The sequence below is a fragment of the Phocoena phocoena genome, chromosome 13 (assembly GCF_963924675.1).
Source record: "Phocoena phocoena chromosome 13, mPhoPho1.1, whole genome shotgun sequence".
Taxonomy (NCBI): domain Eukaryota; kingdom Metazoa; phylum Chordata; class Mammalia; order Artiodactyla; family Phocoenidae; genus Phocoena; species Phocoena phocoena.
In genome coordinates, this window is record NC_089231.1 from 44,208,090 (window position 1) to 44,337,806 (window position 129,717).

Consider the following 129,717-nt stretch of genomic DNA (forward strand, 5'->3'; position numbering starts at 1 on the left):
AGCTTCTGGGTTTAGAAAATATGCTTAAAACATGCCTGAGTGCCAAGGAAAGAAGTATTTGGAGACAACTTATTTTGTTTTAAAAACTACCCTCTAATTATGGGGGTGAAGTTCAGAGGATTCAGTAAACTTGTTTAGGCTACTGAATAACCAGACCAGGGCAAAGATTTAAATCTAGGTGGTCCCTACTCATTAAAAAAAAAAAATCACCAATATTCTTTAACATGTCAAATAAAATGACAAAGTGTCCATGAGAAATATTAGCAATCTCATGCCCAATCCCTACCCATTCCTGACCTGCCTACCAAAAGCAACCCATTTGCAGTTCTGCTGCTTCTGGGATTTCTTTCCAATTTTAAATGTACTCTTCAGTTAAAAAATTGAGACCTAATCCATTAAATTCCTTTTATGGAAGATGACATGATCATTTAGCTCTCTTTAAAACCAACAAATGGAAAAAAAAAAAAACCCAACAACAACCCTGTTTCAATACATTCTTCTCTCAACGCAACCTCCCAATGCAGCTATCCCATAATTTGGGGTAAGAAGAAATTTCAGTGCTTCCATTATTCTGACTATGTTTGTATTGTTCACAGCTAAACCACATAGCATACTATGGTCACGTTTCCTTTTTCGTGTGCAATTTTCCATTTCCCTTGGAGTTCGTTAGCAATTGTCACACTGCTTCGATTTCTATGTACTTTTCGTTAATTCCCAGTATTTTCACAGAACTCTGAAAACTTCGATAATCATTCACTCAGGTTTTTTTCTTTGTTTATTTGTTCATTTGTTTGATTTTGTCTTTTTAGTTTCCCTCCTGGGGTATTCTCTCTCAGCTCCAATTTGATCTGGCTGTTCTTATCAGATTAGTTTTAGGACTCCCCTTCCTTCTTACTCTTAGCGTTTTCTGCTTCTTCTCCTTTGTTGGATCTCTTGTTCCCCAGGTCTCATGATTTCTACTTCTTGATTTATTCCTTGAAGAGAGCAGCTTCTGAGAAAAGGTGCATTGGAAATAATCATTTTGAGACTTGACATTATGAAAATGTCTTTATTTTACTCTCACACTTAATTGTATGACTAGATATAGAATTCTAAGTTAGAACTTAATTTTCCTTAGAATTTCAAATATATTGCTCCATTATCTTCTGGTTTCCAGGATTGCTGTTCAAAATTTTATTTAGTGGGATTTTGGCAAAGAGAATACATATTTGTGTTCAGTCAGCAATATTTAATCCTCTTTATTACACCACATTGTTCTCTCAAATATTTTCTGTTTAAGCATGCCTGATTTTTTTTTTTTAAGGGCAAGAGGTAAAACATTGATTTGTACTTTCAGTAAGGTGTAACATGAATAATAATTTTTAAAAAATGAAAACAAGTTTTGATAGAGAAGAGTTATAATACAGTTGAAAAAGAAAGTAAGTAGATCAAGAGAGTTTTAGAAAATATCAGAAGAACTTTGGTGTTACTGAATACTTTATAACCTTTCTAATTGAGTAGCTATTTATTTCTTTATGGCTCTTAAATTTAAGATGGAGGCCTAAAAATTGTTTGGGCAGTTCTATAATTTTGTTCCTATGTTACTGGAACTTTCTACAACTCAAATTCTTTAAAGACTAATAATAGGCATATATTACAGAAAGAGTTCCATTGTAAAATCCTTAATTACACTTTGTCTGTGAAACACCATTTTTAGCATTTTCAGCACTTAAACCATATCCTTTAAGTTTATTCTTGTACCTTATAACTGTTCGTATATTCAACTGGCTTAAATCCAATAAGCATCAGATTGAAAGTAAAGAGATATAGCTTCTGGTAGACCTAGCAATCTCCATCTCTGTCTCAAACATATGAAGTTTATAAAATGTAGGCTTCTTATCTCTCACATTAGCCTTTTCTTTTTATAACTTCCACTTAATTTTGCACAATGATGAAATGAGATGAATAAAATTCTATTTATAAGAAATTCTTTGTGGAAAGGAATTGAATTGTGGGGAAAACATTTCGAGGGAGTTTCTAGTTAGATACTGCAGGTTAAATACACCCCAAATCAAACTCAAATGATTTAAACAACCTAATGGGATTAAAACAACTGTCAGTGTACAAGGATAAAATAGAGAGTAAGCAAACAATTTCAGCTATGTTTTAGAATGAAAACATCAGATGAACAAGGGGTATTTGAATCAGCAGACCTTTGAGAGCTGAAACCAGAAGTAGATGAATTCATTTCTCAAAACCCCAAGGCCTCAAGGATTAGAGAAAGATGCAAATGGAGAGAAAACAAGGGTAAGGGTCAATATTTCGAGTAGTTAATACTGCATCTTCGAAATCCTTCAGAGGTGATGGATAACCCTCCTTTACCCCAGAAGAAGATTAGCCTTTACTCTCTGGAGAGGTTCAACTAGAGAGACTTTGGACTTGCAGTCACCTCCATGCTGAAAATGGGGGTTAAGTAAACATCTACATTCTGAATGGTTACATCCTAACCCTTTTCCTTCATTAGCTCAGAGATGTTGACTGCCAGCAATATTTCTCCAAGGTAGGAAAATGGGAGAAGATTCTTCCCTGGAAAAAATTTACAGGCTCTGTCTCCCCACCAAAGATTTAGAGTCATTGAGATTCGGGAGTACTTGAATTTAATTTCCTAGATGGATACTCTCTAACAATGTCTGTAATTTGATAAATTCTATCCACACACACTGAACTTCTATTCAGCTTTTCATTGCCTTGTTCATAAATATGAATGAATGGCATCAAACTTCTCAGCAACCTTGAGAGCTAGAAAACAGTGGAAATGTGCCCTTGAAATTCTTAGGGGAAATGACTACTAACTTGGAATCCTATTCCTGGCTAGACTGTTAGTTTAGTATAAGGGTAGAATAGAGAATTCTTCAGGTATCCAACATCTCATTTTTTTGCTCTCATGTGTCCTTTCATAGTAAGCTAGTAGAGGATATTATTCATTACAATGAGAACTAATCTAACAAAGAGGATGACGTGGGACCAGAAATCAGGAGATCCAACACAGGAGAGAAGAAAATGCTCGGGATACTGGTGAAAGGAAGACCCAGTACGATAAGTGAGTGTGCAGCCTGGAGGGCAAACCATTCAGGTCAGAGGAGGACAGAGTACTCTAGTGGACTTGTCTCCAAGAAAAAATTATAGACTAGTGATACATTTGACTGATTTGCATTTGTCCTAGAGATTTCAGGCATGATAGGTGCATACAAATCTCAGCAAACAAACAAACGAACAAGCAGAGAAAACCATGAGGTATCAAGCTGCACAAACTTTAAGCTCAGTGTACAAAACATGTGTTAGTGTTGACTGTGTGTGGTGGACCTAATGGCGACTTGGTTTAAATTCGAACATAGTGAAGTTGGAAATTGTTCATATGACCTTCAAAACGTAGTCAAGCTTCAGAAGACATGGTCCATTGTCCCTTTACTTAGATCTTATGTTTTGTATTCTCTCTGCCCAGGATGCTCTTCCACAGGAAAATTGGTTGACTCACTGTTTTAATCATGGAGGTCTTTTCTCAACATCACTTCTGTGATCAATCTCAAAATAGCACCTGCCATCACCTCCTCTACTTCATTTTCTTCATAGGACATATCAATTCCTAAAATTACAACATTTTAAAAAATTGTTTATTTTCTGTCTGTTCTCTGTTGTGTCCCAGCACTCAGAACATTGTCTGGCGTGTGATAGGTGCTCAATAAAGGCCGTGGTATGAGTGAACCAGTGGATAGTCAGCTCCATGGTAGCAGAGAACGTCTTGTTCATCATCGTATCTTCCACTCCTCACCAAGTGTTTATAGATCTAGGCATTCCAGGAACCTGTGTTGAATGAATGAATGCGTGAATGAATGAAAGCAAAGGTGAGTGTTCTCTTAAAATTTTTAATTAAAATATTGTTTTGTAACCTGATCCCTCCCATGGGGGATCTCAGAATCTGAGCAGCAAGCTCTGACAGTGTGTGTGTGGTATGTTCACTCACTCCTGAGATAGTGAGCAAATCCAAATTGGCATGATTACTAACATGGTTAAAAAGTGATAAGTACACGCCAGGGTCAATGTCAGTTTGCAGTCCCTTTGGAGTTCTGTCCATGGCCAGTACTCTGCCTCTTCTCTCTCTTCTCTGTATTTGTAGATATTCATGGTTTATACAAAGTTGGCAAAGGGAGGAAATAATATTGTACGTTATCTATAAATACTATAACTAGAATTCTACTGATTTTTCTTAAGGCAATATGAACAAGAGTAAATACTTTAAGAAGTGGCCCATCCCCTGAAAGTGTAACAAGCAAGTACAGACAAGCTGTGGGACTACAAACAGTTGTGAAATAGTGAACGTGAGGCCAGGGGTGGTGGCATTCTTACTTCTCTGTCTAGAAATGTCTCATATTAAGTTAGTTTTCTATTTCTATTGGCTAAACATTTTTTCATTGACCTTCTTGATAAAAATGTTTATATAATATTTTTTTCAGAAATCATAAAGAGAATCCAAATTCATTGAGATCTAAGAAAACACTGACTGAAAGAGTGCTGCATTGCTCATTTTGATGTTTTAAGAGCCGAGGGTGTGTTCTGCCTTTAATCCAGGGGCCCTGCTTTCAATCAGCAGTGCTGGCAAAACAAGGAATGTAGTTGCCCCGTAGGCTGAAGGCAAGATCCTACCTGTTGTCTCTGGGAACCTTAATGATATAATCCAACTCTCTGATTCAAATAAGCTGTGGATGAGAGAGAATGAGCTCAGAAATTTAAAAAATTTCCAATCTGGGTTTATTTAAGAGTTTTACACACACACACACACACACACACACACACACACACACACACATATGTATATATAAAGAGAGAGAGAGAAAGATAATTTGAATATTCTAAACTATTCTAATTTAGATACATAGATCCTATTTACATCAAAATATTTACCATTCTGGATTACTAATAGTATTGACAAAGTTTTGGTACACATTAATAACAAGAGTGATTTAGACTTCTTGAGTGACATCTTTGTTTCGCTACTCGAGGCCACGCCTGGGCTGACTTTAGCCCAGGACACAGGGAGGGCAGGGAAGGCTGACTCCTCAGTGGGAGAGTCAGGCTGGCTGAGCTGGAATAGCTCAGGTTATGTCATGCCAGCAGGTACCCATGTGTTTCCTGTAGACAATGTGTGGCCCATGTGGAGAGGGAGCTTGGCTGGAGCTCCTGGGAGAGGGAAGGACGCCAGCAATGTGTGCCTGGGTTGGAGGGGCCACCAGTGAAGTTGGGCCTTTGCCTGTGTCCTGAGCCAACACCCAGGCACCTGCAGGGAACCCCCGTATGGTTCTTGAAAGCACTTATAAGAGAAGCACTGCCAGGCCAAGAGAGTGAGTCCACCGAGCCAAGTCCGAATTCTCATCTCTCCTCCCTCCCTCTGCTTCATCCCTGATGGGGGTTCAAACACCCCCTAGAGAATGAGGGATGGACGAAGGATATCAGAGCAGAAGCCAAAGCACCCCCTGTGCACAGAGGTGGCCAACTATAGAGGCCTCAGCTGGGAAAGGGGAGAGGACTTACCTTTGAGTGAATATTGAAGAATTGATTCTCCTATTTGTTTTATATATACTTTTTTCTGTGACGTTTTGATTTCTAAATTGGGAGTGGTTTTTTTTGTTGTTGTTTTTTTTTTTTTTTTTTTTTTTGCGGTACGCGGGCCTCTCACTGTTGTGGCCTCTCCCGTTGTGGAACACGTGCTCCGGATGTGCAGGCTCAGCGGCCATGGCTCAAGGGCCCAGCCGCTCCGTGGCATGTGGGATCCTCCTGGACCGGGGCAAGAACCCGTGTCCCCTGCTTCGGCAGGTGGACCCTCAACCACTGCGCCACCAGAGAAGCCTGGGACTGTATTTTGTGATGATGTTGTGACTTAAGGATCTGTTCATCCAAGAATAGACAAAAGGCTCATGGGAACTGCCCCAATTTCATCTAGAGTTAGGGTAAGATTATAGCCAATGATTACATTTTAAAAGGATGCTGGGAGACCAAAAATTAAAGTTGTATTTTTATTAAACCATAACCCAAACAAAAAAACTCTGTTACTTCATTTTCTGTATGTGGTTCTTGACTCATCTTAAGGCAATGACCCAAAATAATTAGTTTAACAAGAAATCATCCTTAAGAAAATTTATTCACTCTCCCACACTGGATAGTGTCATTTGAAATTTGTATTTCACACATTTTCTAACTTTATAAGCAAAGCATATCAGAAAGTTTCACCAGATGTGACTGAGGGTAACATCTGTACTTATCTGAGAGTTGCCTAAAGCAGTCAGACTGGATGTGGACCAGTGAGATCTGAGGTTGCTCCTTGATAAAACAACTTCCCAATAAATGGATGAAAGAACTATATGCAACAACAATTAACACAAGGAGGTGATTATCTGGACATAAACCGAAATTTATTCTTGAAGTAAAGCCGGATTGCACAAGATTATCTTTATCAAGGTAGTAAGAATAAAGAACAAGGAGTTTTCCTTGGACTTCTCTGTTGCTCATATCCCACATCTGGTATATCAGCAGGTCCATTTCTCAGACCCATCTCCACCACTATCACCCCGGTCCAACCTCTCATTGCTTAACCCCCAGACTACATGATGGCTTTCTGCTGCTCTTCTTACTTCTACTCTTAAATCCCTAGGATCTATTTTCATTACAGCAATTGAAGTGACCTTTCAAAAAATATATATAACTAGATCACACCTTCACACTACTTCAAACCTTCTAATAATAGCATAGAGAAGAAACATGTCCATTTGTAAATCCATACATGGCCTAACCACTGCTTACCTGTCTGACTTCATTTCATACCACTTTCCTTGTCATCCACTGCTCTCCAGCCGGTCTCACTGTTAACACAGCCAGACTAGCTGGCTTCCTCTAGGCATTCAGATCTCAGTTCAGATGCCACTTCCTCAAGGAGGCCTTATCTGCCCTTTCAATCACGAGACACCAAGTTGCAATCGTAACACCGTATTTTATTCTCTGCAGAGTACTCATTTCCATCTGATGTTATCCTCGTATATTTATTTACAGGTGTGGCAGACAGACTTCAAGGAAGCCCCCGTCATCCCCGTCTCCCGGTATTTATGCCTTTGTATAATCTCCTCCCCTTGGGTATGGGCAGAACCTCTGACTTGCCTCCAACCAATAGAATATGGCAAAAGTGATGGGAGGTCACCTTTTATTGCAAAGGGGATGGAATGTCGTCCTTGGGTTTAGGGTACATTATAAAAGATTCCATTTCTTTAGCAGACTTGCTTGAGAGACTTTATTTTTTCTGGCTTTGAAGAAGCAAGCTGTCGTGTTTTGAGAGACCCCCATGGAGAGAGCCATGTAGCAAGGAACTTCAGGCAGCTTCTAGCAGATCAATAACCCCTGAAGTTCCATAGCTGCAGGAAGTAAATGCTGCCAACAACCACGTGAGCGTGGAAAAGCCCTGAGCCAGGCCCGGTCTATACCTTGATTGCAGCTGTGGGAGACCTTAATCAGAGAACTCAGTTAAGCCACGTTGGGACTTCTGATCCACAGAAATTATGAGATAATAAATGTGTGTTGTCCTGAGTCACTAAGTTAGTGGTAATTTGTTACACAGCGAGGGAAAATGAAGACACCAGTTTCTTGTCTCTCCCCAGCTAGACTGCAAACTCCAGCATTCAGAAGAGTGCCTGTCACATAGTGTTCAAGAAATATTTGTTGAAGGAATGAATGAAAAGAATTGGATTATGAAACATTTTAAGTGGCAACGGCATTCCCATGATAATTTGGTATATGAAAATTGAAAAAATGGGCCAATGTAGTAGGAAGGCACTAGGTATCATAGTGGTCAAAGTATGGGCCTTGAAGTTGAGCAAACCTGGATTTCAACAGCAGCTCTGGTTATATTATGATTCCAAGCAAATAATTTTACCTCTGATCTTTTGCTTTCTCATCTCTTAAATGGCGATAATAATACCTACATCATATATGAAGTAGATATGATAAGGATTAAATAAGATACAGTATTTAAAGTCTCAAATATGACATACCAGAGACACTCAAGAAAATTATTCTCAAATAATTTTTAAATTATTTCTCAAATCCAAATAGAAATTCTAAATATCACTTGACCCATGAAACCATCAACACTACTTTGATAAGAATTTTGGAGTTGAAGAGAAGGAGGTCATATCTGCTCTAAAGAGGAAGGATGGAGGACTACTTCTGGAGTATGAGGCTATAATTTAGAAGAGCATAAACAGAAACCAAAGCACAATAAAGATTAGATTAAGATTTTAAACAACACAGGGACTTAAGTCTATCACAGGGACTCTAGTCTATCATTAAAATACTTCACATTTATTGAGAGCTTGCAATATGGCAGGCACTTTGCTCAGTGCTTTAAATGCATACGTTTACAACAACACTGGATTACAATGCTCATTTCACAAGTGAAAAAGATGAAAATATTCAAGATGTGAAGTATACTGTTTTTCTTCAAATCTATATTTCCTGCCCTTTCCTTGCTCTGCACGACAGAGAACTACATTTCCCAGGCTTCCTGTCCTCTGACTTCTGCAAGAGGTGGCCAATGGGAGGTACTTGTGGAATGTGGGAGGGTGGGAGAAGGGGAGAAGTTAGTATATTTCTCCTCTTCTCTTTCTGCTTCCTGGGGCATCTCCAGAAACAGCTGCTTCTCCTCCTTGGTTCTATCTACCACCACATGGGCTTCTCTCCAAGGTCTCAGTTCTGCCTGGCATCGCTTCCATGGTTCTAGTTCCCACTAGGCTTCTAAATCCTTGGAAGCAGCATGCCCTCCCCACAGTCTCTCCAGCCATCAGGGAGGGGGCTGCTTGCTATTGCTGCTGGTCTCTAAATAGCCTTGTAGATTGACTTCTCAGCTCTGTCCAACTTCCTTATTTAATTTCCTTTATTTGAGAGACTTAAAGTGGCTTCTGTTTCCTGGCTTTATCCTGATGGATTCACATTTCAAATATACAATTTAAACCTAAAATTCAAATAGTCTCCAAAGCTTGTGCTCTTAACAATTAATGTACAAGATTGTTATGAAAAGAAATCAACTCCTTCAAGGGCAGGAAAAATTAATATGATTTATGCAACTATCCACAATAAGACCATGGTATAATTATATAACATTTATTATATAAAATAATATCTGAGATATTATTTTATATAATCAGGAGTCAACAGGAATCAGTCAGGAATCAACACTATATTATTTAGCAAGTATTATATTCATTTACAAATATTAATGCTTAATTTTTCAACAATAATTAAACTTTTTATTTAGAACTACCATTTATATTCACAATGTAATGCATGTTATTCCATGTACAACATGAATTGGATTTTGTTGAATAAAAATTTAAATACTTGAAAAGGAATAATTCAGTGCTATAATTCTACAAATTCTAAGTATTACTCCTCCGTATATGATGTAAATATATTTTACAATTAGAACATCATATAATCAATTGACATAGTTGACTCTAATTTTTCTTTTTTTAGGGATGAGTTAAGGTTTGGTAAAAGAAGACAAGGAAAATAAACTTACTTTCTATGATTCAATGGGACTACTACAGTCAAATTGATAAGGATTTTTCAAGACAAGCTCTATTTATTTTATTGTCATACCTATTTATATTTGGACTCTCAAATCTACACTTGCATATACTTCTGTTCTTATCTCATTTCTGCCATATTTGGCTTCATGATTTCTTACTCAATCAGGAGTTTCTTCTTTCACCTTTTTGAATATCCTAATCATATTTATTTTAAGGTTATTTACAGATTGCTCTTACATTTTTATTTTATCCAGAATAGTTACATTTCTGACTGTTGATTTTGTTCATTGTCTTTCTTACGGCCACGTTTGCTTAAACGTGTTTGTTTTGGAATTTTGATCTGTGAACTCACTAAAATGCTTATTTATTCTCTCCCTTTCCCTCTATTGACCCTTTATGGGGTTTTTTTTTTTTTTTTTTTGCAGTTTTGAGATGACCTGGAGAGCTTCAGGCCAAATCAGGGCATATATTCATGGTTTATGACTTTTGTGCTGTTCCTAGCAACATGCTGATCTAGTTACTAAGCTAGGAGATGTCTCAGCCCATTACTGACTGCAAAAGTGGGTCTGTTCTCCCAACTTCCCTAGTGACTTTATATAAGCCTTCATTCTAGGCAGTAATTTGAAAATTTTAAGCCTCATTTTAAAGGTGGTGGGTGTTTCTACTACAGCATCCAAACTTAGGCAGTTAACCAGACTCCAATATTCTACCTCATATGGGGCTTCTAGAAGCAAGAGTTACATATCTATAGTTTTAGCATTTATTTTCAAATTTTAACACACACACACACACACAAATCTTTTTTCTAAGAAAGTCTAGAATTATTTTGTACTTCTATTCTTTTCCAAAATAAGGGAAGACCTCTACTGCACCTCAGCTATCCATTAGACAATGTCCTTATTTCTATGTCCACAATTACATTTATCTAATTTTTTAGCACATTCATGTATTTTTACTTTCCTTTTTAAAAAGTATACTTTATATGTGTTAGGAACATGGCAGTGATGGATGGCAGTGTTCAAAACATATACTTATATTGCCATCTTAATTATTGTCTAACTCTGTATGACTGTAATACTGCTGCAAAGTTAAAGAGTGTGAAAAGATTATCACATTTCTACTGGTGTAGCTTACAGATTGTCAAAGGATTTTAGCATTTAAATGAATAAGTGGAATGGTCTTCAAAAAAAGATTTATTTAAAAATTAATGTTAATAGTGTAACATAATTAAGGGAAATATTCAAAAGAAGAAATATTCACTACTCAATATTCTTCCTCTCCTTGATATGGCTAATTTGATTAATACACAAATATACATAGAAAATTAGTGATGTTCCTTCAGTGTATTCATATTGGAAAACTACCCAATTGTTATACATTGTTGGCCGCATCTCTCAGTATTTTAAGACTCCTTTGCAATTAATTTCAAAGCTTGCACTAAAGTTTCTGGTGACAAATTTCTGTCCTTTAAGGTGGATTTTAATTTTAACCATGACCAAAAATCATTCAGAAACAAGTTTCTGGATTAGTTCTATAATTTAAGCTGAGTGATGCATTTTTAGGTCTAAGCAAATGTTTTAGAATAAAAATTATACAGTAAGTCTCTTTTGTGATATGTAAATTGAGTCTACAAATAGTTTTAAAAGAAGTACTTTAAAAAATGTTCTATGCCAGTACTTTCCTGGCTGTCCAGTGGTTAGGACTCCATGCTTCCTCTGCAGGGGGGTGTGGATTCCATCCCTGGTCGGTGAACTAGGATCCCATGCTGTGCAGTGCGGCCAAAAAAAAAAAAAAATTTTGATGCCATTATTCCAGCTTTTTGAAGCAATTACTTTGATGCAAACATTCATTAAATAGTAGATCCTGGTATATTTGTTGAAAAATCCATAAAATTACCTCATTTTCATACCTTAAGAAGGGGACAGGGGGCTTCCCTGGTGGCGCAGTGGTTGAGGGTCCGCCTGCCGATGCAGGGGACGCGGGTTCGTGCCCCGGTCTGGGAGAATCCCACATGCCGTGGAGCGGCTGGGCCCGTGAGCCATGGCCGCTGAGCCTGCGCGTCTGGAGCCTGTGCTCCGCGGCGGGGGAGGCCACAGCAGTGGGAGGCCCGCGTACAGCAAAAAAAAAAAGTATAAGAAGGGGACAGGATGCTTGAGTTTTTAATCTCTGGATCTCTTATGAAATATCTCAGCTCACTGGACTCAGCACCTCTCACTGTCAAAGTGGGAGTGATGGCTAGCCAGGATATGGATTTGGAAAAAGTCTAACATTTCCTCTAATGATATATTTATGACATTTACACTCCTTCATATACTCCAAGCAGGTCCTGTCATTTGTTAACCTTTTCTAGGTTAAATAATGAAGACACATTTTATAATTCTACATTAGATATCATTTTCCTAAACTTTAACTGTTTGATAATTTCTTCAATTCATTTTAAAGTCCAGTGAATCAAACTGGATGTTAAAGAAACTAACGTATTATAGCAGAGATTTACCTTAAGGCTTTTTTTCTTTTAATTGACATTTTTGAATATGTTCAGGAGTCATGTTGGCTTATTCACAGCACTGTTTTGCTGCATCATTCTTTTTTTTTTTTTTTTAAGAAGATGTTGGGGGTAGGAGTTTATTAATTAATTTATTTATTTTTGCTGTGTTGGGTCTTCGTTTCTGTGCGAGGGCTTTCTCTAGTTGTGGCAAGCGGGGGCCACGCTTCATCGCGGTGCGCGGGCCTCTCACTATCGCGGCCTCTCTTGTTGCGGAGCACAGGCTCCAGACGCGCAGGCTCAGTAGTTGTGGCTCACGGGCCCAGTCGCTCCGCGGCATGTGGGATCCTCCCAGACCAGGGCTCGAACCCGTGTCCCCTGCATCGGCAGGCGGACTCTCAACCACTGCGCCACCAGGGAAGCCCTGCTGCATCATTCTGCCTGTGGAAAACTGGGACAACCTTCCTCCTCTCCTCCTCTCCAACCTCCCAGGCTTTTAAAACCAGGGTTTAGAGCCACATTATTACAAGTTCCCTGAAATGTGGTATAGTTTCTTTGACTTTTATTCCAGAAATGCTTTTTTTTCCAATAAATGGTAAAACACCTCATATCATCACAATAGACAGAAAAACAAAACTATAACAAAGATTTTTTCCTTGTTTCTTGCTATTTTTTTATATTACCAATAATAAGCGTAACAACACCTTTAGAGCCAAATTCCTTGTAGAAATTAATGAGATGCAGCTAGTGTCTGTATTTAGTGAGCCCAGTGGCATATAGGATGGATAGGCATAAGTCAGTTTAGAAAAGATAACAAGTTAGTGAAAAGTTAATAATAAAGATACTAAAGTACAGATTTGGGGAAAGTTGGTAAAAATGCCATCTCAAAATTCTAGTGAAAAAAGTAATTTCTTTGATAATATATGTGAGATTTTAATTAATGTCTAAGGAATGGAATTGATAACTTGATTGATAAAAAAAAGACGCAAGAGGGAAGAGATATGGGAACTTATGTATATGTATAACTGATTCACTTTGTTATAAAGCAGAAACTAACACACCATTGTAAAGCAATTATACTCCAATAAAGATGTAAAAAAAAAAAAAGATTTTTTTTCCTAAGGTGATTCTTTGATGGTTCACTTTTTAATGGTATTTTAATCTCTTTAAGAAAGATAAGGTAAAATGATATTCGGTGGCTTTAGTGACCTTAGTTTTATTTTACTGATACGGTCCCTTCATTCCTAAAACTACAGTTCCTCACATTTCCTTATGCCACTTAACTGAACTGATCAGGGCAGACAGCAGCTATCCTGGGCTTCAAAAAACTCTGTGACTTGTGGGGAAGATAGCTAGGAATAGAGATAACTATGGTTTTCTCTATTTTTGAAGGAATTCAAAGACAAGCTTCTTAGATTTTCTTCCAGTTGATGATAGCGAGGGAATCATTTTCAGTTGAGATTTGTAGATTGTAGAATATGTATTGATACAGAATTTTAATTTTAATCAGCTGATTCCTAAGATTTTGAAAACATTTTTTAGGCACTGCCTTGGTTCCATCATTTTTGAATTTCCTGAATCTTATCTATAAATATTGCTGTTTCAATCATGAGAACTATATCTGACCTCAGTTGAAGGAGATTGAAGAAATTGCTTTAAAGTAATTTTTGCTGTTTATCTTATGCTAAAGTAGGAAAATGGGGCTTCTGCTCTGTTCTCAAGATAAAGCAACCTGTCTCATATCTTTCTGCTTGCTCTCTTCCTGGAACCACTTCCCTGCCCCAACCCCACACATTTCAACTCCAAAACTCAACACCACGATGGTACGTGTCACTCAAAGAGCACGTGTGACCGAAAATTCCTGGCATCATCTAAATCCTTTCTTATACTAAATAGCAGGTTTATCTTATCAAACACCATCTATAGTATAACCAATGGAAGTTGAAATAACTTTTACTCCAATAGATTTTTCAGTGTGATGAATGATGGTTTCTAAAATGTTATTGATACACATCTTAAAATATTCCTGGGCTCATCACTGATGAAGTGGTATCACCCTAATGATATCGATAGTATAGTGGTTTAGTTTCCGTTATACACTTTGAGTAAACAAGAATAAATTTCTAACACCATAGCATACACACACATGCACACACCCACCCCAAATAGTTGCATTAATTTTATACTTAGAGTGAAAAATGAAAAACCATATTATCCATTAGTGTTGTTTAAGAAAATTATTAGTCATCATTCATAAAGGTAATTTGCATAGCCTATACCACTGTGATAATGTCTCAGAGAAAGCCGAAATGGGATAATGTACAAAAGACACACTGGTATTTATTATTATATTACTATCAGTATTAGCTATAGTGCTTCTATCTTAGATGACATGATTTGAAAGAGAAATAAAGCCTTTTAGACCATCTGTAGGAACTTACATGCCATTGGAGGTTTCAGTCGACATTTTTAAGGAGCTGCTGCTCATTTGTAATGCCTTGGTCATATTGCAAGAGAATGTTTAGAATACATCAAAGTGCTAACCAGATTACCAGTTTGATTTTGCATGTTTTCTTTAGCAAGGATGAGTATCAGATATCTCTATTTAAAAAGTGGAAAAATAATAACAGTAGTTGACACCTACACACTCCCACTTACCTCATGCCTTTAGAAGAATAAGTGAGTTTTAACTGAGTAAAACAGAAGTAGAAGTAAACCTATAAGTGTGTAATCCCCGCTATTACACAGTAGCTACACATACTCGTAGAATCTAATGTGTTTCTTATCACAGGAGGTCTGAGGGCATCATTTGTGGTACCTGCTCTTTATGGGGCAGAAAACAGGGAGAAAGGCATTTAAAATGTCTGGCTTCTCAGAACTCACCATGAGGAGACTATCTCTAACTAGGACTGAAGTCACTTCTCACCTGAAGGGTTGGTTTGTCTCCACACCCATGAAATCTCCTTTTCTCTGCTGACACTGCCAATTTAATTTAATTTTATGTGTGATGTAGACAGATGTCTGCCAGGAGCTGGATGGAGTCCATTAACGCTTCACAGAGGGAGGGAGGTGGTTTTAATACTTAAGTGGTAGTTGGCAGCTCTGACTCTTGGCCCTAGCTTGGGAAAAAGCCTGGGCCCCTCAAAACTTAACTCGTTTTTGGTACACAGGCTAATTTCTTAGACCTTTTTTCTATCGTGAGCAAGAGAGAAAAACTAAGAAGTGTTCCTCAGATGATTCATCTTAAAGGTGGCTAAATTAATGATTAATTTAGAATAGAGCTCTCTCTCTCCCAAGACAGCAATGATGACATGTATTGTCAGTGCTGTGATGGCACCTCGTTCTATTCCATATTCTATGCATTTTCAGAGGAAGTTAATTTCATGGAATATTTCCAAGTGGCTGAATTCTCATCCTCACCTCTCCTTAAGGCATACAGGGCAAGCAGAAGTCCACAAAGGCATATTAAAATCTGAATGAACTGCCAATTGTATATATAATTATGATTGCAAGATTCATAATTTCTGTAGAATATAGTCTACAAAGCTTATTTCTTTCACATAATCCTTTATTTCTTCCCGGGGCTGTCAGGCAAGACTCATTCCAGTGAGCACCCTTCCAGCTTTCCTGAATGTGTTTGTTGAGTATTAGAGAAAAATCTTAGCCAACCTCCTGGGCTAACAAGCACCTCTCTTGTAATGCTTGCTGCCTTTGCCTCTGACAACTGTGATCAAGATCTCTTTACTCGCTGCTCTCTAGTCAGATTGTAGCACTTGATTGACTCATCTGGTGTTTCCCTGAGGCAGAGCTGTCAGCCAAATATACCCAATCTGAGCCATCTTTTCTCTGGGGTTGCCCTCTTAATTCCTACTTCCTGTTTTCTCTTTCCTAACTAGGCCAGTTTCTAAGGGATCTTCAGGCTTTCAGTGTAAAATAAAATAATGTTTATTTTTTTAAGTGCTTTCTGGCAACTTTTTAGGAGATTTTATCAATAAACATAAAAGACTGAAGGCAGTTTTTGTTTGTTCTGTTTGCTTGTTTGTTACTCTCTTAACATAGATTTCTTTTTGAAAGTTTGCTTTAGATGAGTTCCTATTTTGGCCTTCATTCAATCGCTTACCCATTAGCTTATAGTTCATTTCATTCTAAACATTTCTTTTTTTGTGTTTGCAGTTTCAACATTCTTTTAAAGACGCAGGGCTGTAGAAAATGCTGTGCTTGATCAGGTAGAATAAATTAAAGAAGGGAGTGTCCTAGATGTTGGCAACGAAGACTGTCATTGTTTGACAAAGTGCAATTTGAGATTCAGCAGTTTCCTTTCCAGATTAAGAAACCGCGTCCTAAAAGACAAGTCAAATCATGAGTGCAAAAGAGATGAGAGATTTATATAAGAAATTAAATGTACATTAGAAACCCTGATGGAGAGACTCCATTTTTGTCACTTGCCAAAGACTCTAACTGTGAGATAGACCATTATTCTAAATGCTTCACTTTCCTGTTATCATTTTTCTTCATGTATTATTGCCTCCCAGCCCTTTATAGATTATACTGTTCCTTGGCAAATTGCCTATAGTGCTGGCCTTCAGAAATGTAGTTCCAGGGTCTGTTTTTCTACTCCCTGTTGCTCTCAGCCATGCCATATTGCTTCAGCCATGAGACCAGCCAAAAGCTAGCCAAGACCATGAGGCTTGGGATATCACTGCATTTCTTTACTAGAATGGCACCCTCAGGGAGGTTAGACTACCTTCATTTCCAGTTCTTTTCTAAAGCTCATATCTCAGAAACCTGGATGCTGACTTCAAATAAACTATTATTAGCCCAGCCTTGTGTTCAGCCTCTGATAAGTGTCCCACGTGCCATACGCAAGAAAAGGCCAGTAGCTGTTCAAGCCTTCTAAGCGTGCGGTTCTTTGAACCTTACAGAACATTTTCATAACCAAATTATTTCTTGTTTAACCCTCACAAAACTTCTATGGGTTGGATAACAACCCTACGTTACTGGGACTTAGCCAGATTCAGGGCTGGCAAATGGCCATCTCAAACCTTTATCTCCAGATTCCATTCCAGTGCAAGTGGAGTTCTTTTTTTGTTCTGTTTCTTTATTTTCCAGCGTATCTTTACTTACCACATTCCTCTAAGGCCAAGAAAAATGTAGAAAAGAGAGGAAAAGGGCTTTTCTGATAAGTGGCAAATTTAGAGTGCCGATAGTATGAAGACAAATTTAAGTTGAAAATACATTCACCATACCTTTCAGAAGCATTCTTGGAGGAGTTTTTCATACCCTGAAAACACCCACTTTGCATGGCCAATGTCTTGGGGAGAGAGCTCAAGGAACAAGCCAGGAAGGCTGCTGTAGCTCTCCACTCAGGGAAAGTGTGATCTCAACTATATCTACCCCGTGGTTGGGTAATTGCAGCACTGGCTCTGTTTTGTGGGATTTCCCCTGTCTTGCCGTACTTGGGCAGGTATACAGTGTTAAAGACAACAAATGATCCCATCTGCTGTTCATGTCCATGCTTTGTGTGCCAAGTTTTAATAAGGAAGTCTTACCTAGGTAGCCACAATGACCAGCGTGTAGTATTCATACCCCTCTGAGATCACAGACCAAATCTAGTTTCCAATTTGCTAGATTCTACTGGAAGTGAGTTATCTGAGTCAATGAGTTTTAATACTTTGGGTTTATCAAATGAATTGAAGTCAGTTATTTTAGAAGTCAACTCAGTCCATAGTCGTACTGGCTAAGGACAGTGAGAAAATCACAGTGAGGAAAACTTTGAGTGCTTTTCAAAATGCATTACTTACAGAGCCTCCCACTTAGAGACAGCTGAAATATAAATGATATATATGTACATTATTGTCCACTGCCCCCCCCAGCAGACACCAGCATGTCTACAGAGACTTTATGAAGACCCTAGAGGTTTTAGGGCTGTGGTTCTATATGCTTCGTGTTTGCCAAAAACCTGCATCTGTAAAACACTCCAGAGTTGATTCAGGTAGTCATGGCCTCCTTTCAAGAAAGTCTGTTGATTTCTATTTGGAGAAAAAGGAGAAATTAAAAACAAAACCAACAAACAAGGACATCTTAGGGAATTTAACTCTTTATTCCTTTCCCCTGTGGTCCTGTCTACATAGCAGTTATTACTGCTAGGAGTCATCTATTTTTTTACGTGTTTATTCCCACCTATTCACCCATCATATATATTCCACGAGAGGAGAAACATTCTTTTACTTTGCACTAAATAAACATTGTTGAGTGAATAAAAAACAACTTCAGAGAATATCTTTATCCACCCTACTCTGTATGTATTAAAACACTGAGACCCAGTACATTTAAGTGATTTAAGAATTTTCAAAATTAGCAATGAATGAATCTGGAAAAAAACCTGGGTCTTCTTACATCTCTTCTTTTCTGTGTGTTGGTTACTTTCAAAAGGTCACCTACTCAAGTACATTCAGCCGAAGAGTATTAGTTGTCACTGTATCAGGCACCTTATACAGAAAGTGCAGTAACACTGTTCTTGCCTCAAGGAGTTTATTATCTTGCAAGAACAATAAAATATATCTACTGAAACTACTTCCCTCAACGGATTGCTCCTCCAATGTGAATAAAACCACTGAATCTTTGGCAAATCCATCAGTGACACAGCAACCTGGCTCGACACACTTTGGTAAAAAGTCAATTATATTACACAGTGTATAAATACCTTTTACCAAATTCATCTACCTGCATGTCTATCGTGTAAGATATTGTTTCAGGCCCTATGGACACATGGTTAGTCTATGGCTCTTTGCATGGAATTATTGGATGGAACTTCTTGTACATTCTGACACTGTACCATCTTTTGTCACACAATTCATTGCTCTCCTAATGGCCACCTTGAGGAAGCGGTGAGAGGGGGGACTGGAATGAACTGTGACTTAAGTTTTCTTTTCTAGGCCCTTAACTAAGGCCTGAATTTGTCTGTCTAATTATCTGAAGAATATACTTGTTAACACAGGGCAGGCAAAAATTCCACGTTGTCAGCAAAACTTTGATGGTATCAAAATAAATGTCATGTAATCTGAGCTTTTGAAGGTGGGGTTTGAGAAACCAGAAAGAAGTCTTTTCTGATAGGTAAGGGGTGAGATGTTAAGGCCTGGTGGGACTGAGTGAGGGATTCCCTCCCCACCACACAGAGTAATTGCTCAGACCACCACCAGGCTGCCTAAGTCTGGTGCATGAAAGCAAAGGAAGAATTTCCTTTTCCTGGTCAATATTTAGATGAACCATGAAACAAACACCTCTGTTGTGAATCCTGCAGTCTCACACAGATCAAAGATTACAAGAGGAGGTGTTGAATCCACCCAGAAAATTTGCTAAGCTGGTTTGCTGGTTGTTCGGTGGAGACTTTTTTTTTTTTTTTGCTAATTCATTTCCCTGTTTTTATTTTTTTAACATCTTTATTAGAGTATAATTGCTTTACAATGATGTCAGTTTCTGCTTTATAACAAAGTGAATCGGTTATACATAAACATATGTCCCCATATCTCTTCCCTCTTGCATCTCCCTCCCTCCCACCCTCCGTATCCCACCCCTCTAGGTGGTCACAAAACACCAAGCTGATCTCCCTGTGCTATGCAACTGCTTCCCACTAGCTATCTATTTTACATTTGGTAGTGTATATATGTCCATGCCACTCTCTCACTTCGCCCCACCTTACCCTTCCCCCTCTCCGTGTCCTCAAGTCCATTCTCTACGTCTGCGTCTTCATTCCTGTCCTGCCCCTAGGTTCATCAGGAATGTCCTGATGTACTGCCTGCACCTAGGTTTTTGGTTTTTTTATTTAGATTCCATATATATGTGTTAGGATACGGTATTTGTTTTTCCCTTTCTGACTTACTTCACTCTGTATGACAGACTCTAGGTCCATCCACCTCACTACGAATAACTCAATTTCATTTCTATTTATGGCTGAGCAATATCCCATTGTATACATGTATCACATCTTCTTTATCCATTCATCTGTTGATGGACACTTAGGATGCCTCCATGTCCTGGCTATTGTAAATAGTGCTACAGTGAATATTGTGGTACATGACTCTCTTTGAATTATGGTTTTCTCAGGATATATGCCCAGTAGTGTCATTGCTAGATCATATGGTACTTCTTTTGTTTGTTTGTTTGTTTTGTTTTAGAACCATGGAATTTATTTTTCTCAAACAGGCCTGTAAAGAGAAAGTGAAGACAAAGGGTTTTGTTGCTCTGAAAAGCAAGTGAATTGATGCCACTTATAAAGTGATAGAGTTACAAAATGAAGTTAATGAGGTCAAAGATGGTGAATTTATACACACAGGCACTGTAATGAGTATTATAACCTGGATGATAGACCCAGTTTCTTAAAACAAACATTCTAACAAATGCAGTTTTCTATAACAAACGTAGTAAATTCAGTTTCTCACAGCAAACATGAAAAATAGGCTTTGTAATAATCCTGTTTGAGGTTAAGTATTATATTCTTTTAGGATATTTCCACTTAAAAAGCAAATTATCACAGCAAACAGACCTGTCAGAAACTCAATTTCAGGGAGGTAGTTCTTTTTTAGTTTTTAAGGAACCTCCATACTGTTCTCCATAGTGGCTGTATCAATTTACATTCCCACCCACAAGGCAAGAGGGTTCCCTTTTCTCCACAACCTCTCCAAAATTTACTGCTTGTAGATTTTTTTATGATGGTCATTCTGACCAGAGTGAGGTGATACCTCATTGTAGTTTTGATTTGCATTTCTCCAATGATTAGTGATGTTGAGCATCCTTTGTTGGCAATCTGTATATCTTCTTTGGGAAAATGTCTATTAGATCTTCTGCACATTTTTGGATTGGGTTGTTTGTTTTCTTAATACTGACCTGCATGACCTGCTTGTATATTTTGGAGATTAGTCCTTTGCCAGTTGCTTGATTGCAAATATTTTCTCCCATTCTGAGGGTTGTCTTTCATCTTTTTTATGGTTTCCTTTGCTGTGCAAAAGCTTTTAAGTTTCATTACATCCTATTTGTTTATTTTTATTTCCATTTCTCTAGGATGTGGAACAAAAAGGATCTTGCTGTGATTTATGTCAAAGAGTGTTCTTCCTATGTTTTCCTCTGAGAGTATTATAGTGTCTGGCCTTACATTTAGGTCTTTAATCCATTTTGAGTTTATTTTTGTGTATGGTGTTAGGGAGTGTTCTAATTTCATTCTTTTATATGTAGCTGTCTAGTTTTCCCAGCACCACTTATTGAAGAGGCTGTCTTTTCTCCATTGTATATTCTTGCCTCCTTTACCAAAGATAAGGTAACCATATGCACATGGGTTTATCTCTGAGCTTTCTGTCCTGTTCCATTGATCTATATTTCTGTTTTTGTTCCAGTACCATACTGTCTTGATTGCTGTAGCTTTGTAGTATGGTCTGAAAACAGGGAGCCTGATTCCTCCAACTCTGTTTTTCTTTCTCAAGATTGCTTTAGCTATTCGGAGTTTTTTGTGTTTCCATACAAATTGTGAAATTTTTTGTTCTAGTTCTGTGAAAAATGCCATTGGTAGTTTGATGTGCTGTAGGATTCTGTTTGCTAGTATTTTGCTGAGGATTTTTGCATCTATGTTCATCAGTGATATTGGCCTGTAGTTTTCTTTCTTTGTGACATCTTTGCCTGGTTTTGGTAGCAGGGTGATGGTGGTCTCACAGAATGTGTTTGGGAGCTTTCCTCCCTCTACTATATTTCAGAAGAGTTTGAGAAAGATAGGTGATATGTCTTCTCTAAATGTTGATAGAATTCGCCAGTGAAGCCATCTGGTCCTGGGCTTTTGTTTGTTGGAAGATTTTTCATCACAGTTTCAATTTCAGTGCTTGTGATTGGTCTGTTTATATATTTGATTTCTTCCTGGTTCAGTCTCGGAAAGTTGTGTTTTTCTAAGAATTTGTCCATTTCTTCCAGGTTGTCCACTTTATTGGCCTGTAGTTGCTTGTAGTAATCTCTCCTGATCCTTTGTATTTCTACAGTGTCCTTTGTTACTTCTCCTTTTTCATTTCTAATTCTGTTGATTTGTCTTCTCCCTTTTTTTCTTGATGAGTCTGGCTAATGGTTTATCAATTTTGTTTATCTTCTCAAAGAACCATATTTTAGTTTTATTGATCTTTGTTATTGTTCCTTCATTTCTTTTTCATTTATTTCTGATCTGATCTTTATGATTTCTTTCCTTCTGCTAACTTTGGGGGTTTTTTGTTCTTCTTTCTCTAATTGCTTTAGGTGTAAGGTTAGGTTGTTTATTTGGCATATTTCTTGTTTCTTGAGGTAAGATTTTATTGCTATAAACTTCCCTCTTAGAACTGCTTTTGCTACATCCCATAGGTTTTGGGTTGTTATGATTTCATTGTCATTTGTTTCTAGGTATATTTTATTTCCTCTTTGATTTCTTCAGTGATCTCTTGGTTATTTAGTAGTGTATTGTTTAGCCTCCATGTGTTTGTATTTTTTAGGTTTTTTCCTGTAATTGATAACTAGTTTCATAGCTATCATATCAGTTGATATGATTTCAATTTTCTTAAATTTACCAAGGCTTGATTTGTGATCCAACATATGATCTATCCTGGAGGAGGATGTTCCATCAGCACTTGAGAAGAATGTGTATTCTGTTGTTTTGGAGTGGAATGTCCTATAAATATCAGTTAAGTCCATCTTCTTTAATGTGTCATTTAAAGCTTGTGTTTCCTTATTTATTTTCATTTTGGATGATCTATCCATTGGTGAAAGTGGGGTGTTAAAGTCCCCTACTATGATTGTGTTACTGTCAATTTCCCCTTTTATGGCTGTTAGTATTTGCCGTATATACTGAGGTGCTCCTGTGTTGGGTGCATAAATATTTACAATTGTTATATCGTCTTCTTGGACTGATCCCTTGATCATTATGTAGTGTCCTTCTTTGTCTCTTGTAATAGTCTTTGTTTTAAAGTCTATTTTGTCTGATATGAGAATTGCTACTCCAGCTTTCTTTTGATTTCCATTTGCATGGAATATCTTTTTCAATCCCCTCACTTTCAGTCTGTATATGTCCGTAGGCCTGAAGTGGGTGTCTTGTAGACAGCATATATATGGGATTTGTTTTTGTATCCATTTAGCCAGTCTATGTCTTTTGATTGGAGCATTTTATCCATTTACACTTAAGGTAATTATCAATATGTATGTTCCTCTTACCACTTTCTTAATTCTTTTGAGTTTGTTTTTGTAGGTCTTTTCCTTGTCTTGTGTTTCCTGCCTAGAGAATTTCCTTTAGCATTTATTGTGAAGCTGGTTTGATGGGGCTGAATTCTCTTAGCTTTTGCTTGTGTGTAAAGTTTTTAATTTCTCCATCGAATCTGAATGAGATCCTTGCTGGGAAAAGTAATCTTCATTGTAGGTTTTTCCCTTTCATCATTTTTAATATGTCCTGCCACTCTCTTCCAGCTTGCAGAGTTTCTGCTGAAAGGTCAGCTGTTAACCTTATGGCGATCCCCGTGTATGTTATTTGTTGCTTTTCCCTTGCTGCTTTTAATATTTTTTTGTTGTATTTAATTTTTGATAGTTTGATTAATATGTGTCTTGGTATGTTTCTTCTTGGATTTATCCTGTATGGGACTCTCTGAGCTTTCTGGACTTGATTGACTATTTCCTTTCTCATGTTAGGGTAGTTTTCAACTATAATTTCTTCAAATATTTTCTCAGACCCTTTCTTTTTCTTCTGGGACCCCTAGAATTTGAATGTTGGTGCATTTAATGTTGTCCTAGAGGTCTCTGAGACTGTCCTCAATTCATTTAATTCTCTTTTCTTTATTCTGCTCTGGGGTAGTAATTTCCACTAATTTATCTTCCAGGTCACTTACCTGATCTTCTGCCTCAGTTATTCTGCTATTGATTCTTTTTTTTTTTAAATCTTTATTAGAGTATAATTGCTTTACAATGGTGTGTTAGTTTCTGCTTTATAACAAAGTAAATCAGCTATACATATACATATATCCACAAATCTCCTCCCTCTTTCATCGTCCTCCCACCACCCCTATCCCACCTCTCTAGGTGGTCACAAAGCACTGAGCTGATCGCCCTGTGCTATGCGGCTGCTTCCCAATAGCTATCTATTTTACATTTGGTAGTGTATATATGTCCATGCCACTCTCTTACTTCATCCCAGCTTACCCTTCCCCCTCCCCCTGTCCTCAAGTTCATTCTCTATGTCTGCATCTTTATTCCTGTCCTGCCCCTAGGTTCTTCAGAACCTTTTTTTTTTTTTTGGATTCCATATATATGTGTTAGCATACAGTATTTTTTTCTTTCTGACTTACTTCACTCTGTATTAACAGTCTCTAGGCCCATCCATCCACCTCACTACAAATAAGTAAATTTCGTTTCTTTTTATGGCTGAGTAATATTCATTGTATATATGTGCTCTGCTATTGATTCTTTCCAGAGAATTTTTAATTTCATTTATTGTGTTGTTTATCAGTGTTTGTTTGCTCTTTAGTTCTTCTAGGTCCTTGTTAAATGTTTCTTGTATTTTCTCCATTCATTTCTAAGATTTTGGATCATCTTTACTATCATAACTCTGAATTCTTTTTCAGGTAGACTGCCTATTTCCTCATCATTTGTTTGGTCTGGTGGGTTGTTACCTTGCTCCTTCATCCACTGCATATTTCTCTGTCTTCTCATTTTGCTTAACTTACTGTGTCTTGGGTCTCCTTTTCGCAGGCTGCAGGTTCGTAGTTCCCATTGTTTTCGGTGTCTGCCCCTAGTGGGTATGGTTGGTTCAGTGGTTTGTGTAGGCGTCCTGGTGGAGGGGACTGGTGCCTGTGTTCTGGTGGATGAGGCTGCATCTTGTCTTTCTGGTGGGCATCCAGTGGTGTGTTTTTGGGGTGTCTGTGAACTTATCATGATTTTATGTAGCTTCTCTGCTAATGGGTGGGGGTGTGTTCCTGTCTTGCTAGTTGTTTGGCATGGGGCATCCAGCACTGGAGCTTGCTGGCCGTTGGGTGCAGCTGGGTCTTAGTGTTGAGATGGAGATCTCTGGGAGAGCTTTTGCCAATTGATATTACGTGAGGCCACGATGTGTCTGGTGGTCCAACGTCCTGAACTCGACTCTCCCACCTCAGAGGCTCAGGCCTGACACCAGGCTGGAGCACCAAGACCCTGGCAGCCACACAGGTCAGAAGAAAAGGGAGCGAATAAGAAACATAAAAAATAAATAAATAGTAAAATTTAAAAATTTTTTAAAAGTAATAATAAAAAAAAGAGCAACCAAACCAATAAACACATCCACCAATGATAACAAGTGCTAAAAACGATACTAAGATAAACATAAAAATCAGAAACAAGTCAATCTCAGACAGCAAACCCCGAGTCCACTATTGCTCCCAAAGTCCACAGCCTCAATTTTGGGTTGATTCGTTGTCTATTCAGGTATTCCACAGATGCAGCATACCTCAACTTGATTGTGGGGATTTAACACATTTCTCCCGAGGCTGCACAGAGGAAATTCCCTTTCTCTTCTTTGTTCGCACAGCTCCGGGGGTTCAGCTTTGGTTTTGGCCCCGCCTCTGCGTGTAGGTTGCCCTCAGGCATCTGTTGCTGCCCAGAGAGGAAGGGGTTAAAGCAGCAGCCAATTAGGGCGCTCTGGCTCACTCATGCTGGGGCGGGGGGTGGGGTGGGGGGTGGTGTGCTGTGGCGGGGAGGGAGGGAGACGGTAGTTATAACTGGAATGTGCAGCAAGTCTTCAGTGGCAGAGTCTGGCATGACATTGCAACAGCCTAAGGCACACCGTGTGTTCTCCCAGGGAAGCTGTCCCTGGATCACGGGACCCTGGCAGTGGCAGGCTGCACAGGCTCCGGTGGGGTTGTGGATAGAGACCTGTGCTTGCACACAGGATTCTTGGTGGCTGCAACAGCAGCGTTAGAGTTTCATGCCCATCTCTGGGGTCCAAGCTGTTAGCCATGACTTGCGCCAGTCTCAGGAACTCATTTAGGCGGTGCTCTGCCTTCTGTGGGCAGACAGGGAAAGAATCCCCTCTCCTCACGCACCCCAAAACAATGGTCTCTTGCCTCTTTGGCAGCTCCAGACTTTTTCCCAGACTCCCTCCCGGCTAGCCGTGGCGCACTAGCCCCCCTTCAGGCTGTGTTCACGCCGCCATCCCAGTCCTCTCCCTGGCGCTCCGACCGAAGCCCAAGCCTCAGCTCCCAGCCCCGCCCACCCCGGCAGGTGAGCAGACAAGTCTCTCGGGCTGGTGAGTGCCGGTCGGCACCGATCCTCTGTGCGGGAATCTCTCCGCTTTGCCCTCCCCACCCCTGTTGCTGCGCTCTCCTCCACGGCTCCGAAGCTTTCCCCCCTCCACTACCCGCAGTCTCCACCCGTGAAGGGGCTTCTAGTGTGTGGAAACCTTTCCTCCTTCACGGCTCCCTCCCACTGGTGCAGGTCCCGTCCCTATTCTTTCGTCTCTGTTTATTCTTTTTTCTTTTGCCCTACCCAGGTACGTGGGGAGTTTCTTGCCTTTTGGGAGGTCTGAGGTCTTCAGCCAGCATTCAGTAGGTGTTCTGTAGGAGCAGTTCCACGTGCAGATGTATTTGTGGGGAGGAAGGTGATCTCCACTTCCTACTCCTCTGCTATCTTGAAGGTCCCATGGCAGCATCTTTTACAGTAAATTCCAGCCAATAGAGGACAACCACTGTCCGTCTCAAAGATGCCAGTATCCCTGCACCAGTGCATTCCTTATTTCCTTATTGAAGTAATGTCATCTAGGCCTTCTCAAGAACATAATCAGATGGGTTCTACCATCTCACATAATAAATTTATTAAAATATTAAAATATTCACACCTCCCAAACCATCTAACCCCCGAGCTTCAACGTTGCCACTTCATTTACATGTCCAGATTCCGAGGAATATTTTCAGCAGCACATTAGGAATGACTCCAAGTTTTCTTGCTGACATTAAATCCTTAGTTACAAAGAATGTTCTCATATCAAGTAATTCTTCCTTAACCAGCTTTATATTCTACCCTCTAAAGCCTAACACCAAATCCTACCTGTGTTCTCAGAGTTCCTGGCAGTACAAACAGACAAGCTCTTTCAGTTCCTTTGGTGTATAAACTGTTTCTCTCCAGAGCAGAGATTGTATTTCTCCATGAAGCTTCATGAGACCTGTGATACTTAATCTTATGTGTCAACTTGGCTAGGCTACGGTGTCAGTCTGACAAACAACAGTCTAGATGTTGTTGTGAAGGTATATTTTAGTTGTAAATTGTCAGTAGACTTTAAGCAAAGCACATTACCCTCCACAATATGGGTGAACCTCATCTGGTCAATTGAAGGCCTTAAGAGCAAAGACAAAATTTCCCTGAAATGGAAGGAATTCTCCTCAAGACTGCAACATAAAAAACCCCGCCTGTTTCTAGACTGTTCTTCTGCAGAATTTGGACTCAAGACAACATGAACCCTTACCTAAATTTGCAGTTTGCTGGCCTGCCCTATAGATTTCAAAATTGGCAGACTCCACAATCACCTGGGCCAATTCCTTAAAATAAATCTGTTTTTCTCTTTCAATCTGCAGACACACACACACACATTATTGGGTACATATTTTTTCTGTTGGTTCTGATTCTCTGAAGAACACTAACACCAGACCCAACTTTGATTATAGGTCTTCAGGCAATGAGAAGAGAATGGGTAGATTTTGAAAGAGAATGCTTGTTCCCAGGAAGGAATATTCAACTTAATGGTTTGTCTTCTAAGGCTACTTCCAATTGTCTTGGCTTGGGTTGTCCCAGAAGCAGAGCCTGAGGTAACATAGAGCCTTGAGTGCATGTTGTTTATTTGGGAAGCAACTCCAGGGAGACAGAGTAAAGGGCAGGGGAGAGAAAAATGGGGGAGGGAAGAGCCAATACACGGGTACATTACTTAGTTGGTCACCACCGTAGGTGACTTGCGCTCAGTCCCATGTCAACATCTGAGAAGCCTTATGAAACATCCCCCAGAACTTTCTGGCCAGAGAATGAAAGGGAGAATTACTTATCCACTGGTTTGCATCCCCCATTGTTCAAGATTGTGCTTTGTTTTGTGCATACAGGGGCGCCATGTGTATTTAGTACTCCCATAATGAACCTTGAAGCTTGTCACTCAGAACCACTTGAGGGGTAAAATAATAAACTCAAACATTCTTTTCTCTGACCATAACCAATCTTCTGGAATTCAATCCTCTCACTTTTATTTTACCAGCTTTCCAACTCCTAATCTTTGATTCTTACATTTTGTCCCATTCACAGTGCTCTACTGGTTTCAAGTAGGTTCGAATCCTCTCTCCACCACTTGCTAGCTCTCTGACCTTAAACTCTTCAGGCCTCAGTTTTCTTGTCTATAAAATGGGATAATAACAGTGCCAACTTTATATAGTTGTTATGAGCATGGTTTGAGATAATGCACGTAGAGCATTTGACAGTGTCTGATACATAGAAACCAGTCAATAAATGATAGCTGTTATGACTATGATGGTAATTATAATAACGATGCCAGCTCAGGTACTACAGTTCATCACTTCATTTACTCTCTACCTTTTGACCCTTGGGTTTCTGTTGGTCCTGACCAATAAACTTCAAACTTGAATTTATGGTCTCTTCATCTCAGTTGAACTGTTCAAGCATAATTACCAAGAAAGGAAGATTAGGGCCCATACCTTATTCATGTTCCCAAGCTTTAGCTAGAGTAACTCTACCATTTTTCTACACAGTGGTTATTACAAAGGCTTACCATTTGCTACTGACTTCCGTTGCTATCTCACTGTTTTTGGAGTGATGTCTTTGCTTATTCTGAGCAGAAATATAAGTCAAGACAAGGAATACCTCAAAACCATTCTCTATGGCATCTTTATCCATTCTCTCCTCCTTTCCTTGTATCTCAGAAGACACTGCATCATTATCTAAATCTAAGAATTCAACGTTTGTCCTTGCTTCATTGATCAACAAACCTATTGTTACCTAGACGTGCAGGTCAGCACGTGAGACCCTGCCCCCAAAGAGCTCTGTAACCGACTGACTACCTGGCTTTTGATCTTTGCTCTGCCACTTTCTAGTAGTGTAACGTCTGGGGAGTCATTTGACTCCTGGATGTCTCAGTTTAACCTCAGTTAAAATGGAAAATAATAATACTTATCACATTTGGTGGTTGCGAGGATAAGCTGATGTCTATAAAGTGCTCAGAACAGGACCGAGAACATTATAAGAGTTCTATTGGAAATAGCTGTTGTTCTTCTTGATGTAGTGGATACATCTGTTCAGAGTGTTAATGGGAGGCAAAGCAAAAGGGAGGGATCCCGTCTCCCCGCCTTCTGGCATCCTGAGCTAGGAGATTAGATCCTCTCTCCCAGGGATTTGATATTTGAGCAAGGGAAGCAAAGGCTAAGAAGATATTCCTGGCTGTATCAGGGGCTAACCCTATGAGGGCAGCAATGTCGTAACCCGTCACTGCAGGTGACATCCTAGGTAGAAGCGTCCTGTGACAGGGCCTTCACTGTGTTTTCTTATGGTGAAGTCTCCTTGGCGCCTCCCACTTTTCTGAGCCTGGTTCATCAGCTTTTGTGTTGATTCTGTGATGTATCTCTTATCACTTCATTAAACTCCTTGTCTGTGATGTTAACTCATGTTCATTTCTCTTGTCTGGAGCCAGGAATCCTGACAACTCAGTGACCACGGCTGAATCTTAAAACTCTCTCTTCCCTGGGAAAGACATCTTTCCTTTATTCCTACCTGAATGCTCCTCAGATTCACATTTCCTTAATGTTTTGTCCAAATTTTTGACTCTATATGTTCTCTGTTCCCTTTTGTATTTTCTTTTTCTCTCATTCAGTCAGTACACTTCCTCTGATTGAGCTCATCCATTTCAGGGTCTTCGAACTACTTCAGTTTTAATGTAAATGGTTCCTACATCTATCTTTCCACTTAAACCTTCAGTCCTAAATTCCAAATGCAATTTTTGACTTCCAACTTAGGATATGACCTGGATAGACTGACTATAACATCTTCCACACCTGAATCAGCTCATGTCCCTGTACTCTCTCAGTAAGTAATACATAAGCCAAAACAATGCAACAATCATTTTTGACTCTGCCCTTTCCTCCTGTTCTCTTCTCCTGTTGCTAACTGCTTTATTTGTGATCTCTCTTCATTAGAATGAACAAGTGCAAGCAGTTCTAAACTTGTACCTTTCTAAATGCAAATCTGGTATTTGTCCCCTGCTCAACAGTTTCAGACAGTTCTCTGTTTTCCTCATGTCACACAAAGTAATTCTAGTCAAATTATTTCAGTTCAAAACGAATCTACTCAAGGACCGTTTTGAACACCTCACTATGAGGTATGAAGTACCAGAAATGTAAAGACACATACAAATGGTTCCTTACTCTTAGAGAGCCCAAATTCTACTGGGAGAGATAGATGCAATGCATGGGACACATCTAATGTTCCACTTGAGATCTCTCAGCCTCACCCAGATCTGTTTCTCTCCCAGATCTGCATGGTTCCTGGTTGACTTAACACAGACACACAGAGAGCCTCTTGCCATTTCCCTTCCATATCGTCATCACACAGGTTTGGAGTGACAGTAAGTCCCGAATAAATTATTGTTCAGAAAATGTCATCTTAATTTTATAACATTTAAAACACACTGGTGTTAATTGTAAGCAAAGCCTGAATAAGAACAACTCCATGTTGTGCATGGAGGGTAATTGGGGATTTATAACATATTGTTATATTGTTTTTAACAGACTTCTAGCTTAGGAGGCATCATTTTAAAGGAAATTCTCTCAACAAATCCAGCAGCTACTTTATTAGAATGATTACATTAAATAAATATCCTAAGAATATTATTTGACTCTATTTATTAATGCGATTCCACTTAAGTTAGTAAGCTGAAACTAAAGTTTAATATTTAATATCCTCAGTAAAATAAAGTCAAATGATTTTTATTAAAATGTTCTCTCTCATATAAATGAAGAGGTAAAAAAATGAAAACAAAAGTAGAAACTGCAACCGTGTATCAGGATGCTGCTTGCTGTGAAATGTACTTACTTTTTAGGATCATCTATGAATATTTGATAAAGACATCAAAATGTCTTGACCATTTTATTTGAGTACTAACAATTCAAATAATGCAAGACATTTTTGTCTATATTTATTGGCTTGGTGGTTGATTTTTGAAATCTTTTATTGTTAGACAAATTTATAAAGTGTTATGCACTTTGTATTTACAAGTGTTATGCAGATAATACAGAGAGTTCTCATATATCCTGTACCTAGCTTTCCCTTACAGTAACATCTAACAAAACTATAGAACCATTATCAAAACTAAGAACTTTATCTTGGTACAATAATATTAACTAGATTACAGAATTCATGGGGGTGGTTTCCACCAGTTTCTTTACTAGTGTCCCTTTTCTGTTCCAGGATCCAATTTAAGAAACAATGTTTCATTTAGTTGTCTTACCACCTGATTCCTCCAATCTGTAACAGTTCCTCAGTCTTCCTTCCTCTTTCATTGCCTTAACATTTTGAGGAATACCTGTCAACTATATTTTAGAATGTTCCTCAATTTAAGTTTATCTGCTATTTTCTCATGATTAGACTGAGGTTCTGCATTTTTTGAAGGATGCCACAGAGGTGATATTTCTTTCTCAGTACATTGTATCAAGAAGCTACATGGGGGCTTTCCTGGTGACGCTGTAGTTGAGAGTCTGCCTGCCGATGCAGGGGACACGGGTTCGAGCCCTGGTCTGGGAATATCCCACATTCCGCGGAGCAACTAAGCCCGTGCACTACAACTACTGAGCCTGTGCGTCTGGAGCCTGTGCTCCGCAACAAAAGAGGCCGCGATAGTGAGAGGCCCGTGCACCACGATGAAGAGTGGCCCCCACTTGCCGCAACTAGAGAAAGCCCTCGCACAGAAATGAAGACCCAACACAGCCATAAATAAATAAATAAAATTTTTTTAAAAAAAGAAGCTACATGGAGCAGATATATATTATTGATGATGTTAATCTTGGTTGTTGTGTGATTAAGGTGGTCTCTGCTAGGATTCTTTATTATAAAGTCATAATTTTTCTTTTTTAAAAAAACTTTCATCCACACGTTTTAGCATCCATGGGTGGATCTTGCCTGTGGCAGTTACTATTGTAATAATTGAAAAGTGATTTTCTATTTCCTTCTTTCCCTCCACATTTATTAATAGGAGTTCATCTGTAAAACAAGAATTGTCTGTTTACCCCCATTTATATATTTGTCCAGTTATTTATATCAGTATGGGCTTGTAATATTTATTTTATTCTTTGGGTTGTCGTCCAATAATGTGATTATTTTGTTGCTTGGGCTGTTCTAAGGTTGGCCTTTGGGAGCTCTTTCAGGTTGGCTCCTATGCCGCTTTGACTTGCCACCATCCCATTTTCTTTTCTAAACATTTCCTTACCTTCAGCATCTTGAGATCTGATATCTGACATTGACATCTATGCTCATCTTGAATTTTTCCTGCCCAGACCTGCAATCAATCAGTTTTCTAGGATTTCTGGATCTTTTCATTAGAAATTTAGAAATCAAGATCTAGGCACTGGGTGTGCTCATTGCTATTGGGTCATCAAGTTTACAGAAAAAAAACCAGAGGCATACAAAAGAGATGAAACTGACAAAGGAAATTCCCATGATAATATTGAAGAGAAGTCTCAGGATATCAACTGTGCTGAAGGCCTAAAACTGCAAGGCCAGCTTGGGGCAGGATGGAGGTATTCAGGAAGAATGCCTGCGAGATACAAATAGAACTGAGCTACTACTTGGTATGTCTGAGCTCGTTGGTAGTCATAATAATGTGGAATTGAACATTAATTTAGTCAAAGTTTATGAAAGAAGTTGGCTGGGAGGTAGAGAATTGTGGATGGTGGGGGGGGATGTAAGAGGTAAACATATTTTCTATAGCAGAAAGTCAATAAATAATAGTCTAAATTTGGAAAATAATTTCTGTATAAGCACATTATTTAGCAATGTGGTGGCAAATAGCAGAAGAAATAGTTTTAAAAGTTGAATGTAGTTACTTTTAAGGAGTAAGAATTGGGATTTGGGAGGAGAAAGGCAATAAACTATTATATTTTTAGCCAGTATATTTGAATTTACATACTTTCTTGTTATAAATAAAAAATTAAATTTAAAATAGGGAAAGAAACATACCCACAAAAATTACAATGGATAAAGATTTATGGAACTGCCTCTGTTCTAGGTGAAATAAATTTTAAAAGACCCACACCTAGAAATATATTGGCAGAATTTTTCTACTTCAGGAACAAAATGCACCCTAAAAGAGTACAGGCAGAAATGTAAGAATTAGCAGAAAATGAAACAAAATAAGTTTTAGGGAAAATAAACTAAAATGTGACCAAGAATATTATACCCTAACAAATTGTCTGCCTTGTGTGAAATCAATGGAAATTCAATTTCGAATATTTCCAAATTCACAAAACATGTACCTAGGCTGAAAAAAAATTATTTTTATATTTAATCCAGTTGACAGCAAATTTCACAGATTAAACGACTTATTTGCAGAGAAGTGTTTTAACTCAAAGTACACAAGAGTAAGAGGCACACCTACCGTTTAAATTCTGACTAAATGACTAAATGGCTAAATGACTTTACCTATTATGCTAAATGGGAGCATTATTCCAGGAGCTTGGCCATATTTCCTCTCCTTCTTCTTTCTTTTTCTTCTCTTTATCTCTCTCTTTTTCCTGCTTGAAATAAATTTTTTGAACTCTGTAACAGATTTTGGGGCAAGGAATTCCAAACTCAGAATACAAAAGCCTGTTAATTTTTCCTAAAAGGAGGAGAGAAACAATCTAATCATTATATACTTATTTTTTTCCCCCAGGGAAACCACAGCAGCCTGGAAAGGGACAAAATCTGTGTGCTGGACACTGTTGGATTCTGAGGATATGATGATGAACAAGACTGTTGGGGCCCTGCCCTAATGAAGGGCATATTCTAATGGGGAAGATAGACAAAGAGACAAAAAGAAAAATAAGTAAAATACAATGTTAATTTGTAATAACTGCTAAGAAGGAAACAAAGAAGGGTCTGGCAGAGAAAATAATGGGGACCGTGGGATCTGCTTTAAATTAGATGGCCAGGAGAAGTTCTCTGAAAGGAAGATTTAAACTGACTCTTGATAAAGGAGGATGAGCTAGCTGATGAGAGGGCATTCCACACAGAGAGATGGGGCACGGCCAAGTCAAGACAAGAATGACTACTGAAGTGTGTGGTCTTATGGGGACAAATTAATTTCTCAATACTTAATCCTGTTATTTTTATTCAAAATTTATTTTGTTCCCTCCACGTGGGAGGCATAATTCTAGCCACTGGGAATAAACAGTCCCTGAATAGAAAGAATTTATCATCCAGGGAGGAAAACTTGCCAGTCAACTGGAGATGGCTAATCAGGGTAAAGAGGCTTTATATGAGAAACACACCTAATACCAATTCAGGTGGGGGTAACAGAACCAGGAAAGGTTTGTTACCTTTCCTGGTAACCAACGTCTAAGCAGACACCTGGACATAAGGGGAGTTATATATAACTAACAGGGCATGAAAGCACAGAGGGTGTAATTGTCCTTTTTCATTGGATTGAAAAAGTTGAATAAATGACTTCAACATTGTTATGATTGAATTGTGTTCCCCCCATATTCATATGTTGAGGTCCTGCCCCCCAGTACCTCAGAATGTGACCTTATTTGGAAACAGGGTCATTGCATATGCCATTAGTTAAGATGAGGTTATTATGATGGACCCTAATCTAATATGACTGGTATCCTTATAAAAAGGGGAAATTTGGACACATATAAAGGGAAGATAATGTGAAGAGGCATAGGGAAAAGATAGTCATCTATAAGTCAAGGAGAGAGGACTGGAACAGATCCTTCCATCAGAAAAAAACACCTTGCTGACATCTTGTGAACAATGAAATAGTAGATTTCTGTTGTTTAAGTCATCCAGTTGGTGATATTTTGTTACAGCAGCCCTAGCAAACTAATACAAGCATAAACTAGGAAATACCTACATTATCGTATTAAATGAAAGGAATATACAGAAATGAATATACAGAATGTATATACATTCATTTATAACTTGGCAATGGATCCTAAAAAAACACACACACAAACAAAAATGCTACTCTCTTGGGAGAAAATATTTGCAAAAGATATATCTGATAAAGGACTGTAAGCATTTTTAGGGCATAATTATTCTCCCCTACAAATTTTGTTTTTCTCACATTCTCAAGCAGTGTGATAGACACATAACAGATATTTATTAAAAAATAGGGAACGTATTCTAATTCACACTATCTGAGGACCTGGCAAAATATTGGGCCAATTCCAATCTGAATCCAAACTCTGCGAATTAAGTCAGGGAGTTCCTAAAGTCAGCACTTTCTAGACTCACTTTCCCTAAATTATTCCATGGCAGGAGAATTGTGTTACCAATTGACTGCAGAAGCACCTATGATGCAATAATAATTTGAGCCCAGTGGCTAACTGAGGCTATTTCATAAAGGGTGTATGCTTTAAAGGGTGTAGTTTCTTTTGCTTAATGTTAATCACTCTTAGTCCATTTACATAAAAGAAACCTCGGTTAACACAAATTTAAAGCGTAGATGTGTATTTTTAATGTAGTTTAGTCCAAAAACATTCATGAGTTACTATCTTCCCTTTCTCCATCCCATTACTATTTTATACATTATATGAGTTAAAAGTTCTTATATATTCTATTAATGAAAATAACACCACCAGGGCTTCAGCAAAACAGACCATAATGTGCTTTCCTCTCAGAATAATGGTAAAATGGGACTTCCCTGGCGGTCCAGTGGTTAAACCTCCATGCTTCCACTGCAGGGGGCACGGGTTTGATCCCTGGTTGGGAAACTAATATCCTGCATGTCGCGTGGCCCCCTACCCCCAAAAAAGGTAAAATAGCAAAAGAGTCAGCACAACAGTCTAGGCTAAGTTGAGGTAAACCTGAACTTTTTCACTGTACCTGAGACCTCTGATCTGTCTCAGGAGAAGCACAGCGTGCAGCCATGCACATCTTCAAAGTACAGGCAAACATTCTCAGAAATATTCTAGTTCGAATTTGTATAGGGAAACTTTTATCAAAAGACAAAACAATTTACAAAGTGTTTCTCTATTCAAACAGGAGAACTTGTTTTGTTTGATCATGTAGAGCAGTTTGTTTCCCATTCTCATTTTTCTAATTATCTTCCATATAAAAGAAAGAGCAGCAGTTCATAGCAACCATTGTAGTGACCAGCAATCGAATCCCTCATCTTCACCCTTTGACCGTCGAACAGCAGCAGGACCACTGAGATGACAGTCTGTTTGTTCAATTAAACTTAAGTAAGAACAAATTCTTAGGGGCATTTCATGAAACACTATACAGAAATCTGATCAATAGATATTTATTTTTGTTATATCCAAAACAAGCTGCAGGAACCTTGGGGAATGGGTTTTATTTTTAGTTCAAGAGCAAAGAACTTACAAATGGTTCCTCTGAGTATGTATCACATTTGCTATAGATGACAACACATATTTCAATCTAGCCAACAAATCAATTTATAAACCTCTGGGTGAGTTTATGGTTGTTACTTCAGAAAACATCAGTAGTTTCTCAGGGAAGATTAGCATTTCAATAGACTTACAAGGCAAAAATACTTTTGCACAATCATTAGATTCAATCACGAAGTTTATGAAAGGCTAGAAGCTAAGTGTAACAACCTTCTCAACTCAAGAAGCTGCATTGAAGAAAGAGTTTTAGTTATTAACTTGTTTGGTTTATTCCAAAATGTGCCAAATTTCCTTACAGTTCCAAATATGTGCCAATATATTAAAAGAGCATATACATAATTAAAAAATACAGTTGCTTGGCAGTTGTGAAAACTGCTAGACATCATCACTAGACAAGTAATTCAGATTAAAATTATAATGTTTTACTGATTAAAATAGCAGGATTTTTAATGAAATGATAACGTTTGATCCTGTCTAGTATATTTATTGTGGCATTCATTGTAAGAATGTACACTGGTACTCTGCTTTTGTGATGCAAATTGGCTTTATATACCAAAAGCTATTAAGTCCCATTAAATCATTTGACCTAGAACTTTTACTTGTGGGACTCTGTCTCAAAAAGATACTCCTGAATCTAGAGAAGATGGTCTTTATAACGATGAAAAATTGGCAACAACTTAAATACCCCATATTATGGAGAGAATAAATCAACTGTAAATCATTTATCTAAATAAGTTTAATACAGTTTCTAGCAAATCCATTTAGGGCTTGTCATGACATAAGACAAATATTTGTTTTATATTATTAAGGCGACAATGCATGCTACACAATTATATTTATAGCACAGTATAAAAATGTTAAAAGTTCTATACACAGAAACTAGACTGGAAGATATACCCTGGAAAATTAGCTTTAGATCATAGGTGAAGTTTCCTCTCCTCATTTTCTATCTTAACAAAGTTTAGATAGGGGGTACGTACTCTTACGTTTAAAAATCAACATTTAAAAATACGATTTTAATATGTAATATAAATAATTGACAGTAAAATTTCACCTTCATTTTTTAAAAAACACTTTTTAAACATTTAACTTTGAAGGCCACCAAAGAAGTTAATAATTGGAGGAAATATCAGGAAGTAAATAAAAATCTAAAATATTCATTGTGTTTATTTCACCAGGATTTCAATCCTGATCGTATCATATGAAGTACTTTAACTAATTTTCAAAACCGATAGTAGACTGTAAGCTCCATGAGAGCAGAGATAATGTTTTCTTCAGATTCCAATCAACAGCACCATTAGTAGTGCTTAGAATATAAAAGGTGTTAATGATTGATGCATAATTGACCAGCTTATTGAGGTGACAATAAAGAAAAGGTCAGTTTACTGGGCTTTGTTTAATTTGCTTGTCTAGCCTCCTTTTTCTGTAAGTAGCTGACAGATGTTTTGGAGCAAGACCTCCTCACGGCTTTTTGCCCACGTGGTCTGGCCATCCCTTGACTTTAGCCTTGTTGGACAAGATTCTCCAGTGAGATTGTGTTTTGCTCCAGCTATTAAAAATGAGACATTGCGCTTCCCTGATGGCGCAGTGGTTGAGAGTCCGCCTGCCGATGCAGGGGACACGGGTTCGTGTCCCGGTCCGGGAAGATCCCACATGCCGTGGAGCGGCTGGGCCTGTGAGCCATGGCTGCTGAGCCTGCGCGACTGGAGCCTGTGCTCCGCAACGGGAGAGGCCACAACAGTGAGAGGCCGGCGTACCGCAAAAAAAAAAAAAAAAATGAGACATGCTCTTTCAACTATGCATTACTGAACAGTTGAATGTAATCTTGGAGCTTCTGGTGACCATCTTTGTCTCTGCACTGAGAAAACTGAATGATAATGAAACCAACACAAAGAAAGGCAGAACTAAGAGACAGAGAGAACCAGTATCTTGGTGACATCATTTGATAACTTGGCTTGAGCTATGCCTGAATCTAGGAGATCCCGGGACTTTCCAATTACATGACCTAACAAATCCCTTTATCCTCAACAATTTTGTTTTGTTTTGTTGTTTCTCTTAAGCCAATTTGAGTTTGGTGTGTGTGCTGAATAGAGTTCTAAATTATACGGATATTTATGCTGACATTTCATAAGTCTGCCAACAATTTTGATAATAATGGGAAGTAGTCATTTTATGTAAAATTGGTCAGTATTCTATGTAAACAGCCTTAAGAAATCATTGCTAGTAATCGTCAATATCTATGAGTTGCTTCTAAATTTTAATAACCTTTTACCCAGATGAAAGTCCATGAGTTCATTGGAATTGAAGGGGTTTTCCCCAAGAATTAAACTCCTGAGACCCAGATGTCTTCTATAGTTGACTTCTTTTTAATTTGTTCATACACTTCTAATCTTCTATTTTAAGACCACACACCCTATTTTACCCCTGTAGTTTCTGTTATCTTCAGCCATGTAAACTTAACCCATAAATGCCTTGTTAGGCTTTATTAATATATAAAGCATTGCTACCAGTCCAGTCTGTTAGAATAAATTGGATCACCTAACAGATAATAATTTTATGAGTAAGAGGTTATTTTGAGGCCTTGAATTTATTCATAACCAGTAATTTCTGCAAGTTAGCTATGAATAAATATCTTTTATGAAATTTGTCACTGTATTTCTATAAGACACATTCTTTGAAATTTATAGAAAGGCTTATATTCTTGACACCTCTTAAGCTAAAAGCTAAAGAACTACAATGGTCAGGTGGGTCTTTAGACTTAAGTCTTTCACTCACGTCCCCTGAATTGGAAGGCGGATTCTTAACCACTGGACCATCAGGGAAGTCCCTAATTAAAGTGATTTTATTTTCACTTCATTGAGAAATCAAATTCCAATGCAGATTCAAAGTAAATATTTATTGGTGGTTGTACCTTTGGCAATAATATATTACAAGACATCATCTAGTTCTTTTTCCAGAACATTTTATTTCCCAAGCCTTCTTGGCCTCTAATTCCAAAGAAGCAATTATATTATTATTTCCATTTCTACATTCACAGTCAAATAAGCAAAAGTAAATCTTCCATTTTTCCTTTCTCAGCAGCATGGGGATTGAACTGTACCTTTTCTTTTCAGTTAAACATGAGGTAGAAATGTAAGTAACAAGAGCAGGAAGAGTAATTTCAAGTATAAACAGCCATTTTACTTGACTACAGTGACGCTCACAAAAGAGGCCAGATGCTCACAGTATTCTAGGATGATTGACTGTAATCAAGAGGTATAGGTTATAACTGCTTCTGAATACATTTCACTGGCCTCAAACAGGCTTATTGCTCAATAAGACAGAATTCTCACATACTCAGTCATCATTTTCTGCTCATTTTTAATATATTGATATACATTTATTGTCAAAATAGCATGAGAGAGTGAAAAGAGTAGCATTTTGGTGGCAGTCAGACCTGGGCTCAAACGTTTACTTCTCCATCATCTCTGGATTAATGGGTTACTTACTTTCTCAAGTTTTCATTATCTGAAAGGAGCCCTGGGATGTTTGGGAGGATTCAGTGAAATGTCTGTCATGGTTTCTGATTCTTAACAGTGGCTCATTAAATAGGAATTTTATTATTTATTTGTTTATTCGTTCATTTATTCATTGGCCACATCACGTGGCTTGTGGGGATCTTAGTTACCCGACCAGGGATTGAACTCACATCCTTGGCAGTGAAAGTGTGGAGCCCTAACCACTGGACCGCCAGGGAATTCCCTAAGTATGAATTTTAGTTCCCTTTCTATAACCCAAATTAAACAATTACCATTTGAAAATATCTACCCTCCTTTCCTAAGTTCCATCACTGCTGTTGTGTGAGACTGATATTGAACTCATTGAGTTGTGATAGGAGAGATGATTCTAAAGTCTCCATTGCAAGGGTCATTAGTGTTTACAAAACTTAGCTCGATGGAATAATGTACTTTTACACTAGGATATCCTGCATGTAATGTACAAGTAATTTGGATGAATGGAGTGATTTTAAAAAGAGTTGGTCTTAGATTGTAGGTGTTCTTGAATAAAGATATTCAAGAAAAAAATCTCCTCGTGAGTAATAAAAAGAATGCAGTAAGAAAAGAATTAATATTTATATTTCAATAGTATTTTTCACAGAAATAGAACAAACAATCCTAAAATTTGTATGGAACCACAAAAGGCCCAGAATAGCCAAAGCAGTCTTGAGAAAGAACAAAGCTGGAAGCATCATGGTTTCTGCTTTCAAACTCTATTACAAAGCTAGAGTAATTAAAATAGCATGGTATTGCACTCGGGTGATGGTTGCAGGAGCAGAAGCAGAGTGGAGCAGCAGAAGCAGAGCTGAGGACCCGCATGTCTGGTCAGCTGAGCCTGGATGCAAAGGATGCAAAGGAAGAGTCCAGTGATGCAATGAGTAAGGCCTGGCAGCTGGAGCAGTGCAGGCCTGTGTGCCTGTGGAGCTACAGGCTGAGGGGGTGCATGCTCAGCCCCTCCTGCCAGGTTTGGAGAGGCCAGAGGCCCGGGTGCACAGGGGCAGACAGAAGCTCCCCAGGCCTTGGGGTTTCCTTAGTGGACTGCTGGGAGGGTGTGCCAAGGGTGGAAAATGTCGGCCAAGGGGCACTACCTCCTCAATGAGGACAAGGAGGGCCCTGACCAGGATGCAGTCTATGAGAAGTACCTCCTAATATCATTTTTTTTAAAAAAAATTCTGGCATAAAAACAGACACATAGATCAATGGAACAGAATAAACAGCCCAGAAATAAACCTACACATATATGGTCAGTTAATTTATGACAAAGGAGCCAAAGATATACAATGGGGAAAGGAGAGTTTCTTTAATAAATGGTGCTAGAAAAACTGGAGAGCCAAATACAAAAAAATGAGACAGGACCACAGTCTTCATACACAAAAACTCAAAATGAGTAAGACTTGAAACCATAAAGTCCTAAAAGAAAATGTAGGTGGTAAGCTCCTTGAAATAAATCTTGGCCTTGATTTTTTGAATCTAATCCAAAAGCAAAAACAACAAAAGCAAATACAAGCAAGCGGGACTATATAAATTAAAAAGCTTCTGCATAGCAAAGGAAACTATCAACAAAATGAAAAGGCAGACTACTGAATGGGAGAAAACAGTTGCAAGTCATATACCTGATAAGGGGCTAATATCCAAAACATATAAAGAATTCATACAACTCAATAGCAGAAAAGCAAACAATCCAATTTAAAAATGGACAGAAGATCTGAATAGACATTTCTCCAAAGAAGATGTGCAGATGGTCAGTAGGTACATGAAAAGATGCTCAATATCACTAATCAACAGGGAAATGCAAATCAAAACCACAATGAGATATCACCTCACACCTGTTAGAGTGGCTACCATCAAAAAGACAAGAAATAACGAATGTTGGTGAGGATGTGGAGAAAAGGAACACTTGTGCACTGTTGGTGGGAATGTAAATTGGTACAACCACTATGGAAAACCGTATGGAGCTTTCTCAAAAAAGTAAAAATAGAACTACCATATCCAGCCATTCCACTTATGGGTATTTATCCAAGGAAAATGAAAACACTAATTTGAAAAGATATAAGCACCTCTGTGTTCCTTGCAGCATTATTTACAATAACCAAGATATGGAATCAACCTAAGTGCCCATCAATGAACTAATGAAGAAACTATGGTATATATATGCAATGGAATACTATTCAGCTATAAAAATAGTGAAATCTTGCCATGTGCAACAACGTGAACAGACCTGGAGGCCATTATTCTAAACGAAATAAGTAGGTCAGAGAAAGACAAATACCCATGATCTCACTCACACATGGAATCTGAGAAAAAATAAATAAATAAAAAGCCAAGCTCAAAGATACAGAGAGTAGATTGGTGGTTTAAAAGAAGAAACAGGGGATGGGAAATGGTGGGAGAAATGGGTGAACTGGGTTTTTCCATTTTTAGTTTAAGTAAACTGAATTTAAAAAATTTTAAGGACTGCAATAAGAAAATTATATCCCAGCTATTTCTTTTTTTTTTTTTTTTTTTTTTTTGCGGTACGCGGGCCTCTCACTGTTGTGGCCTCTTTTTTTTCGCAGCTCACGGGCCCAGCCGCTCCGCGGCATGTGGGATGTTCCCGGACCGGGGCACAAACCCGTGTCCCCGGCATCGGCAGGCGGACTCTCAACCACTGCGCCATCAGGGAAGCCCCTAGATATTTCTTTATTCACTTACTTGTATAACTTCAATATGCACTGTAGGAAATTCCTGTGACATCTAGAAAATCAAACCACAGCATGCAGACAATAGTAAGGAGTAGACACAACACATCTGTGAAGTTGCTGCTGTGGACCACAGCGCCAGACCTCGGGCAGAACTGCAGTGCTAGGTGTGACAGACTACACCAAAATGCTTAGATGGGGAGATAACTTCTGATAGATGTGACTGCAGGCTGTGTATTCCTGATTTGCCAATGGCAGCTGAGGAGGCATCACTTCTTTGAGTGGAGTTTGTGCACACACAATCTATGTTTGTACCCAGGGCCAAGACAGGTTAACAAGGCCAAGAAGGAGGGGAGGACATGGGAGTGGGTAATAGCCAGGGAGGACTTCAGAGCATTAACATGGGGGGAAAGGGAGGAAGGCTGAGGATTGAGGGTGCTCCCTGTTGCTTCTGCCTATGTGTCAAGTGGCAGTAGAAATTTTGAAAGCTGTGAGGAAGAGCTAGTGGTACCCCACCCTCCCCACTTCTAGGAAAACCTCTTTCCATTCCGGGGTAATTGAATTGAAGGAGGAGGACTGACCTGAGAATAGGAGGAAAGCAATTGTTCTGGGGCTCCTCCTTCTGTCATTTTTACCACTTGCCTCCTGACTCTTCTCCAAATCAAGCTCATCCACGTCAAGGTGCCAGCTGTCGGGAATCTGCTGAAGCCACCCTGTGCATCCCAAGCTTCCCTGTTATCCAGCCACCACCCATGACCATTGGGACTGCTTCTGATGGCTGGGGCCTCCACTGCCCCAGGGAGCATCTTCTCTAAGCAGCTCCTTTTCTCTTTTCTGGTGAGTAACAAGCAAAGGATTAGGGAGTTCAAGCATGTTATTGTGCATTTCCCTCCTTTAGTCTGGGCTTGAAAGAGAGTAGGGTGGTAGTGGAAGGCAGCGAAGGCAGACTGGGAGAACAAAAACAGATCTGAGAAAAATTCAAGGAAGAGTTGAGAGACTTGTGACCTGGGATAGCAGGTGTTCGGTTTGCTCTTCAAGTTTCCACTGCCAACCTGTTAGTTTTTCAAGGGAATCCCCTGTTCAGTCTTGCTGTGGTGTTTTTCTAAGGAGTGATGGAATGAATTCACTCCTCAGCCATTTGACCCAGGAGGTTCTGAGGTTTGCTTTTGCTACTAGTAAATAAGCTGTACTTATTTAACATACTTAGTTCCACTGAGCTGCTAGAAGAGGAAAAGGATTCTGGGTGGAGAGGGGAAATATCCAGGACTTTCTTAATTTTACCCAGGAAGGGCTAAAAGAAGGGCAGAGCTCTTAGTTCAAGCAAGGTGTTTAACTTGAAAAAAAATAATAAAGAAAAATGTGAGAGTGTTGAAAAAATACAGAAACTTGGCTTCCACTTAGGTTTTTAATAACTTTGTAACTGTGTACTTCATTCCCTGGTATTAAGAATGAAAACATTGGGACTTCCCTGGTGGCGCAGTGGTTAAGAATCCGCCTGCCGATGCAGGGGACATGGGTTCAAGCCCTGGTCCAGGATGATCCCACATGCTGCGGAGCAACCAAGCCCGTACACCACAACTACTGAGCCTGTGCTCTAGAGCCCACAAGCCACAACTACTGAATCCTGTGTGCCTAGAGCCTGTGGTCTGCTACAAGAGAAGCCACCTCAATGAGAAGCCTGCACACCACAACAAAGAGTAGCCCCTGCTAGCCACAACTAGAGAAAGCCCACGTGCAGCAACGAAGACCCAATGCAGCCAAAAATAAGTAAATTTATAATAAAAACAAGTAATCATTTTTTTAAAAAAAGGAATAAAAATATTATAAGTCAAGAAATAAGACTCATTTTTTATTTTATTTATTTATTTTTTTGCGGTACACGGGCCTCTCACTGTTGTGGCCTCTCCCATTGCAGAGCACAGGCTCAGTGGCCATGGCTCACGGGCCTAGCTGCTCCACGGCATGTGGGATCTTCCTGGACCAGGACACGAACCCGCGTCCCCTGCATCGGCAGGCAGACTCTCAACAACTGCGCCACCAGGGAAGCCCAAGACTCATTTTTTAAAAAGTGGTTATTTAAAGTGGAATACAAATGCAACTTTAAATTCCAGTTTTTAGTATTATCTGCCTAAGTTATTGTAAAATTACAGACTGTTTAAATAGGCTGACACCATATAGCCAATAAACGTGGGTTGAGTTAGAAAAGAAATATACACCCATAATATGGCTGATGGTTTTCTTTCCTTCTCCCGAATAGTGGGTCCCATAACTCTAGAAATATGTCCTCAGAGAAAAATTGGTTATAAAATTGACCTATCTGTTCTAGCTCTATTTTTTAAATTGCATCTTAATTAGTATCTGTATTGGTCAAGACTGGTTTTTTTCTTAATCTTTTCTTTTTTAATTTATTTATTTTATTTATTTATTTTTGGTTGCATTGGGTCTTCGTTGCTGCACGCCGGCTTTCCCTAGTTGTGGCAAGTGGGGGCTAGTCTTTGTTGCGGGGCGCAGACTTCTCATTGCAGTGGCTTCTCTTGTTGCGGACACAGGCTCTAGGCACATGGGTTTCAGTAGTTGTGGCACGCGGGCTCAGTAGTTGTGGCTCTCGGGTTCTAGAGCACAGGCTCAGTAGTTGTGGCACACAAGCTTAGTTGCTCCGCAGCATGTGGGATCTTCCCGGACCAGAGCTCGAACCCGTGTCCCCTGCATTGGCAGGCGTATTCTTAACCACTGCGCCACCAAGGAAGCCCTGTCCTAGCTCTGTTTTATATTTAAATAATAACGAAACTGTCATTTGGAAAAACAGTAGAAGAAGCAAATAAACAGAAAATGCCAAGAAAAATAAGTAAAATAGGTTTTGAACTTACATTCACTTTTAAACTGATAGCTTTTCTCTTATTTTTCAGATAGTCTCTGTCTTCTTTCCTTGAGTTAGGTATATAGCTCTTTAAAGCAATATTTGTGTCTTGAATTTAATTAAAAATCTTTACCCTGGGGCTTCCCTGGTGGCACAGTGGTTGAGAGTCCGCCTGCCGATGCATGGGACACGGGTTCGTGCCGCAGTTCGCGGCTGGGCCCGTGAGCCATGGCCGCTGAGCCTGCGCATCTAGAGCCTGTGCTCCACAGCGGGAGAGATCACAACAGTGAGAGGCCCGCGTACAGTGAAAAAAAAAAAAAAAAAATCTTTACCCAGTTGAAGTCTACTCTCTAAATTTTGAAATGTATTTCTTTTTAGACTAGTTTTGTGGATTATATCATTTAGACTTTGAAGTTTATGCAAAGACAGTCCAAGGAGTAATTTGAGATCAGTGAATATTTATGGACGTTGGTCTTCAGGCGGTTAAAAATATCCTCAAATATTTTCTCGATTTAACTACAGGTCAAATTGCTTGGAGCTGTGAAAATGATGATTTGTGTACAAATATGTGATTATTGTATTCCAGAGTTTAGTACTTTCTTCATGCTAAGAAATCAGAATGACATTTACAAATGGTCTTAGAGATGATAAACTCTATATTAGAGTCAATGGTTTGTAACACATTTTCTTGAAAGGATGCAATAGAATTCTGGTTCTAAGATCTCTATTCATTTTAATTTTTTCATTGATACTAAATGACTGTTGTGTCCCTAAAGCCACTTTCTTTGCTGTTTCCTTTTAAAATTTATACAAAAAGTATTGAGGGATTGGAAGATTAATTTGTTTCTGAATTGACAATACTTTTATCAATAAGACAGAACTGTAATGCAAAAGTTTGTGATCAAATGTAATTCCTGATTTTTTTCCTTCTTTTGAGGTTTTAATATTATTTTGCAGTGCTTGTCAGAATATTTCTCTTCAAGTTCCTTCTCATCTTCAGGCTGAAGCACTTGTAGGCAAAGGTGAGAAACCATGTTACGAATTTCGTAGTTTTAACTACTACATTTAGCTTCCAGCTGCTCTTGTAAAGTTTGGGATAAAAGCCATATGGTAGCTACTTGCATTAAAACTCGACATGAAATGAAAGATAAACTACTTGTTTTTTGGTAGTGGTTAGAAACAAAGTACCAAGTTAGCTGTACACTTTTCTTGCCAGAAAAATTAGCAAACATCAGAGGACTAAATTATCTTAGTTTAGTACAAACAAAAAGAGGCACCAAAACCAGAAACATGTTTTAGTTTCCTATGACTGATCTGCTTCCAACATTCTTTAATTGATTACATATAAAACAGATGTGTCAAAGTTGAAATGTCCCAAAATAAAATTTATGCTTGAGTTTGATTACAATGACCAAGTACCCATCAAGAATTTATGTGATCTATTTCACAGAATAGCTTCAGAAAGTCAAAAAAAAATTTAAGTAGTCTTACTATCACAGCCATACCTGAGGCATGGGTTGGTTGTTCTGAGTCCAGGGGTAACATTCCTTTCATCAGTGTTTTTCATTAGCCTTAAGTTTACATCGAGAAAAACACACCTTGTATACAGAAGTGGTATACTTCTATATACTTTGCCCAGTGCTTTGAGGTTTTGAATTAATCCCTTATATCTTTTTTCTTTTTTTTTTTTTTAATTATTATTTTTGGCTGTGTTGGGTCTTTGTTTCTGTGTGAGGGCTTTCTCCAGCTGTGGCGAGCAGGGGCCACTCTTCATCGTGGTGTGCGGGCCTCTCACTGTCGCGGCCTCTCGTTACGGAGCACAGGCTCCAGACGCGCAGGCTCAGTAGTTGTGGCTCACGGGCCCAGTTGACATGTGGGCATGTCAGCTGGGCATGTGGGATCCTCCCAGACCAGGGCTCAAACCCGTGTCCCCTGCATTGGCAGACAGACTCTCAACCACTGCGCCACCAGGGAAGCCCCTCCTTATATCTTTTAAAAGCACTTAAATGGTACACAGTCTATACTCTAAAGACACATAGTAAATATGGTAAATATATTAAATATGAATCAGTAAAGGAAATATTTTGATACAACCACTAAGCATTATTAAGCTTGGGGTTTATTAAGCCTCCAAAAGGTTTTATGGAATTAGTACTTGCAGTATTACTGAGAAATATTACTTAAGTATAGACCAGTTTTCTTATTTTTTGCAAGATAGTTTTAACTATCACAGATAATTGCAAACAAGTTCAAAATCTGACATCATACAGTTTACTACATATAATAGAAAACAACACATTTGTACATATACACGAGTTAAAGTGGAAACAATAAATCCAGTGACATTAAAAATATTTAAATGATGAAAGCAGTGGAAACGGTGACTCCATCAATTTAATTACTTAATTTTTATGGCCTCTAAGTTTTAGAATAGTAATTATTCCACACATTCCAAGCGTAACCTCCCCCTTTTTGCTTCTCATGCACTAACTGGAGGTTGTCATTCCTGTAAAACTTGTTCTATTCTTGTTTCACTTTACAAATTACAGTGAAATTTCTTCCCTGCAGTGAATCTGAAGGAGTGTCTCCAGTCAGCAAGCCTATTTCAGTCAAGTGATCCTGACTTCAGAATTCTAGAAGATGGCTCCACTTACACAACACATAACCTCATTTTGTCTTCTGAAAAGAAGAGTTTTTCCATTTTGCTTTCAGACACTCAGAGACAGGAACAGAAGGAGATAGAAATTATACTGGAAGCAGGAGGAAGGAAGGTATATTAGGCAAGACTTAAGCACAACAATCTTCTCACAAGAGCCCTTCATCTCATCTATTTCCTTCTGTGCTAAAATTATTGCTCTTGGATGCTCACTTGTTTGCCTATTCCACTTATAATTAACATACATAAAGACTAGACGGTTTTAAGGAATAATAGGGCTATTTACAACTGGTGTAAAAATGAACAACGCAGTAGCCAGGGAGCAAAGTCAGAATATCAGATGTTTTCAGGTGTGGCAATAAGAATGACCTACCTGCAGAACAAGGCAAGGTGGGTCAGTGAAGATTGATTCTGGCTGGAGATGTGGTGCTCCACCCTGAGTGGCTTTCTCCCAAGTAACTATGGATTTGAGTCTCTCTTTAAAGAGGAGATGAGACCATCTACAGTTTATTCCCATCTCAATAGAACATTCTATGAGGTCCCTTTCTTCAGAGAATGCAGTAGGGCCAGTCCACCAGATTGGTTTGAATGTTCTGACTCTAAGCTCGTCTTCTTGCAGTGAGTGGTGGTAACCAGAGAGTGGGAAGGGAGAAGGTTACTGGAATTCACGTAAATCTCATTTTAAGCAAACTCTGCACAATGAATCTGGTCTTATGAGATGATTTATTAATAAGGGATTCGATTTATAAGAGACTTTCCCAGCTAAATTTGTTTTGATTACAAGAAGTCTTCATCAAATTTAGAATATGCTTACATATTACATGTACTTTACATTTGTTATACATTTAGAATAAGGCTTACAAAATATTATTTTATGTCCAAATTGTAAAGAGTCTCCATATCACATAAAATAAAATATGCTGGAACACACGCTGACCTATGTGTCTTTATATAGGTATACAAATGCTTTGCACAGTAGCTAGTATTTTAACAAATTTTCATCGTCCCGCTTCTAGTGGAATAAAATCAATTCTTTAATATTTGTTAGTGGATTATCTCTTTTTAGGCGGGTCAATATTTCTCAAGATAGCATCTTTCACCAAAACCCTATAAAGTTCTGGTTGGTTAAGTGACAAGTGATTAAATCAGGAAATAGGTGAAACTGGTTCTTACTCCGTGTGTGTGTGTGTGTGTGTGTGTGTCTTATTAATAAAAAACAGAACTTATGAAAAACAGAAATTGGACATTATCCATGATATTGTTATATACAATCGTTACTCATTTTCTTCACGTTACTATGTATGTGAAAATCATAGTATCTAGAATGATAAGCAATGCTATATTTCTTCACTTTAAACATTTTGACCTTTTTATCAAAAAGCCAAATAAATAGTTGATAAATATGTATATTTACATACACGCGCATGTAAATATATAAGTTCTCTGCTGCTTTTATAGCTTCTTCATAGGAAGAAAAGCTCTAACACTAGCAGTCATTCTTGTGGAGAAATAAAAAGCTGCCCACGCTGTACGTTGTGATGTACACTTCATTTCTTATTCTGCTGATAACATACTGTTTATGGATTTTTGAGGTCTTTAGCTGCTTCTCACTGGTCAATCTGCTGTCTCTTTTGGCTTCTTATTAAGATCATTGCAAGAGGGAAGGGAAAGAGAATAGTTTATAATTTAGATAAGTTACTGGGAATTCCCTGGCAGTCCAGTGGTTAGGACTCTGCACTTTCGCTGCTGAGGGGATATATATGGTCAGAGAACTAAGATCCCAAGAGCCATATGGTGTGGCCTAAAATAAAATAAAATAAAATAAAACAAAATAAAAAAGTTACTTCACTATTTTTTGACATCTTTTAAAGGACAAAAGAATAAAATAGTTTGGAATTTTTGCCCAAAGTTGGCCTTTTGAGTAATTTTCCTTCAGAATTACTTGTGTTTCTCTAGTTTCCATTAACATGCTTAAGATTGAATTGACATTAATAAGAAACACCAACTGCAAATCAACAAAATTCATAAAGTATAACAACCAGATGTAAACATGGTGCAAGTTGTAAAATCTCTTGAGACAATGTGGAATAGAAGCCTTCTCTGTCAATGTAGAGGTTAAAATTAAAATAGTACGTCTTTGCTTTTCTATCAAATCAGTTTCATACACTGTTTTTTACTGGAAAGCTTATTTCTCTGGAAATTAGTGGATCTTCAGTATCTGCCACTTTTGCTTTTAGTCTTGGACAAGTCACAACTTCAAGAATCTGTTTTCTTCTTTGTGTTATGGGCTGCTAATTGTTGTCTTATCTACCTCAGAGCTGTTGTGATCATTAAATGCCATAATGCTGGCAAAATCACCATATAAACAGTAAAGCTCTCTAAAAATATTCTAATGGCAGAGATCAAATAATGCACATATTCCAGAATTTTGTCCTCAAGACTGGGGCTTTTGATGGGATTTTCCAATTCTTTGCTTTTATCTAACCTATTTGAATGTTAAGTGTTAATAAATTATTGTTGTTCGAAATAATTAGATTTCCTTGATTATTGGGAACAGGGTCTAATTCAATACATATCATTACTGTGCTCTCATTTGCTCTATTGCCCCATGTTGTATTGTTTAATTTTGGCGGGTAAAGATTTTTCTGGATGAGTCACACCATTATTGCAGTTGAAGGAATTTGTTATAACCATTCAATGCATCTAGTCTTTTAGGGATTTATATAAGGCCTTTTTGCAAGTTTTTTAAAGAAGAGTTGTATAAGAAGTGACTTTTCTTCAATAATTCAATAATAATAAGTTATTTTATGAAAGAAAGCAGCTACAAACACTCTTCCTCTTTGAATGTTGAGGAGAGTCTGTACCTTTTATAAGTTTATAGGGAAAAAATCAGCTCAATCTGGTCCCTTCTTACCTATCCAGCCAGAGCCTTACTATCTTGTAACATATGATTTCTTTTCCAGATACACAAGTCTATCCATTGTCTTTAAATTCATGTTGCTAGTTACATTCTGTACACACTCAGCTTTGGTATCACTGCTCTCTCCCTTCCTCTGCCCCGTCTACACTCAATACCCCTCTCTACAAGGGTAAATTCAAGCCCCAACTTCTGTTGACAACTGTTTACACATTCCCAAAGATGAGAGCAATTACAGAGATAAAGGCAAATTATAGGGCAAAAGGGCTAAAAGAGATGAGGTTCTTCAAGCTACAGAAGAATTCAAGGGAGAAATATCACAATAGTAGATACAAGAAATTTAAATAATACTCTTCTAACTTAGCTAAAAATATGACTAATTCTACTATAGTATTCTATTTATAGATATTGTAACAATATTTAAATATATTATTATTGCTTTTCATATAGAATAATGGGAGCTAGACTGCAAAACCATTAGTTGTACTGAGCTTTCTGAAACTGCTGCTTTAGTGACTAATTATGAAAATATTTATAATTAGTTCCTTTATCATATGAATATTAGTGGATTCTCCTAGGGATCCAGGCTGTGGTTTAAAGTTCGGCTGCATTTCTAGTTTAAATCATCTTTACAATAATTATTTGAATTTTTATTTATTTTGGAGATGCTCAGCACATTAATAGTAAAATATCAAACTAGTACCCGAAATAGTACCAGAAACAAAATCACTACATCTGGAAATCAGTGGAATGTGGAATAAATAATGATATTTATTTGTAGTTGAGCATCAGGACCTATTTTAAACTACAAGTGATTATACAGCGAGAAGTAGATGATCATTTCCATTGAAGAGAAAAGCTAGCAAAAATTAGTGTAAATTACAGCAGGATGGACTTGGGTTAGATAGGGAGATGTTTTAATACCAACGTGATGAAGTAGAAGAATTCATTACAAGTGGTCCCATAGAATATTTACAACAGTTTTTACAGTTCTCAATAAGATGAGTTCTCAATAAGATGAAAAATGAGTTCTCAATAAGATGAGTCCCTTTTGGTTTATTTTTCCTAAGAAAAAAAAGATGGATGGAATTGAACGCAACAAGCTATTTATTGGTGAATTACCCAATGTAAGGCACTGTGTTAGGTGCTTCAGTCACACAAATATCCTAAGTCTCAGGCTTCACCCCTGAGGACAGTTGGAAACTAATAGGGACATAAAACAATTACATAGTTTTCTCTAGCCAAAACTCTCAAAATGACAGCAGTTAAAGAAAGAAAAAATTACATCAAATATGAGGGGAGAGGGAGAGATTGATAGGAAGGCTGAATAGTGTGGTGGTAGTGGTGATGGTGGTGGTGGTGAAGTGGTGAAAATACACCCCTGTATCCCTGAGTGCAGAATTTATTAAGATACAGGGATCAGACTGACAGAAATCAAAGTGTACGTTTTATTACTGAAAAAGCCCAGCTGGAGGTTGTTTGGGGAAAAGTGAAAAAGGGAACAGAGAGAACATGAATGGTTATTTCAAAACCTTCTGTCCTAGAGATTGGAGTGGAAATTTCTTCCCCTCCAGGTTAGCATGTGAAGATGAAATGTTTCCTTTCCACACAACAGTGAGGATTTTGTGTTACTCTGGTAGATGATAGGAAGATCACTGAAAAGTCTGATTAGCTAATATCATGATTAAAATTGTGCTTTGTGGAAATGAATCTGACTCCTGAGGGCTACATGGTTTGGAGAAGGTCAGTTAGGACAACTGTAGGAAAGTTGGTAGGACATGTGTGTAGGATACAATATGAAAGTTGATAGGATACATTTGGAGTCACATGAGGATAATGGCATTGAGAATAGAAAAGAGAAGTGAATGACAGAGACACAGAAATGCTGTAATCTCTAGAACCTGGCAACTGACTAATATAAGGCTAAAGAGGGGGAGGAATTAGATACCTGAGACTTTAATCCTGGTTCATTTTAGAAAATGGTTAAGGTAGGGAAATCAGGAAGGCTAGTTGTGGTGAAGAACTGAGTTAACACAGACTTCACTTTGGGCAGGTTTAGTTGTTCCTGTCAGTGAAGAAAATCTGTTTAACTCAACCATTTACCAGAAAACTTCAGAAATATTTTGATGGTATTTAAAGAAAAAGGGCATTAAATCCTCACATTTGGGACCAAGATATATCATTTTGAGATAGAGTTTGGAATATATATATATATATATATATATATATATATATATATATATGATTTTATTAGCATTTTTACTACACAAGAAATACATGTTACTGATAGAAAAATGAGAAAATACAGGTAGAGAAAAGAACACAATCGAGTCACCCAGAAATAGTTGATATTTATATGTGTATATAAATCTAACAATAACTGGAATCATATTTTGTATAAACTTTAGAAAAAAATACTTGTTATTAGCATGACTAGGGGAAGTCTACATGCATTCTAACAAGCAGAACTGCATGCTGTTAATTCAGGGAACAGAGTAGCCTCCTTCAGCTAGACTGCATGGTACTTGGTGAGAGAATAATGAGAAAGGATTGAAGCCATAGGGCAGGCATAGTCTGCTGCTGTGTTGTCTCTCTGTTGCATAAGTTCTTAGTTACATAGGCCTTTGCCAATACTTTTTTAAAATAGTACATATTTCCCCAACCGCTAGGTTTAATTTTGCGCCTAATTTGTTATTCAAGAATTAGCTGATGGTGTTTGTCTACCTTTCAGATCTACGCCTATGCAACTACTGTGGACGGTTATGCACCTGAGTACACACTCCCCTTACTATTCAAAGTTGAAAACGATAATGCCTCATATTTTGAAGACAAAGTGACTGTCTTTAGTGTGCCTGAGAATTGCCAAACCGGTAAGTTCACATCTTAGGAAAAACATGAGAATTTTGCTTCAGTTGAATTCTTCATTAATGTTTTAGGCACAGTTACGCAAAACATTTTTAAATGCTTGGCTTTCATGGATATTCTACGTAAAACTTTGTAGCCTTATAAGATCATAGGCTCTTCAAAGGCAAACCTTTTTGTGCTCATTTTCTAGGCACATGTAGAAAGCAGCTAACTGATACACAAAGTTACTAGCTTTGTTAGATTAATCCACAATGACAGACAAAGGCTGTTTATATTTTCTATTTTGATCATGTACATTTGTGTCCCAGATGTATTTATAAAGCAATAGAGCATTTGAATCTTTATAAAGTCGCAATACATTTTCAAGGACCCAGAAATAGATTATGGTATGGAAATGCTATCTGGCTTATAACAACGTATGCATTTCTTTTTTTTTTTTTTTTTTTTTTTGCGGTACGCGGGCCTCTTACTGCTGTGGCCTCTCCCACTGCAGAGCACAGGCTCCGGACGCGCAGGCTCGGCGGCCATGGCTCACGGGCCCAGCCGCTCCGCGGCATGTAGGATCTTCTTGGACCGGGACACGAACCCGCGTCCCCTGCATCAGCAGGTGGACTCTCAACCACTGCGCCACCAGGGAAGCCCTGCATTTCTTTACTTAGCTTATTTCCCAAACAAATTGAAAAAATTTTAAACTGGTTTGATGCTCTCACCAGCCAAGATTGTGGCCTCATCAAACCAAAGGGCATAGCAAGTCTAGTTCATTCTCAAAAATCGCAAGATATGTTCTTAGTTTCTATGTGCATATTTAATATTATTTTGTGTGCATATTTAATATTATTTTCCCACAGTAAATGGTTTGCTAAAGTAACATTGCCAATAATCTGATTTCTGAGCCATAAAGCTTGTCCAACTGATATTCAGACTGTTGCATAATGTTTGTCTTGTATGTATTAACAATTCAGCACATTTATTAAAATATAAAAGCATAAAACCTTTGTTATCATATGCAAAGCTGTGCTTTTCCTTTAACACTATCAAGTGGGGTATTAAAGAAACAAGATATACAGAGGAGGTCCCATCAAAAAATGGCCCATGAACTGGATTGAGAGGAAGAATTTGAGAACCTCTGCTACCATTGGTGGGGTAGATGTTCTCACATACGCAGAACACAAATTATGTTATCCACAGTAGCCAGCTAATTGAAGTTTCCAGGTTAGGGGAACTTGGAGTTGTGGGAGAGCATTTAGATACTTCTCCACTTATCTGTAAAATCAGTCAACTTGTGGGTTTTTTGGGAGAATATGCCACAGCAATGCCTTGATTTTATTTTTGTTTGTAATTCAATTATATCGCTATTTTAAGTTGTTGACAGTATTGGATTTATTTAACAGGAACTTCAGTGGGAAAAGTGACTGCCATAGACCTCGATGAACCTGATACTCTACGTACTTGTCTGAAATATAAAATCTTACAGCAAATTCCAGACAATCCAAAGCATTTCTCCGTACATCCAGACATCATCACCACAACTACACCTTTACTGGATAGAGAAGTAATGAATTGCTTAATTAATTTCTCAGTCACTAAACTATGTGTAAACTGATCATGAACTCCCAAAGAAGTTACAGTAAGTATTTTCTTAGAAGTGATATGCATAAATTTTGCGTTCCTTATAAAATTTTTAGAAACTGTCTTTTAATTATAATATTGCTTATTTTTCCTTTCTCTTTTTAAATTTCTTTAAAAAATATTTTTGGACTTTTTTCTAGATTTCTTTCTTTCTTTTTTTGTTATTTTGATAGATTTTAGTCTCTAATCATTTATTGTTTGGAGATTCTTTCTAGTTACTCAGTTCATGAACTAACAAATCCGTATATAACATACTTTGAAAAGGTGCTGCTAGATAATATAATTATATCTTTTGACTCAGATACTCAGAGTAACTGCTCCATTATAGCCAGATCTCATGTCCTAGTAGTCTTATCACCGAACCAAGCTCAGGTCCGCTCTCCCGCTGGCAGTAAAGCCAATCTACTGACACCAGGTTGTAGTGAAGGAAAGTACAGCTTTATTGTAAAGGTGCCAATACAAGGAGAACAGGTGGCTTGTGCTCAAAAATTCCAAACTCCCCTAAGGATTTTAGCAAACCATTTGTAAAGGCAAGGTGAGGGAGGGGCATCCCAGAGTATGTGATCAGCTCCTGCACAATTCTCTGATTGGTTGATGGTGAGGTAACAGGGTGGTGTCATAGGGGTTAACATTATCAGTCCTTAGGCCTGTGGGCTATGAGCTCATGGTCATCAAGTAGTTAACATTTTCCATTTGGTGGGGGCTTTTCACATCTTTAAAACAACTCAGGAAGTGTGCATCAGATACTATTATCTAGGTACTACAGAAAGGAGCTAAAGCAGAGTGTATGGGGGAGAAGTCTGCCCTGGGAAGGCCCCATAGGGGTCCTGCTTGGTTACAGTGTATCTAATTATTTTATATACTTAGCTTAGAGGGACTTTTGCTAATTTAGTTATCACTGTTATCCCATTTGATAATAATAAAATAATGAGAAATAGTCCATTTGAATTTATTTAAACACTTATTCTGTATTTCTATTAGTATTTAAACTTGTAATAATAAAAAAAATTGAAAGCAGGACCTTTCCAAAGGAAAGTGAGAAGAAAAATTTGTTGAATCTTAAAAATCAACAGTTTTGCATTTGATAGTGTTTGTCACTATAGGAAGCTAATTATTCGTCGTTAATACATTAGCAACAACTTTTGGTAACATTTTATACATAAAAATGATTTCCCTTTTGTGCTAAAACTTGGAATCATAGTTATGTCTTCTATATATATGTATATATATATAGAGAGAGAGACTCATTTTGGTATGTTTATCGAACAGTCATTGAACTATGAAGTACATCACCAAATGGTTTTGCAAATTGGTGTACTTAACGAAGCACAATTCTCTAAAGCAGCAAACTCATAAACTCCTACTATGTGCATTACAACTGTCACTGTTAAAGTTAAAGACCATGATGAGGGCCCCGAATGCCAACCACTAGTAAAAGTTATTAAGAGTAAAGATGGCCTCCTGTGGGCACAACACTCCTTGGATACGAAGCAATGGATCCAGACAGCAGCACTGCTGAGGGCTTAAGGTAATGTATTTTCAAAATTTCCTTCTTTTTAATTGTGATGATAATTGATTTCAAATTTGGGAACATTCTATGTATTATTAGGATGACAGATTTTGAGATTATGTCCACTCTTTGGTTTGAGTATTTACATTTGATTTCTAAAAACTAGGTATAAGAAGGTAAGCCATAAAAAGAAACGAAATTGAGCTATTTGTAATGAGGTGGATAGACCTACAGTCTGTCATACAGAATGAAGTAAGTCAGAAAGAGAAAGACAAATAGCGTATGCTAACACATATATATGGAATTTAAGAAAAAGAAAAATGTCATGAAGAACCTAGGGGTAAGACAGGAATAAAGACACAGACCTACTAGAGAATGGACTTGAGGATACTGGGAGGGGGAATGGTGAGCTGTGACAAAGCGAGAGAGAGGCATGGACATATATACACTACCAAATGTAAGGTAGATAGCTAGTGGGAAGCAGCTGCATAGCACAGGGATATCAGCTGGGTGCTTTGTGACCGCCTGGAGAGGTGGGATAGGGAGGGTGGAAGGGAGGAAGATGCAAGAGGGAAGAGATATGGGAACATATGTATAATGGATTCACTTTGTTATAAAGCAGAAACTAACACACCATTGTAAAGCAATTATACCCCAATAAAGATGTAAAAATAAAACAAACAGAGATGAAGATAACTGGTTTGAAATTAATGAATACACTGGTGACTTGAAAACTGTAAAAGTTCTAGATAGAAAATCAACATTTGTAAAAGACAACCAGCGCAATGTTTCCGTGATTGCAATGGATGCAGGTGAGTGCAATTTTCTAGAAATAAAATATAAATATAGGACATATTTTAGGAAATCTTGGAGCTAAATTTAAATTTGTTTGTTTCCGGATCAAAATTTAATGCAAAAATGTTTGCATTATGATTGAGTAATTGCTTGGAAAACACCCAATTTAGGTCCCAGTGCATCACTAATGCAAAACTAGGAGGTGGTGAATGGCCCAAGTCCCAGTTTCGAGGTCCATATTATTTGACTTCTTCCATGGACATAGTGGCATCATCAAGGATCCCTATTTTTCTCAGGAGTACAGATTTAGATTATTCTGATTTGAACTTGCTGGAGGGATTCAGCCCACCTTCAACAGTTGGGTTCAGATAGATTTGTTCTGAGTCTCTCTTACTGGGGAATAAAACATTTATCCTATTTCCTAAATAAATGGTCAAACAATGATTTTTAATGTCTTTTGCTGAGGTTTGCAATCATTCTCCAAGGTTAATTCTAGAACCTGTTTTGTGAAGAAATGTCCTTCAAACGTCCTAATGTAGAGATCTCAAAACTCTTTTGAATATATCCTCCAAGCAGTAAATCATTTTTGAATATGAACCTTTGCAGTGTAAGCCCTGTCAGTTGGCTTCTCTTTTTGTAATGCAAGTGCCTGACTTAAGCTTTGATTGATATCTCAAATAAACACATTGCTAACCACAGAACTAGATCAAGAGCCAGGCTGACCCCTACCCCATCTCCCCAGGCTCCTTTGTTTTAGAGATCTTGGTTGATTTCAGTAACTCACCATTTGGGCTGCTGGTTTTATCTCTTCCTGTGCTTTAAATTCCTGCTCTTGTGTTTTAAATTAAGAGTGAGCCTGTGAAACCCAAGGCCCCAGCCTCCACCTCAATAAAAGAAGAATCCCAGGTGTCACTCCCCTTGCCCCACCCCATCCATTCCCCACAAATTTACAATTGCTCTGTGGCCCCAAGTGTGCCACGTAATTTCCAGGCCTTGTAAGTAATAAACTTTTTTTTTTTTCAATGTTTCCTGTGGCCCCAAGTGTGCCACGTAATTTCCAGGACTTGTAAGTAATAAACTTTTTTTTTTTTTCAATGTTTCCTGATCATTATTACTTAGGGCATCTTGCAATCATAAGAGGAACCATAAGGGCCAGTTCAGCTACAACCTTCGTTATTGATAGGCTGAGACCAGTCCATAACCACTCCCATATATTTACTAGCGTGTTTATTTATATATACATACTACTATGCTAATGTATATATCATAAAAATAGATATTAAAAGAAGACGATAAAAAATATAAATAGAAGTTACAATATGGCATTCCACCACACCAATTACACACTCACTCATTTGGGGTAAATTTCCATTGATGATAAAGGTGAATGAACTTGGGCTTTTATGACAGAGCCTATGTTTTTGACTATCTGCTTAATCCGAGATGGTTTCCATTATTTTTATGGTTAGCATATTTTTATACACTAGATGTTCAAAACAAACGAGTTGGAACGGCAATGTTGTGGTCTTTTTCTATAGAATCACTGAATTTCTTTAGAAGGAATGGGCGAGTGTATGAACAAACACATATCAAATCTCACGGAAATAAACAAAAGTTGCAAGTAAGTCATGAAATGTTTCATGTTTATTCATTTTGCCCCTTGATATTTTGATAATAAGATAAAGACAGATGTTTTCTCATATATTATACCCATACTTTTTTCTATAGCTTTACACTAAAAGCCACATCTATGAAAAAAATAGATTCTCTGTTGAGAGACAAAGGTTAAACTAATGAAGATACTGCTGCTTATGATTTATAGAGGAAGGGCAAGCCAGTTCATCTACATGTGTCCCATTCAGGTTTTTTCCTTACTTCCTCTCTCAGCCTTGGTCTCTTCCTGTTACCCTGGGATGGAAATGGTCTGTTGCACATCATAATTAGTGAGATGGCCAAGCAGTTTGAAAGAACTATGCCCATAAGCCAAAAATATTTAGGTTTCAAAACCTGAAAGAAAACCTCAATTTGAATATTATTATTTAATCGTGTGCATATGATCTTCCTTTCCTCTTGATACCTCTCACACAATCTTTGAATGTAATTCTTTCAGTATAAGTAGGAAAAAAAATCTACTAAAGAATGGGAAAAACATTAACTGAGAAATATAGTTAACATTGCCACTCCTTTATAATCCTGGTGATTTGCTGCTTCTGTATAAGCAAAAGTGAAATCTGAATGTTTCAGGAACACAATTATGATGTCAAACAAGGATTTATATTTACTCACTTATTCCACAAATGTTGATTGTCTTTTAAGTTCCAAGTACTAGGCCATGAAAATTAGGATTCATAAGACAAGGTCAAATTTTCACACAATATCAGTTGAGGGATTATTATGTTCTCATCACAGATTCCCTGGTATGAAAATTTTCCCCATCAATGAATGTATACATATCATGAGAAGTGGAAATCAGTTAAAGAGTTGCCCACCCAGATTAAAGGGTAAAGGGAGGAAACTTCACAGAAATGCAGAAGCTAGGTGATAAAAAATGAAGTACTTTTTGGAGAGAAGGAAAATATGGAAAACAGAGATACAAGAAATTAACTTGGTCTTTTGGAGACAAAAGAATGTCTTTAGATACAGTGATCATAGCACAAAGAAATGAAATGTCAAATCTAAACTTTGTGAGTCTATGTCTCAGCCCCATGGATAACCTGGATGTGCTCAAGAAGTAAAGATAAGGGTGCTATAAATGTTAATGGAAGACCGTATGGTGTCATAAAGGATTTTGTTTATTTGAACTTTAATCCATTTAATATATGCTTCCAAGGGCCAAATATATAAGTAAGTACTTATATTTCCAAATGAATGTTTAGTTTTGATGCTCATAAATATTTTATAATGATGATCTAGGTATTCCAGCTTTCTTAGAATCCAGTTGATTTCCTTGTATTTTTTGTGTCAATTTTTTTGTCAGTCAGGTTGGTTTCCCTGCTTTCACTCTAGAAAGCACCGTTTTATACACCCTCCACCTAGAATTAGACTGCCCCTCCTGTTTGAAATTCAGGTACCTTTGCTTCTTGAAATGAATGGCAGTGACATCTTCTGTGGTAGCTCTCACTAGTCTTTGTTCAGTTTTCACGCGGGCGTTCTCTAGTTGGCAGTGAGTGGGAGCTACTCTTTACTGTGGTGCACGAGCTTCTCATTGCGGTGGCTTCTTTTGTTGCGGAGCACGGGCTCTAGGTGTGCGGGCTTCAATAGTTGCGGCATGCAGGCTCAGTAGTTGTGGCACACAGGCTTAGCTGCTCCGCCCCATGTGGGATCCTCCCAGACCAGGGCTCGAACCCATGTCCCCTGCACTGGCAGGCAGACTCTTAACCACTGCACCACCAGGGAAGTCCCTGTTCAGTTCTTCTATGAACACATTTTACGCCCTCCTTCCCTGGGAATAATATCGTAATTATCACAGGTGATGTGTCTTCTCTACAAAGGGGTGCTCTCATTGTTTCTCATGTACGTTCTTTTCCTCTAGCTAGACTCTGAACTCATTTTCATACAAGGACGCTTATCATTGCTAAATATCTTTTCTACCAAGCATCTGGCAGAGATCTTGGCATGTTTGCTTCGTGTACGTACTGATATTTGTCATTCCTCTGTTGTTTGAGAGCCCTGTGAATCTCTAGGTCCAGGTTGTGAATTTCACTACCAAGAGCTTTGCAAGTTCAGGTGCATAATAGGCACCTGGAACAATTAGATTTAATGTATTATAGAAACTTGAGTTCAAAAGTTTACAAATGCTTTGTTATATTTGGCTGTAAGAAGAATTTTGTTAAAATAAATATTTCAGGGTTGTCATGTGGAAGAGGTAAACATTTTGTATATAGTCCAAAATAACCATGAAAAAATTGGAAATGATTAGGAGGTGTATTATAGCTTGATAAGAAAGAACCTGAAAACTTTCTAGTGGTTAATTAAAGAGTTCTGTACATGGAGTGGGCTGATTCATAACAGTGAACTTCCGGTTCCTGGAAACTTAAATAATGGGGAACGCTTGCATTTCAGAGTCCCTATTGTTGACATGTAAGTTTAGATTTTAGTTAACCCAAGATGTACTTTCTAGCTCCAAGATTATGACATTCCTTACTCACCGATACTTGGCATTTTCTTATGTGCTTAATTTAAAATAAGATTTAGAAGTAGACAAACATACACACTCAATTACCTTTTCACAATCTTCAACTATTATCAGTAACTACTTATTTTTTGCTCTATTTCCCAGAAGTAAGGAAAAAATTTGCAATCAGTCTTTTATGGTTTTAGAAGGCATCTAGGACTTTGTTTTCAGCTGCGGCTTTGACTACTATCCATTATAACAATTTCAAGTTTTCCTCTTTTTAACAACATGCTTAAAACAGACTGTGATGGAAAATAATCATTTATGTGATGAATGTTGGTTGATTTTTTTTTTTGCACTGCACTGCGGCATGCAGAATCTTAGTTCCCCAACCAGGGATCAAACCCGCGTCCCCTGCATTGGAAGCACGGACTCTTATTAACCACTGGACCTCCAGGGAAGTCCCCCTATTTCTTTATTAGATTTTTTTAAAGTGTGATTTCTATTGTTCCTTAAAGAGAAATAGTTCTCTGCTTAAATTTTGAAAAGTAAAATCAGAGTACACATGTTGACTCACAGGTAGTATCTGTAACTATTTTTTTTTAATTAAAAAAATAAAAGCTTCTTTTTTCCCATTATTCACTTCTCTGTTAGGGTTTGAAGTTGTTACTTGTATTCAAATTTATGTACAAATTTATGGCAGTCCCAAATGTTTATATGCTATTGCAGATTTTTAAAATAAAAGTTGTATCTCTATTTTTTAATAAATTTATTTATTTTTGGCTGCATTAGGTCTTCGTTGCTGTGTGAGGGCTTTCTCTAGTTGCGGCAAGTGGGGGCTACCATTGCGGTGGCTTCTCTTGCTGCAGAGCACGGGCTCCAGGCATGCGAGCTTCAGTAGTTGTGACACGTGGGCTCAGTAGTTGTGGCACCCAGGCTTAGTCTTTCCATGGCATGTAAGATCTTCCCAGACCAGGGCTTGAACCCGTGTCCCTTGAATTGGCAGGTGGATTCTTAATCACTGCACCACCAGGGAAGCCCGCTGTATCTCTCTTTAATTTCTAGATATTGTAAAACTTGTTCAGATAAAATAGGTATATACTGCAGTTACCTTATGTAAGTGATTAATTTAAAAGTCACTGAATAAATTAATTTTTTAGTTATTCAACAGAAAAAGTTTCACTGAAATACACTATCCAATATGGCTTAATTGTTATTTCAACCTAAAAAGAAAAAACAGATTACATTTACACATGATTTATGGTAGTCTTTATGATAAATTCAATATTTACGCACCAAAATTTAGACTAGCATTCAAAGCAAAAAAAGTGAGAAATTTCATCAGTTATTTTTCTGTTTATTTCAATTTTGAAAGCTTACCATCTATAGCAGTTTGTAATTTTATTACAAATTATAAAATTTGAATATGTTCTTTAAACTTCATTATCTCTTAAACACCAGTAATGGGCGTTATGTTAATTAAAAATATTTATTTAGACTTATGTGCGAAACATTAGGCCAATAATAGTGGAGAGCTGGAGATGAGTAACAGTTCTTATTCTCTTTTTTTAAATAAATTTATTTTATTTGTTTATTTTTGGCTGTGTTGGCTCTTCGCTGCTGCGCACGGGCTTTCTCTGGTTGTGGCGAGCTGGGGCTACTCTTCGTTGCCGTGCGTGGGCTTCTCATTGCAGTGGCTTCTCTTGTTGCAGACCATGGGCTCTAGGCGCGTGGGCTTCAGTAGTTGTGGCTCATGGACTCAGTAGTTGTGACTCATGGGCTCTAGAGCTCAGGCTCAGTAGTTGTGGCGCATGGGCTTAGTTGCTCTGAGACTTGTGAGGTCTTCCCAGACCAGGGCTCGAATCCGTGTCCCCTGAATCGGCAGCCGGATTCTTAACCACTGTGCCACCAGGGAAGCCCAACAGTTCTTATTCTTAAAAGCAAATTGATTAAATGGGGGGGGGGGGGGTGCAACTTTTTTACAGTTTATTCAATTAATTTTTTTACAAAGTCTAAAAATAGTAAGTGCATTATATTCAATGTGTTAGCATTAAGTTTTAAGTTAGCCAAGAAATACTGTGCCCAGATCACTAGGCACTCAAGATGAATACAACTTAGCCCTTAGGATGAACATGTTCACAGTTCAGTGCGTGAGCCAAAGATGAACCAAGGGTTCTGAGAAATTGAAGGAGAATGTGGCTACCATTGTCTGTAGAAGTCACAGCAGGTTTCATGCGGAGGTGATATTTGAATGGATTCTTAAAGGATAATACGGTTTTGTCAGGCAGAGAAAAGAAACGTATTCCCAGCAGTGGCAATAGAATGTGCCAAAGCTGCACGCAGGAAGGAGCACACCTACTGAGTTTGATGATCAGTTTTACAAAGTTTGAACAAAGAGTAGATGAAGAAAAAGCTCAGGAGAGGAAGTCAAGAAAGTGACTATGACCAAATGTAAAGTGTTTGTATTTGAAGCATGAATGTATGTTCTTCCTAAAGAAAGATGTAAGAAATCAATTTTCTTCTTAACTGGTTATTCCTTAGTGACATTAGTTATAATCTCATACCTTTTAGTTTTAAAAAGCACCTCAAGATACCATCTGATACAGCTACCAATCTCCAAGGAAGAGTAATGTCACTATTTTGTACTGGTAGCAATGCTATTTGTGGTTCGGAAAGTGTATGAAATTCCAGTTCAGACAACTAGTAGAAAGCAGATGTCAACTGTACATCATAGAGATTGTTGAAAATAGACTTTAAGTGAAGAAATATCCTATTTTTTGTTTTTCTTATATAACAGATCTTGCACTGGAACATTAGTAGTTCTTTTGGAAGATGATAATTGATCACTCACCACAAATTGGAAAAGAAGTGACAATTTGTTGGCATGATAAGGATTTTGCTGTTCTCAAACCTGTAGATCAAGATGGACCTGATAGTGGGTCACCTTTTCAATTCATTCTCAATAATTCTGCCAGCAAACTTTGGACAATAGAGACATTAACGGATGGTATGTAGTTATGTTAAACCTTCTAATCAATAGGAACTTAAGATGGTGGTCTAGATTTTCACCTTAGTTCATTATAATAAATAAATATTACTTGTTTTTTAAAGCAATGAATAATATACTTACGTTTAGACTCTTGTTCTGAATACCTTTAAGAAAACATACATATCCATTTTAATATAATATTTGAATAATATATTAAATATAGAATAATATAGGTAAGCATAGAGCAATGTCAGTTAATTTTCCTGGCTTTTCAAGAAATCAAAATCTGTCTTTTTTTCACATAGGTAAAACTGCCATTCTTCGTGAACTGCAAAATCTTGATTATAACTATTATTCTGTGCCTCTCCAAATAAAAGATAGACATGGCGTTTCTGCAGAACACATGTTATCAGTGAGAGTATGTGACTGTACAATTCCATCTGAATGTAGAATGGCTACTAAAGTTCTGAGAGATGCAGGGCAATCAAATGCAATACTTGGAAGATGGGCTATTCTTGCCATGGTGTTGGGTTCTGCATTGTTGTCATGGAAGTATAATTATCTAGAATGTGTTAGCTGAAATGTTATCTAATATTTTTAAAAACATATGGCAGTTCTTTACATCAATGACATTTATAGCCTTTGATAAATGTGTCCTTTTAAAAATCTTGCGTGGGGCTTCCCTGGTGGTGCAGTGGTTGAGAGTCCGCCTGCCGATGCAGGGGACACGGGCTCGTGCCCCGGTCCGGGAGGATCCCACATGCCACGGAGCGGCTGGGCCTGTGAGCCATGGCCACTGAGCCTGCGCGTCTGCAGCCTGTGCTCCGCAACGGGAGAGGCCACAACAGTGAGAGGCCCACGTATCACAAAAAAATAAAAAATAAAAACCACATTTGATCTCAAATCCTTGCCACTACCAATAAAATAATAACCACTTTCAAATATATAGATAGAATAATTGTGTAAGAAATGTTATGTGCAAAGTATATTTATAATATGCATTTCATGTGGATAGATCAAATTATTTTAAAATCTTTACTTAAAAGTATTTTGATTGATAGGAATAAAATGCCCTTTATAAAATCAATCTATGGAGTTAGATGTTGTTTATTTACTAACTTTAGAGAAAAAAACAATTAAAAATAAGTGTGACCTTCCTCCATATTTGGTCTGAGGATACATAAGATTTCAAATTTTTAAAAATTTAGTTGTCAGAGTGCAACAATGAATACCTGTAATTGTGGAGTGTTTTTATTTGTCCATGTTTAGGGACCATTAAATGCTATAACATGGAATTATTATTAAAAGGAAATTTCAAGGCTTCCTTTGAGATACCTGAATTTTTACCTAGAATTCATACCAAAAATTCACATAGAATTATTTTCTGCCAGGTGTAGTTCAAGAAAATCTAAAAGGAACCCTCTAATCCAAGGTGGAAATGAAAGAATTTTCTTGTTTTGACTCTGCCTCTCTTAAAATATGTAGAAAGCTTAGGAATTAAGAGTGGATGACATTTATATGGTTCATTTACATAAAATTTAAAATCCAACTTCACAAAGACCTTTCGTCCATAGTAGGCGTTCTGTAAGAGAGCTAGGTTACTATTCTACATCTACCATATTTCTCACCTCTTTGAGATCCATAATGAAATTCTAAATCAGTGGTTCTTGAAGTGTGATTCCTGGACCAGAAGCATCAGCATCACCTGGGAATGTGCCAGAAAGGCTAATTCTTGGGTCTCTTCTCAGATCCACTGAGTAAAAAACTCTGTGGGGGAGGCCTTGCAGGTGTTCCTAGTGTACAAGTTCACCTCTGTACTAGGTCTTTGCTACTCAGTGCTGTTCATAACACCTGACAGCAGGTGAAGAAAGTGGATTCAGGCCCCACCCCAGACCTAGCGAATCAGAATCTGCTTTTCAACAAGCTGTCCCAGGAGATCCCTTTGTACATGAAATTTGATAAGCACTGTATAGATGATCCCTTGGTTAGAACCTGCAAAAACTAATAGATGAACAACACAATTAGCCAATTAGAGTGAGTACACTGGTAGTCTCAGGCAGCAGGTCTACGGCTGCCAAATGGTAAGGAAATTTGTCCCGTCTCACCTGATGACCCCAATTCAAGGCCACATCTCTTCTGTCCACCCACACAGCAGAATCTCCCACCCTACTCTGTGTTCTTCTGTACTGAATAACTGTAACTGACTCTCTGTGTACTTTGTACCTTATGGTTGCATACGTTGGAGGGTATACAGTGGCACATAGGGTAACCAAATTTAGGTGCATGGCATACTCACTGCCACTTTACTTAGTGAATATATTTTGCCAACCCATAATTGAGGGGAAAAAAATCACATTTTGACATTATTTTTGGTCCGGGTCTATCCAACAAATTTACTAAATTATGTTTAAAAACCAACCTGAATAACCTGGATGGTTTAAGCAACGCACTCGCAGTATCCTGAGATCATTTTGGCAAATAGATGACTTGACGTATTCTTTTCTTACTGAGCCAGTTCATCACCATGTATGTTTTTAAGCTTTTATTTTTCTGGGTGTAGCTGACTTTGAATATCATAGGTGTGGCTAGGAAGCTGTCAGAACCAGTTGTGTTTTACTGAGTAACCATATTCTGTCACGATTATTTCTTTTCATTTCAGACTGGGAAATCAGGCAGAAGGAAATGAAGGCAAATTTTCAGAGTTATTTTAATCTTAATATTTTAATCTAATATTTATGTGTCATTAACATTAAATAGATAACAAATAATTATTAAAATTAAATATGAATTTGGTATTTATATTTTAATATTAAATACACTTGAAGTTAAATATCAAGGGGACACTTGCCACTGACAAACACATGTCCCTTGATATTTTGTGACAGTTGTGACAGAGACTTCTGGTTGTTTACCAACTATCCCCTAACCTAACTGTTTCTTAGAGATGGACCTTGATTTCATTCAGAATGGCTATGAGCCTCACTAAGAGACCAGTATTTCCCAATCCCTTGAACTAAGTGTGACGTGTCCTAGATTGTGGTCAACGAGAAGCAAGTGAATTGCTGTGTATGAAATTTCTGAGTAGGTGTTTTAAAGGAGCTGATTCAGCTGGAAGATGTTTTTAGGTTCTTTTGTTTGTTTTAGTTTTGTTTTATTTTGTTTTTTGCATCCCTCAATTGAATTTCATGACTTCTAGAACACAGATGTGATGGCTGGTGCTCAAGCAGCCATATTATGATGCTTCAGATTGGAAACCATGAGCCATTAGTTGAGAATGGTGGAGCATCAAGATAGAAGGAGCCTAAATCACTTGTGACTTTGTGGAGCCTCCAAACCTGCCCTGGTCTTCCTGCCTCTGGACCTGTCCACTTGAGTGACTAAACCTTTCTGTGTTTAAGCAATGAAATTTTAGATTTTCTGTTAAATGTAGCTAGTCTAATCTGATATAGGGAGATAACAGAGACTGGATGGAAATAATTGTTTTACTTAAGTCATGATTCAATCAACTTAATCTGCCTTGGGAACTCATTTTTTTTTTGGCTAAGATTTCAAAAATGGTTGTTCTTGAAGATACCTCTGTGTTCTCGAAACAGTCTCAAGGCAAAATGAAGTATTAATTATTTAATGGAAGTCAAAAAGGTGTACCTTTTCTTCACTTGAAAATACTCTTTTCTGTTCTCCCTGAAGTCAGAAGCCTGACTTTGTCAGAAGGCATGCGTCTAGGAGTGAGGCAGTTTGGACTTTGCTATTAACCTGTTGTATGATCTTTAACAAGTCATTGAAGCTCATTTACTTCAATCCCCTCAACTATAAAAAGGATTTTATTTGTTGGTTTTATAAGCCAAACTGACGTTCTTCAATGCAGCGATTATGTTTCAGTCATCACTGTGCTCTCCCTTACACCTGTGCTTGACAAGAGTTTTTGTTTGTTTGTTTGTTTTGTGTGTGTCAATAGTATATATATATATATATATATATATATACACACATGGCATTTAGTATTTAATTGGTGCATTAAATTAAAAACTTCAATGAAAACATCTTCCCTAATTTTAAAATACACCTTTTAAGATTTAGCATACTATTTCCACTGCTTCAGTCTCTGTCCCTATAAATTGTGTGATCAAATGGATGTGTTCCCTTAAGTCTGAGGGATTCAATGTTTGGTTGCATTCTAATAGCTTGAGGCATGGTCTCATTTTTCAGTTAATATATAGGTAAATAAAAGCAAATACAATTTATTTTCCTATTAATTAATCCAACAAATTACATCCCAGTCTAAAATATTTCTTATGCCAATTCAACTAGACTTCAAAATGAGTAAAGGTGATTTTAACAAACACAGGAAGTTGAGGAGGTTTCAGCAGGTGACAAAGAAGACAATTTTATGGTTTTGCTGTATGACAAATGGTGATTCCACACGCCTATTAACTTAGTTGGAATTCTGCTCTTCCACATTAGAGGCTATATAAAAAGGTATTTTAAAAATGATCTCAGTAAAAAATAAATAAATAAATAAATAAAAATGGTCTCAGGATTTGTATTAGACTACTTGGTAACAGAAATAAAGTGGCTTATTTATTTATTTAGACATCATGAACCACCTGATCCTGCCTGCTCAGGGCACATTGTCGCCCAGTAGCCAAAGCCAGAACCCTGGGCATCACCCTTGACTCTTCCCCCTCTGCCCTCCCTCATCTAACATCCCATATAGAACTACAACCAGTTCGCTCTACCTCTTAATTATCTCTTAATGTAATCAATTTCTTGTAAAGAATCAATTTCTTATAAAGTGGTTTAAATAGGCAAAAGTTCATTTTCACTAATGTAAAACAAGCTCAGAGTCTTGGACTTACAGGGGCTTCTTTATTTTTTTTTATTTTTTATTTTTTTCGGTACGTGGGTCTTTCACTGCTGTGGCGTCTCCCGTTGCGGAGCACAGGCTCTGAATGCACAGGCTCAGTGGCCATGGCTCACAGGCCCAGCCACTCCGCGGCATGTGGGATCCTCCCGGACCGGGACACGAACCCATGTCCCCTGCATCGCCAGGCGGACTCTCAACCACTGCACCACCAGGGAAGCCCTACAGGGGCTTCTTAATATCATCAATGTCCCAGAAGCCTTCACTTTTTCTGCTCAACCATCCTTTGTACAAATTGCTTCACAATCACAAGATGGCTCATGCAACTCCAGCTATCACGTCTGAGTCTGAGGCAGAAAAAAAGAGGAAGGAGGAAGACGTTCTTTTTAGGGAGCATTTCCAGAAGCTCCCTCCAACAACTCCTGCCTACATACCCTTGGGAGAACTTAGTCACTTGTCCATCCCTAGCTGCAAGAGAGAGTGAGAAATGTGGTTTATCAGCTGAACAAAATCAGGGCACTGTAACTAAGGAAGACGTTTAATAATGATAGGAGGTAATCTGGGGGCAAATATGCAGGAGAAATATTGTTTCTTATTCTTAACCAGTGTTTCCTGCCCCAGGTCAGTAAGATTCTTAGCAAAATATTTATTCCTTATATAATGATTTGCAGGGCAGGAATAGAGATGCAGACATAGAGACATAGAGAACAGACATGTGGATGGGGTCGGGGAGGTGTAGAAGGGGAGGGTGGGATGAATTGGGAGATTAGGATTGACATATATACACTACCATGTGTAAAATAAATAGCCAGTGGGAACCTGCTGTATCGCACAGGGAGTCAGCTCAGTGCTCTGTGATGACATAGATGGGTGGGATGGGGGTGGGAGGGAAGAGATATATGTGTACATATAGCTGATTCACTTAGCTGTATAGCAGAAACTAACACAACATTCTAAAGCAACTATACTCCAATAAAAAAAGTTGTTAGTGGACTATGTAGTAGTTTGAGTGGCTCACACTCTTTCACATGCCAAGTTTTACAAAATACTGCAGAGTTAAAGCTTATTTTTAAAGTGCCATAAATAAAACCTCAGTTTTTTTCAGAGATTTAAACCTGATTACTTCCTTAAACCATATGTGGCCTGCAAATTTTGGGGGGTTTTGGGGGAGGAGAGGAGAAGCTTTTACAGTTGAAAAAATTGTGAATAAACTGCTATATTAAAAATCAGGATATTTCACCCCAAATGCAAATTTGTGACTTTGCTTGAAAAATTGGCGGGTCTGGCAACACGGAGTCCATATTCCCAAAGACCACCACTTGCTTGGAAGTGACAAGTGACTTTCCCAGGGTCTCTGCCAGTGCCAGAGCCCTAGGAGGCTTTGCCATTTATGTCTCAGATAAGAAGGCTGTCAATTGCCATTTATCATGACACTTGTACTATTGTTTTCTGAAGGTAGATGTAGGAAGGAAAAGAGATGTATTTTTTGTGCTCTTATCTTCACAAAAGCAGAATAATAAAAAGGGCTGCTCTTTTCAACCAACCTAACTTATTTATTTTGATTACTTTCCTGGACCCTGCAGGTGTTAAAGGCTATGACTACTTACACTACATGAATTTTCAATATAAAATGGATTATGTTGCCATTTGGTGTACAATATAATTTGTTTCTTCATTATGTTCATTGTTTTCTCTCCCCTCCCCACATCTGAGTGTAAGCTCCATGAGGGCAGAGATCTTTGTGCTTAAAACAGTGTCTGGAACACGGAGGAAACTCAGTAAATGCTTGTTGAAGACATTTACTGAGCACCTACTATGTGCAAGCATTACAGGATACTATCACAAGTGTTATCTCATTGAAAATATTAGTAACATACTTCCAAGTTTAGGTGTTTATTATTCCTTTTCCCAGTAAGAAAACTGAGGCTGGGAGAGGTCAGCTGACTTAAACAAGATCAGACTGCTAGGTTTTCAAGGATTTAAAGGTAAGGCTGAGCAGTGATTACCCCCTGAACATTTCTCCTGAAATGGCCTTCTCAGGTCCATACTACAATGGAAAGTGTTTTTAGCTTATCAATCCTAAAAGAAAAAATACTTCCTATGAATCTGTGTTAAATATTTTACATACATCCTTCTACAATGTAAATTTCAATCTTCAGCTGGTACATTTCTGTGGGAAGGTGGAAGACACACAGTCTTCCTCACATTAGAGCCATTCTCTCCACAGCAGAATCAATGGGTTAAACAGATAGATGGCTTTCATTTGGAGTTGCCCTAACTATCCATATCCTGATAATGATCAAGTTTGCGTCTTCAGATTGGATGTCTCTTTTGAATTCCACATCCGTATTGCTTACTAATTATTCCAGCCTGACGGCTCACAGAAATCTCAAACTCAGTACCTTCAAAAGCAAATTATTTAACTCCTGCACAAACTAGCACTTTCTTGCTGTTCCTACCTTTGTTACTAACAATACTGTACACTCTTTGTCCAAACATAAATCAAACCCAGAATTCTGCAATTATTTGAGTATATAAAGAATAGAAGGTTAATGCACTCCAGAGGAGACAGATTTATAAATGAAATAATTACAACACTTTGGTCAGATAACCAATTACAGAGGCAGATATGAAAGCTGCTACATACACAGAAGACTCAAAGTGCTTCCCCTCCATGGGGAAGTAGGGAAGGCTCCCTGAGCAAAGCAGAAGACATTCTAGATGGAGTGGAAGTAAGGCTTCCCAAGCCTAACAAAGCCAAAACAACCAACCAAAAGCAAAACGAAACAAGCAAAAAACAAGATCTACTAAAGTTCCAAACAACACAAATTCAAATCCACTCTTAGGGAGGTTGGATTGGAGGGGTTGTAGAGCTGCAAGACCAGTGAAGATGGTCCAGATGAGAGATGAGGGATTAAACACAGCAATGAAGCTGGAGACTGATGTGATGTGAAGGTGAGAGGGTGTCTAGGATGACTCCCTGGTTTCTTTCTTGAGTAAGTGCAAGGATCATGAAACCATTAACCACATGAGGAGAGAAGCAAAGCAGTTTTGTTCTGGAAAGATAATGGCTTCAGTTTGGGATATTCTGAACTTGAGGTGTTGTTTTTTTTTTTAAACACATGTGCTTTCTTATTTTATTCTTTCTGACAGAGTTTTTGTGGGTTTTTTACATCTTTATTGGAGTATAATTGCTTTACAATGGTGTGTTAGTTTCTGCTTTATAACAAAGTGTATCAGTTATACATATACATATGTTCCCATATCTCTTCCCTCTTGTGTCTCCCTCCCTCCCACCCTCCCTATCCCACCCCTCCAGGTGGTCACAAAGCACCCAGCTGATTTCCCTGTGCTATGCGGCTGCTTCCCACTAGCTATCTACCTTACGTTTGGTAGTGTATATATGCCCATGCCACTCTCTCGCTTTGTCCCAGCTTACCCTTCCCCCTCCCCATATCCTCACGTCCATTCTCTAGTAGGTCTGTGTCTTTATTCCTGTCTTACCCCTAGGTGCTTCATAACATTTTTTTCCTTAAATTCCATATATATGTGTTAGCATACAGTATTTGTCTTTCTCTTTCTGACTTACTTCACTCTGTATGACAGACTCTAGGTCTATCCACCTCATTACAAATAGCTCAATTTTGTTCCTTTTTATGGCTGAGTAATATTCCATTGTATACATGTGCCACATCTTCTTCATTCATTCATCTGTTGATGGACACTTAGGTTGTTTCCATGTTCTGGCTATTGTAAATAGAGCTGCAATGAACATTTTGGTACATGACTCTTTTTGAATTACGGTTTTCTCAGGGTATATGCCCAGTAGTGGGATTGCTGGGTCATATGGTAGTTCTATTTGTAGTTTTTAAGGAACCTCCATACTGTTCTCCATAGTGGCTGAACCAATTCACATTCCCACCAGCAGTGCAAGAGTATTCCCTTTTCTCCACACCCTCTCCAGCATTTATTGTTTCTAGATTTTTTGATTATGGCCATTCTGACCGGTGTGAGATGAAATCTCATTGTAGCTTTGATTTGCATTTCTCTAATGATTAATGATGTTGAGCATCCTTTCATGTGCTTGTTGACAGTCTGTATATCTTCTTTGGAGAAATGTCTATTTAGGTCTTCTGCCCATTTTTGGATTTGGTTGTTTGTTTTTCTGTTATTGAGCTGCATGTGCTGCTTATAAATTTTGGAGATTGATCCTTTGTCAGTTGCTTCATTTGCAAATATTTTCTCCCATTCTGAGGGTTGTCTTTTGGTCTTCTTTATGGCAGAACACTGTATGACATAAATCACAGCAAGATCCTTTTTGACCCACCTCCTAGAGAAATGGAAATAAAAACAAAAATAAACAAATGGGACCTAATGAAACTTCAAAGCTTTTGCACAGCAAAGGGAGCCATGAACTTGAGGTATTTATGGGAGTTCCAGGACGGTACTTCTGGTTCCAAATCTGGAAAGAACGAACACACTTGATGCCTGCCACCTCCTCTTCCCACTCTGTTACTTAATAGCTGTGTAATCCATCCCCAAATACTGGAGGTTCATTTAGTGCAGGGAACACTTTTTCTTTGGCTTCCTATCTAAGTAACTAGTGGTATAAATACTTTTATCCGCATGAATATTCAAAGCATCTTTTCTTTTCTCTGCTCTGTGAGAACTGGCTAGACATCCCCCTTACACCTCTTTCCTTCTCTCCCTCTTAATCCCCCACTCTACTGAGTGAAATAAAATGAACATGAGAAAAGATGTGAATTATATCTGGATAAATTTGTTATTAAAAAAAGAAAGAAAAGAAATGAAAGAGAAGGAGAGCTCAGAGAATGAGGAGATGGTTTATTTTATTTATGTGGCGATGGTTGTTGCTGTTGAGGAGTAGAAAGTGAGAAGTAGGAAAAAGGTACCTTTAAATTTTTGGGAAACAGCAGCAAACTGTATAAAGGGCACTCAGAATGTTAGCCATGGGAAGAAAGCATTTTTAAGAAGGTCACTAGGTATTAAGAATACCCCCTGAAAAGGCTAGCATCGGGGAGAAGGCAATTTCCACTTTACCCTCTTGAGTTCTTGTGCCAGACTAATAACAAAATTGACACATGGGGCTTCCCTGGTGGCGCAGTGGTTGAGGGTCCGCCTGCCGATGCAGGGGACGCGGGTTCGTGCCCCGGTCCGGGAGGATCCCACATGCCGCGGAGCGGCTGGGCCCGTGAGCCATGGCCGCTAAGCCTGCGCGTCCGGAGCCTGTGCTCCGCAACGGGAGAGGCCACAACAGTGAGAGGCCCGCGTACCGCAAAAAAAAAATGACAGATTAACAGGAGAAAGAGAAACATATTGTAATTTGTATACACAGAAGTGTCATAGAAATGGACCTAAGCAGTGGCCAAAGCAGGCAGCTTTTATACTTTTTAGGCAAAGAAACAATAAATTTGTGAGGAATTGACAGGACAAAGAAACTTCGGTTTTGGGTGCTTAATGAGTAAAGAATCTAAACAGAATTTGGGCTTGGGGTGGTAAATTAAAGAAGTAACAAGGTTGGTTTATACAGGATCTCAGCCCGAATTCCCTGTCTCTGGAGATAGGGGTGTCCTTCTACCTCCAGATGCAGGAGGGCACCTTTCACAGGAGAGTTATTTCCTGCTTTCAGGGAGACAGAAAGGAGGGTTAGAGTGTCCCTCTCGCATTGGCCATTTCTTCAATAACTTTAACTCAAAATGATCACTACGCCATGGTGGCATATTTGGGGATGGCCTGCCCTGAGCCTCAACACTGGAAAAGGTTTGAAGCACTTGAACAGGTTTTCTTTATTTTGGACTGTGTTTCCTAGAAAGCCCACTCTGCTGGGACTGGGCCCGGGGCTGGCGTAGGCTAAGAACACTAACATGGTAGCTGGCCAGGTAAATGTTTGGGGAATGACTGGATTTGTTTTTGTTTTCAGTTTTATTGACAAAACTGGTGTGCATAAAGTGTACAATGTGATGATTTAATATCTGTATATTTTATGACATGATTATTAGAATTAAGTTAATTAACACATCCGCCAACTCATATACTTAAGAAGGCTTGCACCCTTTGACCAGATTTCCCTATTTCCCTACCTCCCAGACCCCCTGGTAACCACATTTTAATCTTCATCAAGATATCTATATAGATCTATAGCTCTATGTATCTATCATCTATCTATCTATCTATCTATCTCTATGTCTATATTTTTTAGCTGGCTTCCCAAAATCGAATAGATGAAAAAATTACCCACATTTAAATAAATTACTATTACTATTACTTTCCTTGCTATTATTTTCTCTGGAGTGAGTTACATAGAATTGTCTCTATGAACTGCAATTACATTTCCATGCCTGTAATTAAAAATCAATGTTGTAATTAGGAATTTGTTTTGTTTATATACACTTGGGGAAGATAGAGATGGATTAAATGATGACATAGGAGAGAAGGAACAGAACTGCTAGAGCAATGTTCTCAAGGAGGTGGGAGGAGACGGGAATTAATGCCCAAGTGTACAAGCTGACCTTAGCCATGAACAGAGGCAGTTCTTCTACAGTATAGAAGAAAAGCCCATATATAATATATATGGCACAGATGCAGATAGGTGGGTAGGTGTGGGGAAGCTTGTAGTATTCCTTGATATTTTGTATGTGAAATTGAAAGCTATTTTGTATGTGAAATTGAAAGCTAAATCAGTAAAGGAAACTAAGGTTAAAGGAGGGTGTTTGGGAGGTTTGAGCAGAAAAAAGGAGATATGAAAATATTGCCAACGAGAAAAGGGAAGTGAATGGACTAGGCAAATAGAGTGAGACTGCTGGGTCTAGTTAAGATACTGATCACGGGACTTCCCTGGTGGTGCAGTGGTTGAGAGTCCACCTGCCGATGCAGGGGACACGGGTTCGTGCCCCTGTCCGGGAAGATCCCACATGCCGCGGAGTGGCTGGGCCCGTGAGCCATGGCCGCTAAGCCTGAGCGTCCGGAGCCTGTGCTCCGCGGCGGGAGAGGCCACAGCAGTGAGAAGCTCGGTACTGAAAAAACAAAACAAAACAAAACAAACAAAAAAAGATACTGATCATGACCTTAACGTGGAACTCCTGAACTTGGATATGAGTTTCATCTGCAGCCACATTCACCTGTGAGTGTGTAGCAGTTGGGAGGGTGGAGAGTTAGATTTAATCAGGGAGTCACTTTGACAAGGAAGCATCAGCTTCCTAATTTTTGTCAGTCCAACAGGTGTAAAGGATATTTTATGATTTTAAAATGCACTTCTCTGGTTTCTTAAAATATGCGTTGTAGGCTTTGGGATTCCTTTATTGTAAAATGCCTGGTCACACCCTTTGCCCATTTTTTTCTATTGTGGCTCCTGTCATGTGTAAGAATTCTTTGCACATTCTAGATATTATTCCCTTGTCTGTTTTAGTCATAACTAATGTATTCTCCCAATCTATCACCTATTATCTTTATTCATGGTGTCCTTGGTTGAATAGAAAGCCTGAATTTTAATGTAATCAAATGTATCTTTTAAAATTTTCTTTATGGTATATGCTTTTTGGGTGTTATTTTAAAAATCTTTCTCTACCCCTGGGTCATATAGATGTTCTATATTGTCTTCCATTAACTTATATCTTTGTCACCACAGGAAGTTTATCCCATCTGGAGTCCACTCTGTACATGATCTTAAGTAGGGAATCAGTTCTGTTTTTCTCCAATAAAGAATCAGTTTTCCTAACGACACCACTAAATAATTTCTTCTTTTTTCAGTGGTGTGTGCTGTCCACACTTTTATCATACATTAAGTTCCTATTTCTGCACTGGTCTCTTTCTGAATTTTAAAACTCTTTAGCCTATTTGTCTGTTCTTGTGCAAAAACCATACTAGAAATTCTTGGTAGGCCCAGCTCACATTTTAACAAATATACTAATACATGTCCATTATGTTTGAGACCAGATTAGGAACACTCACCCTGCTAAATTTGACTCAAGACATCATTTTAGTAGGCCTATAAACATTAAAATTAGAAAAACAAAGAATTACTTACCAAAAAAACCTCCCAGGAGTCATTCATTCATTTATTCATTTACTCACTCTTTCAACAATTATTTATTAGGCATCTACGATGTGCCAGGATTCATGCTGGTTAGTGCCAGGGATACAGGGAGAACCAAAAAAGGTCAAGTGCAGTCATGAAAATGTATGGTCTTTGGTGAAAAACAAATATTAATCAAATTTAACATTGTAATTGTGACAAGTGCTCTAAAGAACAGGCAGTTGGTTTTTTTGGGTTGTTTTTTTGCAGTACACGGGCCTCTCACTGTTGTGGCCTCTCCCGTTGCGGAGCACAGGCTCCAGACACACAGGCTCAGCGGCCATGGCTCATGGGCCTAGCCGCTTCGCGGCATGTGGGATCTTCCCGGACTGGTGCACGAACCCGTGTCCCCTGCATGGGCAGGTGGACTCTCAACCACTGCGCCACCAGGGAAGCCCTAGGCAGTTTTTTAATGAGGAAGATTTGACCTGATCAGAGAGGGATTTGACCTGGTGGGAGAGAAAATAAAAGTTGCTATTTATTGGATGGGCTAGGCCAGAGACAGAAGATAGTTCCAGGTAAGGGAAGCATATACAAAACACCCATGGTAGAAGGAGCCTCTCGAGTACAGATCTGAAAAAGTGCAAATGTGTCTGTGTGTGGCAATATTTAGAAGTCAGGTCGAGCAGAGGAATCCAGGCGAGGAGAATGCACAGACCCAGCCAGCAAGGGAAGAAGAAAACAGGAAAAACAGGAGACATGACTGTCAAAGAAGCCAAGAGCAAATATGTTCTAAGTGAAGTGATCTCACAAAACAGTGAGTTTCCTGTCCCTAGGTCCGTTTCAGAATTTAACACATGAATTTTAGTCGGTGATGTTTCATCCTTATAGAACACTCTTTATATATCATTTTGCACTTAGCTTGAGATTAGTCTTTTCTTTCACAAAAGAGTCCGCATGAGGTGAATAGCAGGTGGAGAGTACTTGTTCAGCCCAATTGTACTTCCTTAGGCGTTTCCTTCCAGCACATGCCCTTTCTGTGTTGCTCACCACAGCATTCCCAGGGCTGAGAAAATGCCTGAGACATAGTTGATACTGAATAAATACTTGTCAAACTAGTTAGTTAGTAAAGCAAATAATTGAAAATTCTGTGGTTTTATGGATATATTTGCTCACAGCACTCCAGAGTGGCACATGTCAATGGCATTCTATTAAAGGCGAGAGTAGACACGGTCATGTTCAACACAACTGCCTCAGAATTCATTCATTGGCTTGTTTTTTAATTGAGGGTCTTTTAAGTGAAAGTACTTCGATAAGAACGGACTGATTGTTTATTTCACACTCTACCCCTTATTTATTTCAAAAATATATTTTGAAAGGTAATGGAAGTTGAATTTGATTAGTACACTTTTATTGAGGACAATTTTGAAGAGAACTTCAAAGAAATATGGCAGCATTAAAAAATAAATATTTTATTTATTGAACAAGGCAGCACTTAAAAAGCTTTTCTCCCATCATATAAGAATTCTGATGGTCCTTGCCCTAAGAAGCTCACAGTGTAAAATGAGAAATAGAAAAAGTGAACAGAATTTCTATTCAGTATGTTAACTGCAATACTAGGAATGCATGCCAAGAGGGCTATGGGCATACAGGGTAGACATTCAATAAATGTTTGTTAAATGTTGAAAACAAATTGGTCCCAATTTTCAGTAAGTACAAAACCAGCGCGAGCTGCGGCATCTCATTTTGGTATTGCATAGTTAATCCTTCTGAATCAGATGAGGTCTGGGGGTTGTGTTGGGGGGACAGAGCCTGAAGGGTTTGGAAGTCGTGAGTGAATTAACACTGGGGTTCAGCCCTAGACCAGTACCTGAGCAAAGAGGAAGAACAGGAACTAGGGAACTGTCATAAGCATGAAGCCTGGTGGGCGATGAGTGGGTTGTAAAGGTATGGTAGCAGTGGGCAGAAGAGGGATACCCATATTAACCAACATTCATGGAGCTCTTAGAATATGCTAGGTTTTATTCTGCATCATTTAATCTTGTAACAACTCTGAGAGGTAAATAGTCTAATTGTGCTCATTTTATTATGGTTATCTGATGTTTTCCTCTTCACTTTCACCTGTAAAGTAACTAGACAATGTTCTTCAACCTCATTTTTCCCCCCTTAGGTCTGTTTCCTTTGCTTTGAGGTTCCATTCTGTGTCATTGGCCACGCCAAGATAGAGGCACCCTAAAGATCACGTGTCCACATGGACCCTTCTCCCCAGGCTTCAACAGTGGAATCACGCAGCTCAAAGAGAGCTGTCCCTGTGTACATATCAGTAAGTGGTATTTTTTTGTTGCCATTAATATGTTCAGTTTCCGGTTTCTGAAATTAAAAACTGTGAAGCTAGGTTGCAGAGATGTGCCCCAAGTGCCTTGCTGTTTGTTTAGTTTTTTAAGGACAACTCTGGTTCTGACTTTCTACTTGGAAAGGAACACCTATTTCCAGCCAACTTCTCAAAAATAAGCCACAAGGAGTCTAAGTAGTTTAATTTTAGATGTGGAAGGTGCCATAGACAGCATCTAGTATTACTTTAATTATCTTACTTAACAAACAGGCGTGCTGAGCGTTAAGGTTACATGAGTGGCCCAAGACACAAAGGAACTTGGTCCTGACTTTTGGTCTGGTGCACTCTTTACTATAGCAGAATGGAAAACCAGTTCAAGTCAGCAAAATCATCTTCACAGCCAAAAGACATACTTAAAAATTTCATCTTCCCATATTTCATTGTCTCTTCAAATTTATACCTGTTGTTTCAAAATTGTAGTATAGAAGAATCTATTTCAGAAGCCATACAGTCTAATTTAAATCGATTAAATTAATTGGGCCCCTTGTTTAGAGTTTATAATTCATTTCTTTGTTTAAAGAATCACAGTGAAACAAACAAATCACCATCTTAGTAGCCTCAATCAGTTACGTAATGTGAAAGGTGAAAATAAATATCTAAGGTGAATTCTTTTCAAATTGCTCTTCTCCCCTTTTCTGGAATGTGGAAAAACATGAGCTACCCTTAGGCATTAAAGGTTGAGGGGCAGGCAAGAGTTTGGAAATGTCCTATTGTCAAGGGCTATGATGACAGCCTGAGTAGATTTCTTAAACCTGAAACTAGCTTGCTTCTCTTCCTCTGGAAAGCTTCACGCTAGAGATCATGATATCTTCATTAATAGGATGAGGTGTGTTTATGAAAGCATTGCTGGAAAAAACATGACGGTTAAAAAATTATGGAAACAGAACGATGTCAACCATAGTCTCATGCTGATGACCCAGGCTTATTTTACAAGCAAAGTTTCAATGATAAATTTTATGTACATGGAGACAACAGAACAGCTCATTATTTGTCATTCAGTAATAAAATAGAGCATGGGACTAATACATAGAATGTAACGCGGGTACTGTTTGACAATACTTTTGAATTTAAGTATATGGTCAATATTATAATAATTTTGGCTCTGTGTATAATGGTATTAGGACTGTACATGTTTTCAAGAGCTGAAATGTATCACGGCTGGCTTTTCAAACAAGTTTTCTCCACACATCCCTGTGGAGACAAACCAATTGAAATGGAACAGACAGGTTTCTCCTTTGTGGTCAGAATTCCCTGGTTTAAGCCATAATTGAAAAGAGGTGCAAGAGGATGATTCAGAATGCCCTGTCATTGCTTTCTGAAGAGCTGCAAACATACCTCTTTTATACTTTAATCTTCCAGGTTAAGTACTCCTATAATTCATCTAGTTTAAGTATACTTCAAACCAAAACATACATTTTATCCTATTCTTTTTCTTTTCTTACCACGAACTCTGGTTTTTATGGTGGAAAGGGAAGAGAGAAATCTCAGACGTCCAGGAGTCCAATTTAGGAGGTAAGTTACAAGAAGGTCAGTGGTTGGCTTTAACTGTGACAGAGGAGGGTCTTGGATGAAATCAGTAGGCCCACATTTAACCAACGTCTACAAGATGTATTTTCAGTAGTAAGTCACCCTTGATGCCTGGATTCCCTTATTTTAATTGATTAATTATTGTAATTTCCTTGTATCATTGCTATACTGGCCAGGACATTTCTGTTAAAAAAAAAAGAAGACCAACAACAACCAAACAAGACCCCAAGAAAGGTGTGCCACAGATGAAACCTCTGTCTGAATTGCACTTGGATGTCTGCAGTAAATTAACTCCAGCAAAGAGTGTATAAAACAGTCTACCTGGGGTCAACCCTCTAATAGGCGGGTCTCAGTTAGCTGTGACACAAAACGCGACCTCTCCAGCTCCCAGGCGGCCTTTGCGGGTCTGAAACTGGCCGCTGCGCACGGGGCGGAGTCGGGGCCGGGAGCGCGCCCCCTCCTGCGGCAGGACGCGCTCGGAGACCGAGTCTCGTTACAGTCAGGACTTCTGCTGGGCACGGTCAGCTGTTAATCCTCAAGGCGGATACCGGGGCGGTGGGGAGATGGGGCATATGGGTGGTGTCCGTCGGTGAGAAACACCTAGCACAGAAAAAGGGTGGCGCCGAGAGGGAGTTCCCACCTGTTGGCGTTCTTCCAGAAATAAAGACTTGAGAAAATACCAAGGAGGGGCCGATCGGTGTGTTTCGGACGCGCCTGGAACCCCACCCTCGGTCAGAGGAAAAGCTCCTGGGGTGAGACGCAGGAGCTTCAGAAAAACCAAGAAGAAAAGCAGCTCCCTCCGCGCGCCACGTCCTCTGCCTCGCACTCCTGCGCGGCCGGCCCAGCCTGCGCCTGGCCCGCGGCCCTTCGCCTGGCTGCGCCTTCCCACCCCGGCCTTCCGGTGCCTCAGCCGGCGACCTGCCTCCGAGTCCTCCCATGGCGGTAGCGCGACCCACAGGCTCCGCGAGCGGAGCCCTTTGCTGGCAACTCCTGCTGACCCTCGCGGTGAGTGGCTGCCCGGACCCCGGTCCCGAGTGGGCGCACGGACCCATGGGGGAGGGAGGGGAAACTTTGGGAGCGGGGGTTGGTGGTGGCGGCGGCCCCTGCGGGCTGTTCTTGGGCCTGGGGCTGGCTGAAAAAAGTGCCGTAGGCTGGGGGAGGGGGGAGGGCAGACAGAGGAGAGCGAGCTGGGCGCAGCGATCCCGCAGGGGAGGAGAAGAGTGTCTCCGGTAGATGTCATCAGCGCAGGCTGATGAGCGGCCGCAAACGCCCGTCCCAAACCGTGGCCTCTGGATACAAGCCGGCGAGCGCTGCGCGCCCCGCGCTGCTCCTCTGCGCCTCGCGCTCCTCCCCGGGCGGGGCAGTCCGTTCGACCTCAGTGCCGGGCTCCGGCCGCAGACGAGGGGAGCCGCTGGGGATCGAAATCGCAGGTCCTTGGGTGAAAGGACTAGGCGCCTTTTGATCTTAGTGTGTGAGTGAAGGGGGGATGGAAGAGCTGGGGCTGGGGCGGTCTCCACCCTCTGCGCCTAAAGATAGTAGATGGGCGGGCCCTAGGTGGTCCTTGGTACGGTTTCCATTGTTTGTCAGCACGTGAGATTTCATCCCCCTTGAACTTCGGGGAAGTGGCTTTCCCGATTTCTCGCCTCGGAGGCATACAGATTCTCCCCGCTCCTCCATCCCCCGCCAAGCCCTCCAGCTCTAGTTTCCTTCCCGCTTTAAAGAACCCAATAGCAAAGACCCCAAAGCTGGGAGGGAAAAAGGAGGTGGCCTTATTCGGAAGGGATAGCCCCCCTCCCTGGCAGGAAAGACCGAGGTCTCTTTGGGGGACCTCAAGGCATGGGAATCCAGTGCGGGGAGAGCAGCCCCTGGGAGACTGTGGGATCAGAGGTTCCCCAGTCAGGGCTTCCTGGGTCCCCTGGAAGGACAAAATTTACATAGACCAAGTACAGAGGTCAAAGCGCGTAGTGTCCTTTCACGTTGAGCCGCAGGCGTTAGGGCTCCAGTCCCTAACCCTGAAGGACAAGGGGACGAACCTGGAGAACAGACAGAGGGAGGATTCCTTCTGGGAGGGGTGCAACTGGCGGCGGGAAATATCCGTGTAATTTCCCTTACTCTACCGCTCTCGTTTTACAACGAAGTCCTGAAATTTTTAACGAATGAAATTGTAGTTGTTACTGTTATTAGAATGCCTTTCCCATGGAACTCCAGGGACTTCAAACCCTTAACTAAAATTCCCGGGGCACATTAATAACATACACAGGGCCGGGTGCACAGCAAGTAATAGTTCACAGCTGAGGAAATCAAGAGGGGAGTAAATAACGGTCGTGAGATATGTCTTTGATGACAAAAGGAACGGATTTTGCTTAGATTCTTAATAAAGTTGACACTTTTTTTTTTGTGACACTTCTTTTTAAACATTGCCCTTGAAGGAAAAGGCATGATTAGGCACGGGTACTAAAAGGCGCAGGCCATAAATAGCTTTGATCTTATATACTGACACACACAACTTTCCGTGTGTTCTCGCTTCCTTTTTAGAAGAAAGCACATATAAGGGAATAATAATAAAGTTGAATAATAAAGTTGAATAATCCTCATTCTTTGGCCTTCCTTAGCTTCAAAGCTGGATAGGCCAGAAGTGGGGTGGCTGTGGCTACCCCCCTCATCCTACTGCATTCTGGCTGGAAGGCTTGGTGGGTCTTAAGCGTTCTGATGCTCGTGTGCATGTCTGTGCAGAGTCCTGCTAGCCTCAGATGCTTGTTGTGGTTGTGAGCCTCATGTGTGATAGACGTGTTAAAGAAAAGTAGGAACATTACTAAAAAAAAATGGCTTGGGGGACACCCCTTACATTTCCCTTCCATCACCCTTCTGTGAATCAGCTTCTCCCAACTTCCTCATCTTGCCTCACCTCACACATTGAGTAACCACTTGAACGCTGCCTCTACCTAAACACCTAATGAAGTTTCTGTCTCTCTAAGGTCATCAGGGATCTCCACTGCTAAATCGAAATCATTCCTTATACAATTCCATCTTGTGGTTGGAGCTCTTCTAAATCAGGAAGTCCAGCATGAACATGGACCTGAAAAACCATGAAGTAATAAAAATGTCCTATAAAATATTTCAGCCTTACTCATAGTAAGGAAAGATGAGTTTAAAACTACATTGGTTGTAAAGCAATTATACTCTAATAAAGATGTTAAAGGAAAAAAGAAAAAAATGGTCTATATCAGAAAAAAATCTTTAGAAAAACAAATAATTTAAAAATGGTATTACAAAAAAAAGAAAGAAATACATTGAAATGTCATTTCTCATTTGGCAAACATCCAAAAGTTTGACAACAGGCTCTGTAGGCAAGAATGTGGAGAAATAGAAACTCATAAATGGCTAGTGGGTGTTAACAAAAAGTTACAACCCCTATGGTCTATATACAATTGTAACAAATGTAAATAGAAACTTTTACTTCTTCCTTTCCAATTTATATGCATCTACTCTCTTTCTGTCTATTCATATACCAAATACTGCATTGTTTTAATTATTGAGATTTCATAAGACCTTTCAGTATCTGCTAAAGCTAATATCCTTTCATTGCTTTTCTTTTTCATAATGTTTCTATCTTTAATTGTTTATTTTTCCTTATTACATTTTATATCTGCTTGTCTAGTTCCAGAAAAAATATTGATGGGATTTTTTTTTTTTTTTTTTTTTTGCGGTACGCGGGCCTCTCACTGTTGTGGCCTCTCCCGTTGCGGAGCACAGGCTCCAGATGCGCAGGCTCAGTGGCCATGGCTCATGGGCCCAGCCGCTCCGCGGCATGTGGGATCTTCCCGGACCGGGGCACAAACCCGTGTCCCCTGTATTGGCAGGCGGACTCTTAACCACTGTGCCACCTGGGAAGCCCAATGGGATTTTTTTTTTTTTTTTTTTTTTTTGCGGTACGCGGGCCTCTCACTGCTGTGGCCTCTCCCGTTGAGGAGCACAGGCTCCAGACGCACAGGCTCAGCGGCCATGGCTCATGGGCCCAGCCGCTCCGCGGCATATGGGATCTTCCCAGACCGGGACACGAACCCGTGTCCCCTGCATCGGCAGGCAGACTCTCAACCACTGCGCCACCAGGGAAGCCCCCAATGGGATTTTTATTGGGATCATAAACTTTATAATTTAACTTAGTGTAAATTGATATACTTACGTTGTTGATTTTTTACTATCCAAAATAATAATATATATTTCTTTTGTTCAAGTCTGCTTTTGTGTCCTTCAGAAATAGTTTCAGGTTTTTCTCAAACTTTACATGTTTCTTGTTAAGTTTACTTTTTGGTATTCTAACTTTTTATCACTTTTGAAAATGATTTCTTCTTTTCCATTATATTGTTTAACAGATTTTGTTTATGTGTAGGATGACTAATGATTTCTGTATTTTAATAGCTGTTTCTGCTCCCTTATGAAATTTTCTTATTGTTTTGTGGTTAATTTCCTTGGGTTTTCCAGATAAATAGTCATATCAAATGCAAATAGTGGTTTTTTTTAACCTCTTTCTTTTCAATTCATATGCCATCTAATATCATTCTCTTGCCTAATATACTTTAATGTAATGTTAGCTGTAGATGATGACCCTTGGGAAGTCTATCTTGTTTCTGAGTTTAGTGAGGCCACTGCTAATGCTTTTCCATCGATGATGTCATTATAATATAAAATAAAATTCTATTGAAGTAGCACTTATCAATTCTTATTGGGGGCACTTTTTAAAAAAAATTTAAGAATGGTTATTGACTTGGTCAAGTGGTTTTCAGCACCTATGGTGCTGATCACATGCCAAGGCTTCTTTAAACTAATTAGCGGCCTGTGTTTCCTAGAGCAAATGAGTGATGTGAATGTGGATCACAAATCCATGTGAGGACCAGTTTACTTCTAGCTTACTCTTACAATGAAGGTTTCGCATTTGGAGATCCAGATTAATGTGGACAGATCTTCTCCTAGATCTTAGCCAGGTCTGTGCTTTGATTTCACTCCCCTCTCTTGAGGCCAAAAAGCCAGAATCTAATCTTTTCAGATTAGAAGTTGTTTCTGGTTACTACTGTGTTCCAGCTTTATCCTCAGTTTTTGCCTAGCTGGATGGTTTAAAAACATGTATCCATCATTTTTAGTTTTGACCTGGGGGTTGGACTGAATGCCCTAAGTCCCATTATTGGAAATGAAAATTGTTCCCCTAATTCATTTGTCACACTGGTCAGAGTTAACCTTATTCAAATAGAAAGCTGCTTATGTAATTTATCTGCTTAAAACAAATCTTTGGTTTCTTATTATCTTTAGGAAGAAAAATATATATGTGTACTTTGTTAAGGCTGTTCAGGACCTGTCCCACACCTACTTCTGTGAATCCAGTTTAAACTCCTGTCCCTCTTGTGCTATATGCATCAACCATCGCAAATTGCATTTTCAAGTCTGTGTCATCTCTGGGCCTTTGCATATGCAAAGTTCCTAAGTTCCTATGTTTGCAGCATACAAGCTGTGCCTCCCTGTGACATGGCTAACTTGTTGCCTCTCTTCACCTGGCTCTTAGAGGAGGCTGGTTCCTAGTGCTCTCCCAAAGCATCCTGTACTTCCCTGTCATAGATTTTATCCTCCATTATTGAAATTACAAATAAGTCTTATCCTTGAATTGAACGTTTCATGAGAATCCCTTTTACTGCGCTGTGTCTAGTACATATTAGAACATTCAGTAAGTATTTGTTGAATGCATGAATGACTGGATGTCCAGGATACTGTTATCTGAGATATTGTCTTAATTCGGCCACTTCTCACCTTTTCCATCGTTTTTACCTTAGTCCAAGTCACCACCTCTCCTCTCAGATAGGTTCCTCCCAATGGGTCTCCTTGCTTCCACTCTGTCTTCCCCATAGTCTGTTCTCACATGGCCACCGGAATGAGTCTGTGTAAATGCTCACCACGTGACACCACTCCACAGTGTCTAAAACCTACTGTGCTTCTCTTTGCCCTCAGAATAAAATCTGCACTCCTTACTATGGCCTTTTAGACCCTACATGATATGCCTATGATTGTCTCTTCAATATCATGTCCTCTCACTCTTCCCTCACTGTGTTTACTGCTACACCCTTCTTTTTGTTCCTTCAACGCACCAGGTGAAGTCCCCTCCCAGGGCCTTTGGCCTGGCTTTTCGCTCCACCTGGAAGACTCTTCCCCAGTTAGTGAACTGGTTTGCATCCTGCTTTCACTCAAGTTTCTGGTCTTTATCACCTTCTCTTCCTGTTTTATTTTTCTCGTAACACTTACTCTTGGCATTGTGTGACCTTTGTGCATTTGTGTATTTACTTCTTGTCTTTTAGTGTAAAATAATCTCTGAGGTCAAGTTCTCTTTGTTCACCGTAGTAACCTTTGAACACTTCCTGGCACCTAGGCAGAAAGAAGAAATGTTGGTTGAATGAATCAGTGGGTGTATGCCTTCTGTCACCTTGAGCTGGACTCTTCACATGTCTGATTCTACTCCTATTCTCTCTGGGCTATGCAACCAATGAAGATTCTTTTCATCTTTTTATTTCTAATTCAAGTACAGTCTCTTTGTCATGTCCATCTCTGAGTTCCAAATGAAATGTAATCTCTGCCATGCTTGGTCCTTCATACATAATTAAATTAGATACTTAAAGGGTCTTTAGTGTATTTTGGAAATAAAAATTTTCATCCAAATTTTGATGATTTTAATTTATGTTTATAGACTTTTAAATAACAGTGTAGGGACTTCCCTGGCGGTCCAGCGGTTAAGACTCTGAGCTTCCACTGCAGGGAGTATGGGTTCGATCCCTGGTGGGGGAAGTAAGATCCTGCAGGCCGCGCGGTACGGCCCAAAAAAATAAAAGTTTAAATAACAGTGTAAATGCTGGTTGGCTGTTTTGCTTTTCGTCAAAAACCTTTGCAAAAAACTGAAACTTTCAGAAGCATCCATTATAAAGTTTCAGAGAGAACAGAATTTATTTTCACTGTGCTCAAATATATATTGTATTGGAATTGGTTCAGCATAAATCACTAAATCATTTAAATTTTTTAAGTGAAATATTTTTAACACTGACCTTAATTCTCATTATTGAGAACTTCAAAATAAGTTCATATTTCAAAGTCATGTGCTTATATGCGTGGGGTCATATGTAAATACTTTTTAAGTCACTCCATGGCAATGAGTCAGTGCTTCTCTTTAAAAGCATTGGAATTTTCTTTAGGATATTTTTGATTTGGTAACAAAACTCATAGACAGTTGACAGTTAATTGAAACAACTTGCTGGCTCATTAAATTTGTTTTTGTTTCTCTTTCCTTTTACATACCTGTGCTGCCTTCCTAATAGTTTCCAGTGCTTTCCCACAAAAGGGTGTCATTGGTTTCTCAGTATATCCACTAAGTTAGTGAAATTATTATTGACTTCATTTTACAGACTAGGAAACAAAGCCCAAGAGGATAAGCAATTCTCTGAGTTTACATGCTTTGTGAGGGAGGGATCCATGGCTCTTAGTCTGTTGTTTTTATTCTTGTCTTCTATGCAGTTTTTTTCTGAATTCTTAATCCAGTGTATGCTTTTTATTTTATTTTGCTAATTATATAAACAGATTTATAATTATACAAATTTGTGTAAACTATGTACACATGAAAAGGCTCTTTTTAATGTATAATACTGATTTTTTTTTAGATCTTAACATTTGCCTGTGATGCCTGCAAAACAGTGACACTACATGTTCCCTCCAAACTAGATGCTGTAAAATATATTGGTAGAGGTAAGAAAGTGCCAAAATATGTACTAAATCCTAATTCGGTATATGATCTTGTAAAATTAGTGTAATCTTTAGGAGGATAACTCTATTGGAACTAATAGTTAAAACTAATATAGTACATTCCAATACTTTTTAAAAAATATATATGGTGTCAATCCAATGAACGGAATATTGTACTTTATTGAAAAACATGATTATATAAAGTAGTTAAAATTGTTTAGTTTGAGTAATTACTAATATTTACATTAGACGAAGGATATGGTATATGTTATAACACGTCTATGAAATTGAGAAATAGTATTGAAACTATTTCTTGAGTTTAAAGGTGTTGTTTTTGGATTTTTATCCTAAAATATTTTGGCATCTTACAACATTTACTTCCACATATTTTGTTTTCCATTATTTTTTTCATATAACTCAAATGTATACCAAAAGATCAGACCAATGAAGACACAGAATACGATGACTATTTAACAACAGATGCAAAGAGTTCAGTAATAATTTAATGTAAAAACTGCCAGTTTTAATCTCTAGATTCTGTTTAACTTATTTTAAGTGTTCTCATGTATTGCTCTGTGGCTAGTTTCAGTTAATAAAGAAAAACTTTTTTGGTGTGAGTTTAATATTCAGACTGTAGAGTTCACATGCTTTGATTTCAGAACAAATGTCTCTTCTTTAAAAGGCTGTGAAGTAGGTATCAGAAGTGACGGATACGTTTAGTTAAGCACAACTGAATTAACCGTATAGTTTCATATATCCTTTTAAAAATGCAAAACTTACAAGTGTCAGTGTAATTAAAGTTTTTGACTGCCCCACCTCAAATGCATAGCTTACTGTTAAAGCTGTATATTGCTTTGTTTTACCTTACAAATGATTGCTCTGTACATTTTCTACAGTTAACCTGAAGGAGTGCTTTAAATCTGCAAATCTAATTCATTCAAGTGATCCTGATTTCCAAATTTTAGAAGATGGTTCAGTCTATACAACAAATGCCATTCTTTTGTCCTCAGCGAAGAGATCTTTTACCGTATTACTTTCCAACACAGAGACCCAAGAAGAGAAGAAAATACTTGTCCTTTTAGAGCAACAAACAGAGGTATACCAAAGTATAAAAATGAAGTATGACGAACTGTTTTCTTCAGGTGGAACTAACATGACCAGGGAAGATGTGAATCAAAAAAGATATGGGATAATTTAGCTTGAAGAAGAATAAAAGTCATGACTCAAGTTAACATTTTTGAAATGGAAAAGGGTTGTTCAACCTATGTTATCACAGGTTATAATTTCTTTTTATTTGGGACTTAAAAGGAGAAATTGGGATATGGGACAGCATGAGAGCTTGAGATTAGACACAGAGAAGCATTTCTTGATCTTCACTGTGGAATAGGTTTCCAAAACAAGAAACATTATTGTTTAAGATATTTGTATATAACTTGGACTTTGTAGCTTTTAATTATTCAAGAACTCATATGGCATGTTAATGACTTAGGATGGTGTCCTATTCTGGGCAGCAATATAGGGTCATGCCATGGTTAATTACTCTGAGATACATGAGGCATCCAGAGGTAGGTCTCATGTATCTTAGCATAATTTTTAGTCTTAGAAAATGGAGGACTATCTTAGGTTAAGGTTTGGACTTCACACATACTTATGACTTTTTGACATCCAAGATCAAAATGACTTCATTCAACCACTGGCCATTACTCATGACAGCTGTTTGAGAGTTGTCACCATATTTCTCTCCTCGTTCTGACACAGATCTCTCTGTTGGTCCCCTGGCTCTTCCTAGTTGCCGGTGAGTGGAAGACGCTTATGCTAAATTTAGAAGGGCACCTGTCTACTTACATTCTTTGCATATTTCTCCTCCCATGTTTTTGCATGGCAGTGTGGCAACAGTACAGTTCTGTTTTTTTTTTTTCAGTTTTGCTTCTAGGCTTCCAATTTCATCTCTCTCTCTTCCATGTTCCCACCAAGTTATTTTCTCAAGAGGATTGCTGTGATAACAGTTAGGGCAGGGATGTCTTGGTTATTTTTTTTCTAGTATTGACATTTCGTTTGGTTTTCAAGCACTACCATGGTCTTACGCCTCCCCATCTAATCCTCATGAGAGGAGAAAGATGTATCAGAGTTTTAAAGTTTGAAAATAATGTAGTTGTTGGCTTTTAAATAAATAATATTTATTATTAATATTTTTTTGTCTTCTAAATTGAGGTACTGAGGAAAAGGCGTTCTCAAGAAAAAGTTCTAATACGTGCCAAGAGAAGATGGGCTCCTATTCCTTGTTCAGTGTCTGAGAATTCCTTGGGTCCTTTCCCACTTTTTCTTCAACAGGTATAATTTACTTTCCTTCCACTGTGAGAGTCTATGGTTTCCATCTTTGTAAAAAATTTAGACAATGAGTATGCAGTTATTTAAAAAGTATGTGTGTATGAATGTATGGGTGAGTATGTCTATCATATGTTTCAATATATGGTATAAATGCATCTCTGTATACCTACGTATAGTTTTTTTTTGCAGTTTTAGTCATGCAAAAGCCATTTATAAAACTGTAAAACCCATATAGCACTGTCAAACACATGCTTCCTTAATGAATTTTCATATCATCAAGGGTATCTCAGAGCCTGGGCATAGTCTAGAAAATCCCAAAACGCCTTCCGTAACAAAGGATGAAATTGTTGATAACAGGTCAAATGCCATGAAGGGGAAAGACACGTACACCTTTCCATGGTTTCTTCCCAGGTCCACTGCTTAAATCATACTGGATCCACATTTTCTCTCCCCTGTTTCATTTTTAGTGGAAACCCCAGCAAATCTTCTTTCCTTCCTCCCTTATCAGTGGTCACTACCATTCAGTCTAGCTCTTAGGTTTCTTTTCCCCCAGTTCTTGAAATGGTGAGAGAGAATCCTTGTTTATATCCCATCAACAAATTCAATGCAGCTGAGAAAAGAGCATTTTAAAGTTGAGAAAGAAATTGTTAGAAAATAATTGTTAGTCATCCTAATAGATAAGGATCCTACTAAGAGGGTGAAAACAATTTGGAAAAAAATTTTTTTTGAATCAAATACCAAAGTAGCACACTTGCCAGGATATTACGTCATTTCCATTTTCATCCTCCCATTTAGCCCCTATAATAGAGAAGATGCTGAGAAATAACAAAAACTAATTAAGGAAACCACTTTCCAAATGTTTGCCTGCCGACAGTATACTTTAAACTCAGTGTCTCAAATATTATGTTATATATAATAAAACTTGAGGTGTAAAACTTTGACAGAAGGATAACTTTTCATGCTCAGAATACTTTGTTATCTAAGACAGGGAAAGTCCAAAATGCTTGATCCATGTAGTTACATGTAGCCTTTAAAGTACTTCTTAGTTATTCCGGAAAGCTAAGATGCTATTGCATTATTTTCCTCATGCCTTGCTCTTGAATTTCACAATTATTAGGCTTCCTTATTCTATTGCTGCTTTTTATTCAGACATAATAATAAATTAAAGAGGGCAATTACTTATTGTAGAATGTCAGTATGATTGCATAAGTATATAAATGAAAGTTTTGCTGAAATACAAATTTGTCTTTTATGTATATGATGTCTACTTTCTAGATTCAATCTGATACAGCACAAAACTACACTATTTACTATTCCATAAGTGGGCCTGGAGTTGACAAAGAACCTCTAAATTTATTTTATGTAGAGAGAGATACTGGAAACCTGTTTTGTACTCGTCCTGTAGATCGTGAAAAGTATCCATCTTTTGAGGTAAGTCTAAAGTTTACATATTGTATTAGTAAAATTAAACGTGGCTATTTCGTCTGCCTTCCTCAGTTCATTTACTCTTGACTGTTTTCTGACTTTTGGCATCCGTGCTCTGGGTATATCTGATAGTACAGACCTGACTGGCAGCAAAAAGAATTTTATAGAATAAATAGCCTTCGATTCTATTAGATTGTTCTGCGAATTACAGTTTACTATTTTTCTTTTCAAAAGAAAAAAAGAGTACCACTTTGAACAGTAGTTATTTATTTGGCAGAAAAGATCTGTGAACCTCTTATGGTACTGAGAGTGATACCATAGGAGGTAAGTCAAGTTCAGAAGTTAAGCCTTGGTACCTTTGCAATGAGAGAAAGTTAACTTGTGGTGAGCAAGTAAGGAGTGTGGACAGTGCTTAACTAGGATAACTAGGTCTTTTCATCATCTGGGCAACCTCCTGTGGTGGGATGAGCGTTAATATATAAGGATTTAACCTAATGTTGTGTTGATTTTCCAACAGGAGCTGGTCATTTTGCTTAACTTAGTTTTAATTATTTTATATCTATTTTGGATGATGTAATTACTTAGCTTTAGAATTACTACAACATGACCTTCTAAGTACCTGTGATGGTCTGTTCTTTCTATGATAGCTGTTATGAGAAAAATTGGAATTGAAATTCATATTATAAAATCAAAAGAATAAATCGCATTCTAGACCCAATGTATAACCACTCATTTGGTCCATTTCTGACTCCCCTTTTTTAAATTAAAAAATTCTTATGAAGAAAGTTATCTAAATACAATCATCAATATGCCTAAAATTCTAATTAGAAAATAAAATAATATCTCAGTTAACTGCACCTGGGGAATTTGGAATCCTAAGAATTCAAAGTTATAAAAGATCCAGAAAATTGTATTTAAAATTCATGCACCTGAAACTTTCAAACAAAGCAAAATAGTTCTCAAGACACTTTCGGGAAAATAATAATAAAAACCCTTACACTCATAAACAACAATACAGCAATGGTGAGGTAACCAAATTTAGCTATGTTATTATATTAGATAAATTTAAACACAAAATGCTATAGTGCACCATGAAATTAACCATCTCTTCTGGCATTAAGGTTATGTTCACATCCAAAAACAGTAACAAATGGTGAAATCCACACTGTGATGCTGAACAGTCTCCAAATGAAAGCCAAAGCGAAAGCAAGTTTGAACCGTATTTTTTTTGCTTTTTTTTTTTCAATTTTACTCTCTTCACAGCTAGTTGCCTTTGCAACAACTAAGGATGGATATACTCCAGAATCTCCACTGCCCCTACTAATCAGAATCGAGGATGAGAATGATAACTTCCCAATTTTTACAGAAACAACTTACATTTTTAATGTTTCTGAAAACAGCAGAGTTGGTGAGTACCTACCGTGGCAATATACGGCAACTTAATGTTTAAATTTATTAGCTGAGTTTCACTCTGGCCCCTGGGAGGTGGCACATCCTGCTGCCAAGAACAAGGGACTTGCCAGACAGGTGGCTGTAGGTGGCATTTTACTCTGCCTTTTGCTAGCTGTCTGATATGACCCTGGGCAAGTTTCCTAATCTTGACAAGCCTCGGTTTCCTCATCTGTAAAATGGGATATTAATACACAAGGTTGTTTTGAAGGTTAAATGAAGCACAATATACCTTGAGGGCTAAGCACAGTGCCTGAAAAATAGGAGTGACTCAATGTTACTTTGCCTTCCTGTGTGAGGTAAAATAAATACTTTTAGGAGACCATATTTTCTAAATATTCTAAGAATATTTTTAGAATATTCTTTTCTGAAAAAGAATAAGTCTTTGAGCAATGGATGTCTTGGCCTTGAAGAGAGCTGGCTGATGTTCTATAGTGATTAAATGATAGACAGTATTCTGAGCATTATCATAAAGGTCATGGAGAATAATATATTTTCTCAATCTTCTGAAAATTGACCATTTCAGCTAGGAGTCGGAATGCAGATTTTGAGTCTTCCATTAGAAAGATCTAACTAAACCAAGAATTTTCAGAGCAAACTGACCCATCTGATCAATTTAAGTGTAGGCTTACAAATAGAAAAAGGTTGAAGAATAATTGGAATTCTTTAGTCTAGGAATACAAAGGCCATGGAGGGATATTATCAACATTTATAAATTTATACAATAAATACAGTAAATACAAATATGGTCACCAAATTCCAAAATGTTGGAACGCTGGGATATTTAAAAGTAAGTGCTATTTTATATAGAAGTCTGAAAATGTATAAAACCTATTACTATTATCAATTATGTGGTCCAAAACTTTTTTGTGGTAGATGGAGAGGAGTCAAATAAAGGGAAAGTTGAAACTGTAAAAGTTTTTGAAATTAAAGAGGATTTTTCTATATGTAGGTACTACCGTGGGACAGGTTTGTGCAACTGACGAAGATGAGCCTGACACACTGCACACGCGTCTAATGTACTCCATCATCGAGCAGTTACCAGCATCACGCACCCTCTTTTTTATGCAGCCAGCTACAGGTGTGATCACCACAACATCATCTCAGCTAGACAGAGAGGTAACATAAATATTAACAAATAAAGCCTGATTATCACATGGCTACTTAGCAGTACCTGCATATCTCTGTATACCACCTGCAGATGTGCTTTTGAAAAGCATGTTGTGAATCTGATTTAACAAAAATTATTTTGGGTAGGTTGATGGAGGTCATTGACCTTGCAGTGCTCTGATTTTGAACCGCTAATTCATTCTCTCCTGAATTGTATGTTTTATAAAATCAAATTTCCTAATATAAACATATTTATAGTTGTAAAAAACAAGAAATGTCATATATGAAAAGTAAAACTTTCAGAATTTTCTTATCTACAGATAACGATGCTTCTTTTTCTATCTGTGTCATTTCTTCATCAACAATCTCATCTATACTCTTTCCCCTTACATAGATTAAATGAAAAGTTTATCTGTCTCTGATCTCTGGTTTAACATTTTCAGTTGACTGCTAGAAATCCTTATTTGAACATTTCACAGGTACCTAAGATTCAGTACATCTAGAAATGAATTCTTCTTTCCTTCTAAACATGCTCTCCTTCCCATGTTCTCTAGTTAAAATGCCATTAGTACCTTCTTTTCCTTTACACATTTTTTCTAATGTCACCTTGGATTCATGTTCTCAAAATTGTATTTGATGTCTCCTCTTGTAGATCAAATTACTTTCCAAAGCATTTGATATTGACTCCAAAGTGATCGTAACATTCACATTCTGTCCATTTCTACTGCAACTACCCCAGTTTAGTAATTGTTCATTTTGTTATTAAACTATTACCTCCTCCACCAAACCTTTATTCTGGCCTACTTCCTACGTTTATAATCCTTAATATTAAAATATAGTAATATGTGTTTGTCACGTTTTTCTTTGATTCCTAAAACTCATATCGATTCATTTCCTCTCCGTCTCGCATGGATTAGAGAAGTGGTCTGCAACTTTTCTGGTCTCAGGACCCCTTTACAGTCTTAAATATTATTGGAAATTCCAAAGATCTTTTGTTTATGTGGCTTATATTTATCACTATTTAATCTGTAAGTGTTTAAAACTATAAAAGTTTAAACTATGTATTTATTTACCCAATTAAAATAATATATTACATGTTAATGTAAATAATATTTTTATAAGAAATGATTACATTTCTAAAACAATAAGTAATTTAGTGAGAAGAGTGGCATTATTATGCATTTTCTAAATCTCTTCAATACCTGACTTAGTATAAGACCAATGGATTCTCACATCTCCTGCATTCAGTCTGTTATATAGTTTTAGTCGAAGTATGCAAAGAAAATCCAACATGATATGAAGTTAGAAAAGAGTATGTTAACAGTAATTTCAGATCATTGTGGAGAGTCTTCCTTGATACACCAAATCTTGACAAGTGGTAGTGTCATAAATGTGTTTTGCAATGTGCACTCTGAAGAAGCCTTGTCCATGAACTTTTTTACCTTGTTACATCAAAATACATTGGTCTTTCTTCTGCTATGAGTGCATAGTTTACCATGTGTGATTTTGTAACATCGTGCATTAGTCATATAGGAAATATTGACTCACTGAGTTATGTAGATCCTCCAAATATTGACACATCTAATTAAGCAATATTGGAAAAAATCACCTCCTCATCTCCATTAATATCACGATGGTTCATAAAAGTTTTCCAGAATCCTCATTTTGGCTTGAAAACTCCAATTGACCATTGGCAACAAATAGCTATTTTCCTTGAAATGACATAGTCACCTTACCTATGACAAAATGTCTTCCAAATATACCAGTCTGAATAACCATAGGTATCTTTCATGTAAAAATGTTATTCTATGAAAAAAAACCCCGATAGCTAGTTCAGCTTATAAATCAATCACACAAGTACTTTTCCATGAAAAGAACATCATACTATGTTACGCAGAAGTGCTTTATATATACCTCCCATTTCTTTAGATAGACTATGGGTTGAAATCTAATAAAATTTATTAAAATTAATCATTTTTACTGCATTTACAAGGACATTCCTAGGTAAATTTTTAATTTTAATTCAATTTTATAATTTATAATTTATTTTTACCATGAGTACGTGCCAGTGAAGTATGCAATTTCATTTGCAATGCCAATTCATTCAATTGCTGTCACAGCTGTACAAATTATACAGATTCTTCATGGAATTTATGTGCTCAGAAAGAGCAGATTATAGACCAAATTCTCTTTTATCATCAAGCCTTGAATAGATCCTTCGGATAAATCAGTTGAAAACATTTGACTAATGAAGGAGTCTTGGAGTGCTTTTACCCAAGAGAGCTCTGGACTCACTTTCTGATCCCAGGTTTCCAATTTTTTTTATTGTTGGCCTTCAGCCCTCTAAGCTCTTTAAACATCAGAATTTTTCTTCCATCTGAAGATATCACAAGTTAATATTTAGGTCCCAAACTTGATTCCTTTCTTTGTTTTATCAGCCAGTTGATCATTCCCAATAAATCATAGTTTATTACAAACAGAATACATATTCCCTCCCATAAGTAATACTAGTATGAGCTTTTAAAATTTTTTTTAATGAAATAAGGCCATGAAGTTTTAACTCTCATGTGACTGATTATGAGAGAAGAGTAAATTGGGAAAAATTGGGTTTGTAAAAAGCATAGTGATCGAGAGAAATATTAGTTTTATTTTAGGTAATACATGAGGGCTAGAAAGTTTAAGAGGTCTAAAGGGAAGAAGGTGGCTTTTTTAAAATAATTAATTAATTAATTTTATTTTTGGCTGCTTTGGGTCTTCATAGCTGCACGAGGGCTTTCTCTAGTTGCGGTAAGTGGGAGCTACTCCGTTGCGGTGCGCGGGCTTCTCATTGCAGTGGCTTCTTTTGTTGCGGAGCGTGGGCTCTAGGCACGCGGGCTTCAGTAGTTGTGGCACGCAGGCTCAGTAGTTGTGGCTCGCGGGCTCTAGAGCGCAGGCTCAGTAGCTGTGGCGCACGGGCTTAGTTGCTCCGCGGCATGTGAGATCTTCCCGGACAAGGGCTCGAACCCGTGTCCCTTGCATTGGCAGGTGGATTCTTAACCACTGTGCCATCAGGGAAGCCCAAAGAAGGTGGCTTTTTAAGAGAAGGGTGAATATTCTAGGTGGACAGTTAGGATAGTTTTTTACATATAATTTAGTCTTATGAAAAGAGGTGAATTATAAAGGAAGGTGGTGTTAGAATTTTATAGAAGAGGAAAGCTAGGGAAAAATACGTTTCCAACTGCCCAAGAGTACATTTGTTATTTTTGAACTTGGAAGTAGAACCCAAGCCTCCTAATGTTCAGTCCAGAGACATTATTATTAGTGTTGTTGTTAATCCTTCCATATCTCAACACTTGTGACAAATGAAACCATTATGAGGAGATACACTTTTTTTTTTTTTTTGCGGTACGCAGGCCTCTCACTGTTGTGACCTCTCCCGCCGCGGAGCACAGGCTCCGGACGCGCAGGCTTAGCGGCCATGGCTCACGGGCCCAGCCGCTCCGCGGCGTGTGAGATCTTCCCGGACTGGGGCACGAACCCGTGTCCCCTGCATCGGCAGGCGGACTCTCAACCACTGCGCCACCAGGGAAGCCCGGAGATACACAATTTTTAAAACCAGTGATGAGCCTTCTGTAATCTCTGAAGAACGGAAAACCCTTAAGAACCAGAATCTATTTTCCATGAAGAAGAAAAAATTACATAGTTCCAGAACTTTGTTTTCATGCTAATTTAATGATCTTTTAGTAAATGTAAAGTAAATATTTAAAATCCACCTTTTTTTACAGGAGGATACCTTTATTGCGTCATTACGAGACTGGTATAGAGTAACTGTTGTGTATTTTTGAATATAAGAATGTATTTTGCATAGGAGATAAAGATTTTGATTAATTACTAGGCAATTTAAAATGTACTATGACTATATCTTCTCTTTCTGTTAAGTAATGCTAAAACCAGTTACTTCCATGAGTAGCATTTTCAATTTGAGAAACTACTCTATTTTTGTAAATTAATTGAAAATTACTAGTGTGAGGAAATTGTTCTTCTGCCAGTACATGAAAACTATGAAATCTAATAGTGTACCTCTTAAATTTTGAATGCAAGGGAAATTATAGAGTGTATATTAAGATTTCATTTACAATGTTGCTTTCACTCAGTAATTAATACTTACTTTTCAGGTAACTGATAAATACCAATTGAAAATAAAAGTACAAGACATGGATGGTCAATATTTTGGTTTGCAGACAACTGCAACTTGCATCATTAATATTGGAGATGTGAATGACAACTTGCCAACATTCAACCGTTTATCTGTAAGTGTGTGATATTAATAAAAGAAAAATGTACAATGTAGTGTTAGTTGCTACATATGTGCACCTCCACCCACGCCCCATGATTTCAAATGAAGTATTCCCAGCCACGTGTCAGTAGTTTGGACTTGGGGTTTAAAGTCATGTTAACACAGTACTTTAGAAATTAGAAGAACTGGGCTGACTTTACCTGGTGTTTTATTTTTGTGAGACTTACTAATTAAACTTTTTTTTGTTGTTTTTTATTATTTTAGTATGAGATATCAGTGGAGGAAAATACAATTGATGTGGAAATCTTACGTGTTGCCGTTACGGATAAGGATTTAATTAATACTGCTAATTGGAGAGCTAATTATACCATTTTAAAGGGCAATGAAAATGGAAATTTTAAAATTGTAACAGATCCCAAAACCAATGAAGGAGTTCTGTATGTGGTTAAGGTAAGAATAACTTAGGAAATTAGTTATTTGTAGCTTATAATGTCACAGATTAGCATACTAGAGTTTAATGAAAAGAAAGGAATTATGGTAAATGTAGGAATAAAATAGATATTTAGGTAAATGTAAACACTATGTTTTTCATATATATAGTGGGATGAATATACAAATTTTGGAGAACATTTTTTTTATAAAGGCATGCTAGTTTAAAATGATTATATATGCATGTTCAATTAATACGATATAGTACCCACTTTGTAACCAGTATCTCTTAACAATTAAAAAACTAGCACAGCTTTGACACCAGTGGGACACTGCCAAACTTTCCTAGTCCATTCTATCTATAGCTGTGTCCAGGAGGCTCTACTTAATTACTGAATTTCCCGGATGATGAGTTATTCCTCGTCAGACCCATAGGGAAGCTGTTTATAGATCTGTTCATCTGTATCCAGTGTACATTACATTCTTAGCTTCCTGGTTCAAAATGGGAATCCTCACCCATTTGAAGATGTAAATACTTCTAAAACCTCTTTCTAATGATATTCTACAGTTATCTCAGAAGACATCACTGCGAATTCAGGAGGCAGAGTTAACCCATAAAGTGATCTGAGCTCTGGCTTTGGACAAAACCATGGGCCTATTTCTTCTGCCTCTAACTAAAACATGATTCTATCCTGGGTCTCTGTAGCTTCCCTCCTGTACATATTCACAAGGAGAATGGATCAAACATGATGAATTCTTTTTTTCTTACAATGATGAAAATTAGCTGCAGTTTGTGGGTTAATTTCTGTTTCAAAACAGCAAAGGGATTGTCCCTTAAATCTTATCTCTTTCTTCAGATATCAGGCAAAATAAAATGAAAACCTTCCATTAAACTTGGTACTACCCATGTTTTAGAGAGTAACTAGGATAAAAGAGATTAAAAAGGAAAGTGTAAAGCCCATAAGCTTTCTATTTTCTTGTCTCTTATCTTGAATACAGTTCATAAAATTTGACCCACATTTTCTACCCCAAACCAGGTAGGAATAATTGTACTCATCTCAGAAGGGTAGGAAAAGTGGTTCCAAAATTAATGGACTAGTAAATTACTGTTGATTAGGGTATGGAGTCCCTAAAGTAATATTTCAAATAATATTTCATTAAATACTATCTGAAATCGCCATCAGGACCTATAATATTACTTGTGTTAAATTTGCAGTTGAGGAATTTTTTTTTTTTTTTTTTTTTGCTGGTTCCACCCAAATGCTCAATCAGTTGAAGGATTTCCCTCCTTCCACCACCATCATATTTGTGGGTATATGTTTAATATTTTCATGACTGTTCCCGACACAGCACTTACATATTTCCACAGCTAACTAGTTACACACTAGTTCACATTGCCAAGTACTATTTCTTGATCTGATTTCCAACACGCTTGCTTTTGTAGCCACTGAATTATGAAGAAAAACAAGAGATGACCCTACAAATCAGTGTAGTTAATGAAGCTCCAAATTTTGCTAGTTCGAGATCAACCGGGAGCATGGCGACAGTCACTGTTAATGTACAAAATCAGGATGAAGGCCCTGAGTGTCGCCCTGCAGTGCAAATTGTTCATATTAAAGAAAATGCACCAGTGAGCACAAAGGTCATTGGATATAAAGCACATGACCCGGAAACAAATAGTAGCAGTGGCATAAGGTACTTGTAATTCTATTTTAGTTGATTTCAAATTTACCATGTTTTTAAAATGTATAACTTATTTTGATACCAGTATTGTAATTTGGCTTATGATCCATTTTGCTATTTTAATTCATCGTTACTTACAGTTATGAGAAATTAAGTGATCCAGAAGGATGGGTCAGTGTTGATGAAAACTCAGGATCAATCACAATTTTAAGAAGCCTGGATAGAGAGGCAAAGACCATCAGAAATGGTATATATAATATTACAATCCTTGCCTCAGACAAAGGTAAGAACTTTGTGTTTAAGCCAGCTGTATACACCCCCAACTACAGACATCCTCAGTTTTTAAACAACATACATTTTTAAGTCAGCTGCATACATTCTCAAAATTTATTTCACCCCAGATGACAAATAGAGTAATTGAGAGGTTTGCTATAATTTATTAACTCATGTCTGCTTTCTAACAGTACCCTCAGTTTTGTATGTAATTATGGTATAAAATAATTTAGTCATAGAAAATACTTGAGACTATAATTTATTAAAATTAAATAATCATTAAAAATTGAGAAAATTACTTTAGAAAAATTAGCTTCAATTTATTTAGTCATATCTCTTAAAATATTCACTTTGACAGGAAAATTTATTACAGAGAGAACATACTTACTGCCTCATAGGTCAGAACTCAAAAAGTTATATCTTTCTACAGGAAACTTGGGGTTAGTATTCTGATATTATAAAATTAGAAAAATTCTGTGAATCCACAAAATCACATAAAATGGAAAATCATTTTCTATGAGCCCTGTAAAATTGGAATGTGAGCACAATGATTAGGAATGAGATCCTTTTACTGCATAAAATATAATTTTACCGTAATATACATTTGAACTTTTTGCCTCTGTAAAATAAATATGTTAACTACAGTAAACTATTATACTATAGCTTGCAAAATTAGAATTTAGAAGTGATTTTGGAAGATGTTTTAGATATTTCAACTTTTTCTATATTAAAGAGAAATGGCTCATATCCATTGATTGAATTGGTAAAGTTGTAATCATTGTTAATTTAACTTCAACCAATTAAAGACTGCCCTTTAAGGCCTCAACTTCCTTTGTCCCTTTGTCAAAACATGCTTTTTGGTCAAAGCAAGTGAAAAGAAGAGAAATAATATGAAAATCAAATCCATTATTTTTACATTTTTAATTGCACTTGGCAAATCGTTTTTATCAATGAGATAAAAATTACTGTCTGGAATGAGAGATTTTGGATGTAATTTTATTCTACATTTTCCTCTGTTGAACAAATGTTTTTATGGCATTTAGAAGAGAGGCACGGTTAATCATCATTGTGGTCGAGAATAAATGTGTAACAGGGCCTTTTCCATTAATTTCTTTTGAAGCTGGTAGGGGATAAATAACTGCACATCTTTTTATTTTCTGAACTGAGATCATACTAAAGTATGCTTTTTATTTGTTTTTGTCTTTTACCTTTTTAAAAATATATCCTGGCTCATTCCCTCTGAGCCCTCCCAGCTGCTGCTTCCGTACGAGAAATGTTCTCTCCTGTGAGCACTGACCTCAGAGCCTGTGCTCACTCCCTCTCCTACTGTCCTACAGCGCTTGTTTCCTCTTTTTAAAACTCTCCCTCAAGGATTCTATGTCTCAACTTTTCCACACATTTCTCTCTTATCTACATGCATTCTAGCTTTACTTCCTTTTCCTCTTCTAAACAGAGCTCTTTCTTAAGCTTTAAGTTCCATTTCTCTTCTCTTCTCAATCTAACCTCAGTTGGCAGATTCGCCCAGGTGTTTCCTCTGTATAGCTGAGTTTTAGGTTTCTACTTTTGTTGTAAGATTCTAACTTTGGGGAGGAGGAGTGTGCTTTCAAACTTTTAAAAAACATTTATCAGAAGAGTGCCATGCACATAAATCATGGACCCATAGGTGACTCACCTTCCAAGACTTCATTTTAGGAATTGATATTTACCCGTATAGAATTATATTAATATTAGAAGGTGAGCATTGCATGCATACGTTCCAGTGAATAAAAGAATATTATTTATTAACAGATGAAAAGCAGAGCTGTGAAACACTGAGTTAGATGTCTAAAATCTTTGGTTGAAATATTGTCCACTACTCATCACAATGTGCAAAAACAATGGAGTTTATTGAACAACTCTAAGTATTTCATGGAAGGGAAATTCAAGCATTTAGCACCGTGGTAGCACAGCAAACACTGTAGAGGTCAATTTTTTTTAATTAATTAATTTATTTTTGGCTGCGTTGGGCCTCCGTTGCTGCGAGCGGGCTTTCTCTAGTTGCGGCGGGTGGGGGCTACTCTTTGTTGTGGTGCGCGGGCTTCTCATTGCAGTGGCTTGTCTTTGTTGCAGAGAGCGGGCTCTAGGCGCGCGGGCTCTAGGGCACAGGCTCAGTAGTTGTGGCGCACAGGCTTAGTTGCTGCGCAGCATGTGGGATCTTCCCAGACCAGGGATCGAACCCGTGTTCCCTGCGTTGGCAGGTGGATTCTTAACCACTGTGCCACCAGGGAAGTCCCGAGGTCAATTTTTAAAGACTTTATAATTAACCAGATTTAATCAGTAAGACATGTGTTTTCAACTCCATGTGTGGCCTCAAATGGAAAGAAATGGTCAAGACATCTTGCAATCCCAATTTTCAGAGAGAGCAAGAAAATACCACATGGCATAAGAACGCGAGAATTTGAGAGACGAGATTATTGTGTCCTAATAGAAAAGTTTCTCAGATGGATAAAATACATGTATACATGTCTCCCTGCTTCCTTTGTGTCTCTGTCTTTTCTTTAAAAGTTGTCCAGGGCTTCCCTGGTGGTGCAGTGCTTGAGAGTCCGCCTGCCGATGCAGGGGACATGGGCTCGTGCCCCGGTCTGGGAAGATCCCACATGCCGCGGAGCGGTTAGGCCCGTGAGCCATGGCCAGTGAGCCTGCGCGTCCGGAGCCTGTGCTCCTCAACGGGAGAGGCCATAACAGTGAGAGGCCCGCGTACCGCAAAATAAATAAATAAATAAATAAATAAATAAATAAAAGTTATCCAAAGTGAGAGATAGTTGCATTGTTTCTTGTATCTCATTTCTTCTCTCCTAGTTCCCTTTTCTTCCTGCTGAACTATATCCTTTACTAGTTCCTTCAATGGTGCATTGTGGGTGATAAACCCTGTCAGTTTTATTGTTCTGAAAAATATTTTAATATTGTTCTCATGCTTGATTTGATCATTTGACTTGGTTTAGAATTTTGAGTTAACCCCTTCTTTCCCTCAGTACCCTGCAAGTGGTACTCCATCATCTTTTTTTTTTTTTTTTTTCTCCATCATCTTTTGGCATTACTTGTTGCTCATGCATATTCTACTGTCTGTTTAATTATTGTCTCTTTATAGGTAATACATCCAGATAACTTTTATAGTTCCCTAGGTTGTGTTCTATATATAGTTTTAATTCAGTCTTATGCTGAGAATTTATTTTTATTTACCCAGCACTACAGTCAGAATATATTTTAGAAGATCCATTTTTTTTCTTTAATTCTGCGATATTCTCAGCAAGTATTTCTTTGAGTATTACTTCCCTACCGTTCTATTTATCCTTTTTTTCTAGAGTCCCTGTTAGATGAATGTTTATTTCTACTGGAATTTCAGTGTCATTTTCATGCTTATTTAAACAGTTAACCTTCTTTATGCTTTTGAAGATAGTAAATATACGTGTTTCGAAGATATCTTGCATAGAGTGAATTAATCTGATTGTTGATTTTGTTGGTTTTCCTTTAAGCGTTAATCTTGCTCATTCAGGCATTTTAATCTGCAAGCTTACATTAAATGGGAGGTATTGGTTTGCCTCTGCTTTTGACTCTTTTCTTTCTTCCATTTTACCTCATAGTGGTCTTGTAGTTGCCTCCACCATGTTCTTTTCTGTGGCCCACATTTCAGAACCCCTTCTTAACTTGGTGGGCTATGGCTCCTGTCCCATGATGACCCTGGGAATATCACAGGTTCTTTTGCTGGGTGGAGGCTGTGACTGCACGCCAGTGCCTGGTCTTCCCGCTTTCCTACGTGGGCTGCTTCGTATAAGGCATAGCCCCAGATCGCGGGTGGCACAGGTTTTTGTCATCCTCTTCTCCACCCCTGATGTTCAAGGCCTTCTTATTAAACGGAAAGAATAAATGATTTAGAGACACAAGTCCTGGATTTATGTTCAACTCCAGACTTCACAACCGTGTTACTAATTTGTGGCCGGGACCCATGACCACTTCATTTTTGAATCTCCAGATTTTCCACTGCAGTGCCCTGTACAAAGTAGCTGTTCAGTAAGCTTTTATTGAATATGTAGATAGATGAGTTCCTTAGGCTACACCTCAGGGTGATTATTCTGATTTGAAAGTGTTTTTCCACTTCTGGAGTCTTGCATGCTTTGAACATTTCCGTGTACTAGTTTTGTTCTAATCTCCCAAATACATGCCTTCTGTCTTTCACTTTTCCTGCCCCCAAATCTTAAGTGTTTTCTAAATGCATATTAAACTCCAAGCTCCCTACGTTGGCTTTCAAGGACCCTTGGTTCTTCTTTCCAGCGTTAGCTCCCACCAGTGTGCCTTCCCCTTCATTATGTCCAGAACATAGGTGTGTGTATGTGCTTTCCCACCTCCTTAAATCTCTTTGTGCTTTTAAATATACCAGAAATATCCTTGTTGGTCCCCTCTTCCTTCCTCTTTTTAAAAATCTGTCAAAGCTCACCTCCATAAAAGTTCCCATGTCTGTTGCAGCTCTTTAGTGAATGAATGACAAATCTAAACAGCAGTTATTTTCTGTACAACCCATTTGAAATTGATAATGTCTTTCTCTTAACTTACCTTAAGGACATAGCCTGGGACTGTGCTTGTCACTCTCATTTATATGGTACAAGTGTCTAATAAGTAATACATTTTTTGCCATGTGTAATGTCCCAGTGAAAACTCAAAACATTAAAAAATTGTATTTTCATATCCAATTTTCTAGGTAAGAGAACATGTACTGGGACACTAGGGATTATACTTAAAGACGTGAATGATAATGGCCCATCCATACCTCAAAAGACAGTGATAATCTGTAAAACTGTCATGTCATCGGCGGAGATTGTGGCCGTAGATCCCGATGAACCCATACACGGCCCACCCTTTGACTTCAGTTTGGAAGGTGTTTCTGATTCAGGAGTACTTAGAATGTGGAGACTGACAAAAATTAATGGTATGTGTTTTTAAACATTACTTTGTCCTTCTCAGCATCAGGATATCTAAAATATTTTTTTTCTTGTTGGAGTAGAAGAATAATTCACTGAATGGTAACCGCCAACAAAAGAACATGAGTTTCTCAGTGTTGATGTGGTGGGAAGTGCCGGTCTCTGATCAGTCCTGTGCCGGGTTTCCCTTTGGTGTTGGGTGAATTCTCATTCGCACTCCACCCCCCACCCGAGACTAGGTCTGATGTAACCACTTCCTGACTTGTGTACCTCCCACCTACACAGAGTCTTCATATGACAGTGGTCTCCTAAGTCATAAGGGAATCCCCATCCCTTGCAGGTATGCTACCCAGGAAGCAGACTCTGAGACAGTCTTTCCAGGCTGAATGTTTATCAAGGAGTTTCCTTGGCATTAATATGTGTGAAAGGAAGGGAAGCAGGATTTAGCAAAAAGAGAAATCAAGCTGTAGCTCAGGCCAAAGGACAGCCTCGGCTGACTCACGGGGAGTCTGAACTAAATGGCCCTTCAGAACGGCCATTCTGTTCTGTGCTTTTACATTGCTTCATCAGTGGGTTGGGCTGCCCGCAGGGATGTGACCTTTGGCAGGAAGGCACAGTCCCTGATGGTGCTGATAGCCTCCCAAGCAGCTGGGACAATACATCCCTGATTACAGGGGATCTGGGTATGCATCACAGTGTCCACCGTAGGATCCCTTCTTTCTGCACTGCATTGACTTCTGACCATTTCTTGTCTACTGTTTTCTATGTGGGATTCTTCCCCCACTTGGTACCAGTCTGTACTTCTGACTTTACCCATGTTAGAATCTATGGTGACAAGAATGGCAAAGACAAAGGGAACCTCCCTTTGTCCCACCCTTGCCTCATTCTCTACGTCAGCTCTTAACTTTCCAGCACATTCTGCGTCTCCTGACCGCACTACAGTACCTGTGCATCACGATGTCATGTCACTCCAGCTTTCACGACTCAAGATCCACTGTAAGCTGAGTGGGGGGGTGCCCTTGAAAGGTTTTCATTCCCATGCTTTCAATGAGTATTCCTTGACTTCCTATTATGACAAGTTGCCCTGTGAACTGACATTTTCAGTGGTTGTAACAGCATTCTAACGTGTGCGTGCTTGAGAACTAACCTTATATTTAGATGTCCTTTCTACTTATTTGGTGCCATAATATTTCTTTTTACATAATGTTAAAGGAGGTGGTAATTTTAAAAAATATTCCTACTTAGTACAATGAAACGTCGTCAGGATTATGTTGGTCAAAACTTTGTTAGTTTAAAGTTTTACTGGGCTGTGAAAGAGCCCAAAAGCCTGGGAAGTGCCAAGTTAAGAAGAACGTATCCTAAAGAGGCTTTAGGTCTCGACATGCTATTTATTCTTCTTGGGCATCAATTTACTCGTGTGTAAAATGGGATTATTGGGGGAAGTAAACAAGATAGTCAATGCAATAGACCATGGCATGTTTTGAATCATAAATTGTGGTTTTGTTAGTCTTATTATGATTTCTTACACATACATAGACTCACTGGGTTAACCATAATTTCTTTTAAAATTGACTTGATTCAGTGATTTTTTTTTTTTACCCAAATATCCAAGTTTATATTTAGAGCTTCAAATTATGAAATAATGAAAATGTCACACTGAGCCAGTTAAGTGGGGAGGATTATTCTTGGCCATGGGCATGTGTCATCTACATGTAGGGTAGTATATTTTTGGCGTTCCCAAGACTAGGATTTTGACCTGGATATTTTCTACTGTTGACCTAAGAAAACATACATCGAAACCAAAAAAAATACAGTTGGTCCCAGTGTCTTGTAGGACCATGAGAAGAAGTTCCAGCAGCATGACTCATGCCTTGAAAATATGTTCAAGGTTTGGCACAATGTATAGAAAACAAAATAAGGGGAAACATCCAGAATTTTAGTCTATGAAATTCTCTGATGAATCATGCATAAAAGAAAATATACACTGACTGGTATTTTAAAAATTTAAAAATTTTAAAGATGTGATAAAAATCAGACTCTAAACAAGTCTGTTATTTGTGATAGGAAGGATTTGTTTATCCACAGATAAAATATCTTATTACAAAAGCCAAATGAAAGACCTTTCTAAAAAGAGGCAGTGTAGACAAACTTTTATATGATTAGAAAGACTTCGTCCATTCACGCTTACAATCGTGTAGCACTTGTGCCATTCCCATCAGGAATATCCAGTTGTAGGGAAATATGAATATTCTGTCACTAGTTACTTATTTATGCTCATGACATTCTATAATGCTTGGTTTTATTTCCTTTCAGATACAGCAGCACGTCTTTCCTATCTGAATGACCCCCAGTTTGGAGAATATATAGTACCTGTCAGAGTTGCAGATAGGCTTGGCCAATCACTTGTCACTCAGTTAAAGGTGATATTATGTGACTGTGTTACCCAAAGTGACTGCAACATTCGCTCACCTCTGATTGGCGGAAGACCGATACTTGGAAAGTGGGCCATCCTTGCAATGTTGCTGGGCATAGCATTGCTTTTTTGTAAGTCCTTTCATGAATTCAAATGATAGCTTTTAAAATAACTTTCAGGACACATTCTTAGGATCAGCACTGTTATCTATGGCTGCTCATTTGTATATAGCTACATTTCTATTTAACACACACATATTTAATTTATTTATTGAAAGTGCATTTAGGTATCATTTTAGTGCTATCCTAATTAGCATAGACATAAAATTCAACACAAATACAGCACTTAGCATTGTTTGCGGCATATCTGGTTAGGGCAGACTTTTCTACTGGATGCTACTTTGACACAAGCAATACTGTTTATGTTTTCTGGAAAGTTGTTTTCATATTTGTCATCATAAATTCGTAACATTGTTTTACGATAAACTGAACATCTCTCTCATCCTCCAGGTGTCCTATTTACCTTAGTCTGTGGGGCTACTGGGGCAGCCAAAAAGCCAAAAGTATTTCCCGATGATTTAGCCCAGCAGAACCTCATTGTATCAAACACTGAAGCTCCCGGCGATGACAAAGTGGTAAATTGTTTGTCCTTTCAAAATACATACAGACGATAAATTGGCCTAACCAACAATAATGACCTTTTCTGGGCAAAGTTCTTTTCAAATCAGGTAACTTACAATATATAAAATGTCATCAGTCCCAGGGGACAGATAAAATGACATTGATCCTATGGTGATATATGGCATTTCAATTCGGCCATATAGTGTCACTTAATAGTAAAAATCCTTCGGCATGTCATTATTATTCTCTATTTCAAGGGTGTCATGGCTTCAACTTTAGACCCAGTCTTTTTTATATGTTGAAGCTGCTGGTTGTGTGTAAACATGTTTCATTTAGTTATTCACAGATCATCAGCATGTAGTTTTAATTTATTTTCTGGCAACAGCAATAAAATGACTACAGGCTTTGATCATCGTGGGAAGAACTTTAATGGAGGCTTTCGGGCTCTGATAGGTTAGAACGGAGCCTGAAGTCAAATATATGAAGCAGTAATGCTAACAGGTGATTACACTGCTTCCGCTTTGTTTTCCAGCCTAATATGTGGTTGAGGAACAAGTAAATTCCCTACAAAAAGCATAATTGGTGATTAGAGCAGGAAGGATTTAGAAAACAAAAGGATGTTGACATCTAGGAAGGTATTTGAAAAAATAAAACTTAGAGTTTCCTACAGAAACGTAACATGGAAAATTAGTGGCCAGAGCTTTGGTGTTCTTATTTTCTCTGCTGATTTATTTGTATTGAATTAGTTCACACGGATTTAGTATTGCTGCTAAGATTTTTACAGCAACTTTTATTTCTACTGATTTTGTTTCAGTTGAAGGGAACTCAGTTAGACACTAAATAAAAATACTGATTATTATTTCTGTTTCTGTTCTAGTCAGGTGAAGGGAATCAGGGGTCAATCCATGTGAGACAATAGTGTACAATCCTGATCTTGAGATGTGAGATGCTGGAAGGATTTCACAAATGAAGTTGTACAGTAGTCTAAGAAGTTTTTGAAGAAGGAGTATACATCAAGCTTTCTGACTTGTCTCAAGGCTCAGACCGCTTGGCATCTATAGCTTGCTTCTTGTATTGGACGCTACGTGAAGTACTGGGGTTACGGTAGTTAGGTACTTGGGATTGCCAGGACAGATGAGGTTCCTGCCCTCCAGGATGAAAAGTCCTGGAGGGCAGGACTTATAGCATGAAAAGTCACAGCATTATCTGCATGATTTGCTCTTTTTCTCATTTTTTGTTCTCCGTATTTCCCCAATGCCAACTGTTTTGTTTCAGTATTCCACCAACGGCTTCACAACCTATACTATGGGAGGCTCCACTCAGGGAATTTGCAGCACCCTGGGATCCGGAGTGAAAAACGGAGGGCAGGAGACCATTGAAATGGTGAAAGGAGGGCAGACCGTTGAGTCCTGCCAGGAGGCCGGGCATCATCACACCCTGGGATCGTGTAAGGGAGGTGGACAGCACACCCTGGATTCCTGCAGAGGAGGACAAGTAGAGGCAGACAACTGCAGATACGCATACTCCGATTGGTACACCTACACTCAGCCCCGCCTTGGTGAAGTGGGTTTCCCTAAGTGACCTAGAAATCTATTTTGCTTCCTTTTCAACTTTCGAAATGATTACAGTTTAGTGGCCTGATCTTTATTTTCAATTAATGATTAACCTACTAATAAGAAATTTGATTTTTCTTAATTTTGATTTAGTTATGATCAGATGTTAAGTGGATATTGACTTTTCCTCATATTTTGTTTGCTTTTTAATTGCTTCTGAAATCATAGGATATTCAAATTCTTTTTCTCATGACTTTGTGTTGCCATTTCTCTGATGCCATTGTCATCAGACAAGTCATGTCTTAAAGGCCAAAAGTGGGGTCCAAGGCAATTCCAGCCTGCACAGCCACTATGCCTATCTGGAAAGCTCTGAGCCCACATGCATTCAGGTTCAGTGTAAGGGATGCATTTCACATTAGCCATAATCTTGAAAGAGAAAGCAGTGATTACTTAAAACGAACACTTGTATACTTGCTGCCACATGTGTGACTTTTAGAAACATGCTATGTAGTGAATTGATGGTATGATTGATGATATAGACCAATCATGGGTGTTTTTTATATGTAGGAATCCATTAGAGGACACACTGATTAAAAATTAAACAATGAAAGGTAAATCAAAGCAATTACTTTTATGCTAGTAAGTTTCGGTGTTTAAAATAGTAATAAAATATGCTGTGTTTTTCCTCTTGGCAGAAGGTCCAGCTGTGTAATCAGGATAACAGTCATACGCATGCACAAGACTACGTCCGGACGTATAACTATGAAGGAAAAGGATCGGCGGCTGGTTCTGTGGGTTGTTGCAGTGAACGACAAGAAGAAGATGGGCTTGAATTTTTGGATCATTTGGAACCCAAATTTAGGACACTAGCAGAAGCATGCATGAAGAGATGAGTGTGTTCTATTTAGTCTACAAAAGCCAGTGGCTTTAGTTGTCTCTTTTAAATTATTATTACAAGCCAGGATTTTTTTAAAAATAGAAGATGCTGTTTTGGGGGCTTTTCCCCTTTATTTTGTTGAGATCTCTTTAGCCAAATGTGCTTTTACAGAGGGATGCTGTGAACAACTACACAAATTTCCTGATATTTCCATCGTTTTTAAATACTTGTCTTCCACCTAAGGACACCTGCAGATAGACAAGTTGAGACAGTCTGCATTATTGTTTACATTTGGGTATAGTGACAGCAGCCAATTTATAGTGCAATAATATGTAATTAACTCAAGTCTATATCATAGACTACTTGGAGTATAACCGAATGGAAAATTGAAGAGGTCTTGCTCTAACATTATCTTCAGTTACCTAAATTAATTGTTTGTGTGGTGCTTGAAGACTGCTGTTCTCCTAAACATTCTAAAGTGTATACACTGCATTCTTGCTATTGTTTTAGTCTTGTAACATGACCTTGCTTCATAATGCAAAGGGAGATTCCCAACTAAGCGTTGACTGTTATTATAATTCCACTTTGGTGGACTTTAGTTTTTGTGCTGTATTCTCTGTGAAATCCGGCACTGAATCTACATTTCCTCTGTTACCCACCTTCTCCGCAAAATTTAAATTAAAAAAATGCTGAAGAATGTATTTTTTACTCCTGCAAGGTTTTGGTCTTTGGTCCCCCCCACTCCCCACCACCCCTTCTGTCTGCCTCTCACCCTCTCTCTTCCCTCTTTCCCCCTCTCCCTCTCTTTTTCCCTCTATCTCTCTCTTTCTCTTCTTTTTTGTTCTTAAAATTCCGATTTGGGTTGGAGAATCTAAGTATGTTTAAAAGCCGCCTCTTTTTTCCTCGCTTATAAAGTGACTTATTCTGTGTTTCTGTTTTATGTAAGCACCTGTATTCTTGGCTTTTCTTAAAATCAATGTAATGTCGATTTTTTTGTTTCAACTATTTTGGTGATTGCTTCATTATCTCCTCAACAAAGACCCTTTACTTTTGCCATTCAACTGTAGAAGTATGTCATGCTTTTATTTGATGCAACACTCTATGTTAACAAAAGGAATAGTGTAATTAAAATTAGTTTAGTATAAAATAGTATATTTACAGTTCATTATTGCAAGGATACAGTTTATAAATGCATAATAGTGATGTTTTTTGAAATAAGCTTTGCAATACAGGGATTGTGAAATCTCTAGGAATAACTTTTATAGCTTTGTAGATGAGGTGGCTAGTTATAGCTATGTGTTTGTAAAGTTTTTTTTTTTTAATATTTTGAGATTACAGTTTTTTAACAAATGTCGAACTGGTTCAAACTATTTAAATTTTGAAATAATAAGACAAAATTAAACTTAATAGCCAACCAAATTCCAGGCTACATTTCACAGCTGATTTCAGTCAATGAATTTTCTATCCGTACTAACCATATGGACATTTTTAAAGTATTTCTGATATTTAGGATTGTTAATAATATGCCTATTTTGAATTCACAGGATTGGCTTATAACAATTATTTTTAAAAATTAACACTGGGTAATTTATTCAATAATCATTTTATCTTTTCAATAGTTTCATCACTACTCAGTCAAAAATACTATTTCTCAAAGTTATTTTTAATAAATTATATATAAAATTCTTGTATATTACTAGTTATGATAAAGTAAATCAAGTAGTTTTTAAAAATCAGGGTGTTTGTTAATCATGTGTCTGATATGAGCTTATGGGATTGTATTTTTCTTACTTAGAGAAGTGAGTCTCTTTTTTAGAATCCTGTTCTACATTTTTTAGAATTTTAGAGTTTGATTTGGAGAGGAAATTGGTCCGTTGTTACATTTATCTAATTTTACTATTCTAAAGACTGTGATGCTATGGGATGTTGGTTAAGTTGCACAATTTCTCTGTGTCTGGTTTTCTTCATCTAAAATGGGGAATAATAATAGAACTCCTTTCCTAGGGTTCTATTAGGGTGGCTGTAAGACGTTTGAATAAAAAATGGTTTTTAAACATGAAAGTCAGAGTGGTCCACCTAAAAGGCACTCCTAATAAAACCAAATAATTTTAAATAAGTCACATATACAACCCATTTCATATTAACAGAAATCAATTAAGAAAACAGGATAATGAAAAGGTTGGGTTTTGGGGGGGATTGTTTTTGTTTTTCATTTTTGAATGTTTGTCAATTGAGCATATGTTTCTCCATAATGATCATCTGATGACTGGGTCTTATATTTCCAGTGGTTCAGAACGTACATTGCAAAGATTGCTGAAGTATCTGCAAAGGATTGCTTTGTTTGAAATACTGTGAAACTACTCTATTCAAATTGGCTGGAAAGAGGAACATCCGCTTCTTAAAAAGGGCACTAATTCTAAAGCTCTTTGAAAATTACTTGTGCTAAGATTCCTCCTGTCAAGCCCATCCTTAGCTGCTCTGCTAGCTTGTTCTGCTAAAGAATGGTTTGCCTCCGAGGCAAGCAGTTGCTTGCCTGGGAGTTTAAGACTCTTGGCAGTCACCATGGTAATCTAAATACAAAAACTCAAAAACTCCAGAGAGACTACCTTGGTGCAAACTCCCAGCGCTACCCTTATTAGCTGTGGGTTTTGAGAAGTCACTCAGGCTTTGAGTCTAGTTTCCTCACTTGTATGACACCTATTGAGGGGGTTGGAGGAGTCTACTTCATAGTTTTGTTGTCAGTTAAATGAGTTAATTCATTAAAAGACTTGGTACTGGGTTAAGCCCTCAATATATGTGTCAGCTGCTGCTATTATCATAGGGGCAGAGGATGCCATAGCTGGGAATAATCATAGCTCCTGTATCCACTTCTCTACAGCTGACAACTTGCCATCATGTTCCCGTTCATTTTCCCCAGAAGCTCGATCAGTGTTTTTTTACCTGTGATGGTCTTTGGGAACTTCATGGCTAATAATAGTTTCCAGGTCTCTGATTCTTGGTAGTCAGGAAGCTACATCATATCCATAGCCCACAAATCAGTGTGTGATCAGTCTTAAGACTTAAATGAAAAGCAGATAAAATTCCTAATAAGCCATACATTGCCTCAGGAAGCAAAAAGGAGGCAAAAATCTTAGAGATTTCCCCTACAAAATGTTGCTTCAACAGAGGAAGCCAACAGGGATCTGCCGTTAGTTCAGTGCAATCTGCTTTTGCGATCTCTGTATAATCATTTTCTGCTTTATTGGATTCCCTGTTTTAAGACAGGGCTTTATCTTCGTTCCTTTTCTTTCTTTTTCTTTTTTTTAAGTGCAAAATCTGACTTTGACCACAAGCTTTCCCTTTAGTCTCTACCTCCAGCCTTTTCCTGGGCTCAAGATTGAAATCTCGACCCCAGATTTTGCCCTGGTCGACCCCTTAGGAAGTAACGTCCTGAGGACAAAATGCTTTTCCTTCTAAGTACCTAGAACCATCCTTTTTTTTACCTCCTTGAATAATGAAGCTGTAAGAGGTTACATGATATCTGTGTAGAGCTACAGCTCTTATCCAGTTCTTCTTTAAGACCTCTATTATCCTATTATTTACTTTTAGGTCAAGACCTCTGTTAGGCTAGTACTTTTAACTCATTATGCATAAAGACAAACAGCATGTTGCCCCATCCAATCAGGCCTTCCTGAGTTTCCTGTATAAATAGTGTCCTCCTTCTTATTACTTAGGCTTGAAGCTGAGAAGCCTTAGCTTCTCTTTCTTGTCTGCATAGCACATCCTATTCGTTGCCCCAAATTGCCAAATTTTCTGAGAATTTTAAGCACAATTTCATTCATTCATTTTTTTGCGTACAGTCATTTAATGCGCTCCCATTTACAGCCATGTAAGGCCTTCCTAATACAGACTGTTTGTGCTCATATGAGAAGGAACAAGCTGAATCAGCGACTCTTGCACAGGACAAGGCATGGTGTAGTTGTCCCTTACATCCCTACAGGAAACCTGCGCAGATCTAAGAGGTTAGAACTGTGGAATTTCTGCTAGTTGCCTGTTTGCTTTTATTTATGTTAGGATACAGGAAGGAGGATGGAGCAAAATGCTGCTTCTTTCACAGTAGACAAATAGTAGGGTGACCTTGATGAAATATTTGCTTGCACTATTTTTTAGAGTGTGGTTCACCGATCATCTACCTCAGAATCACCCATTGTGTTTGTTAAAATAAAGATCCCTTTGGGACTTCTCTGGTGGTCCAGAGGTTAAGGCTCCGTGCTCCCACTGCAGGGGGTGCAGGTTTGATCCCTGGTCAGGGAAATAAGATCCCACAGGCAAAGTAGCCAAAAAAAAATCCCTTGAATCAGAATCACAGGGATGACAGGTTATTGGGAAGAAGTATGGAAGGCCACACTTTTTAATAAGTTTGCTAGGTCACTTTTACACCCTTTAAAGTTTGATAACCATGAATAGGGATTAGTATCTGGATTTAGGTGATTATTTGGAAGTTTATGAAACTGAAGTATCTCAAGTTTGCTTCTTCATATCAGATACATTACACAAAATGCTAGAAATGTACCAAAGAGTTGAAACACACTAGTTTGTAAAATTCCACAATTTCAGTTGATTAACCATTTCAGAATGAACTCTGCTCCGTGATTCCTGCCAACCACATGGAGGGGAAGTGGAGGCGTGGTCTTAAGGTAGAATTGTGGGATGAAGACAATCAGTAAACACTAAAAAAAATGAGCTCATTTTGCCACATAAATGCTGCTAACCAATAACATGCATGCAAATTATGTTGCATCTCTTCCCAAAACAAGCCAGGTTGTCAAACCTCCAGAGACAAATGGGGCAAGGAGGGTCAGCACCAGGTGCAAGAGGTGACTGTCCATGAAGTGGCAGATACTTGGCAGTGCTATGCTGTCATGCGGAAGCCGTGTCAGGCAGGGTGACAGGCAGTGCTCACTGGGTAACCATGGCTAGGAGCTTCAGAGGGTTTTATGAAACAGGGAAGGGACGTGGTGGAAGAGTCAAGACTTGCAGCTTAAGGAGTGTTCCCATGGGAAGTGGGCCAATTGGAAATTTTCTAAGAACCAAGGACATGAGGTGAACCTACAGGGAATGAGATGTTCTGAAAGCCATCGTTGAAAGGAGAGGGGCGGGGTCAACCTACAGAATTCTGATGCAAAATTACCAGTAAATCAGGTAAAAGGAATTTATCCTGAAAAGGTAGGATAGTGGTGCAAAGATTCCACACACATGCAAGGATGTTTATCTCAGTAGTATGAAATATGTGGATAATTGGAAATAAGCTAAACGTCCCATGATAGGAAAGTAAATGATTTATAATACATTACTGTGATACAAGTTACCGTAAATGAGGATAATGGATGTAGTGACCATGGGCACTGACTTTGTAAAAGTCTGAAAGACATGAATCCAAATTGCAACTTTGTTATCACTAACTGAGGAACCTTGGTAAGTCATGGGAGCATCAGATTTGTTACATATAAAATGGGGACAAAATAGGAATAAATGACGTAATACATGTAAAGATCCTATCTTTTTAAAAAATTTATTTGTTTTTGGTTGCCTCGGGTCTTAGTTGCAGCACGCGGGGTCTTCATTGAGGCATGCGGGATCTTTTCATTGCTGTGTGGACTCTTCGTTGTGGCACGTGGGCTTCTCTCTAGTTGTGGCATGCGGGCTTAGTTGCCCCGCGGCATGTGGAATCTTAGTTCCCGGACCAGGGCTCGAACCCGTGTCCCTTGCGTTGGAAGGCGGATTCTTTTTTTTTTTTTTTTTTTTTTTTTTTTGTGGTACGCGGGCCTCTCACTGTTGTGGCCTCTCCCGTTGCAGAGGACAGGCTCCGGACGCGCAGGCTCAGTGGCCATGGCTCACGGGCCCAGCCGCTCCGCGGCATGTGGGATCTTCCCGGACCGGGGCACGAACCTGTGTCCCCAGCATCGGCAGGCGGACTCTCAACCACTGCGCCACCAGGGAAGCCCAAGGCGGATTCTTTACCACTGGACCACGAGGGACGTCCCAAGGATCCTATCTTAGTGCTTGACTCATCAATGAATTAATAAAGTTAACTATTGCTACTATTGTTATGATGATAATGGAATATGCAATTATTTTATTTTGAAGGCTATTTAATTAAGACAAAATACAGTATTAATGAAAAAGTAGGACAATTCTCTAGTATAATTCCAAATTCATATAAATGTAAGATTCTATGTAATATACTAAAATATTGAGTGGTAATCTGCAGATGAAAATATTTCTTTATTGTGTTTTTGTGTTTCCATTTTACAATGAGCATTTATTATAAAATCGGGGGAAAATAATAAATGAAATAACAAGAAAAGTTCATAGGTTTTAGATTTTTGGAGATTTATAGACCTGTGAGAAAAAAACCTTTAAATCTTAGCCTTACAACATCAAGGCTACAAGGAACATGTTACATTCACAGTAAATGACTGAATTGAAGCAAAAACAATATTTTATCATCTCATAAGAATTGAGTGCACTCGTGTTTTTCGTCTAAAAATTTTGCATTAGCACACAAATTTTATCATCAGTAAATTTTCATGTGCTGGCTAGACCAAGAAAAAGTAATCAATTTACTAGACGTACCAAATGAAATATTTCAAACAGTATTTGCATGAGTGCAAGGGTGAACCAAATAAATTGTTCATTTTGTAGCAAGCCTAGCTTTCCCTCTTCCTCCTGCCATAGACACAAAGTTAATCTCTGCACAAAGAAGACCTATGGTGAGGACTTCCCTGGTGGCACAGTGGTTAAGAATCCGCCTGCCAATGCAGGAGACGCCGGTTCGAGCCCTGGTCCACGAAGATTCCACATGCTGTGGAGCATCTAAGCCAGTGTGCCACAACTACTGAGCCTGCGCTCTAGAGTCCACGAGCCACAGCTACTGAAGCCCGCGTGCCTAGAACCCAAGCTTTGCAACAAAAGAAGCCACCACACGGAGAAGCCCGTGTTCCGCAACAAAGAGTAGCCCCCGCTCGCCACAACTAGAGAAAATCCACGCGCAGCAGCGAAGACCCAACACAGCCAAAAATAAATAAATAAAATAAAATTTAAAAAGACTGCTGAGTCTTCATTACATTTTAAACATTGTAACATTGTGGTCTAGTCTGGAGTCTGTACTTTTTATATATATATAAATTTATTTCTGGCTGCGTTGGGTCTTCGTTGCTGGGAGCGGGCTTTTCTCTGGTTGCAGCCAACGGGGGCTACTCTTTGTTGCAGTGTGTGGGTTTCTCATTGCTGTGGCTTCTCTCCTTGCGGAGCACGGGCTCTAAGCACGCAGGTTTCAGTTGTTGTGGCGCGTGGGCTCAGTAGTTGTGGCTCGCGGGTTCCAGAGTGCAGGCTCAGTAGCTGTGGTGCACTGGCTTAGTTGCTCCAGGGCATGTGGGATCTTCCATGACCAGGGATTGAACCCGTGTTCCCTGCATTGGCAGGCAGATTCTTAACCACTAAGCCACCAGGGAAGTCCCTGGAATCTGTACTTTCTTTTTTTAATTGAAAAATAGGAGTCATTTTCTAATTATTTTAATGTCTCCTTTATGCAAAATTTTCATATAAACATCAGTAATTTAAATTCTTCCTTTTTGCATAATGCATATAGAAATCTTAGAGAATAAATATCATTTAAAAACTTCTAATTAATAAAATTATTTCTAAAACTCTTTATATGGTTCATTGATTGTTCACAGTAAAAGAATTTGGATAGTTTCCTAGAACAGGATTTAACTTGCAGACACAGTTTTGTTTTTTATGGTTGTAATTGGGTGCTGTTTCTTCCAACAATAATAATAATTTAAAACCTGCCAATACATCTTAGGTTTAAGCAGGAAAGAAAAAAACAACATTATGGGTTTCAACCATTTTTGGTTTTAACAGATTAATTTATCTCCATAAAGATTTTTTAAGAGAGGGTATATGGGTCCAAAATTCCGAATTTTTATCTCAACATTCTAAAAACTCATCTGCATCTTTAGGAAAATCACATAACTCCTTCTTTGGGTGTATGTTTTTTCAATAAAATGAGGAGTTAAACCAGGTTAAATATCTAGTCACTTTGTTATAATTTTCTATGATTCCATGTTAATCAAATATAAGTGAAGTGGTAATTCAGTCTTAGTATATCATTGATTTCCAAACGTCCTCCAAGTCAAAGAGATTGTATTGCAATGTCTGTGGTGTGTGGGGATGTATGTCAAGGACAGGGCAAGGGTAGTTGGATTAGTTTGATGTTAGCTCCATGCCGACATGAAGCTGGTAAGCAGCCCCGATAAAATGTCTTTAACAGATAAATGCACACGTCTATCCCAGAACTCTTCTGATGCTTTGATTTATATAGTTTGTCTGGATATGTGCCTGAAACTCAATTACTTAGGGAAGTTCCCTTTTTCTTTTTTTTGGCTGAGTTTCTTTAGGAAATCTTCCAATAACATCTTTGGCAATTTTCGGTCTCTTGTAAAACCCTACCACTTTTTCATTGTTTCATTGATCTCATCATTTCCTTCCTTTCTCAACTTCAATTTATTCATTGCTTTAATCTATTCCACTATAACTTTAACTTCTTTTCCCTTCTCTTCTTTGTAATTACTCAGCAAAACCCTATCACTGGATTTGCCAGCTTTTTCATGAATTTTACATGAACCCTGGAACATGGCTCAAGAAAAAACATTTAACCATGTTGTCGGTGCTGACCCACAATTCTGCCCTGTTACCTAAGTTCAGGGTTTTTCAAACAGTGAGATACAGCCAATTGGTTGAAACACAGCCAATTAATTCGAGGGATGGCCACCTGCATTATTAATAAATTAGAAGGCAATGAACAGAAATGGTCAGTGTGTGTTACACATGGGAACAGTAAGTGTTATTCATGAAATTTAAGTTCCAGATTACATGTATGAGCTATGTACCAGTTCACAGCGTATTTCTTACTATGAATTAGAGTTAACAATTCAAAAGACTGGTCTAGTCAATTTCCTGTTTTACACCTACTCTCTGCTTAAGTCTCTAGACTACCTTCCTTGCTTAACATAACTTTGCAACTGATTTTAATGACAAAATAGACACAGAACTCTCTCATCTTTCCACCACCAACTCTACCAGACTACCAACAGCTATACCATGTACTTTGACCTCCATCCTTTATAATGGATGACTTGCTCTGCTCCTATTTAAGGCAACCTCTCCATTAATACACTGGTTTCCATGACCTTTTCCTTCCTCAAGATCTTTGTTCATGAAATTAACCTCTCCTACATCGTCCATAATCTGCTCTTGCCTGGATCGTCTCCAATAATAAACAGAAATGCTTAGTAGAAATAATAGTTAACATGGATATAGTAGTTTTCTTGTGCCATATTGTAAAAACTTTACATATGTTAATTCTTTTTATGCTCATTCAAGTTAAGAACTATTATTATTCCCACTTTATAGATGAGAAAACTGAGACACAGAAATGTTAAATGACTAGCTCAGGGTAGTGGTACTAGGATATGATAGAATCAGTATTTGACTAGGCAATCTGACTCCAGACTCTACGCCTTTAGCCACCCTGCAATTTGCTTCTGTCATGTGCATAAAACTTGTTTACCTCAAGTTGTCCTTCAGCGTTTGCCTCATTTTCTCCATCCCTTTTCATAGAAAAACCTACGTAACAGAGACCCAAATGATGCTGTTGCAGAAGGCTTTGAGTCCCATAGGACAGCCCTTCAACACCCAATTTTAGCATAGCTGAGGCTGACAGCTCCACACACCTGCCAGTGTCCACCTGGAGCACCTGCTTCATCATCTCTCAGTCTTGTGTGTAGATGGAGCCCAGAAAGTCAGAGGAGTGACTGCTCCTCAGGGCCCACCCTCACCGTAAAGGGAAGAGAAGTCAGTGGACATGTGCTCCAGATTCCTGTTTGTTAAGGTGACCCTCCAACGGTTCCTTGCCTTTTGGTGTCCATGATTTTGAGTGATCTCCTCCTCTGGAATGAGGGCTGGGCCTCATTGACTAGAAGGCAGGGCAGGGCTTCTATTGACTAGAAGCAAGTCTATTGACTAGGCTTGCTTCTAGTCAACAGAACATGGCAAAGGTAATGGGATGAGACTTCACCCACATAGCATATGATTATGCTATATAACATCCCATTTTAGTGGACCGGGGAAAGAGCTTCTTCTTGCTGACTTGCAATAAGCAGCCGTATTAAGCAAGCCTATGTGACAAAGAACTGGCGTGACCTCTAGAAACTGCTGGTGGCTTGTAGGACTTAATGCTGCCCACCATCCATCCAACAGCCACAAAATCAGGCCATTTGTTACACAGCCATAAGGAAACCTGCCAAGAATCAGCATGAGCTTGAAAGTGGATCCTTCCCCACCTGAGCCTCTGGATGAAAATGCAGCCCAGCCGACACCTCGGTTGCAGCCTGGTGAGAATAAAGCAGAGCACCCAGCTAAGCCATGTCCAAATATTTGACACACAGAAACTATGGATAATACATGTGTGTTGTTTTAAGCCTCTAAGTTTGTGGTAGCTTAGAATTGTCTGGTCACGTACTCTCTTTCCAGAATACAACTCTGAAGTGCAGTAGACCTCATTTCTCAGAGTGTGACAAATGGGACTGAGCCCACAGCATTAATCAAGTCAATAACACAACTTTTAGTGACTTTTATATTTTCCCAGTCTCTGATTCTGCCTCCAGGATTATCTCCCAGTAGACTGTCTTCTCTCACATCTGTGTTTCAGGCTTTGTTTTCAGGTGGACCAAAGTGTGACAGGTGCAAGGAAGCGAAGATCTGAGAGTCGCTTTTGTCTCTATTTCCTCATCACCTCGCCTAGTCCATGTGCGCCTCTGCAATCGTACCTTCGTCACCTCTACTCCAAGGAAACTCACTTTCCTGTCATCACCAATGGCTTAGTCATGTCCAATCCAATGACTTGTTTTTAGCCTTAATCTTACCTGACTTTTCAAAAGCTTATGTCACAGTTAATTACTTCCTTCTTGGTGACAAACTGTCTTCCCTTGGCTTATGGAACACCATGTTCACAGATCATTCCATTCCTCCTTAGTCTCTGGCCACTCCTCCTTAGTCTAGGAGAAGCTGTTTCCTTTTTCCTTCCTGACTCTTGGAGTAACTAAGGGATCTATCTTCACTCATTCCCTAGATTTTCTTTCACTCTCAAAGTTTTAAATAATACATCTTAGCTTGGGTATGTAATAGATATCTCAAACTTTACATGTCCAAATAAAACCCTTCATGTCTTAAGCCAAACCAGTTCCTCTCCCAATTTCCTTCCTTCATTCAGTCATTGTGTTCACACTGCTGCTTAGTACAAAGCCCTTGGTAGGCACCCCTGAATCTTCTCTTTCTCTCACATCCCATCTCTAATCTATCAACCAGTCCTATGAGGTTTAACTTCAAGTTATACCACAAATCCAAACTCCATCACTAGTTGCGTCACTGCCTTTCATAGGTCAAACCATCATCACCTTCGGCCTGAACTGCTACATCTGCCAGTGTTGTCCTCTATAATCTCTTTTCTTGCAGCAGCCATAAGTGATTAATAAAATATATACATCAGATCACGCCTTCCTCCCCCACCACCACCCAAAAGCCTTTCTATGCCTTTTTATGAACAGATGAAATTAAAATAAAACCTAAACTCATTAACGGGGCCGATGAGTTTTTTTAAATCTCTGTTGCTTCTTTTTATTGCTTTATATGCTAGTAGCCTTCACTCCACTCCAACACTTGTTGGCTTCTCTCTGTTCTCTGAACAGACAAGCTTGTTCTTGATTTCCAGGGCTTTTATACTTGGTATTCTCTCAGGCTGGGATGCTTTCCCTCCAGATAATTTGTCTCCTCTATCATTCAGATCTCCAAGTTCACACCTCAGTACATCTTTCCAGATGACCCCTATAAAATACCCATTTCTCAGGATATTTAAACTAGCTTGGGTGTCAGGACTGTTTGGTCTTCCTAAAAGAGGTGTGGCAGAAAACTTGTGGTTTCAGGAAGTATGCCTTCACCACTGTCAATTATATGTGTCTTGAGAACATTTTTATTGTCCCAGTTGAGAGTGTGGAATGGAAAGATGAAAAAGTAGGTAAAGCATGAGCTAAAGGAAGAGGTTTTTAAAAACCAAAATGAAAAACAAGACCCATAACATCTAGGTAGAGATGAACAGAGGTATCTCAAAGGGAAGCATGATTTTGTTTCAAGACTGGCATTAGTCCCTGAGTAATAAGATATTGTGTTTCAATACTTAGTATGAAGGCAATGGAAACACCAATCTCTGTCCTGTGTTTACTGTGTCATGATGCTAAAAGTCTTACATGATAGCTTTGGTTATCTAAGTGGAAAGCACCAAAACAATACCTGATTTTTTTTCCTTTTTGCCAATAGCTGTGGACATCAAAGTAAATCGTGAGAATTGTGTCAATTGTAAGCAGAGGGAAGTCTTAATAATATAGACAGTTTATCTGGAAACCATTTAAAAGACCCAGACCCAAGAGTTACAATAAATATTCTTGCACTTGAGATAGGAAAGTGGAACCATTAGAATCTTTCTAGCCATTAATATTTCACCAAGGATAGGAAACATCTAGACCTAAATGGATGTGTGGAAGAAATACTTCCTTGATATATATTTCTCCTGTAATTTACTGAAATCTAGGGAAAGACTTTGAAAGTAAGAATAAACGAATACAGGTAACAACAGTCCAGGTAATAAACGAACTGGAAACCACAGTACATTTCATCATGCCCACCATGAAAGGACTTGATGAAGTACACAAAAGCAGACCTAAGCCTTTCTTGTAGAGTATTGATTAAATAGATTATATAAATGCTACAAAGAGGGCTAAAAAATGGGAAAAGGAGATTTACATCTAAATCAAAATGAAACATTAAAAAAAAATTTAAGAATCTGCATCTTAGAAAAACCCAAAGGCCTGAATTCTTCCAACGTCAATTTCATCATTTCCTGGGTTTTGTATCTGTCATATTTCAGAGTGAGTAAAGAACTCCCACATTCCTAGTGGTGCTTGTGCTACTGGTTAAACAACCACATTTTGAGAACTGCTCATCTAGAGCAAGAATCTCATTTCTGATCTGTACAGTAGAATACTCTGGGAAGCTTTTAAATAAAACACTTAAGAGAGCCCCTCCTTCGGAGAATCCGATGTAATTGATCTGAGGGGGGGCCTGAACGTTGGTGTTTATTAAAAGCTCCCCAGGAGATATCAATACGCAGTGAGTTACGAACTACTGCTCCTGGTGGTGATATTCCTAAATTTGCAGTCAGTCCTGGACCCACTGCAGCCTTCCCAAACTTTTTTTTTGTTTGTTTTATTTTGTTGCGGTACGCGGGCCTCTCGCTGTGTGGCCTCTCCCGTTGCAGAGCACAGGCTCCTGATGCTCAAGGCCCAGCGGCCATGGCTCATGGGCCCAGCCGCTCCGCGGCATGTGGGATCTTCCCGGACCGGGGCACGAACCCGTGTCCCCTGCATCGGCAGGTGGACTCTCAACCACTGAGCCACCAGGGAAGCACCCTTCCCAAACTTTTGAGTCAATTACAGAACTGGGACATTCTCCTCCATAACTATAAATTTTATCTTGGCATCCAAAGAGAAATTTAAAAAATGTTTTGTGGTCCAAAAGCTTAGACAATAACATTTTCTAGAAGATACCCTTGCCTCCAACTTCCTACTTGTAAATCCAACCTGTGAAACACAAGATTTTAACAGCTCCTGTGACTCTGGAACCACTTTTGTAGTGAACATTAGCCAATATAAAGATGAAAAGGAAGAGGAGGAAGAGGAAGGAGGAGGACTTGAATTACGTTTTCAACAAATAAAATTCTATTTAAAGTGTACAAAATTTGAATTTATATTTAAATAATTTGTATATTTATTACACATAAATAATTTAATTTTAAAAATATGTAGTAAATATTGTCACAAAACAGTAATGAGGAGACAGACGATGCAATTGTACTTAACATGGCCAATGAGCACTTGCAAAGTTGCTCAACATCATTAGTCATCAGGGGAAAGCAAATTCAAAACATAAGATATCACTTCATCAGTGAAATGCAAATGAAAACCACAATGAGACACCCATAGTGGTAAAATTATAAGACTGACAAAAATGTGTTGGCAAGGGGGATTTCCTGGTGGCGCAGTGGTTGAGAGTCAGCCTGCCGACGCAGGGGACACGGGTTCGTGCCCCGGTCCGGGAGGATCCCACATGCCGCGGAGCGGCTGGGCCCGTGAGCCATGGGCACTGAGCCTGAGCGTCCGGAGCCTGTGCTCCGCAGCGGGAGAGGCCACAACAGTGAGAGGCTCGTGTACCGCAAACAAACAAACAAACAAAAAATGTGTTGGCAAGGATGTAGAACAACTGGAACTCATATATATTGATATATGTTGGTGGGGAATTGGTCAGGCAGTTTGAATGAAAGAGAAGTATAGTCTTATCCTATGCCCTATGTCCTAGTTATTCTACTACTAGGGATATATGGGGGAGAAATGAAATTCTATGCGCACAAGAAGACTTGCACATGTTCGTAGCAGCTTTATTCATAACAGCTAAAATGTGGAAACAACACAAAAGAGAAGAATTAAACACACAGTGGTGTACAGACAATGCAATAGTACTCAGTAATAAAAGGGACAAGGTACTGATACACTCAACAACAATGTTGAATGAAAGACATCGGACACAAAAGCATACATTCTGGGTGGCTGTCAGCCTCTAAGATGGTGTCCAATGATCTCGGCCTTTTGGTGTTTGTGCCCTTGTGTAATCGCCATCCCTTGACTTTGGAGTGCTTCTAGTGACTTACTTCTAGCCAACAGAATTAGGCAGAGGTGACAGAATCTCACTTCTGATGTTGTGTTACAAGAAGACTGTGGCTTCCATTCTGGGCACCTTATCTTTCTGGTTTGTTCTGAGGGAAGCCAGGTACCCATGGTGTGGGCTGCCCTAGAGAGGCCCATGTGGCAAGGAACTGATGTCTCAGCCAACATTTATCAAGGAAAGCCTGCCGAAAGTCATGTACAGGAACTTAAAAACAGATCCAGTGGAACCTTGATATGACTGTAGCCTCAGCTACACATCTTGACTGCAACCTGAGCTAGAGACAGCCAGCTAAGCCTGGATTCCACAGAAACTGTGAGATAACAAGTCCTAGCTGTTTTAACCCACTAAGCTGTGGAATAATGCAAAAGTGATGTCCAATAGATAAAAAGTGATGCAGTAATAGATAACTAAGTTAGTGTGCAATTCCATTTATGTGAAATTCTAAGGAAGCCAAAACTACTCCTTAGTGTCAGAAAGCAGAACAGTGGTTGCCTCAGGGTGGGGGTATTGACTAGGGTGAAGGAAATGTTCTCTATCTTGATTTGAATGAAGGTAACACTATGTATATATATAGATAAATAATTGGGTTGGCCAAAACGTTCGTTCGGGTTTTTCATAAGATGAAAAGCCCTAACGAACGTTTTGGCCAACCATATATATATTTATGTATATATTTGTCAAAACTTATTGAAGGAAAAAAAAGCTTATTGAAGAGTATGCTTAAGGTCTATGAAATTTACTCTATGTAATCCAGATGTAAAAGGAAAAATCTTCTCTAAAATTTTACATTCTTACAAGATGGAGAGGCCAGAGATTTAAAAATTACCTACCCCAGGGCAATTATGTCAAACAAGTTAACAGGCAATTTAAAAATTCAGTTAGAGGGCTTCCCTGGTGGCACAGTGGTTGAGAGTCCGCCTGCCGATGCAGGGGACGCGGGTTCGTGCCCCGGTCTGGGAGGATCCCACATGCCGCGGAGCGGCTGGGCCCGTGATCCATGGCCGCTGAGCCTGCGCGTCCGGAGCCTGTCCTCCGCAACGGGAGAGGCCACAACAGTGAGAGGCCCGCGTAACGCATTAAAAAAAAAAAAAAAATTCAGTTAGAATCTCTAGACAGATGGGGTTAGAGTACCCAGGTCAGGCTGACTTGGATCCCTGTTACATTTGGAGGGGAAGGGGAGGAAAAAGCTAGAGGGCCTTGGACAAACTTGGGAAAAATAAAAAAACCTGGCATATTCCTTGCCAAATGCCATGATAGAGTATGCCCTTCTCCTTTGAACAGATGAGTCTGGAAAACTATTGCTGAGAGAGCCCAATAGAGCAAGGCTCAGGCCACCTATTCTCAGGGAATACTTTGTATACTATGATAAATGAATGTGGCAGAAAATAAGATGCCTTTATGTTACATTATGTCATGAGAACATGTGTGTCCTTATCACTTTTCAGTATCTCTCTGAAGAGAGGAAACCTTATTCTCGGTGTGCCAAATGAGAAAGGAAAAGTTGATAGTGGATGACATTGGTGTCAATTATCTTGGGACTATTACAGAAAGGCAGGTCACCATAAGGGGAAAGATGTCATAGTTACATCCACAGCGCTTGTCCATTCCAATTTCGTTTTTGTCCACCCTTCCTAG

General features: G+C 38.4%; 2 protein-coding genes across 3 annotated transcripts; both read left to right on the plus strand.

The window, feature by feature from the left end:
• The first annotated feature begins 43,683 nt into the window (after positions 1–43,683).
• On the plus strand, positions 43,684–82,585 carry LOC136132556 (desmocollin-1-like). Its single transcript, XM_065889456.1, is given in 12 exon segments — positions 43,684–43,746; positions 46,704–46,788; positions 48,335–48,537; positions 54,071–54,209; positions 55,596–55,756; positions 57,103–57,286; positions 57,289–57,363; positions 58,015–58,159; positions 65,050–65,092; positions 65,094–65,259; positions 65,547–65,793; positions 82,396–82,585. Coding segments are annotated over 12 exon segments (1,701 nt in total).
• A 404-nt stretch (positions 82,586–82,989) lies between these two features.
• On the plus strand, positions 82,990–113,393 carry LOC136132751 (desmocollin-2-like). 2 transcript variants are annotated; one of them, XM_065889706.1, is made up of 16 exons: positions 82,990–83,058; positions 89,739–89,823; positions 90,717–90,916; positions 92,032–92,151; positions 93,424–93,579; positions 94,837–94,981; positions 95,975–96,141; positions 100,287–100,421; positions 100,673–100,858; positions 102,282–102,532; positions 102,661–102,803; positions 107,526–107,753; positions 110,059–110,289; positions 110,668–110,792; positions 112,054–112,341; positions 113,027–113,393. In XM_065889706.1, the coding sequence occupies exons 1-16, from the start codon at positions 82,990–82,992 to the stop codon at positions 113,222–113,224; spliced, it is 2,727 nt and encodes a 908-aa protein (XP_065745778.1). In that variant the 3' UTR covers positions 113,225–113,393. The 2 variants fall into 2 exon arrangements, with proteins under 2 accessions (XP_065745778.1, XP_065745779.1); XM_065889707.1 differs by having other exon boundaries at positions 93,424–93,583; positions 94,841–94,981; positions 113,027–113,224.
• Positions 113,394–129,717: the final 16,324 nt, after the last annotated feature.

Bases quoted from the DNA above. Each gene is read 5' to 3' on its own strand.
- LOC136132751 (XM_065889706.1), top strand. From the start codon at position 82,990: ATGGCGGTAGCGCGACCCACAGGCTCCGCGAGCGGAGCCCTTTGCTGG. The intron at 93,580-94,836 runs GTAAGTCTAAAG...CTCTCTTCACAG, and splicing joins AAAAGTATCCATCTTTTGAG to CTAGTTGCCTTTGCAACAAC. The intron at 100,422-100,672 runs GTAAGTGTGTGA...TTATTATTTTAG, and splicing joins CAACATTCAACCGTTTATCT to TATGAGATATCAGTGGAGGA.